Source organism: Eublepharis macularius, chromosome 18 (genome assembly GCF_028583425.1).
Source record: "Eublepharis macularius isolate TG4126 chromosome 18, MPM_Emac_v1.0, whole genome shotgun sequence".
NCBI classification, from domain to species: domain Eukaryota; kingdom Metazoa; phylum Chordata; class Lepidosauria; order Squamata; family Eublepharidae; genus Eublepharis; species Eublepharis macularius.
In genome coordinates, this window is record NC_072807.1 from 15,218,839 (window position 1) to 15,349,236 (window position 130,398).

The window sequence follows — 130,398 nt, forward strand, 5'->3', positions numbered from 1 at the left end:
ATGAAATCTTTCTTAAACCAGGCAACTAAATTACATGGCATGTTTAGCAATGTGGAAATTCCCTAGTAGGGATATGTCTGCCAGTACTCAACGGAGTAGTGTATAGTCCTTGCCAATGCGTCTCTCTGAGTTACTGCTTATGGCACAGCCCTATAATCTAGACAGAAAGCACTCCTGAATAATTCACTGTTGCATTGTTTGCAGAAAGCCAGGACAGTGGGAGCTTTCCTGACCTTCTCAGGCAGGCCATCCCATAAGGTGGCGGCCACCACAGAGCAAGCACATGTGCGGGCAGCTGTTGATTTTGCCCGACTGCAGGGCTGTATCTGCAGAAGCCCCTGTCCAGATGAGTGAAGCTGCCATGGCGGAACATAGGGAGAGCGGCAATTGCACAGATATGAGGGGCCACAGCCATGAAGGGCTTTGAATGTGATAGTCATTACCTTGAATTGAGCCCGATAACTGATGGGAAGCCAATGGAGTGACTGCAGAATGGGAGTGATATGCATGCTCTGTCTAGCACCTGAAAGTGCTCGGTGGCACGGAGGGCAATCTAAACTCCCCTCTGCCTGGAGATCAGGGGGCGGGGCCACCAGCCATGGGACCATTTTCAAGAGGTTCCGGAACTCCGTTCCACCGCGTTCCAGCTGAAAAAAAAGCCCTGCCTCTGTTTATTGGCCCTCATCCATCCAATTATCTTCTCCAGGCACCCGTCCATGAATTCCACAGATCCACCTGAGTGGGGTGTTAAGAAGAAACAAAGCTGGGTGTCATCTTCTACCTATCTGTGGCAAACTCTTCCAGCTATTTCAAGTAGACCTTGAACATCATGGGACAGGCAAAGCACAGGCTCCACCCGCAAGCTACAATCCCTGCCCCGGGGTCCCCATGCCACTCTGGGAATGCCAGAGTCCCCAAGCCACAAGACCGAGCGCGTTAGGAACGGCGCACAATGGTTTCTTGCTTTCATCTTTCCAGCCCCTTTGAAGTGCTGCTGTTTTCCTCTAATAAATAATATTCAAAGCAGCAAAGCAACCAAATGGCAGTAGCGGCAAAGCAGTGGAAGCAATTAAGGGATGACACACACTTTTTTTCAAAAAACAGGAGATGGTCCAGCTTGGAAACAGCTTCCTTCTCCTGGCCATTGAGTTCCTCTTTGCAGTTCATTTGGGGTCACCCAAAATTTACAGCCCATTTGGAACTAATAGCCACTTTATAGGGTGTGAGAAGCTAGCACGCTGTCACTGCAGCTCCTCTGAAATTGTAGATTTGGGGATTAATATTGTTTTTATGTCTTTCTTCTGAGCAGCAGGAAGCTCATTTGCCAGTTTCTTTCACAGAAGCGTTAAAATGCCTTGCTGGAAATCTGTTTAACATACCCTTCTTACAGGGTGGAAAGGAATGGATGGGAAGCCGTTTCATTCAGCTCTGCCATCTGTTTGATGAAGAACTCTGTGACGCTCAAAAGCTTGCAGATCTCCATGTCAAGTAAATATAACCAATGTATAAACATTTTAGCTCTTTTGTATCCCTTACATATAAAAGCAAGAGTGCCCAATTTCATTGGACAGCACGGAGCCTTTGAGCACAAGTTTCATACTGTACCTGCTGATTGCACTAACCACCACACACAGTTTCAGGCAAATCTATACTCCAAGGGAAACACACAGGAGTGTCCAGCAACTAAACAACCAGCACAATATTTCTGCCTGTCCAAATTTAGGCTAAAACAGATACAATCTAGGCTTGGAGGAGGAAGGTTGGGGGAAAGATCTAGAACCAAAAAAGGTATGAGAGAAGGCAAGAAATCTCAGGTTGCGTGGGGGCCCTAATCTGTCCAGACAGCAATTCCACCCAGTTATTACGAATCCCTCTCAAATTTGTGGCATGAATGGAACGCAAAGATTTACAAACAAGTACAGGAGTTGAGGGAGAATTTGAAAGGCAACCAGAAAAAGCCCAGGCCACCTGATTTATGTATGTATTTGGTTACCACATACAAAGATCTTAATGGCCTTGGTCCAGCATAACCAGGGCTTTTTTTTCAGTGGGAACGCGGTGGAACAGAGTTCCGGCACCTCTTAAAAATGGTCACATGGTCGGAGGCCCCGCCCCCTGATCTCCAGACAGAGGGGAGTTTAGATTGCCCTCCACGCCGCCAAGCGGCGCGGAGGGCAATCTAAACTCCCCTCTGTCTGGAGATTAGGGGGCGGAGCCACCGGTCATGTGACCATTTTCGCCAAGGGCAATTTAAACTTTAAAAAACTCCCCCCTTGTTCCAGCTAACCCAAAATGACATCATTGTGTGGTCTTGAGTTCCACCACTGAGTTCCACCACCTCTTTTCCCAGAAAAAAAGCCCTGGGCATAACTAAGAGGACTGGTCTCTTTCATTTGAAGTCTTGTTGACTACGGTTGCTTCTCATTTGTTGGTTTAGTTATGACTCACCCTAATTAGCCCCTTTCAGTCACTACAGGTTTTTGGGGGGGGGGAGGGATAATGCTACCTACAAGCCTCCTGATATGTGCAGTCACCATTTTGTGTGACTTGGACAACTTGTGCATTTCCGAGCTTTTTTTACATGCAATTGGAAGCCCGGATTACTCACAGCCCCAGCTTAAAAGTACACATGTTGACCTATTCACACAAAACTATGACTGGGCATGTAGTAAAATCTCCCGTACACAAATGCTAAAACTGAAAAGGGCTACAGCTTTAAATAAATGAATAAAAGGTTCCTTAATGGCAAATATAGTGTGGATCTGAATCTTTGCTTCCCCCAGAAATTTGCCCTGAGAGTCACGGAAAATCCACTTTTTAAAGCTTCCCCATAATCCCTGAAATTGTATTTTTAAAAAGGCATCTCTTGTAGGATGGTAAAGAACAAGAAACTCTGCCCTGCTTGATCCTGCATACATGCCCCAGATTAGATCTGACACCAGCAATATAATTCTAAACAGAATTATGTTCTTCTAAGTCCTTTGAAGTCAATGGTCTTGAAGAAGAATGTGCTGTTGAGCTGCAACCAATATGTGGTGATTAGAGATGGGCATGAACCGAAATTTGAACCAAAGCTTGTCATGAACCCGGCCATTTTTTTGGTTCGCAAACTGGTGATTCGTCGGAGCACAATTTTGACGAACCATGATGAACCATTACGATTTTTAGGGTGGTTCGTTTAGTTTGTTTTTTGATTCATCAATGCAGACAGCCTGGCGCCGATCAATCCATTCCCTAGGCAACGGTGTGTGTGTGTGGACTTCTGCAGACTGTAGAACAGCCCCTGGAAGTGACGTAGAAACGAACCAAACAAACCAGTTTGTGAACTGGGCAGGTTGGTGGTGGTTCGTGGTTTATCACTTTTCACAAACCACAAACCACCATGAACTGCAATTTTCCCGGTTTGTGCCCATCTCTAGTGGTAACCCCAAACACGGGGCATTCCCGGTAAGAGATGAGGAGAGGTGATTTGCCATTGCCTTCCTCCACATAGCAATCCCAGTCTTCCTTAGGGTCTCTCATTCAAATATTAGCCGTGGCTGACCCTCCTTAGCTTCCAGGCTCAGGCTGTGTGTGTGTGTGCGCACGCTATTCAGGCTGTTAATAGTCTTAGAAGGGTTTAACTTTGTTTAGGATTGCACTGTAGCAGTACAATGGTATGCAGAGTTACTCCCATCTAAGCCCATTGCATTTAATGCATAATTATCATTCACAGGCATGAAAGTCCACGTGTTCAGCTGTGAGTCATCTAGCAGAGAACAATGAAAGAATACATACCCGGGCATGAATCTGTGAATGGGATGTATTTTGCAATGGGAATCGCCGGTAATGAGTAGTAAATCCTGGGTGCAAACTTTGCATCACACAGAAATCTTTGTCAGGATATTTTCATTGGGTCAAATTAGTGTGTTAACTCAACCATGTCAGGTTGATCTGAAGCCGAAGCAGATACTTATAGAGAGAGCGGCAAGCTGGGTGGATCCAATTCAAGAGCAAAAAAAAATGAAACTTGCATTTGGCATGCCTGACAAATGTCTTTTGGAATATAGTGGAAGGGAGGGAGGGAGGGAGAGAGAGAGAGAAAGAAAGAAAGGGAGGGAGGGAGGGAGGGAGGGAGAGAGAGAAAGGAAGGAAGGAAGGAAGGGACAGAGAGAGGAAGGAAGGGAAAGAAAGAAAGAAAGAAAGAAAGAAAGAAAGAAAGAAAGAAAGAAAGAAAGAAAGAAAGAAAGAAAGAAAGAAAGAAAGAAAGAAAGCGTTTTCTGAGGGTTGTCCTTGGCTTTAAATGTGGAACCCATTAGTGGCTAAATCCACGTCTTCCACCGGCTCAAGTGCCCTAATTGTGCTTTTCACCAGCATTTCGCACACAGAAGAAAGCTTTGTTGGACTTTGCTCTCCATGCTAGTATCTCTTACCCACAGGAAATTAAATAAAGTAACCTTTTCAAATGGCTGTCAAAACAAGCAAAGCTGCCGCGCTTTCCATGATTTCACTTCTAAGCCCTTATTTTTACTTCTGGGCTAACTTTGATCTAATTTAATCCAGAGCCAGGGTTCTTCAGACAGATGGCCAGTCTGCTTCGCGGTAAAACTCTGCAGATGTACAGCAGCGTCCTCTTCTATTAGGAGCACAGGGGAAGACAAAATCTGGATGCTTTTGCACTGCATAAGGAAGTTAGCTTCTGGGTTGATGGAAATCGTAACCGTTTGTGTTTTATAATGGTGTTTTTATAGGGTTTTGTTTCATTCGGCCTCTGGGTACTGTCTGGGCACACATTCGGAGAGAGAGAACAGCGCTATCGGACTGCTGATCCTATTAAAATGCGAGAGCTGAGAAAAGCTGTGGATGCATTTTGGGCTGAGCCCAAGACACGGTTCTGGTCCAGAAATTTGGGATCACTTCAAATATTAGTCCGATGCTAGATGAGGGTCCCTGGCTTGGCCCAACTGATGCATGTTTCAATCAGTGCTTGCAAAAACGCCCCCACCACTTCTCTTGGAAATAAATGCTACTGAAATCAGCGGGTCTCCTTTCTAACTAAACTGCAGGGCATTTGGAAGTGGTGAAGGAGACTTAGTAGAACTGAACTGTCCATGTGGCTTTTCTTGTTGATTTTTAATTATTTAATATGAATAATAAAGGTAGTCCCCTGTGTAAGCACCGAGTCATTACTGACCCATGAGGGGATATCACATCATGACTTTTTTGGCAGACTTTTTATGGGGGAGGGGGTTGCCATTGCCTTCCCCAGTCATCTATGCTTTACCCCCAGGAAACTGGGTACTCATTTTACCGACCTCGGAAGGATGGAAGGCTGAGTCAGCCTTGAGCCGGCTACTTGAACCCGGCTTCTGCCAGGATCGAACTCAGGTTGTGAGCAGAGCTTGGGCTGCAGTACTACAGCTTACCACTCCGCACCACAGGGCTCTTCAATATTAATATAATATTAATAATAATGATTATCAATTATTAATATTAATATTAATCATGATTATTTATGTTATTTATAGTCTGCCTTTCTCACTGAGACTCAAGGCGGATTACACAGTGTGAGATTAGTACAGTCAGTTTCACAGACATTTCCATAACCAATGTCATAGGGTAAATAAACACGTTTACAAAGACAGAGCATTAGCAAGAATACAATACAGAGTTGAAGAAATGCTGAAACAGAACACAGGCAATTCTAGGGCTGACATTAGACAACATGAAGCACAGGTAGCTCATAGGAGCGCATATTTAAAACAACAGATAATATGTAAGGCAAAATAGTGGTGAAGTCTATGGTCCTCAACTCTTTAACAAAGCATCTGAGACCCCCTGCCTACAATACAAAACCCTTTTTGATAGATATTTTATATTCTTTGGTTTGCATTGCTGCCATATTTGTGTTTTATTGCTCATCTTTATGGAGAGCTTTAATTTTGGATGTATACCTCTGTCCCGTGGCTCAGAGTGGTAAGCTGCAGTACTGCAGCCCAAGCTCTGCTCAGGACCTAAGTTCGATTCTGGTAGAAGCTGGGTTCAGGTAGCCGGCTGAAGGTTGACTCAGCCTTCCATCCTTCCGAGGTCGGTAAAGTGAGTCCCCAATTTCCTGGGGATAAAGTGTAGATGACTGGGGAAGGCAAAGGCAAACCACCCCGTAACAAAGGTCTGCCAAGAAAACATTGTGATACAACGTCCCCCCCCATGGGTCATTAATGACTTGCTGCTTGCACAGGGGACTACCTTTACCTTTTATCTACCTCCTTGGAGCAGAAAGGCAGTACATAAGCAGGTACATAGTTCACACATGCAGACATGTAATAAACTTAGTTGGGTTAACCCTGTAAAGTGCTTCAACCAGAAAGCTCACTGCTTTCCTCAAGCCAGGCATTTTGTGATCACGCATTTCTGTGATTTCCAGTCTTGCAGGCCAACTCAGGTGGACTCTGTCATGTAGGAGGTGATCAAACTGTTAACTGTTACCAGGGCTTTTTTTCAGGGGGAACGTGGGGGAACAGAGTTCCGGCACCTCTTGAAAATGGTCACATGGCTGGTGGCCCCGCCCCCTGATCTCCAGACAGAGGGGAGTTGCCGAGGGCAATCTCAACTCCCCTCTGTCTGGAGATCAGGGGGCGGGGCCACCAGCCATGTGACCATTTTCTCCGAGGGCAACCCACTGAGTTCCACCACCTCTTTTCCCAGAAAAAAAGCCCTGACTGTTACACTGGTGACTAGGTCTAGATGTTTAACTAAAGGGGATGAAAAGGCTACTAAACCCAATCTGCTCTACTTCTGCAAGTCACGCCAAAGGGTTCCAAGAAGTTTCCATTTAAAGAAAAAAAAGGGGGGGGGACTAGCACAGACCAATAAAAGATCTTCAGGTGAGATTTTTCCTGCTTCTAGGAGTAGCCAGGCACACCTTGAAGACTACCAAAGTTCACGACAAAAAAGAAGTATCAACATTTGGTGTTACCATTTAGCTGATTTTGAGGAAGAACAGTTTAAGGAGGTAAGAAGGAACCCAAGGGCTCCCCCCCCCCAGTTCACCCCGACACATAGTTTGGTCTTTGTGTCACTAAATGTCCACGAACGAGATTTGCAGCTGTATTATAACCGTCCACAGAATGTCTAGAAAGCTCTCGGCCCGTTTTCTTCTCCTCGTCTGCTTTGCTAGCGTGAACAGGACTCTTTTTGTCAAAAAGATGAGAAGGGGAAGAAACTGCATGTGGTGGCGGAGCCCGCATGCCCTTTCTGCCTTCGAACTCGATTGCCAACCCAGCATTGTGACCCCCCCACAACAAAGTATCCATTGCACCAATCCCCTCCTTTTTCAAGTTTCGAGGTACAAGCACAACGGCAGGAAGGGGCACTTCAACCTCTAGGTCCAGCCACTTGGGGGCAACCCATGTGCATTCCTTCAGAAACTATCTAACATGCATCTGACGAAGAGATCTGTGGCTCTCGAAAGCTTATGCTACAATAAAGTTGGTTAGTCTTAAGGTGCTACTGGACTCTTTTTGATTTTGCTACTACAGACTAACACAGCTAACTCCTCTGCATCTAACATGAGAAACAGGCATGAGACTGCTCACAAATTTCGACTGAAACCAAAAGAAAAGGCAGCCGTCTCCCAGCGAGGTCCGGGACAGCTACGCGAGCTCTGGTGGAGACAGGGCTTTGGGAGCGAGCCGGCTTCTCAGTTTCCTTTCCAAGTTATCTGTATTTACTTTAGGCTAAACCAACTATATCCTGTTTGAAAGGGGAAGGGTCACGGGGACTACAAGACAAACAGGACTGCCTTACAAAATGGCCTACGGGCTCCAAGGAAAGACAAAACAAAACTTTTGCTGCTTGAACTAGCCGTGGCTGTGGAAGGACCACAGCGGCTATCCAGAGAACGCTTACTGGTGCCACTTTGAAAACTTCTTTACACACTATCTGCTTTGCAATGAGCAGAAAAGAGGTGGCATTCACCAACTTGGTGAGCCTAATATTCTCATGCACGCTTTTCCCTGTGGGAGTTAAAGGTTCAACATGAGCACGTTTATCCCAAGATGGTTAGCAAATTCGTTCTATTTCCTATTTAGTTGCCATATATGCAGTTCTGCAGCCAGAAAGGAACCCAAATAAATGATTACTTTAAACAAGGAAGACAGAAGAGACAAGTCCTGCAAAATTAGTCCTTTATGAGGACTCACGGCAAATGCAATTTTGGGCTGTATCAACAGAAGTATAGTATCCAGATCACGTGAAGTGATGGTATCGCTTTACTCTGCTCTGATTAGACCTCACCTAGAGTATCGTGATCAGTTTTGGGCGCCACAATTTCAGAAGGACATAGACAAGTTGGAACGTGTCCTGAGGAAAGCAACGAAGATGGTGAGGGGTCTGGAGACCAAGTCCTATGAGGAAAGGTTGGAGGAGCTCGACATGCTTAGCCTGGGGAAGAGATGACTGAGAGGTGATATGAGAACCATCTTCAAGTACTTGAAAGGCTGTCATATAGAGGATAGCACGGAGTTGTTTTCCATTGCCCCAGAAGGTCGGACCAGAACCAGTGGGCTGAAATTAAATCAAAAGAGTTTTCAGCTAAACATTAAGAAGGACTTCCTGACAGAACGGTGCCTCAGTGGAACAGGCTTCCACCAGAGGTGGTGGGCTCTCCTTCTTTGGAGGTTTTTAAGCAGAGGCTAGATGGCCCTCTGACAGCAATGCTGATTCTGTGAACTTGGGCAGATCATGAGAGGGAGGGCAGGAAGGGTTACATCAGTGCTTAGTTCTTGTGGCCCCTTCTTACATGCCCAGGGTAATGCTGGTCGCCACTTCTGGGTCAGGAAGCAATTTCCCCCCGGCCAGTTTGGCTAGGGATCCTGGTTTTTTGCCATCATCTGGGCATGGAGTGGGGGTCCCTGGGGATGGGGGGGGGAGGTAGTTGTGACAAAGAGAACTTGATTCTCGAAAGCTTATGCTACAATAAAATTGTCTTAAAAGTGCTACTGGACTCTTTTTGATTTTGTGATTTTTGTGCATTGTACAGGGGGTTGGACTAGATGACCCTAGAGGCACCTTCCAACTCCATGATTCTATCAGAAAGGAGTAGATCATCATTTTAATACAGCAAGACAAATGAATGCCTATGCAGAAAGATGCCGGGGTCAACAGAAATTCCTGTGGCACCTGGCACAATGTCTTTCCGCTGATCTAGACAATGAAGATTTCCTATATTTGTTGGCGTTTGAACCCAAGTGTTCAACTTCCAAAGCCAGCACAACATCTCCTAGCTAACATGTACTCTTAGATGCTGCATGATGCTCACTTGACCCCACGGTTATGTTAAAGAAAAGACAGCCCCTCGGGTCAAACCTTTTAATAGCGAAATAATCCTTTTTTTCCACATCGCTCCTGAATCATCCAAGCCAAATGAAGTAGCATCACATTTTCCAGCCCCAGCCACTCTGCTGTGCACAAAAGTGTTTATTTCAGCAGCCGCTCATTATGCGCAAAGGGTCACAAGAGCTGAAAAGAGGTGACATCATTTGCATTACCACGAACCCTGAGTTGAATATTATCCAGGAGAGAATAATTTTAATGAGGCCTTCTGGTTAGTCTTGTCAAAACTCTCACATACCTTCAACGCTAAGCCCGTAGAAAAGAAAACAATACAATTTGGCTTCGTAACCAAAACATACACACACACACACAAGAAAAGTTCCCTCCAGTCACTTCTCTTTATACTTAGGTAGGTTTCCTCAGTGGCAACACAAACAGAAAGCGGGAGAACTGTTACATTCGGACACATTCGGACATTCGGACACACCTCCGAATAACCTGAGCATTCTTTCAGCGAGTTAACGTTTCAACGTGGTTGGCGAATTGACCCTTTAACTTACTGAGAAACTTCCCGGAGGACCTTCGGTAGCCAGAGGCAAGCCACGAGGAGTTCAAAACTCCAAGAATTTTCCAACCTGAGTTGGCAATCCTATAAACAGAGACAGTGAATAAAAAACAAGATGATCCACCATCAGAAGGAGAGGCCATTGTCTTAAACTAGCGTTGCAAGGTGTGTGCCTGGCAATCCAGGGAGCGTTTGGGGTAGGGTTACCAGGTGCCAATACCCTCACAGTGGCACTTACCTAGTGCCTCCCAGTAGCATTGTTTTCGCTTGCACACAAAGAGTGCACGTGCTCCCAGTGCGATGACTTCACTTCTGGGAGTGATGTCATTGCGCAGGCCCCAGACGTGCTCCCGAGCTTTGCTCCGGGTTGTTTTGGGCCCCCCAACAGGCCGAATTGGCCTGGTGCGAAGCCCGGGAGTACTCCTGGGGCCTGCACAATAACAATATTGCCGAGAGTGACATTGTTGCACTGTGAGAGTGCCCCAAGAAGCCCCTTCCCACGCCTTTCCCCTGCCAGCTAAGTGAGTGGTGGCAGCAGGAGGAGGCTGGGAGCAGGTGATCCCCTGCTTCCCACCAGGGGAACAGCAACCCTAGTTTGGGGGGCCAGGTCCTGGGGGGCGGGAGCAGCATAGATGCTGTGACATCACTTCTGGGAGATTCCCTTCTCCCAGTTAGGGTTGCCAGGCAGTCACCAGGAGGTTGGGGTAGGGTAGCTAACCTCCAGGTGGTAGCTGGAGATCTCCCAGAATTACAACTGATCTCCAGGCCATAGGAGATCAGTTCCCCTGGAGAAAATGGCTGCTATGGAGGGTGGACTCTATGGAATTATACCATGCTGAGGTCCCTCCCCTGTTAAACTCCACCCAGGGCTGGGGCCAGGGTTTCTGGCGCCTGAGGTGAGACACTCGCCCTGTGTGTGCAAAGTGCGCATGCGCTCCCACCCTGCGCAATGATGTCAGTTGTGATGTCATCGCACAGGAGCGTCCCCCTCACCTGAGGTGGGCGGCAGTGGCGAAGGGGCGGAGAGGAGAGCGGGGATGTGGCCCGCTTCTTCGCTCACCTCCCTGCTTGCTGCTGCGCCGCCAGGGCGCCCAGCTCGCTGGGGGCCGAGCCAAGGCGGGCGGCTGCAGCAAAGGGGCGGAGAGGCGAGCGGGGACGCGGCCTACGTTCAGGTCGGGGGGGGGTCGTCGAGGCTGGCTCGGCGCCTCCTTCAGACTTCAGCGCTCGAGGCAGTTGCCAGCACGGCCTCCATGGACGCACCGGCCCTGACTCCACCTTCTTCAGGCTCCACTTCTAAAATCTCCAGGATTTTTCCAACCTGGAGGTGGCAAGAAACTCTAGTTTGGGGGGCAGAGACATGTGGGGTGTCGATGTTGTGTGCTGTGTGATATTACTTCTGGGAAAACCTGCAAGTGGCATCACGTTGTTCTTAGAATCTCTGGAGGTTCCTAGAGTGACGTGACATCACTTCTGGGTTTTCCATAGAAGTCACATCATGCCATGCGCGATGCTAGCATTTTTTTCCTCCATAGAGAGCAAAAAAATAGGTAGAAAGTAAGAGATAAAGGGCAGAAGCTTGCCTGCCATGGGCGGCAAATGGTAAACCTATGTTCAACACTTATTATTCTTTTCCAATTCCAGTAGCAGATTGAATCCAAAAATACCCTCCAAATATTGTACCATTAATTTCCATCCCTACCAATTAAAACTGGTCTCTGTTGATTAATCAACTAAAGGTTGAGTTGATTGATCCAGCAATTACATTACTTACAGCTTAGAGGCCTAATTTGCACATGTTGAACCAATTTTGTGAGTGGCTGAGCTCACAAGCCATGTTAATTTACAAAAACCCTCCCATGAAGCGCAATAATTTTTGAATTAAGTGCAGTATGCCCACCCACTGTAATTTGGCCTTGGTAAGTACAAAGGCAAAAGGGCTATTTAAATGTTTAATTATGACTGAGTTTTCTTAATTGTGCTGTCAAATTTTGTATTCGCTTGTCAATGGCCTTCAAAGAACACTAGGATAAAAATTCAGCAGATAATTCTTCTCCAGAGCTGGAGCATTTGCAAGGGCCTTTAATAATAAAAGTGAAGTCAAAAGTCAACCAACATGGGACCCATATGAATAAAAGCTGAATAAAAGCTGAAATTTTTAGGAGAAAAGATTACCAACAGATGTTTATGAAAATATGGTGTGGAGAAGAGGAGCAGAGAGATTTGATAAATAAATCGTATGTTGGCCCCAGAAACCTAAAGGATTCCATATTTGGGCCATTAGCAGAGTTTAGCAGAGGAAGCATGATTATAGGTGGTTGTGAGCTGGTTCTGCTGGCTGGTATGTGTGCAGAAAAGAAAATAACAAAGCATACACTTGCTTATATTTAGAAAGGAAATAAGAGTTCTTTATTGTAGGAACTCCATGCTCTGATAGGAAAGGAGGCGAGACAGATCCTAACTACCTATCTAGTCTAAGGATTGACATGGATGCTAGGACAAGTCCTGCATTCATGCTGCCAAGATGGAGAGAGGAGAAGGGAGAGAGATGGTGTCTGGAACAAACCCAGGAAGAGAAGAAGTGAGAGGGAGGAAGTTAGGAGGAGGAAATCCTGAGAATAGCAATCTACTAATCAAAGGATAGTCAGAGCAGTAAACAGTAAACAGAGTGCCCTGACCTCTTTCTAACTCTTTGGTTTATCCCCCTCTGCAACCTGAGGAAAGGGACAGCGCTGAATCCTCCTCTTCCAACAAGATCTCCCCTCTCCCTCTCTCCTAATGCTAGAAGTCAGGGTAACCCATTGAAATTAATGGGTATTAGATGCAGGAAGTACAAAACAACTGAACTTCCTTCTTTATGCATTGTTAAGGCATGGAACCACATACTGCAGATGCAGCAAGGGATACCGACTTTGAGACAGCTTTAAAGGGGATTAGACAAAACCACGGAGGACCAATTCTGCAAACAGGCACTGGCTAAGTGTTGGGGATTTGTTCCTGGTTCCTTGACCTGCTGGGGTATTACTACCTCCAACACCACGTAGCTTCCCTCCCCCTTTCTTTGGGTGGCAACAGCTCTGGTCAGATCAGGCCACTCGCCTCCCGTTGTTCTTGCATCCGTGCATGTGGTACTGGGCTTTTCCCATTCCTTTCTCTGCTCTCGAGGAACAGAGGCCACAGACTAGCCACTTGCTGCCATTTTTGTCTACCCACAAGAGTAGCTCTGGCTGGAAGCAGGTGGGCAGGGGAGCAAGTGAGGGAACAGTGGCGCCCTGAACCCCCACTCTCCCGACCCGAGTGAGGGAGTGATGGAGCAACATACACACAACTGGAGTAGCTGCCACCACTCCTCGTCCTAAGCAGATGTGCAGCAAGGACACGAGAGTCACGGTAACAAGCCCCAAAAGAAAGGGGAACTACGCCATGGCAAACTAATTAAGCAAGTTTGCAAAAATATAATCAAGAGAATTTACCAAATCAATCTGAGCAGTGCTTATACACCATATAAAAGGTTTTACACAAATTTTCATTTGATAAGCACGAAACATTCAAAACAAGGAAGTTTTGAGGGCAACCACAGTCTTAATAGTAGAGCAGACGACTGGAGAGTAAGTTACGTATATTATACAAGAAATAATTCAAAGTGCAAAGTGCTTCTAAACATTATAAAAGTAACAACAACAACAACATTCAATTTATATACTGCCCTTCAGGACAACTTAATGCCCACTCAGAGCAGTTTACAAAGTATGTTATTATTATCCTCAAGATAATCACCCTGTGAGGTGGGTGGGGTTGAGAGAGCTCCTGGAAGCTGTGACTGACCCAAGCTCACCCAGCTGGCTTCAAGTGGAGGAGTTGGGAATCAAACTCATTTCTCCAGATTAGAGTCCCGCACTCTTAACCACTACACCGAACTGGCTCTAACAACAGTTTCCTCCATCCGTAATATACAAAGTACCAGTGCCTGTTTGTTAAAGTGACCGTGCCTCTCAATATTCAAGCAATTTGTATACGATACGAATGCATGTTCCCTGTGGGCAACAGCTGTGGAAGTGGGCTCCCTAAAGAGCATCAGTCCTCCACAGAGGCTCAGCTTGCTCACAGCCATCTGTAGCACAACTCACTTCTAAGCCTTCTATTCCCCAGCCGAGGTCCAAGCCCCAATTTCCCATTCCCAAGCAATTGCGGAGTGGGAGGGAAAAAACAGTCTCCACATAGTGACACTCCAGGAATTTCCCCTAGCCTCTATGGTAAAGACTAGGAGATGCAGCCCAGAGTGTCTCCCAGAAGTGACATCATATCCTCCCCCAAACCGCACTCTCCCCAGGCACCCTCCTTGAATCTCCTGGCATTTGCTGAGGATGCTACTGACATCCTCTCTTGGAACCAGGTCACTGCCACTTGGATTAAAAAGTAGAGTTGCCACGCCATGGCAACCTCTGGGAACTGGAGTGGGGAGGGACATGGGGGGGGGGGGTACAAGTATTGTGTGCATCCTTAATGTCACTTTTAGGAAAAGTGATGCAACATTGCTCTAGGAATCGCCATAAACTCTATGGTACAATGTGGCATCCTTTCTAGGCTTTCTCTGGAACTGTCATCATACCTCATGCAATGCCCACATTTTAAAAAAAAATTCTCCTACCACCTCTCAGATTGGCAGCAGGCAACAAGGGTCTTTCACCACAGTGGGAGATCTGCCAACCCCAAAGATAAAACCCTGCAGCTAGGACCCTGGAGCTCAGGAGGAGATTGGAACTATAAAACTTGGAACTACTTGCTTGGAACTACAAAATACCTTGAATGAGGCCAGAATGCCTCCCATTTGGCTTCAGCTAGAATCTCTCTCTCTGGCACCTCTTTAATTAGCTGACATGAGATTCTTGCAACTTAAGATCAAGATGTCATAGTTATCTTAAAGGAGGTGGGAGGTAGCAGTCATTCATCTAGAGCACCAAAACTACTTGGGCCAGACCTGAATACCAGTAGAGGTATTTGGCTTCGTGCTCGATGAGTGTTGCAACCAATCAGAAAAATACCCCAGTCCCTAGCTGATGAGGGGAGGGGGATTTTGAGAAGTGAATCAGCTCAAAGAGCTGGCACCTCCACTCAGAATTATACAGCCTCCCGTGACTTCTTTTCATTTAAAATTAGAAACATCTATGGCACTTTTGCTCCTGTGAAATTTCATAGTAGAAATGTTCCTCTTCCTCCATCCGTTTGTGCCGACAGTATCCTCAGAATCTCTCTACACAAGACGCCTCGGCGTGTGTTCGTCAAGTGTAGGGAGACACAATGTTAGCAGGGAAGTGGTTGTTTAAAAAGACAGAGCCAGCGGAGATCGCTCCTTGGAGGGTTTGTTAATTTAACCTTCACCTCCTGGAAGGCTCTGTCAATTTCACCTCTCCGGTCTAAAACTGTGTGGGGCAGCAACCAGAGGACAGCGAGGAATGGAAACGGGCTGAAACTGCCTTCCAGAGCCAGGCTTGGACCTGGAGAGGTTATATGGGCTAAAGTTTCCCTTCTGGCATTTCACAGCCCCTTCACACAGCTCCAGTGTATAGCGAAGCCTTTGCCCTGCCGCCGTCTCTGTCTTTTTAAACTACCCTTCTCGGCTAACATTGCATCTCCCGACGTATGTTCTTCATGTGTCAGATGTCTCATGTAGAGAGACACTCAGTCTCTATAGCCCTGTTCATATATTATAGTCTGCTTGTACATGCATACACTGGATGGAAGAAAGAGGCAACACGTGTTCATTTGATGAATGAAACCAGGGACCAGTATGTGGATACAGGTGGGGTTTGTATCACACATTCAGCTGTAATATGAGAATTAATGTACATACAAAGAATAAGCAAGTGTACGTTGTACTCAGACTGTACATGCATTCATTGCAACTTGTGAACAGGACCCGTTTCTCTCTAGCCACATTCCTTCATCACTGTAACCCTGTTCACATGTTACAATCGCCCAGCATCCTGTTTCACACAGAGGCCAACCAGTGCTCTGGAGAGCGAACAATACAGGGCCCTGAGACTCAGGGCCAAGCTACAAGTGACGAATGACACTTGAACAGCAAGTGTATTCCTCCCTGTTCACTTGCCCTCCACTCAGTCCACTTGCCGTTCAAGTGTCATTCGTCACTTGTAGCTTGGCCCCCAGTCTTTCCCCTGATGTTGCATCCTAGCACTGGGTTTCATTGGTTGACTGCCTCTGAATACACAGGCAGGAGAAAGCAAAAACTGGCGACATCACATGAATGTTTGAGGGAAAGGGAGGAAAAAGATGGATAATCACGCAATTTGATGAGGGAGTTCCTAGCCAACTGGAAACAGAGCTGCACGTCCATTTCCAATACTGTGTGTAAAATTGAAATCTACTTATCCTGGCAGGCTTATACCGGTAGGGTTGCCAACTCTAGCATGAGAAATTCCTGGAGAAATAGGAGCAATGCCTGGGAAGGACTGAGTCTGGGGAGGTGAGAGAGCTCAGCAGAGAAGTGATTTCATTCTAAGACTGCCAGTTCTCCTGGACTTTATGGTGTCCTGTACAGTCCACCCTCTGAAGTTGCTGTTTCTTCCATGGGGAGCTTATGTGTGTAGTCAGGAGATGAGTTGTAATTCTAGGAGAATGCCAAGATCCATCTTGAGAGTGACAACGCACACAGTGGGAGCCCAGTTCTGAGGGCCAGCACATGGCAGAGAGCATAAGGGCACATGCTGGCTTTTGAGTCCGTAGTAGCGAGTACATGTTGATGACATCTTGGCAACTAGAAGGAAACACCCTGCATTGAATTGGGCTGGATAAGCTGCAGGGAGAACTTCGGGTCAAGGGTCTTTCCCCCTCTTGGAAGCTGGGGACGAATTTGGATCGAGGCACAGAAGAAGCCGTTAGCTGAACTTTCGCTCACCTCCAAAAGGAGGGCAAAGGGGATTTCTTCATTTCCTCTCTGCTGTTTTGCCCATCCCTAATTAGTGTCTCCAAAATATCCATGTCAGTGTTTTGTAACCGAATGAGAACAGGGAGGGCTTTGCCAGAATTTCTTGGTGTTCCAGAAATTTTATAGTTTACTCTCCCATCCTGTTCTTTACACTGGACTTTGAAGCCAAGCTCCATGGGTGTTCCAAGACACTGAGGCCAAATGGCTTTCTCTAGAGTTACATGCGTATAGCTCAGATTAGAACGTGGCCTCTGAGAACTCAAAGGAGGGCGCCTGAAGGTAATGACCTACCTTGGGGAGAGACGCTGGACGGAGGGAGCAAGATGGCCTCCGCTAGCCACTAATCATTCATGACACATGAAAGAGCCTCCTTGCTTGCCAGTTTGGTAGTACAACCAGCCGGGCACTTTCTGCTTCGTGCTCCAACTGGAAGCAGCTGGCAGGATCTTTTCCAGGGTCTGAATCCAGGGCCATCTACATCAGTGGACGGCCGCATTGGTTTGTGTGTGGGGGGATGTCTTTTCCCCACTTAAAGGAACCAGCAGTGGTTAACAAGAATTCGGTTTATGTCTAGTTCCAGAGGGGAGAGAGGGGCTTACAGTGGGACTGAGAATCTTGCGCCATTTCGCCAGAGCTACCTTGTAATCCTGGAAGTCATTTCCAGAGCCATATTTGCTGTGCTGATGTGCCTTCATGCAAACAGCGAAATGCACAAGTTAAAAAAACAACAACAGATACATGATTTTAGGGATGAGCTTTTTTTCCCCTTTTGGTAGCCCATACAACTCTTAAATCTATATTAGGGGTCCACAAACTTTTAGACCCTGAGGGCAACTTTGGAATTCATGTTCAAGGTGGTGGGCACAACCACCAAATGGCCACCACAGGAAGCAGGGCCTATCACAAAATGGCTGCCATGGGAGGCAGGGCCACAAGCATGCTCTCTCTCTCTCTCTCTCTCTCTCTCTCTCACACACACACACACACACACACACACACACACACACACACACCACACAGAGCCCAAGTGCAGGAAAGAAGGGTCTAACTTAAAAGTATATAATGGGAAAGAATAAAACCACCACTGTAATGGCAGCCATCACCAAAACAGTGCTATTTTAATTGGCTCTGCCAATCAGATCTCCAGTGGGTAATAAGCCGCTTTCCTGGGCCAGAGCCCCAACTGGCCCCACCCCCTTTCTAAAACACTCGGCAGGCACCAGGAGAGGTGTCAGCAGGTTCCACATTATAGACCCCTGATCCATAGGATCCCCCCACACACTCCCTTTTATCAGGTAAAACTTTATGATAGGTACCCTTTGACTTGAGAACGGCTCTGCTGCTCGGGTTCCCAGATGGCCTCCCCACCGGTACCAGGCAGGGTCCCCTTCACTCACCCTTTTTTCTTTTTTGCATGCAACCGCTCCTGACCCCTGCGTGATGACATCACTCATGACATCATCACTGCCCTGGAGGCCGGACATGCCTGCCAGTCGCTTCTTCAGCTGGGTGTTTCTCCAATGCTTAGGGGCAAGCAGGCCCACCACTTCCCCGGTGCGGAAGAGGCTGGCCAACTGGGCGTTTCTCCTATGGGCAAAAATACCAGACATTTATATGTCCGGTATTTTTACCGTGGTCCCCCCAGACAGTCGGATAAAAAAACCGGACTGTCCAGCGGGAAACCAGACACCTGGCAACTCTATCTGCTGCTGTTCTGTACTCACAACGTGTTATGACCATTGATTGGGGGGAGAATTTCACACAGGATATTGGTATTCCAGTTCTGAAGCAGCAACCTGTTTGTTCCATAGCCTTTGCAAATGCAGGCAGTCCTTCTGTGAGTCTGTGAATCTAAGCTAATGGATTCTGTGACATCAGAGCATGCTGGCCTATGACATCAAGAAAAGCAGGAGGCAGGGAAAAGGTGAAGATGGTAATGCAAAATCAAACAGGAGGAGATTTGATGCTCTTGAAAATGCATGGAAATCCTGCAAGAGCGTACATCCCATTGAAATGAACAGTGGGAGTGCAGCAGCATGTTCCATGCTCTCTCGCAATGCTCTAATCACGTCCCTGGGATGCATGCAGAAGAAGGGTCTAGAGCAGGGGTGGGGAACCTTTTCCCCACCAAGGGCCAACTTTATGTTGTCCTGCACGGTGAGGGCCCTTTCTCCTGCGCAGGTGATGGCGCTCCCAGAAATGACGTCATCATGCAGCATGCGTGATGACATCACTTCCGGGAGCAACGTCACATGCGCGGGAGAAAGGGTGCTTGTGTCCCCTTTCTCCCTGCCACCACTGCTGCGGCCTGCTGGTGGTGGCAGCAGCAGCAGCAACTCTGTCGCCAGCACCAGTGCTGCCCGCTGTTGCTGCCGCTGCCACTTGCTCTTGCTGCCGCGGCACAAGACACTTTTGCCAGCACTGTGGGTTGCTCTCGGCGGTGGTGGCAGCATGCAGCGGTGGCAACAGCAGGCTGCAGCAGCAGCAAGAGCAGCCTGCTTTCACTGCCGCTGCCGCCTGCTCTCGCGGTGCAGGAACGCGACCCCTAGGGAGGGGGGCGCCCCAGGGAGCGTGCCCCCCACCAAGTGTGTAATTGGGAGAGGGGGGAAGGGGGGATTGAGGGGGGGTTCGCCTGCAGCTTCGCCGCTCTCCACGGGCCAGTCCAAATGACTTTGCGGGCCATATACGGCCCGTGGGCTGGACGTTCCCCACCCCTGGTCTGGAGGAACATGGCACAGGAGAATAACTTTGGCTGAAACTAAAGAACTGTCGTAAGTAATCCTTGTGTCCAAAGGCCTCGGAATTTTTTTTCAAGCTGCACCTGACAGCTCAAAAGCCCAAGTCCGCCCATCATGTTTCATGGATATAGATTATCCTGTCATCAAAAGAAAGGATCTCTCCAATTGTTACTGTGGGCCAGCTGGTCTTTGGCTTTCCTTTCCCCCACAGTGTAATATATATCTACCATTCCGTGGAGCGTCTGACTCACAGTCTCTTTCTTCTGTATGGAGCTGGTGGACTGAACGCTTTGAGAATAGGTCCATAAATCACAGTGGCGCCTCCGTTTAGCAATAAATCTTCTGATAATTCAGAATAGGGCAAGAAGTCTATAGCAAGAGATTGATTTTTTAAAATCATTAAAAATAAAAAAAAAATAGTCCTATAATCCACAAGGGGTCACTCTCTTGGCAGAAATTCTTTTCTTTGAAAATGACTTTAACGATAACATAAAAATGGTTTAATCTTAATGATTTGAAGGAAACAAAACGACACGTCTGGTCCCAAAGGACTCAGAATATACTCAAACCAAACAGCTCGCCTTGAAGAGACAAAACCAAAGTCCTGTTTCATGAACAAAAATACAAAAAGTTAAGCATCTCATCTTTCACGGGACACAAAATCCCAGCCATGCGGGGCTCTTCCCTGAACAGTGCCAAAGCAGAAACGGCCAATGGCGGCCTTGGCTTGGACACCGCAGATTTTCTTTTTAAAGTTGATCACAACACTGGAACTGAATAAACAGGAGCTTTCAAGTCCCCAAAGTGTATTTTTAAAAGAAGCCCTTGGCTTATTGGGTGTTTCTCTCTTCCCCGGCACAATTCTACATCTCTCTGTCTTTATTTCTCAGGAAATTTCATTCCATCTAGGATTAAGATGTTCTCATTGTACAAAGGTCTCTGGGGCACAGAGATACTTGGCCGCTGCAGTGACATTTGAACGGGTGAACTTCCAGACACGAGTTCCCATTCCCACTCTTGGCTACTGCGCTGCCCCATCTTTCAAGAGAAGTTGATGCCAGTACTGTTAAGAGAAGGCCCTTCTCTCAGGGCTGCAGGCAGGGTCTAGCCAAGAGGGCAAACCTTGAGTGATGTTGCAGACTGGTGTCCAGAGCCTCACATATGTTGTTGTTGTTATCTATTAATCTTATATTCCACTCTCCCCTCTTATGTGGGCTCAGAGCGGATAACTGCCATCAATAAAATTGCATTTAAAACCATCTTTCTATATAAAAGGCAAGCAGTATTGGCGACGATGCACTTTTTATCCTGGCGCGCCTGCACAGGTGTGTGTCGTGGCCAGTGCGGCCCCTGGAGGAAGTCGTGGTGGCGGGACAGCCGGGCAATCCCGCCCACCCCTCCGGAGGGAGCTGCGGTGGCAGGACAGCCAGCTGAGCCCGCTTGCCCCTCCGGAGGAAGCCGCAGCAGCAGGAAGTCCAGCATTCCTGGGGTTTTTAGAGCCCGTTGTGTTTAAAATGGACTCTGTTGCTAGTAAATAAAAATGTACCAATTGATGAACATCCCTTGACGGCAGACCCACATTACCCAGCCCCAAACCAAACGTCCCATGGGAGTGGGAGATGGAGAAATAAGGATAATCAACTGGTGGAAAAACTGGGGCGGGCGGGGCACAGTGCCCTTCCCCCCCAACAGGAGACTGGCAGGAAGAACTTGTCCGTGCCCCAACCCCATACACCTGATGGAACATCTCTGTCTTACAGGCCCGGCAAAAGGACGACAAGTCTGTCTGGCCCGAGTCTCAGCAGAGAGAGTTCCACCAGGCTGGGGCCAGGACCGAAAAGGCCCTGACTCTGGTTGAGGCTAGGCGAGCCTCCCTGGAGCCAGGGACCACCACCAACTGTTTATTGGCAGATCAAAGTACCCTCCGGGGCACATATGGTGAGAGGCGGTCCCACAGATATATTGGTCCAGTCCGCTAAGGGCCTGGGACAGCAAAAAGGCCACAGGGTGGGGCATATGGGTTGTGCTGTAATGCCTGATGCTGCTTTGGACTCCCAACTAGGGTTGCCAACTCTGGGCGCAGAAATTCCTGGAGATTTGGGGGTGGAGCCTGGGGAGGGCAGGTTTGGGGAAGAATCTCGGGAGGGTATAATGACTGTTCACCCCCTAAAGAAGCCATTTTCTCCAGAGGAACTGATTCCTATAGTCTGGAGATCAATCGTAATTCTGGGAGGCTTGCATTCCTGTTCAACACTGGAGAAATGGCAGACACGCAGGAGTTGAGTTGGCCCTACTTGAATTGCTAAGGCAAAAACATTTTGAGAACCTTTGTTGCATATGACAGAACTGTCCCACGTGGAACTAGGCTATTTAGAAAAAAAGTTTCATTTTTGCATTCTTAATTTAGCAACGTGACTTAAACGTCACATAGTTTTTCTCTTGAGAGGGACTTCATCTTTGACCTGTGTTTGTCACAACACTGATTTAATATTTCCCCATATCAGGACAAATCAAAGTGGATCTCCTAAGATGTAACACAGTCGTTCCCCCAAACAAAAATCAGGTCAAGCGCCTTACCAAGGCTGTTTCCGCACTTCCTTAAAGGGACGGCCCACTCACCAAACGTGGGCAGCTTTCCCCCTTCACTCCATATATCTACGTTTTCACAATGGTTGCAGGCTATTTGGCTTCTGGTTTTTTGGGTGCCTTTTCTGGCACCAGGGGAAAGTGCAGTTCCAGAAAAAGCACCAAAAAAATGGAAGCCGAACAGCAGGCAACCGTTTTGAAAATGTAGACGTCTGGAGTGAAGTAGAAAAGCCACCTGTGTTCGGTGGGTGGGCCGTCCCTTTAAGCACATGCCGAAACGGCCCAATTCTGAAAGAAAAAGACAGAGGAAAAGAAAAAGACAGCCATCGTTGTTCTGTTTTCTTTTCCACAGATTTCAACAAGGGTGTTGTTAACCATGTGCTCAGCTGAACCCCTGAGTCTAATCCATTGTACCTCCTGTACAATGCTGAGGGAGATAGGTGGGGCTGGGAAAGGTTGACTTTCCGTGAGGGACCCTGAAGACGCTTCTGCCGAATCCTGGAACTCGATGTCCACGCCTGCACCAAATTGTACAGGATTTTTGCACAATGTATGTCTCTTGTGTAGAAGAGTCATACAACGCTGACCCTCAAGATAAAAGTTTCCAGCCCAAGCCAAATCATGCCTGCTGCCTCCAAACACAAACAGCGCCACGCTCCAGTCTCTTTAGCTAGCTCACAGAGGGCCCCTGCTTGGCACAGCGAGGCCACTTGAAAGTTCATAAGATGATAAGCACATCCCAGCATGAATGTTCTGGGAAATGGATTTGAAGGCAAAGCCTGTAATCTGGGGTGACACTTCGAAGACGCCTGCTGGGGGCTCTCCATGTGCCGAAAGAGGCAGAGTTGCAGTGGGGTGGGAGCGGAGAACACAAAGAAAGCAGGGACCCTGAGACCCCTCCCCTACAAAGCTTGTCTGCCCAAGCCACAGACAACCTTCACCCCCATCCTGGCTTCTGCCTGCCAGGATCAAACTGCAAAAAAGACAGCAAATGTACGATCAGAGCGCTCCAAGAAAGTTTCCAGCTGGTCTTATGTTGATATACATACCCTACATTTCTCCTCAATGGGGACTCAAAGCAGCTGACAATATAGTTCTTCCTTCCTTCATTTCAAACTTACAAAAACCACGCTGTGAAGTAGGTTGAGAGTGGTTGACCCAAGGTCACCCAGCCAGCCTCCACGGCAGAGCGAGGAGTTGAGCGAGCACCTCCCAGATCCCAGTCCGTCACTCTGACCACTACATAGGGTTGCCAACTCCAGGCTAGAAAATTCCTGGAGATTTGAGGGGGTGGAGCCTGCGGAAGGCAGGGAGGTTGGCAGTCCTAACCAGCCAATGCTCCTGTCCTTGCCCCAACTCTTCAGTCTGCTGTTCAGCTACGTGATGGCTGGTCCCTGCCTTTGCATCTGGGCACACACTTCTGCCCTGAGGCCAGACGATTAACAGAGCAATCCCAAGCAGAGTTATTGCAGTCTAAGTCCATTGATTTCAATGGGCTTAGACTGGAGTAACTCTGCTTAGGCTCTAGAGGAGTTAGCCGTGTTAGTCTGTAGTTGCAAAACAGAAAAGAGTCCAGTAGCACCTTTAAAACTAACCAACTTCGTTGCAGCATAAGCTTTTGAGAACCACAGCTCTCTTTGCCAGATGCATCTGAGGAAGAGAGCTGTGGTTCTCGAAAGCTTATTCTGCAACGAAGTTGGTTAGTCTTAAAGGTGTACTGGACTCTTTACTATTTTGTTTAGGATTGTGCTGAAAGTTTCGGATCCCCTTTGCAGAGCTCTAGAAAAGTCATTGTTTGATCCAAACCCTTCATACGTGTGTGTGTGTGTGGGGGGGGGGATATAGCAACTTGGTCTTCCTCCTATATCCTCCTCTTTCTCTCAGGCAGCAGCAAGCTTTACGTACTTAAAAGTAGTACAAAGGCATGTAAAGTTCCCCCTTGACTCCCCCCCATCCCACCCCGGCTCTCTTGCCAAAAGCACAGCCCTTCATGCAAATACCTGTGGCTAACCTGAGAAGGCAGAGAGATTGAAGGAAGTCCCCCCCCCTCCGGTGCACTCTGGGGATGTCTGTCCTGGGAGAGAGGGAGAGAGGCCTCCAGAACTCTTCGCCTTTTGAGCCCCCACAACAGCGGTAAAAGGCAACAGACTCTCTCCCGGACCTGTGCTGACCATGCTCGGAAGTGCTCCCATGTTCTTAATGCTGCAGTCTTGTACATGTTTGAGAACGTTCTGGCTATATGCCTGGAAAGTTTTATTTACATATTTATACCTTGTTTTCCTCCCCACACGGGGACTCCAAGCAGCTTACAACATTCTTCTCCCCTCCTCCATTTTATCCTCACAACAACTTTGTGAGGTAGGCTAGTCCGAGAAAGTGACTGCCTCCAGGTCACCATGGCACAGTGGGGGATTGAACCCGGACCTCCTAGATCCTAGCCCAACCCTCTAACCATTATACCATATGAGTTCAAGCAGGATGCAACCGCCGCAGTCATTCCTTTCTTTTCCACCAGCCATGTGGTTTTCACAGGTAGAGTGCTTCTTGCCTTGGAGGTTCTATCCAGTTATTATGGGTCATGAGCAAGGCTGGGCCTACCCCGCATGAACGGTGTCATTCTTTTTTGAGAATCTATTCTCGTTTTGGCAAGCCTTGCAAATGAATGCTGCTTCCTCGCCACCCTCCGGACTCTCAGTCTTCCTGGCCAAGCCCATGTTCGACCACATGCTTTGTCTTCCTCGTACAGGAAGGTGCTATTGCAGAGGCAGATTCAAACCAGACCCCAGCTTAGGGTTGCCAGCTCCAGGCTGGGAAATTCCTGGAGATTTGTGGGGTGGATCCTGGTGAGGGCCGGGTTTGGGGAGGAGAGGGACACAGCAGGGTATAATGCCACGGAGCCCATTCCTCAAAGCAGCCATTTCCCCCCAGGGGAACTGAACTCTATGGCCTGGAGATCAGTTGCTATTCCTGGAGATCTCCAGCCACCACCTGGAGGCTGGCAACCCTACTTCTCATGCAGCATCCGGTTGCCAACCTCCAAGCGGGACCAAGAGTTCTGCCAGACTGAAGAGATCAGAGTCTCTCTGCACAAGACATGATGCTCACGTGACTTACTTTCTGTCTATATTCAAGTGTGCTCTGTCTCCCTAGCCCTGCATGTGTATCCGCAATGGGAGAATAAGTGTAAGATCTTTCATTTGAGCATCTCTGTGGAGTCTGTCTGCAAGACCTCTTACACAGGGACTCGCAAATGTAGGGAAATGCAATGTTAGATGGGAAGCCTAGTTTAAAAAGACAGAGCCAGCGGAGATTGCTCCTCAGAAGGCTTGTTATTGACAGAGCCTTGGGGGAGGCGAAGATGAAATTAACAAACCCTCTGAAGAGTGATCTCTTCCAGCTCTGTCTTTTTAAACTGCCCTCCTGTAGAGAGGTGAAATTGACGAAGCCTTCTGCTCTGTCTTTTAAAACTACTTTCTGGCAAACATTGCCTCTCCTTACACCTGAGCATCCAGTGTAAGATGTCTAGTGTAGAGAGACTCTTAGTTCCTCTGAATGGCAGCTTCAGAGCTCCGTCCCTTCTCCAAACTCTTCCCTCGCAGGCCCCAGACCCAACCCTCCAAGAATTTCCCAACCTGGAGTTGGCACCCTGCTCCTCTCCGTGTTAGCTTCCAGACCCCTGCTCCATCCGCTTGCACCCCTTCCCCAACTTCACAAAATGCTGCTTGCAAAGGGGGAACTGAACCCTCTCCCAGGGTCAGACTCATTCCAACCCTTGCCAAGCCTGCAGGATTTTTCAGAGTTCGCACCAGCACATCCTCCGGGTAATAATTAACAGCCGAGGGTGCTCCAAGCCTCCCCCCCCCCCCAAGGTCTGTCGTGACTCAGTCACTGCGGACGCGAAGGGCTTTGTCATATTCATTAGGTGTGGTTAATTGCCTTCTTGGGGAGGGAGCAGAGAGAAGTCAAGGTAAGGAAGGGGAACCCCTTGATGCAAAGCAGGCGCTCTCTAGGTTGGCAACGCCTTGATAAAATCAGGAGCGAGGGAGGAGGGAGCCCGCTTCCTTCCAGATTATGGGATGCCTGTGCTGTGTAACCGGATCGCCGCTTCGCCTCCAAAGCAGATTTTGACTATTGAATAAGCCCCCCACCCCACCCCCCAGGCCACAGAGTAATGGAATGCGCATGCTTGGGGCGGGGGAGGGGAGAGCAAAGGGTTCACATGTTGCATATTAACCAGAAGCTGCAGCGGCACAGATTTCTGAGCCCTTCTTTGCCAAATGGGACCCTTGGCGGACCAAACCGATCACCCAAACTAAAGTGGCTTGGGAAGGGGAGGGCGAGTTCAGAGAGATTTCTTTGGAACTGCACCCCACTTGCTTATTTATTTATTTCATTTATAGTTTGCCTTTCTCACTGAGAGTCTCCCTACACAAGACATCTTACACTCAAATGCAAGATCTTACACTTGTTCTCCCATTGTGGACACACTCGTGGAAATGCTAGTGTAAGGAGACAAAATGTTAGGGGGAAGCTTAGTTTAAAAAGGGGAGGTGAAATTGACAGAGCCTTCCTGGAGGTGAAGAAGAAATTAACAAACCCTCTGAGGAGCCATCTCTGCAGGCTTTTTGTAGAGGTGAAATTGACAGAGCCTTTGGGCCAAGCTACACATGACGAATGACACTTGAACAGCAAGTGGATTGAGTGGAGCGCAAGTGAACAGGGAGAAATACACTTGCCATTCAAGTGTCATTCGTCATGTGTAGCTTGGCCCTTTGCCTCTCTTTTTAAACTTCGCTTCCCAGCTAACATTGCATCTCCCTACTCTTGAGCATTCTTGTGTAAGATGTCTCATGTTGACAGACTCTGAGGGTATACTTGAATATAAGACCACACAGAAAGTAAGTCACTTGAGCATCCCTGCGTAAGATGTCCTGGGTAAAGAGATTCTCAGACTCAAGGCAGATGACACAGTGTGAGATTAGCACAATCGGTATCAAGGGCGTTTCAATAAGCAAAGCCTCTTGCTACGAAAACCCTACCAGGGGTCACCAAAAGTCAACTCTGACTACAGGGCAGGATTTCATTTCCGGGGAAATAAATGCAAGTTTACAAAGATATCACATTAGTAAAAAAAAATCCCATACAGAGTTGAAGAAATGTTGAAACAGAGCATAAGCGATTCTAGAACCGACATTCGATAACACAGAACTACCCAGTCAGGCCATACTTAAAGCAACATAGGAGCTTGTGTACAACTCTGCATTCCTCAGAATGTATTTACTTCCTTTATTTACTTCCTTTATACCTCACCCTTCTCCCCAGTGGAGTGCCAATGCGGCTCGCTGAATTCTCCTCGCTTCCATTTTTTGGTTTTTATGGGCGTAGCTTGAACCCTGACCCTTTCAAAGCAGCTCTGCAGCCTTGACTGAGACTTGCTGTCGGGCCCTGAGGATTTCCCCCTTACTCTTTTAAAACATTTTAAATTATACTCTGACATCCAACCTGTCGAAACGTTCTGGTGAACTCAAGAGCTCGCCCGCCTTTCATTTGTTTGGTCCTCAGAAAATGTATTCTGTGGATTGTGGTTCTGCGGGATGGCCAGCAAAGACTTCAGTCCAACACCGTCAAATTGACAGAGTGGTGTGCTAACACAAAGAAATCTAAATGGCAGGCCAAGACAATCTGATTTCTCACCTGGAAGCTCATGCAGATTTGTACAAGTGCACAATGCATCATTTATTCTGCTTCTCCAAAGTTGAACTCTTATGCCTGCTTGTCATGGAGTAAGCAGCATTGAAGACTGACTCCTGAGTAAACATGCATCAGATTGCACTGCTAGTTCAGGAGTTGAACCTCACTTGCCCTCTGCCTAGGGCAGGCTCTTTTGGAGTCAGCCAGGCATAAGTGTGCCCATAAATCCCACAGCAGAATGTCACAAACATAAGAGCCAGTTTGGTGCTGTGGTTAAGAGCGGCAGGACTCTAATCTGGAGAGCCGGGTTTGATTCCCCACTCCTCCGCTTGAAGCCAGCTGGGTGACCTTGGGTCACTCACAGCTCTCTCAGAGCTCTCTCAGCCCCACTCACCTCACAGGGCGATTGCTCTGAGGATAATAATAGCACACTTTGTAAACCGCTGTGAGTGGACATTAAGTTGTCCTGAAGGGTGATATATAAATCGAATGTTATTATTGTTATTAAGTGCTGGGTACTTGCCGTTCGTTAAAACTAGAAAGCAGAGATTCGACAGCCAGGGCTATCTTTTACTTATTTTGACATTTATGCTGTACCCCCTCCCCAAATGGGGTACCAAAGCAGCTTACAATAGCAGTCTCCCTCTATTTTATCCTCACAACAACCACCCTATGAGGTAGGCTAGGCTGAGAGTGTGTGACTGGCCCAAAGTCACCCATTGACCTTCCATGGCAGAACGAGGATGCTAAACTGGGCCTTTCCAACCTTAGTCCAGCACTTTAACCACTACACCACGCTGTTGTAGCTGTTCTATGCACATAGAATCACGAACATGCATCCCCTCCTCTTGTCTCAAGAAAGGACCATTCATCTACAAGAACCAGCCCAACAAACAGTTGCTGCTGTGCTGCAAAACGCTACCGTGAGCCAGTCAGTGAAGCTGCAGAACCCACATTCACACAACTCCGTACCTCACCATCTGAAAACTGTCACCCCCCCGCTTTTATTTATTTTATTTCATTTATACCCTGCCATTCTCCCCATCGGGGACCCAAAGCATCCTTGCCCTCTCCTCCATTTTATCCGCACAACAACCCTGTGGGGTAGGATAGGCTGGGAGCGGGTGACTGGCCCAGCATCTCTTCCTTGGCAGAATGGGGGTTTGAACCTGGATCTCTCAAAGCCTAGACCTTCACTCTAGCCACTACACCACACTTCCTCTTCCACTGACTTTTCCCTTCTACGCTCCAAGTTCTATACTGTGGGTTCTACTTTTCTTTTAAATAGTGCAAAGCAAAACAGCCGTTAGCAAGTTGATCGGTGAGTCATATTTCCTCAAGAATGCTGGGAAATGCCAAGCTGTTTTTTAATGAGTAACAGTGTTTTGCTGGAGCTTTCCATAGCCAAACTAATAAAAGTGGGGGCCGTTTCTATTTTTTTTTTAAAAAATCATCCAAAGGGAGCGAAGAAGCTGTAGGAATCACCTCTGTTGGAACAAGAGAAGACAATTAGTCACATAACCTGAAACATGTGCGAGTGTGTACATTACGCATGTAGTTATGGGGGACACACACTGGAAAGGAGCTTGCCAAAGATGTTGGGTTTTTTTTATTAAAAAAAGACTGCCTTTACAAAGGCACAACTGTACGAAACCTTGTAATTTGCCCAAATAAAACTTAATTTGAGCCATGAAATAGCTGTGGTTTATTGTGTAATATATGTGCTATGTGTTTTAATTTAATAGAATCCAATATAATATAAAGGTGTTCTCCCCCCACCCCACCCCCACTTTTTCAGAGCAACTCCAAGCTGTTCCCACAGTACAAATTCTCCTTGGCGGGGGTGGGGGGGCATCAATCAGTCATGGAGGAGGGTTCCCTCCAAAAAGACTGGCGAGATGTGTAGTGGTTTTAAGGTGAGAAATGCTGCCTTTTGGGACAAGATGCCCGGGTTGCTCTGTGGGAATTTGCATTCTTCCCAGACTGTTGCTGAGATTCTCAGGTTAAGGATATAGAGCAGGGGTGGCCAAACTGTGGCTTGGGAGCCACATGTGGCTCTTCTAGATATATTATGTGGCTCCTGGAGGTCTCTGCGTATCGCAGTGGCCATACATTTTATTTTAGTCTAGTTTATTTCCCTCCCTCCCTTTCCTCCCTTCCTCCTTTCTTTCCATGTTTTTCCCTCCCTTTCCTTCTTTCTTTCCATGTCTTTCCCTCCCTTTTCCTTTTTTCCTTCCTTCTTCCTTTCTATGTCTTCCATGTTTTCAATAAAAATGTTGGGGTTGCCAAGTCTGACACAAAAAATATCTGGGGACTTTGAGGTGAAGCCTAGCAAGGATGTGACGTCACTTTTGTGATGCCACTTCCAAGTCAAAAGTCAGATGATGACTCTTCCCAAGCTCCACCCCTTCTGATGATGTCACTTCCAGCACACTGCACCAAAACCCCACCCCTTCCTGTGATGTCACTTCCGGGACACTCCCCCAAACCGACTTCCTCATCTGAAATCACTTCAATGCATCGTCTTGCAGCTCTCAAACATGTGACGTTTATTCTCTGTGGCTCTTACATTAAGCAAGTTTGGCCACCCCTGATATAGAGGGAAGGAGTCCTGGGAACATGGGCGGGGGGAGCCTGCCAAGATGGTGGTGGTGGTGGTGGAGGGAATGGGCAGCTGTTGCACAGGCAGAGCAGGTAAAAGTCCGGGAGACAATGGCATGGGACCTTCCCCAGAGCAAGTACCCAAAAGCATGTCACTGTATCCTGTTGTGTTTGTGCTTCTGGGGAGGTGGAGCCATTCCCTGCAGTGGTTCTCACTTTAGGGAGAAAAATCGGGGTGAAACCATAGCACATGGATTGCATGCGGAAGGTTCAGTTTAAAGGATTTAGGTCAACAGGGCTGGGAAAAGCCTCTGGGTAAAATCCTTTGAGATCTACTGTTGACCAGAACAGTGCCATAAACTAGGCTTGGGGTTCTCCCAGAGTACAGAGATCTGTTCCCTTTGAGGAAATGGCAGTTTTGGAGTACCATAGAGTCTGTCCTCTATGGTATACCATAGAGACTAAGAGCAAGAGATGTTCTACAGTGACATCACATCCCTGCTGAGTTCCTCTCTCTCCCCAAACTCCAGCCTTCCTAGGCACTGACCCCAAATCTCCAGGAGTTTCCCAAGCTGGAGTTGCCAACCCCCCGAGCATCTTTTGACACTGGATGTAGTCTTGCCCATCTGGGAGGCCGTTCTGGTGCCCAGGAAATCAAGAGGACCTTGATAGTTGCCCAGGAACAAAAAGGCCCCCAACCCTGGCTGTTGGCTGCTGCAGAGAAGTTATCCTTCGAGGAGACAGTGGTAGCTGATGGGCAGCGTCTTCAGCTGCTCTAGAGGAGGCAGAGGCTGGAAGCCAAGCAGTCCTTGCAAAAGGCCTGAACTGTGCGTCCCTCCTTTAAAGAGAGGTGTGTGTGTGTGTGTGTGTGTGTGTGTGTGTGTGTGTGAGGCTGTGCAGGACAGGAGCTAGAGAGGGGAGGGCCAGAGTGCCTGCAAACCCACTACCCTCTCAATCAGAGGCCAAGTGGGGGACAGAATTAAGGGCTGCACCCTCCTCACAACAACATACTCCCAAGGATGCAAAACTACAGAATGAATGAACAAATACTCGAGAAAACTTCTGTGGGGCTGACACACTCACGCACTCTGGGTTCATTTACTGGGAGGGGGGAAAATGTGCTTGTGCAGTGCAACCTTTTTTAAAAAAGCATCTTTTCAAGCTTTTTCCCCCTTTGTAGTTTTCAGACTTTAAGGGACGCATTTGAAGTTAATAATTTATTTATTATTCACAATCAAAGAGAATAAATAAAACGCACCTGTGCCGAAGCTGACACTTGCTTTGTGCACAGGCAGATCGTCTACTGGCACCGCCGGAGGAGGACGGGGAGGGCCTTGCCGCAGCAGCCCTGTGAAAAGACTTGTGGATCGTGTCTGTGCTTGTGACTGTTCGTTGCTGCTGCTCCCCCCCCCCCTTTTAAGGAGCCCGTCAGAGCAGCTCTTCATCACAACGCAAGTGAATACTTATGGAACAATAGGTCTTCCCTAGAGAAATAACTACATGTCCCATGAGGCACTGCAAATGCCATGTGCCGATTTTAAGTATTAAGTGTTTAAGGGGGATTTTTAGTATTAAGGTATTAAATCTCATCTCAAAACGTTCTACTTAAAAAAATGAGTCCTGGTACAACTGGGGTTTGTGGTGTTGGGGAGGAAGCAGCATGACGTTTGGTTCCAAGGATTGTTACCAGTGAGTAGGGTGCGATGCAAACCAAGCCTTCCTGGGAGCCACAGGGGCAAGAGAGTGCCATTTCTGGACCTTACCGACAAATTCTTGAATTGCATAATGCAGGGAAGGGGCCAGTCAGGGAGTCCTTCCTGTACCCTCCATCCATGCAGAAAGAGATTGCGATCAACAAGGAGCCGAGTTTGCAACTTCCAAGTAGCCTCCTGGAAGTTTTCGATTTGGTAATGCTTTTCAGATGCTACAATAAAGCCTTCATTAAAAGGGGATTTGGTGAACTTGCTCATGGAAGCGGGGCAGGAAAAACAGGGCCCTTTACATTTTTGGGATGGGGGTGGGGAGAAGTTTGCAATTCCTACCAGAGTATGGAGTATGAGATTCTTGATGGCTGATGACCGAAAGAAGGATGTGGTTGGGGATCGGGAGAGGGAAGGCAAAGTATCGACATCGGGGAACTACATCAGCAACGACTTGGAGATGGAGCCCTTGATGTGTTGGGTCTCGCTTTCAGCTCCAAGTATTTCACCAGCAGGACATGGAGCTTACAGACTAGGATCTGGGCGACCCAGGTTCGAATCCCCACTCTACCACGGGAGCTCGCCACGTGACCTTGGGCCCATCACACATTCTCAGCTTAACCTATCTCACGGCACTATTGTGAGGATAAAATAGAAGAGAGGAAAACAATGTAGGCCACTTTGGGGACAAAGGTGGGGAATAAATGAAGTAAAATAAAACAAAATACACGTACATGCACAGGCTTCCAGTAGAAATTGTTCCCCGAAGTGCAGTTTGCTCACCTCCCTCTTCTTATTGCAGCCTAAAATGCTCCCGAAACGCTGTTTCTGGGAGCAGGGGACCCCCAGGAACAGACAGGGGAGAGTCAAAAGCCTGCAGCAAGGAGGAATCAGCAAACCCCACCCCCATTATGTCCATGGTAATTCTCTGCAGGATACAACCCAAAGTCACCTACGGAATTGATGGCTGCTCTTCTTAAATCAGAAATGGTGGAACTAAGGGCTGTGAAGAACAGTTGGGCAGAATTCTTAGCAAAATGAAACAAACGTCCAGTAGGACTTTGAAGACTAACATTTATTTCAACACCAGCTTCGTGAGTCCCAACGCTCTTCCTCAGATACGTCTCTTGCATCTTAAGGAATGAGCTGTGGCTCATGAAAGCTCCTATGGACATAAATGTTGTTAGTCTTGAAGGTGCCACTGGACTTTTGTTTCATGGTGCTGCAACAGACTAACACGCCTTTGCATTCAGAACCCTGTGCAGCTTCCTGTGTAGAAATACAAGACCCCGATGAACTTCTCCACAGACCGCCAAAGAATGACTCATAAGGCAAACACCTAAAGGTGACTCACCAAAACAAACCACTATCCTATTTTTATACAGCAAGCCTCTTTTTGCATTGTAAGGGAGAGCCAAGCTTTATCCCAACCAAGAATCCTCACAACCCTTGATCCTCCTAAAAGTCCACCTTCAGAGGGATTTTTATTTAAAAAATGAAAAAAAAAATCTGGAATTTGGTACTGGGTGCCAGACTCAGCTTCTAGAGAATCTCTCCTTGCAATACTCCCCCACCCCCAAGTTTCTAGCCCTTAAGGCTGCAAAGATCAGCCTGAAAGGGTCTAGGAGCAGGGATCCTCAACCTTTTTGAGCCTGTGGGGACCTTTGGAATTCTGACAAAGGGTGGTGGGTGCAGCCACAAAATGGCTGCCACAGGAAGCAGAGCCAACTACAAAATGGCCACCACATGAAGCGGAGCCAAGTACAAAATGGCTGCCACAGGAAGTAGAGCCAACTACAAAATGGCTGCCACAGGAAGTGGAGCCAACTAGAGAATGGCTGCCACAGGAAGTGGAGCCAACTAGAAAATGGCTGCCACAGGAAATGGAGCCAACTACAAAATGGCTGCCACAGGAAGCGGAGCCAACTACAAAATGGCTGCCACAGGAAATAGAGCCAACTACAAAATGCCATGGAGGTCATGCATAACAAATAGTAACTCTTCAGCATATCAGGCAGAAGTTGTGTTTAACACAGTGCCTTTTAAAATCAACAAACTGCAACAAACCCAGATGCCAGCTCTGCCCCTATATCTACCCAGGGAATACAATTACAGGACCCAATGGCATCAACTACACTGTCTCTGGCTCTTACAGCTGCTCATCCTCCAATCTGATATATGCCCTCATGTGCCAACAATGTCCTTCTGCTCTGTACATTGGACAAACCAGCCAACCTCTACGCAAAAGAATAAATGGACACAAATCTGACATTAGAAATGGAAACGTCCAGAAACCGGTGGGAGAACACTTCAATCTACCAGGACATTCCATCAAAGACTTAAAGGTCGCTGTAGTTCAACAGAAACCTTTCAAAAACAAAGTCCAACGGGAGGCTGCTGAATTGGAATTCATATGCAAATCTGACTCTGTCAAGCTGGGACTGAATAGGGACTATGAATGGTTATCACATTATCACAGGTAAGTTAGGTAACAGATTTCCTTTACAGAGGCGGGGTCTGGGGGAGCCCAGTGGCACCTGGTGTGGGCTTCTGGGGACCACAGTTCTCTTTGTCAGATGCATCTGACGGGGAGAGCTGTGGTTTTCGAAGGCTTATACTACATTGGAATTGGATGGTCTGGTTGTTTTGTTGCTACAAACCAACACGGCAAACTCCTTTGAAGCCTTACACAAGCCAATTAATCTCCACTCTAAAAGGAGATGTTTACATTTACTGGCAAAGGAATGTTTTGGTTGAACCCTCCCTCTCCCCCCCCTTACTGCATCTTCTCTCTCCTCCCCTTCTCCCCCCTCCTCTTCTATATTTGACCAGTTTCTGTTCCATGCATCTGATGAAGAGAACTTCATTTTCGAAAGCTTATGCTACAATAAAATTGGTTAGTCTTAAAGGTGCTACTGGACTCTTTTGGATTTCATATTTTAACAATATTTTCTTGCATTCAAGCAGCTTACCTTCAGCCACACAGTGAAGATCCTGAAGCAACTTTTTAAAAACTCTGCACAGCCAATCAGATCTCCAATGGGCAGTCAGATGCCTGCTGGGCAAAACCCCATCTGGCTCCGTCCACTTTCTAAAAACACGTGGTGGATACCAGGAATGGTGCTGGCAGGTGCCATGGCAACCTGGGGCACCATGCTGGGAACCCCTTGTTGAGAATATTAGTCAATATGAGCAAAGGAACTACAGGTATGATTCCAGGGAACCAGAAACGCAGAAATGCACACCTTCAGTTAGGTGAAATATACATACAGCCATCTTTTAAATGGGGAAACCTTAAATTATGTACATAAAAAATGAACTATATAAACTCCTTACAAAATAGAACAACACTGTATTTAATCTCAAAAAGGTAATGTGTAGAATTTTACTACATCCAAGCTTCAAGTTTTATCCTTCAAAGGACCATCCCCACGCCTGATAATTCCAACTTCGATGTTCTTGCAAGCTGGACAACCAACATCCAACTATTAAAAGTGCCAGTAAAAACTTTGTAAATAATATTCCCTTCCTCTGATTTAAAAAATGAACTACAGATGTCATTAAGATAGATCAAGATAGGTAGCTATGCTAGTCTGTCTGTAGCAGTAGAAAAGAGCAAGAGTCCAGTAGCACCTATAAGACTAACAAAATTAGTGGTAGGGTATGAGCTTTCGTGAGTTACAGCTCACTTCTTCTTTAGCTCACTCGGTATCTGAAGAAGTGAGCTGTGACTCATGAAAACTCACACCCTACCACCAATTTTGTTAGTCTTATAGGTGCTACTGGACTCTTGCTCTCCAGAAGCCATTAAGACTCTCTTTAGGTCTTGCATCCCTTAGAAAACTACGCGACAATATCCTCCTAATTTGTTCTGGAAGGTGTGTTGTGGTGGTTTTATGCTGTTCTAATTGGCTTGTTTTATTTTTATCTTGACCGTTTGTGATGTTTTTGTGATTTTAGGGTATTGTTTTTTTCTTGCAAGCCACCTCAAGCAGGGCCACGGAGAGGTGACATATAAATTTCCTAAACAAACCAATGAATTGCTTGAGCAGCTACAGAGGAAACTCACAAGTGGACAGCCACAAAATGCGGCCTCGTAGGATTTGGGATAACCAGCAGGTGCAGCTGTGCTGAGCAATGGTGCCACAAGGGCTCATATTGGCAGAGATGGTCCAAGTCATAGGCCCAGCACATAAAGCACATTAAAGTTAAGCTTCTTGAATTGGACTTGGAAACCAAAAACGGCAAGCCAGGTGCTATATGATCCCTGCAGCCTGCCCTGCTAACAGACGGGCTGCCACATTTTCCATCCACTGCAGTTTCTGAATCATCTTCAAGGGCAACCCCATGTAGAGTACATTACAAAAGTCAAGCTTCAAGAATATGGACCAAAACGGCCAGAGGGGAAAGTCTATGGGCCAACTATAGGTGGTTAGAAACAACTTTGGCTACTCTTTCTTCATTAACAAAGCTGGGTCCACCAGGACTCACAAGCTCTTCACAGCATCTATCAAAGAAAGCTGATCCTCCTCTAACATGGAACGTAAGACCCTTTTCCAAAACACATGGTTTATCGGCCAGTATCATTTCCGTCTTGTCAGGATTTAACTTCACTATATTCTCTTAGCTGCTTAAGGGCCACAGTTAGATGCTGGCCCGGGGTAGAGACAGCAGAATCTGGTTCAATATCCACTGGCATACCGATGACACTAAAACTCCAGATGACCTCATTAAAGGACACTCCCCACAGCAAATGCTGTGCAGCCGATTCCTCATCTCTTGCCGTCATCTTGCAACCAACCAATTCAACAGGACTCCAACCCCTATATCTGACCTCAAACACTCTTATAGTAGCAAGTGATACACCGTATCACAGGGGGTCAAAAGGTCCAGAAGAAGCACTAAGGAGGCACTTTCCTTCTCTACCCATACATGGAGATTGTCCACTAGAGCTACTAAAGCCATCTCTGCCCCAAAGCCAAGCCTGACTCCAGACAGAACCGGATCCAATGTGTCATCCAGGTATTTCTGTAACTGCTCAGCCACCACCCATTCCTAACATACACAGGACTTTTAGACAGTTTTCTTAAGAACATACACTTGGGCAAAGAATCAAATGTGGACTTGCATTCTGCTTTATCCTTAGCCCCAGAATTCGTTATCCAGCTTACAAGGGCTTTCGATTTTTATTTGTTTCAAAAGCTACTTAGAAATCCATTTTGGAACTGAGATATATAGCTCAAGAAGTACAGTGGCCTAATTGTAGAGCCACTAAGAAACCCAGGTTTGGTTTTGAAACAGTATTTGTGGCAAGGTTTAGGCTTTAGTAGTAGGTTTCCTTAGATTCCAAATGTTCCTATCACCTGTACCTGGGCAATGGTAACTGGTATTTTAATGCTACCAAACACACAGTGATTCATAAGTCTTCAAAGTCTTCAAGGAGAACATCAATACAGGAAAGCCACCAGACTTTTTCGACTTGCAATACTTGGACACTTCCATATTATCGTGTAAAGCTCAATAGTTCATATTTTCTGATGTCCATAATTTTCAAAGGTCACATTAAAAAGACGGTGTTATGCATCTAACTGAAGCTGTATAGTTTCTAGCGTGTTCCAGGTTAAGTTGGAGGTGGGGAGAAAGGAAAAGGCAGGACAAGGGCCGAATCCACACTCACCCGGCACCGCACTAAGCAGGCGGAGTGAGAGCGTCTTTCTGGCGCATTTTATGATGTCATCGCGCCACGAGAGCGGCATCATGGTGCGATGACGTCATAAATCACGCCAGAAAGATGCTCTCACTCCACCTGCTTAGCGCTATGCCGTTAAGTGTGGATTCGGCCAAGAAGTGATCAAGAGTTGGGGTTACAGCAGCCCCTCCTCTCACAATGAACAGAGAAATCAGCATTTCCCCTAGCTCTGAAGAACGCGAGGCAGGTATTTGAGAACAGACGCAAGCACTTAGCTCTTTAAGTCAAAAGATCTGCTATAGCAGAGGTTGTACTGGGGCATGCCAGAATCGCTCCTCTCTAACTAGTGCTACTTCTTTACCTGTAGCAGCAAAAAACACTTTTTTGAGCCACAATGTCCAGGAACATAAATTTCTTTTAATAAAGCAACCATTCAAACGATTAGATACTGGATTGTTCAAATTTTTAAGCATTCACACACTCACTCTCTATCAAACCTACAAACACATTCTGTCGTACTACCAGCCCTGCTACCGTTTTTTGTTAAGAGAAATTAACAAGTTACTGTGCTCAGCTACCAGCCGTTAAATCTAGTCCTGGAAACCACACATTCTGCAAGCGCAGATAGTCCTGGAATACACAGGTAACCCTTTGCCAGTTTCCCAAGACCTGGAAAATGTTTAAACGTGTAACCAGTAAAGATAGAGCATGCCTTGGAAAACCATTAAAGATATAAAACAGTAAACAAGTCCTTGTCGTTTAAATGGTCAACATTTTACATCCATAAAATGATTAGATCAGATGGGTGGGAAGCTGAGAAAAGCTGGCTATGGCAAACTTTAGATTTGCTTTGCTGAGAAATGCAGTTGGCTGGATTCTCTATGATGCATTCAAAAACAGGAATAATTTGAGGAGAACGAAAGCCTAGGTAAAAGGTTGGGGGTGGGGTTGGGTGGGGGAGGAATTGCCAGAGATGCAAACACTCAATTCTTGCTTTGGGACCTCTTTGTATCATTCCAGAATGCTGGAGGCTTCATAGCTGAGAAATTTTCTTATGATCATGAGAACAGTCCACTTTTTGTCATTTTGCTTTCTTTACAAAAACAGACGATTGGGGGAACAGCTATAATGCAAATACTTTATTATCAATGAGTGAGTGACTGGTATTAGCTTTTTGTCTGGGTATTTGTCTTTTTTTTTAAAAAAACTATACAGCTATATTATGGTGCTATTCCAATATTTGCTGTATAGTTTTTTCCCCTCTTTTTAAAAAAATCTGTATTGAAAAAGACTTATAAGCCAAAGTGCATTTTCCGTTTTTTGTCCATATACACATTGCACCATACATAAATAATTACATTGTAAAAATGACTCCATAATTACAAGTATAATATATATTTTCATATAATATATAAAACTTTATATTAAATCTAGGTAGATGATATTTGGTGACTGTCTGTATTCTGTGGCGGCTCTCCTCCTCAAAGGCCAACAGCTATCTGTTGTTGCGGAGCAAAATTTCTAGCCAACACGGGCAAGAAGTGATGAACTGTCTCGAGTAGCAAGGTCCCCATCCTTTGGCAAAACTAATCCGGACGCTGTTTGGGTCATAAGGCCCATCTGGGTACTCCAAGTCAGTGGTGTGCTGTAAGAGACAAGACTTCTCATAATCAAAAACCTTGATCGAGTAGCCCGGCATCACTTTGCGCACAATCAGAGTCCGACAGTTGGGAATGTCCAGCGTTGGGGAGTTGACGAAAATCGGGTGTTCGCTGCGGTTGTACGCCCACACGCCGTCTGGTTCTTTGCTGAGCAAAATCCCATAGCCGATTTTACTTCGAGTCCTCCGGACAGTCTCATTCCTGTTCTCCAGGTTAAGCTGTCCGAGGCAGAAGCCGTTTCCTTGAGGTAGGTCATAAAATATACTGACAGATTGTTCGTACACGGTATAGAGGCGTCCCACACGAGTCCGATGCTCCCAGTAGGCAACGTTGCACCAGTGGCTTTGTTTAATCATGTCCGGTGATATGCTTGCATCTAAGAAAAGGAGACACAAAAAGGGCATTTAAAAACAGCAATAATAGTAACAACAACAACATTCAACTTATATACTGCCCTTCAGGACAGCTTAATGCCCACTCAAAGTGGTTTACAAAGTGTGTTATTATTATCCTCACGACAATCACCCTGTGAGGTGGGTGGGCTGAGAAAGCTCTGAGAGAGCTGTGACTGACCCAAGGTCACCCAGCTAACTTCAAGCAGAGGACTGAGAAATCAATCCTGGTTCTCCAGATTAGAGTTCTGCTGCTCTTCACAACTACACCAAACTGACTACACCAAATGAAGGTCTGTTTCTCAAACATCACTGGTATTTAGGGCTACCAGCCTCCAGGAATTACAACTGATCTCCAGGCCACAGATATCAGGGCTGAATCCATACGTCCTGGTGTTGCGCTAAACTTTCGCTAAACTTCTGGAAGTATAGCGTCTTTCTAGCGCAATTTTTGACTTGTTCGCGATGAGTCAGAAATCACTGTACTTCCAGAAGTTTAGCGCAATGCTGGGACGTGCCGGGTTGTGTGGATTCAGCCCGATTCCCCTGGAGAATATGGCTACTTTGGAGGGTAGATTCCAGGGCTCATTTCAAGGGGGAACGTACAGGAACGCAATTCCAGCTGTTCCCCAAAGAGGTCACATGACAGGTAGCCCCGCCCACCTGACTCTCGGCCATTTTGAGCACGTTTCAGCCTGGATTGGGGCCGAAATGGCCTGGATCGGGCCTCTGACGGTGGTGGATCACTCTCCCGCTCAGCAGCGGCCTGATCCTGACCATTTTGGGCCCCTTTTCAGCCATTTTCAGCCCCTTTTTGCCATTTTGGGCCCAATTTCAGCCCTGAATGGCCAGGATTGGATCCAAAACAGCCAGGACAGGTAATACAAGGGGGTGTGGCATATGCAAATCAGTCACGCTAATGAAACATTTCCAGTGATGTCAAGGGGCGTGGCATATGCTGATGAGTTATGCAAATGAGTTCCTTCAGCTCTTTTTCTGCAAAATGACCCCTGGTAGATTCTACGGAATTACACCCTGCTGAGATCCTTTCCCTCCCCAAACCCTGCTTTCTCCACCCCCCAAATCTCCAGGAATTTCCTAACTTGGAGCTGGCAACCCTACTGGTATTACACAAACACTATTTATTCAAAGTCCATTCTGGGTGTGAGATCCATAAACGAGAGGGACTCGCTCTGCGGGTTGCAGTGAGCCACATCAACTATTACCATCCCCCCAAAGGGCCATGGTTATTTCCAGCCCTGGCATGAGGCCTGTACCTCAGGGAAGCTTGCAGCTTATCCGTTCCTCCAGCAGCGGCTGCTTCAAGGTGGCACCGAATGGCCAACCACAGTCCCCAGCAGGAGAGGGCCTTGCCCATGATCCTGAACCATGGGGCAGGTGCTGCGCTGAGGAATAGCTCAGAAGAGCCACAGGCAGCATGCCAAAGAGCCACTTGTGGCCACTTAGCCCCCCGAGCAAGTATCACCGACCTAGACTTTCAACAGGATGAAACCAGTTTCCAGTGAGTACTTGGGCTTAAAGGAGAGGGCCTCTTTCTCCCTTTTCCTTCCATTACTCTCAGGGACTGAATTTCAACAGGGCAGGGCTTTTTTTCAGGGGGAACGCAGGGGAACGGAGTTCCAGAACCTCTTGAAAAAGGTCACATGGCTGGTGGCCCCGCCCCCTGATCTCCAGACAGAGGGGAGTTTAGATTGCCCTCCGCTCTGCTGATTGGCACGGAGGGCAATCTAAACTCCCCTCTGTCTGACGATCGGGGGCGGGGCCACCAGCCATGAGACCATTTTCTCTGAGGGCAACTCACTGAGTTCCACCACCTCTTTTGGGTTCGCTTCAGTCACCGAAGAACCACTCTCATCCTAAACACCAATGCCTAATACTTTACAAGACCTCTGAAAACTTATTTTAGCTCCATTGAAGCGGCTTCATCCCACGATGCTACCTAAGGCAAACCTGATTAGCAGCTCACTCAACTCAAAAACTCAAACAAAAGCCCAAACTTTAGAAGTGCCATTGAACGTTATACAATGCTTCCTCTAGACCAGGGGTGGGGAACCTTTTTTCTGCCAAGGGCCAATTAGGATATTTATAACATCATTTGTGGGCCATATCGTTAAGGTGGTAGAAAGCCTTTTCCTTGATCTTATGTTCTGTCACGCATGGGAAGTGCCCTTTCTCCCGAGCATGTGACGACGTCACTCCCGGAAATGACGTCATCACGCAGAAACACCACCACCACCCCGGCCAAGTGGGAGAGGAGGGAGGGGGGATTGAGGGATCCGCTCGCTGCGTTTGTGCTCGGTTTCTCTCCATGGCATCTCCCCATCAGCGCTGGAGCTGCTGGGCCCACTGGCAGACAAAATGATTTTGTGGGCCGTATCTGGCCTCTGGGCCGGATGTTCCCCACCCCTGCTCTAGACCCAGGCTGGAATTGAACCAGCAGCAGCGGGAAGAAGATCCTGCTTTGAGGACCAGGCAAGGACCGAAGAAGGCCAGACTCTTCGTATTTACGCCAGGCAGGCCTGGACAATCCACAACCTTCCTTTCTGCCTTTTAAATTCAAACACTAATGTCACATGCCCTAGTTACCTCCCTTCTGCATATGCTCTAGGGGGCCTAAGCGCTCCCCTTGCAATACAACCCGTGAGGAACCTGCTTCATGCCCCAGATACCCACACAACCTCACACTCGGTGCTCATGTTTGCTAAGGCCAGTCCCCTCACATGGCAAGGGGTTGCGTTTCAAGTGAGCTTCTGGGGTGGGGTCAGAGGCTGCCAACAGGGCCCATGCAAACAACTCCAGGCTGACATGAACGTCCAGTGCACAAGGCTCTTGCTGGTCAGTTGCAGCTTTTGAAGAATCCCACAGTCGGACAACCTTTTTCAATGTCCCTTCACAGAGGAGACAAGGAGACAATCTGTTTCTTTGTTTGGCATTGTTTCCTTTTTAACGGCAGCAGAGACAGAAAGCCAGCCAGGGAAATATGCCAGGCAAGCAAACTAAAATACTGGACAAAGGATTTGCACACGGGGTCCAAAATTAGTTCCTTCAGGGATCTAAAGCGTCGAGGCTCGATTCCGAACCTTCCCAAGTGGGCTGAGCTCTGAATGCATCCCTTGGGCTGGTGCACTGATGCTCAAAGTGCCACGCTTAACTGAGTAAGCAACCTGAACATCGGAAAGCAACCATCGCCACACATGCTGCTGCCTGTATGGACTTGGTCTTTTCGGCTCCAGCCAAAGTTGGCGTCTCCGGCTGGTATTCAGCTCCCTGACAGTCTATCACAAGACAGTGGCCTCCCGACCCTGCTTGCCTTCGTGCCGTCAGCTCCGATTAACTCACACACAGGCTGATGCCATCATCTGGTTTGAGCGACTCTATTGACTCACCAGATTTCTAAAACAGAGGCCCTCTCCCTCTCCCTCCCCCCTTTCCTTTTTCATTCTCAAATTACGCTGGCAGGGGAAACAGATCTTGCTGGCCCAGGGAACAATCCCGGGCTTGCATTGCTTTGTTAAAGAGTTTCACTTGCTTCTCAGCTATACAGTTTTATAGGGGAAAGGTAGAGAATTAAGCCCCCCCCCTTCCCAATCCTCTGGCACACAGTATGAGGATCTAAGAATCTTGCTGTTACAGGAGAAAAGTTCCATGCCTGTGGATCACGCAAATCCTTTCGCAGAGATACTTGTGAACAGCGGTTATAGGAAAAACGTGTGGGTTTTTTTTACACGCATTTTTTAGAAAGCCTTTCTTCCCCAGCCTGCCTGCTAGGCAAATACTTTGGGGCAATCTCCGTCCCTTGCGCTTCTCTACAGCAATGGTCCATACCGTGGCTTGGTGCCTATGAACGAATTCTGTGTACAGTAGATGGTCTCTGCCGTGGAGTGTGCTTTCTCTCTCGCTAAAACCACTGTTTGAGCTAGGGCCCACTGAATGCACAAAGGGATATTTTAGCAGAAGACCAAGTGAGCTGCACAACACAAGACTTTTTAGTGCACGTGGAGTTTCTTCGTAAGGACCAAGTCCAAGCATCTACTGTGGAACCACAGATTGGTGCTGCATGGACATATCCATCACAGGTTATCTCAAGGACGGGGATCAGGCTAAAAAAGTGATCTGCAGAAGACAGGACTGCTCAGTGATTGGGTGGACTCCTCTATGTCTGCTAGTCCAGTGAGACAAAGCCAGAATTCCAGAAGACCCAGGCAGATACAATGCCAGGTAAATAATGTACAGGTTGGATGAATAAAACCCTGCCCTCGAGTCATAGTTGACATATGGCGACCCCTGATGGGGTTTTCTTGGTGAGAGACTATCAGAGGTGGTTTGCCATTGCCTGCCTCTGCAACCCTGGTCTTCATTGATGGTCTCCCATCCAATTACTAACCTAGGCTGATTCTGCTTAGCTTCTGAGATCTGACAAGATCAGGAAGCTAGAAGCATAACAAGGATGGAAGAGAAGCTGCTGCTCTGGTGGGCTGCAGATCAGCAAGATCAGTTGGGTACTGAGCAGCCCTGAGTTACACACTCGGCACAAGCCCCCATCACTGGTCCACTAGCCCCTGACTCATCTCCAACACAACCACACCTATGTTAAAAAGCTGTGTTCCAGTTACCAGCAGGTTTATGTAGGCCCTGGAGAAGGGCCAAAGGGGGCAGGTGAGGGAGAGGGAGAGGTGGCATGAATGCTTAACACCGTACCCAACTTACTCTCATGCCACTTCCCCACACCTTGCGTGCCTGGTTCTTCCAAGTCACATCAATTACACCGGAGCTACTTGCAGGTGGGGTCTTTCGTCTATAAACTCTGGAGTCAGGGAACAATTGAGTTTTCCTTACGCCCCTTCCAAATTACCACCTACCCATTAGAAGTAGTTGTTCATATGTTTTTTTAAAAAATAACCTCTAGGATTTCCCTTGAAAACAAGAGGCGGGAAAACCTTTCCAATAAAATACAGGAAGCTGAAATTATTTGGTGGGGACTGGTGGGAGAATTTGGGGGAAGGGCCACGGCTCAGTGGCAGCAGCAAATACTGGGACCTGAATCTCCCCTGCCATGTTTCGACAATTAATCCCATCAATCACTCCTAGAATCATGGGGGTTCTGGGATTTTGACAGCCTCTGGAAGATGCCTTGAGCTAGCTTGGAAAAGCCAGATAAAAATACTGTAACACGAATGAATGAATATGTAGACAAAACTCCTTCTATTGAACTCTGCACATAGCTCATGCTTTTGTTTCCTGCCTGCTCTCTTACACGCACACCCTCATTGTTTTCCTAAGCTAAAAAGTCCCCCAAAGGGGCTTGCTGCCAAGATGTTTAATTCTTGAGCAAAGAGGAATAATCTTTGCTTTGGGGAGTGGAAAGGAGAGAAGATACGGTTTGCTAGACTCTTCAAAGCTCAGATGGGACCAAAAAGGGCTCCTCCCCCCCATATGGATGGTGATAAAAATGACTATCAAAAAAGTCCACCTGCTTCAAGAGGGCAGCAAAGTTAGGTTGCTGTGCCTCCCAAAAGGAAGCTGTTCAAAGGTCTTGATGGCACAACCCCTTTGATAAGGGACCTTAGTGGGGGGGGGCAGGGGCAAGTTCACCTGCAGCCTAATCTGAACTGGAGGAGTTAGCCGTGTTAGTCTGTAGTAGCAAAATCGAAAAGAGTCCAGTAGCACCTTTAAGACTAACCAACTTTACTGTAGCATAAGCTTTCGAGAATCACAGTTCTCTTCGTCAGATACATGATGAAGAGAACTGTGATTCTCGAAAGCTTATGCTACAGTAAAGTTGGTTAGTCTTAAAGGTGCTACTGGACGCTTTTTGATTATAATCTGAACTGAAAGAGGAGTCAAGCCCAGGGAAAGCTTTCTGGGAAAGGTGTTTCCCCCCCCCCCCCCATGCCTTTCTCTCTCCACCCACTTCTGCCCCATGGCTAAATAAATGTGATCTGGATTTGCGGCCATTCTTTTCTCTCCCAGCACACCCAAACAAATCTTGGAAAAGATGAGCTTGGCCTTAAAGCAGGCACCGGCTGGGAGGAATGGGGCAAAGGGCTGCTCCATGTCTTCTGTCTGATGCCAAACAGGTATTTGTTTCCAGCCACAGAAGCAGCAAAAACCTGAGGTACTGGGGCTGCATCCTACACCCCCGGCCCTCCGCCCCACAGCCTTTGCTGCCTGCTCTTTACTTACAAACCAACTGACCCATTACAGGCACACTTCTACTTTCCTGGAATGGTCTGCTGAATTGCAACTGCTAACGAAGCTCAAGACAATGCATCCACCTGGACTGAATCAAGACAGAGGCTTCCTGTCTCATTACCAATGCTACTTTCTCCATATCCACTACCCCTCTGCATACCCACCCTATTCACGCTGCTATTGTTATTCACCAGCTATTATCATTGGCTTAATCACTCCACTCTCCAAGATATAAGGACAGAAAGACTCACATTCTAGCTGTATCTGAAGAAGTGAGCTGTGGCTCACGAAAGCTCACACCTTACCATACATTTGGTTAGTCTTATAGGTGCTACTGGACTCTTGCTCTTTTCTAGACTGGTCTTGGTTTGCAACTCACTCCAGCCAGATAGTTAAGCATGCACAATGCGCACCCTGCCCACCCCAGTCTAGGCTAGCATCTGGGTCTCCTGCCCACTTGAGATCCAAATCAACATTCAGTGCTGGAAGGAGGGGGGCAACAACTTGGCATAAGCGTGCTTCCTGAAAGGAAATTCAAGCAATTTGTGACTTTTTAAAAAAGGGGAACTGGGGGCAGGGGAAGGAAGAGACTGGAAATCAAAGGCAAGGAACCTGCCAAAATCAAGCCACACTGGACCCCTTATTCAAGCCATCTGACCACTCGCAATCTGTTTTGAACTGGGCCAGAAACACGTGGCTGTTTTTAAAGGGATACCAGCTTGAGAACGAGGCCATCTGCGGGTCAGCGTGCTGTCCAAAAACCTTCTGAATCAGGATTGTGTGGAATCCATGTACATTAAATAAAAGAAAAATTACAGTGCTGCGCCTCGGCAGTATAAATTCAGTCACAAGAAAAACAGAACATTAAAACTGTCTAAACATTATGCAACTGAGTGAATCTGGATGTTCTCGTTTTTGTGATTTATTGTGGCTTTAAACAATAATTTTTAGCTTTGAAAGTCATGGGGTCAGAAGAGGCGATGAAACCCCATCTCAGCCCTATTCCGGCCCCCTGACCAGCTTCTGTGATCTCACACTTCTTTCGAGCACTTCTCCAGGACGGCTTAAGAGCATGGGACTACGCGTGAGGAAGGAAAGCCAAGCCGTTCAAATCCCCTCTTTGCCAGGAAATTTGCTGGGTGACCTTGGCCAGTTATTCCTGCAGCCCGGCCTACCTCACAGGGCTGTTATGAGGACGGGAGAACTCAGCTCCTCCTTGGAGGAAAGGCAGGATAAAATGCAACCCAAAACAAAACAAGGGCGAAACATCTCGATATTCTCAGGAAGTTGCATTGCAAATCCAGTCCTGCCTTCTGCACAGTCGCTACCTCGACGTCCTCACTAAGAAAGGGCTGAGAAAGAAAGAAAATTCCCCGACAGACAATGGAACCGAGTTGCAGCTCCAACCCCCAAAGGGAAAAAATGTCATAGTCCTCCGCCCCTGAAACCACCCTCCCCTCCCAACAATACTTTGGACCTTTTTTTTTTCTTCATGAGCTGGTATACTTAAAATACCTGAGCCGAACAAGTTGCAGCTGGAACGCATCACTATAAAATCTCCCAAGCCCAGCCTCTGAAACGATGCCATTACATTAAAAGCTCTAGCGGAGAGAGCGAGCAAAAGAGTTATCTGGTGGTGGAAATTTTTACAAGAGGCATGGCCAGCAACCAATTCGCTCCCCTCTGGAGTTGCCCTCCCCACAGTTCCTTTGCACACGAGGCCAGACCGGCAAGCGATCTGGGTTGGGGCATCTGGGGAGCTCCGTTTCCACAGCCCCAAAGTGCTTGTTTGTACAAGCCAACCCCTTCATAGACATACCTGCAAGGCGATGTAATTTTGAGCTCACTTTTCTCTCCGCCCTTTCCCAAAGACCCTGAGCTTCCCCTTGTAATTTTCTTGGGTTGAGTTGAAAGCAGGGGAAACAAAGATTTAGCTCACTCACATGTGAAGGCAGCACAGGGTGGGGGTAGAGTTGCCAACTCTGGGTTGAGAAATTCCTGGAGATTTGAGGGTGGAGTCTGGGGTGGGTGGGATTTGTTTGCGGAGGGGAGGGACCCCAGGAGAGTATCCTACTATATAAAAGGCTAGCCATATTGGCGACTACTCACTTTTTATCCTTGCGCAGGTGCACTGCCGGTGACTCTGGTCTTGTGGCCACTGCAAAGCACCCGCTTGCCGCCAGGGGGCCCGCCAAATTGATGGCCTGAGCACCCCTCCCTGCGCCTCCCCTCAGCGCCCTCCCACTCCGGCCTCCAGGCTGCTGCAAAGTGCCCACTTGCTGTCAGGAGGGGAACCCATCAAATCAGTTTTCTAGATCCTGTTGTGTTTTTTCACACAATGGGTGTTGTTGCTAGTGAGACCATAAATTCCATCCTCCAAAGCAGCCATTTTCTCCAGGAAACTGGTCTCTTCTGTAGGGTCAGTTGTAATTCTGGGAGCTCTCCAAGCTGGCAACCTAGGATTAACAGCTATCCCTGAAATGAAGCTTTAAGCAAAATTCAAAAGGGGTCGGCATGGACCCTCTTCAGGGCAGTCACCAGAGCGTTTCTCTGGGAGTTCTGCAGCATCCCTCTTGCCTACAGAACGGGAACTGGGCGGGGTGGCATCTCTGAATATATTTAAGGCGCTGCAGCAAATGAGAGATGGGCGAGGAGGGGGTGAGATTTAATTGCATGCTTCTCGTATTTTACCCACTGAGTGTGGAGGGCCCCCGAGCCACACACTGCACAACAGGGCAGACTAAATCTGCTTACTCTAACTCCAAGGTTAGCGGTCCAAGCTCTCTCATTCTCCAAAATCTAAGCACTCTTATTTTTAAGAGAATCCACCTTATAATAAATCATCTCGGTTTAACCTTCCCGTTCAGCCCGAACAACCATCTACGCTCTTCCTTCCCTCCACTCTGTAGTCTTTTGTTAGCTTTATCTCTCTGCTGCGACTCAGGAGGTGGCTAGGAGCCAGGGCGTGTTATTAATTAATCTTGAGGGTGCAAGTTGTGTTCCTGGCCAGCCAAACCACTTCCTCCGGCGGCCGAGGCAGCGGGCACCGTTTGCGCCTGCCAGAAGCTTCTGCTACTCACAAGACGGCAGCCACAAGTTGCAGGGAAGAACATTCATCGACTAATGTCCACATTAAAGAAACCTCAAACCCTTTCAATATATGTAAGTATTTTCTAATGGAAACCCCAGTGTCAAAACCGAAACAGGCCTGAGAAATCACTTAGAAAACTTAGTTCTGGAACAGGTGAATTAGAATTATGCCTGGGAATGCCACAGGACATGTGCCAAGTCACCAAGTGTCTCCCCCTCGATGTTAAACCACCCTACGAATCTCCCCCACCCTGCTTCTGGCACTAGGCGGAAGGTTTTGGCCTAAGCCACCAGGGTGTTTTTGTAAGTCTGGGGGCACATGAGATTCCCATAAAGTCACTCAGGACTTATGACTCACTGGTTCACTCACTGGGTTATCAAAATGGCGGAAGTACTCTGACTCCTTCCCTCCTCAGATGAGAAGTTGAACCTCAGTGGCCGTTTCCACACGGCTTACCTTGTTCCGGAAAACAGCGAAATCTTGTGCAAAATCTTACGAGAAGACCCTGTTATAGCGTCTTCTCGCGCGATAACAGCATCTTCTCGCGCAATTTCAGGCAAGACTTCGCTGTTTTCTGGAACAAGGTAAGCCGTGTGGAAACGGCCAATGTGCAAATGGTAGTTCGGGATGTCTAAATGTCTACCAAAGTCCGAGAGCAGGCCAGAGTATGCCGCAGAACAACATTCAAATCAAGACAATATGGTGAGATGGGCTGGAGCCAGGGAACCGGAGAACGTGTTCCTTCTTGGTAGTGAAGCCTGAGGGCGGTGGGGGGCTTCAGCAAGTGCCATTTTTCAGCCTAGGCTGCCATCCAGGGGTTGCCACCAAAGAAACCATCCTGAGCCCCAAAGAGGATAATAATAACATGAGAGTAAGATTGTCACTTTGGTGTAGTGCTTAAGAGCGGCAGGACTATAATATGGAGAACCAGGTTTGATTCCTCAGTCCTCCACTTGAAGCCAGCTGGGTGACCTTGGGTCAGTCACAGCTCTCTCAGAGCTCTCGCAGCCTCACCCACCTCACAGGGTGATTGTGGTGATGAGAATAATAACATTCTTTGTAAACCACTCTGAGTGAGCGTCAAGTTGTCTTGAAGGGTGGTATATAAATTGAATGTTGTTGTTGTTTGAGTCCAGGAACACCTTAAAAGACCAACAAGATTTCCAGCTTTCGAGAATCAAGCCCCCTTCGTCAGATACAAGTAGGAATGGAGATTCCTGAGCCTTTATATCCCAGTCAGATGGTGGGAGGGGTGTTGCAAAGAAAGGAGGCAGAATGCAAAAGTACAATGCAAAATGTAATTAGCTTGACTAGAGCAGGCCAGAAATGCTTAGGGGGGGAATGCAGAAAATTAGCATCTGTAGTGAGCTCTTGTTGGTCTTTAAGGCGATATTGGACTAGAATCTTGTTCTTCTACTGCAGACCAACACAGCTACCCACCTAAGCCTAATCCTGTGAGAAAGGCCTCATCCTAGACCTAGCCCGCCACTAAACTGAAAGCCAACCCCACACCTCTGTCGTGACTGGCACAAAGCGCCCCCATCCCGATTTTGGAAATGCAGATTGTCTGACAAACTGGGAATGTTCTGGACAAGGGCTCATTCATATCCCTGCTCCTGTGACCTGTGCTGAGCCCTAGAACAGGGCAGGTGGCAAAGCTAAACCAAATAAACGTCCCCTGCACCAACAGAGCCAGAAGGAAAACACAGAAGGAAGGAGACATTTGATCTGTCTTGCTGTTGCGAAGCAGCAGGGTGGGTGGAAAAGCCCAGCGACTATGGCACATGGATAATTTCTATTTACTACGGTTTATTTTTGTAAGCCTTCCTATTGCTTTGGGGGAACGGAGAACAGAGAGAAGATGTGAGGAGGGGGGGGGAGTTGCTGGTGAATCTACCACATTTCTCTCCCATGGCACGTAGACAGGATGGTGGGCAGCTCAACTTCCACTGAACAAACTGGAAGAGGATCCTGAAATTGTTAACAACAAGAAACTCTCGGTCCGCATTTTAGAAAAGGGGGGGACCCACCCACCCCTAAAGTTGAGTTAAATCAACATCTGCAAAAAATATCCCCGCTGAACTAAATAGCAGGATTTCATTAAGTAAATTGCAACTTGGCGAAAACTCTGAGAGAAAAAGGGGGAAAGCCACAGTCAGGCCTGTAATTTTAAACTCCGCTTTAACAGGGAGGCCGTGGCTGCAAAAGTGCCTGCATTTCCAAGTTAATTTTTTTAAAAAAATCCGTCCCTGGCTCCTGCTGTCCCCGCCTCAGAGAACCACAATGTTTGCAGGTAATTATACCATTAGGAAGAACCTCCTGCCATGGAGATTGGGGGGGGGGGGGGAGGAAGGGCTCTCTCTAAGGGCTCCATTGTAATCTAGGGGGCATTTATTTCTTCAACTTTGTATTGGATCCTTGCTAATGCTATGTCTTTGTAAACTTGTATTTATTTACCCTACGGCATCGTTTATGGAAATGTCCCCGACACTGCATGGAAATATCCTTGATACTGTATGGAAATGTCCTTGATACTGATTGGACCAGGGCTTATTTTCAGCTGGAACGCGGTGGAACGGAGTTCCGGAACCTCTTGAAAATGGTCCCATGGCTGGTGGCCTCGCCCCCTGATCTCCAGACAGAGGGGAGTTTAGATTGCCCTCCACGGAGGGCAATCTAAACTCCCCTCTGTCTGGAGATCAGGGGGCGGGGCCACCAGCCATGGGACCATTTTTGCAGAGGGCGATTTAAACTTTTAAAAACTCCCCCCTTGTTCCAGCTGACCCAAAGTGACATCATTGGCCCTGGAAGCATGCGTGCACTTTGCGCTTGCACATATGGTACCAGGGGCACCACCTCCCACCAAGAGTTGCCCCCTGTGCTGGCAACCCACTGAGTTCCACCACCTCTTTTCCCAGAAAAAAAGCCCTGGATTGGACAAATCTCACACTATGTAACCTGCCTTGAGTCTCAATGAGAAAGGCGGACTATAAATGAGATTAGACAGACAGATAAAATAACCCCCAACCTGCAATTCCCCAGGAAGGGTCTGGCCATTGGGTGGCTAGCTGGCAGGGGACGGCACTCCTACGAAAATTTGAGAATGAGAAAACCCAATCAAATCGAAGCCAGTAGCAGATGTGACTCCTGCTCGTGCAGACTTGGGATTCCACGTTCAAGCCCTCTGCCTGCTCCCCAAACACACAAAAAACACAACCTAGCCCAACCAGGCCTTCCAGAAGAGCAAAATGTGAATGCAGTCCCTGCCAACGACTCAGCAAATCCCCTGCACCGAAAGACCCATGCCAGCTGAAGGAACAAACATTTTAAAATAAATCTCGCTCCAAACTGCCTAGCTGCAGCCTGCTGACCTGCTACTAGTTTTCAAGTCAGCAGATTTAAGCTTCCCACCTCAAATTTTGAGTTAAATGCTGAACTGGGAGACAAAAAGGCCCTGCAGCCCACATCTCCAATTATTTGCTCAGACTGGGCTTGGCTCCTTGCAATTTTCCTGGCACTTAAGACTACAGTCTGTTATTTTGGAAGAGTCTCCTCTGTATACAGAGCTGAGAAACCAGCGAGCTTACTTCCTCCGTGGTCTAAACATCCGCATGCCGTCCTTTGCTGGATAAAACTTTGCACTTCAGGAAATGGTACAAGAACCCTCAATGACTCTGTGTGTGGAGAACAAACAGGCATCGCCAGGGAAAGGAGAGCTCCAAACCGGAGCCTCTTGAAATCCAGCCACCAGTGGCTGGGATCGTGATAATACAGACCTCAAAATTGGGCTTCTAACCCACTTAGACTCCTCTAAGAATCTCTGCATCCTGTCTTGGCCTAAAAAGACATGCACGCAGGCCTTAAGGTTGCAGAGCTCAGCTGGACAGACCAGACACAGAAATGGTTATGGTAACAAAAGACTCAAACTGGGGTTTACAGAGACAGCCGAGGGACAGCCATCCTCCTGACAGCTGCCGACCTGTCATTTCCATGTGGGTTACAGAACCTAAATCACCGGCACGTCAAAATCCTCCAAATCTGGCCTCCTCTGTAGCACACCATTTTGCAACCGAGGACTGTTGACCTCCTCTCAGCGACTTTGCCTTAAATAAACATTTCCGCTGAATCCAAGCAAGAGTAGCCAGAAATGGAATTGAGGTTTCCAACCAGTGAAGTTAACTCACATTTGTAAACCATGTTGGTTGGTTTCCAACCAATGAAGTTAATCCATGATGGGCTGGTTGGGAAGATGGAGCGTACCATAAGGGGGGAAAAACAAAACTTGACTCTGCTCTTGGGGTTGGATCCAGACTAAATTTTCTATAAGCAAAATGGACATTTCCTGCTTCCTCCTGGGCCGTTTCCAGACGGCTTACCTTCTGCCGCTCCATGCCGCAACGTCGTGGCTTGTGTCGGAGAAAACGTGAAATAGCACGTTTTCTCGTGCAAGTTTTGCGCAACATCACGCAAAACTCACGCGAGAAAACACGGTATTTCGCGTTCGCCCCAGCACGAGCCGCGACGTTGTGGCATGGAGCGGCAGACGGTAAGCCGCCTGGAAACGGCCCTTCTCAAAGCAACCAGCTGATCTCCACAAAATGCTGATCTCTTGGGGGATAAAAGACTCCTGAGAAATAACATTGGGGGGGGGGCGTGGTCAGCAGTTGGAAAGGGGAATCAAGAAAAACTGCCAATTTCGTCTAGATGCCTGGATATTAAAAGTGCAGCAGACGGACAGAGGCCTGAAGTTACTTATTGGAACACACCCTGTTCATTCTTCGATTAATGCATCTCCAGGAAAAGGGAACTAGGCTGAAGAGGGAATCCTTTCATGAACCAAATATTTAGTGAGGTCCAAACAATAAATATGGAGATGTTAGGATCTCTTGAATCTGGGACCTTCTTTAAAATCCTGTATGGTTTGGGACTAGCATACCTTGAGAACTGTCTTTTTCCATATGAACCTACTCATTAGTCTTCTTCGGAGGCCTTGTTTCATGTTAGTCTCCATCTGAGACTAACATGGCACCAAAACTTTGGAACGCCCTCTCCAGAGACATTTGTCTGTCTCCTTCTATCACAGTCTTCCGCCAGCCGATGAAAACTTTAATGCTTCGTTAGGTTTAATGCTTCCCTAGCTGTTATTGGCCCTCCTCCTTGGTAGTGTTATGTGTGTTTATGATTTATGCTTTATTGAACCGTTTAATTATTTTATATATACTTTATTTTAAATAATGTTTCAATATCTAAAATGTTTTAATGTTTACCCCTTGTTTGGGTGGAAAGGCAACGAACGAACGAACGAAAGCTGATAGCGAAGGAAACAATATAGGTAAGAGAAAACAGAAGGACTCTTTTAAAAGCTCTTTTTTCTGTTTCCGGGGGGTTTCACTTTCAAGACAGCTAATATTCTGTTCCTAGATGTTGCTAGTTTATAACTAGTATAGACCTATTATGGCGGCAACACAGAAGAAATAAAAATAAGCAAAAGGCTGGGCGAAAGGAGGCCAACAAGATTTTCAGAGTGTAAGCTGCTGAGAGTCAGAGCTCCCTTCTTCACACCTTCTGATGCTCAAAAGCTTACACTCTGAAAATCCTGCTGGCCTCTAAAATGCTACCGGACTCAAATCTAGTTCACATAAATGTATCCTACCTTCAAAAGCATAGGTCTGCAGGTAGTAGGATTTGGAAGTTTGACGAGGCAGGAAAAGTACACACAACTAGAAGCAACGGAGCTGAAAAATCTTATATGTTCTCCACTATGTTTAATCTCCTAACCACACTGTGAGGTAGGCCACAGTTGTTCACATGGGGTTGGATCCAGACCAGACATTCTACGGATGGAAGGCTTTCTACCCAGGATCTTTCCTTCCCCCATGGCAGCCCGATATACTCCAACATCCTACTCCTGGGGGAGAGAGTACAAGGCTTTCTACCAAGGAAACGTGATTTTCCTGCCCTCTCCCTCCCATGGCAGTCCAAAATACCCCCCAAATTTTATTCCTTGGGGAGAGGGCTCCCCCAGGAACAACATTTCAGGGGGCTTTCCTGAGAGGGGGAGGCAGGAAAATTGTGCTTCCTGGATGGAAAGTCATGCACCCGCAGAAATATCTCGTTTGTATCCAAGCCACAAGAATTGATAGCAAAAGACAGCAACTTGTTTGAAACTGCACAGCACACCTATAGTAGAGGCAGGACTTGAACCTAAGTCTACCAGATTCTGTAGCCACTGGGTCACACTGCCTCTCAATTTTTCTTGGTCAAGGGCAGACTTGCCATTACAGGCCCTGGGACTTTTCCCAATGAGCCAGTAGCCTCGCCACACCTGGGCTGGATCAAGCCAGTGACAGAAGGGCAGCAGCCAGCCCACCCAAGTTTCAAGGAATGAGGGGGGGGGCTTTGCCTGGCCCACTGGGCAGGCAAGCAACTTCTTCTTTCCTCCGTCCCACCTTCCTTTGGATGAGCTGGGCAGGCTGGGGGGCGTGGTCCTTTCCCAGGGCCATTTTCCCCTCTCCGTCCGCTCTGTCTTTGCCAGTTTGCGCCTGACCAAGGCCAGTCCAACTTCAATCGCATCACTCAAACTGTGTCTCTCTTGTATCAGCTTCTGAGGGAGCAGAAACCAACTCCCGTATTTGCAGAGGGATTTCAAAAGGACCGGAAAACCTAACTGGCCGATTGGCAGTGAGAACAGACTGGCCCCTGTGCAGTCCCCGGCTTTCTGAGTCAGCCTAAAGACGCTTTGAGTGTCCGGAGACCATTTCCCTTTTGCTCGAGCCAAGCGGCTTCCAAGAACATCACTCGGATGGCAGGGGGCACCAGGTTACCACAATATATAAAAACTAGCAGCGCCCTGAGAAATGCGAGGAATGCCCGAAACACTGGAATGATTTAGCATGAGAAAACATTATGGGAGCGCATAATTGAAAAGCAGGCTTTCATCTCGGGAGCCTCTCTCTGCATTTGAAATGCCTTCCAAGCCTTCCCCCCTCACACTTCATCATCTTGCAGGGATACAAAGTCGTATTTTGCAGAGCGAGTAAACACACACACTTGTTCCCTCAATCGCAGCTTTTTAATTTTTTTTAAAAAATCTCTTTTAGCTTTAAACTTGCATAATAAAGAAGTAGCCACAAACGTCTGCACGCTGCTTAAGACTGCTGGCATTGAAGAAAAGGGACTTGAGGGCAGCTCTGTCTGACCGAGTCAATTACCACAAAACCTCCAGATGGAAACCACGCCCAGTGCAGACGTATCTGTAGGTGTCGCATCTTTTTCCTTTGACGCAAACAAGGGCTCAGTCACGGAAAAGTGCCTGTCTGACAGAAGCATCCCGCTTTTTCACTCTGCTGCAAAACAGGAGATTGCCCCGCAGACAAATCTTGAGCAGAAAGTGGAGATGTGTTGCCTGGTCAAACACTGCACGGGAACATGGCTTGTGCGTGGGGACAGAACTTTTGCTCCTTCAGGGACGTTGGCCAGCAGTTTAAAGGACCTCAGGTTGCTGAGATGGGGTATCAGTGCAGTCAAATCACTGCTATGTTCTCCCCGTCCTAACACAGTTTCTCTTGCCAAATTTTAGCAAGCAGACCCCATGACAGCACAAGAATGGGGTCCTGAGTTCTGCAACATCCTTTAGCTTCATTACACTAGAAATATTTATGGAGAATGCCCAGTTAGGTCCAAGGTGAGCATGGGGAAGGAGCTGTGTGCGGGTTTTCAAAAAAAGGTCCCACCTGTCCAGAAACAATACCCAGTTCAGAGCCCTGACAAAGACTCGCCTACCAAGGGTACAGTATGGATGTTAGGAAGTACTTTACACAGGGCTCATTTCGAGGGGGAATGCACAGGAATGCAGTTCCCCGAAGAGGTCACATGTCAGGTGGCCCCGCCCACCTGACTCTGTCATTTTGGGCCTGTTTCAGCCTGGATTGGGGCCGAAACGGCCCAGATCGGGCCTCTGATGGGTGGTGGATCACTCTCCCACTCAGCAGCGGCGCGATCTTGACCATTTTGGGCCCCTTTTCAGCCATTTGCAGCCTCCTTTTGCCATTTTGGGCCCAATTCTGGCCCTGAATGGCCAGAATTGGGTCCAAAACAGCCAGGATAGGTGATGTCAGGGTGTGTGGCATTTGCAAATCAGTTATGCTAATGACACACTTCTGGTGATGGCAAGGGGCATGGCATATGCCAATGAGTTATGCTAATTAGTTATGCTAATGAGCTCCTCCAGCTCTTTTTCTACGAAATGACCCGACTTTACATATCTGCCCACCAACCATTTAAAGAAAACCTCTTATGCTTCCAATGTGCAGTTGCTGATAATTCAGGACTTCTCATCCCAATACTCCAGGGGTATTCCTTCATCTCCATCTCTTCTTTCCAAAGTGAAGATGACTGAAAAGAATACCAGCTAAGGTGGCTAAACAAGGTCCAAACTATGGACTGAAACCTTAATATATAGGACAGGGGTCTGCCACCAATGATTCCAGAGCCATTGATGGCTCAGGATGGAACAAAATATGGCTCACTGAAACAAGAAAATGAAATCTTTGAGCGTACTTGAATAACCAGTCTGCAAAGAGACTGGCAGGCAAAGGTTTTTATGGGACTAAAGGGTGTCTTAGAGAGTAACTTTTGCCAGAAATCCAAGTGCAAACCATGCAGTTTTATGTCAGTTCATTAAAGTAATTGCACAAGTGCTCCTGTATATCGTTACTGTGAGACTTCGTGTACACCACTTTCCTAATAATGGAATCACAACAAGTGGTTTGGGCTGCAGAAACTTGGTGGATGATTAACATGTCAATTATCAATTATGTTAAGCTGTATGTTTTCTGTTTGGCTCTTTCATGGTTAAAAGGCTGCCAGATCCTGATGTAGGATGTATTCAGAGTGGAACATGTAACAGCCACCCCCCAAACCATTCATGCAGCCATCTCTATAGCAACGACATGCATACAATTTACATCACCTTTCTCAACCTTGCTTTGGGACAACCACAAACAGCTGTGCATTGGCACACACGTCAGGAGTAGAGATGGGCACGAACCAGAAAAAAAAACGAATGCTGTTATCAGGGGTCATTTTGTAGAAAAAGAGCTGGAGGTCTTTTTCATATGCCACGGTCCTTGCCACCACCAGAATGCCACGGTCCTTGCCACCACCAGAAGTGTGTCATTAGCATAACTGATTTGCATATGCCACACCCCCTGACATCACCTATCCTGGCTGTTTTGGTCCCAGTCCTGGCCATTCAGGACTGAAATTGGGCTCAAAATGGCAAAAAGGGGCTGAAAATGGCTGAAAAGGGGCCCAAAATGGTCAGGATCGGGCTGCTGCTGAGCAGGAGAGTGATCCACCACCCATCAGTGGCCCGATCTGGGCCATTTCAGCCCCAATCCAGGCTGAAACAGGCCCAAAATGGCCGCGAGTCAGGTGGGCAGGGCCACCTGACATGTGACCTCTTTGGGGAACTGCCGGAACTGCAATCCTGCGCGTTCCCCCTCAAAATGAGCCCTGGTTGTTATTATTATTATTATCTGCCCCCTTCCACAACTTAACTCTTTTCTCATAAAAGACCAAGCTTTAAAGGTGTTGTTCTATTGGCACAGCAGTAGCTACCATAATTGAACAGGTTTTCCTGCTGTGAAGAAAAGGATGTTTTTGCCACCACCACCCCACAGATGCCCAATTACCTCCCCATACTGTTCCTTCAGGTCCACTGACCCACAGGGTCACAATTTCAGGGACCGCAGATGTCTGCAACAGGGACTGTGTTTGTGTTGCTTAGGAGCCAAGACAAGGTGTGTTCACACCACAGCAACCATTCATGTGAATACAACTCAGGACAACTACCCATTGGGATCGAGGCCATCGGCAAACTGAGGTCTGGTTTGCTGTTCTCTGACCACGGAGACCTTATCAGAGAAGGCATTCATTCATTTCATGCACTCTCCAGGGTTCACAGCCAATTCAATTTTCCACTCATTTTCACAGTGGGGGAAATGGCACAGAGTGTTTTCTTTAAGAAACAGCCATGGCATGTTGTAATTTGACCTAAATTGTAAAAAAAGGAGAGAAAAGAGTTGTGGGGCAGAGAGGAGGGCAAACTAGTGGGATGTCAGGTAAAGCCAAAAATAACCCTGTCTCAGATTTCCCTTTTAAACTGAGAAACATGTTGGCTATTCGGGCATTCCATGCCTCTAGCCGTATCCTGGGGTAAATAGGAAGGCGGAGCAAAGGCACCTGATCTCCGGGAATCGACGAAGCACTTCTGTCCATTTTATCGAGTCTCAGACGACATCCCAGATTTTAGAGTGACATTTGGCCTTTTTGCTGATTTTGTCAGTAAGTTCCATGAAGTAATTCATTTAAAAAAAACATCATTACAGAAATATTTTTTAAAAATACTTTTTAAAAGTGCCTGACCTTGGGGAAAGGAACTTGTGACTTCTCGAGACAGTATCCAGTTTACTAAACCATTATTCATCCGCCAAGCTCCTCGTGTGTTGCAAGGTCCAGGAAGGCCATGCTGCAAACCGATTCACACGCGCACGCCAAGGCAGGCGATCTGTCAAGGCTGCAGAGGCAGGGTTTTGCAAAGCAGGATGTTAAACGGAAGCCTCTCTTCCCTCGAATAAACAATCCACACGAAGAGGCCCCGCAGTGGAAGTCCTGGGCTCACACTATTTCCATATCTCAATTTCTAATTCATTGGCCTCCCGTGGGGAGGGTGGTTACTGGGTTGGGGGGGGGGGGTTCCTGGAAATTGAAACACAGCCAAATGGGAGGCTCAAGGACACTTTAAAAGAGGGGACACTTCACCTCTGCCGCAGGAAAACAGGGGGTTTAGCAGCTTTCATCAAGACCCAGGCTTTGACTGCGGAGGGGTGTGTGTGCTGAAAAATATGATCCACACCGTAGATTGGCCGGATGCACTTTAAGTGAGGGTTAGTTACACACACACACATCTCTTAAGCCTACGAAGCAGTAAAACGCTCTCTGTTAATTTGTTCGGCAATTGACTCCCATCAGCAGCGTGCACACCAAATACAATCCTCTCCAGCGACTCGACAGGGTGTATAAACACCACACTCTCCATCCAAAGCACTGCACGGTGGAAGAAAAAACACACAAACCCCATAACCAAATAGCACAAGCATAGAGCAGTTAGGAGAAAGGACAGCAGCTCAGCGGTCAAGCCTCCGTTTGGCATGCAGAAGGCTCCAGGGTTTAACACCATGCATCTCCAGTTAAAAGGACCAGGTAGTAGGTGACACGCAGGGCTTTTTTTCTGGGAAAAGAGGTGGTGGAACTCAGTGGCGGAACTCAAGACCGCACAATGATGTCACTTTGGGTCAGCTGGAACAAGGGGGGAGTTTTTTAAAGTTTAAATCGCCCTTGGCGAAAATGGTCACATGGCCGGTGGCCCCGCCCCCTCATCTCCAGACAGAGTCTAGTTTAGATGGTTGTTGTGGATTTTCTGGGCTGTATAGCCGTGGTCTTGGCATTGTAGTTCCTGAGAGATCTCTGTCTTTTGGTGCTACACTTCTGAAGATGCCAGCCACAGCTGCTGGCGAAACGTCAGGAACTACAAAGCCAAGACCACGGCTATACAGCCCGGAAAATCCACAACAACCATTGTTCTCCGGCCATGAAAGCCTTCGACAATATATAGAGGGGAGTTTAGATTGCCCTCTGCACCGCCGAGCGGTAGTCTAAACTCCCCTCTGTCTGGATTTCAGGGGGCGGGGCCACCGGCCATGTGACCATTTTCAAGAGGTGCCGGAACTCCGTTCCACCGCGTTCCCACTGAAAAAAAGCCCTGGTGATACGAAAGACCTCTCTCCATACACAAATATTATATTTAAAGACATATATAATTCTTCAGTGGTTAATTACAGATAGTCCTTTGATAGCCCTACCTGCTAATAAGAGCAAGCACGCTCAGTTGATACTGTGCGTCTCTCTCTTGGGAAACTGCATTCAAATAAACTTTTCAGGTACAGGCTAACTAGGTAGTCCTGGACAAGATGATTATCTGCAAGTCAGCTTCACCTTCCTCCCGACAAAGCTACAACGATCGAAAGAGGACCGGGCAAAACAAAACTCAGATGCCCAGCTGCCAAGACCTGACCACACCTTCTCAACTCTTTGCTGGCTTTGGCTTGGAAAGCACCGTTTCCTAAAGATCTGAAAAGTTTTTCTAGCTCAAGTCCTGATGGAAGCTGCACAGAGTCTGGGCGCTGGCAATGCCAAGCTGCCAGATGAGCCGTGATACACTCCTTCACTTCCATTTTCTTCCTATCAAACGATGAAAGGGGAGAGAAAGGCAAGGCTCCGAGCACTCCAGCCAACCCCTGCACATGCTGAGCATGGAAGCCCCCGCCCCTATGCAACAGGCACACCTGAATTCCACAAAGACTCCTGCTACATTCCAATCAGGAGCAGCAAGGAGCTATTTAAAAGCATAGAAATGCAGAACCCTCCCGGGTGTTACGTCATCACTGATCTCTAGATAGCTGGAGTCTCCCACTGATGGATCTCCTGGATTTACAACTGTTGAACCAGATTCAAAACCATTCAAAACCAAACCCGCCTTGTTTTGAATTATTCCTTACCAGGCCAGAATGCCAGCTTGTACATGCAAATGGAGCACAGAAATCCACAAAAGACTCCCAACACACAAAACACGACTTTGGAAATTCTCCCTCTTTTTCTTGCCCAAGGCAACATGTGTTTACATGAATGTAAATGGGGGGGGGGCATGAAAAGAGTGCGCATTTCAAAAGTATTAGGCCCAGGAGCAAAGCACTGTAGAGGTAGGGAACTGAACTACTGCCAGACAACATTAAGAAATAAGCAAGAAACATGCAGCAGTTGAGGCAAGTGCCAGTTTGAGAGCTCTGCCGGGCCCTCTCCACACGCAGGTTTGCCGCTGCCTGCAAGGGAAAATTCATTTTCATAGCCAGCTGTTTTTAATTGTGCTTCTTCCATAGCCTGCCTAAATAAGTGTTGGGGGAAGGAAACAACAGGACTGATGGGAACGGAGCAAATATCACAATTTAAAATAAAAATTTGCTTTTAGCTCCAAGAGAGGAAAAGATTAAGTGGGTTAAACCGTTCGATGAAGCATCTCAATACGTTTTTTGAAATCCACAACAACAAATCCCCAAATACACAAAACTCCCCAAGGCTGACCTCACATCAAATCAGAGGATGGGAAATATTTATGCCTCAAAACCATGAGACGCCGAACCAGAAATCTTACACAGAACGTACTGGGCAGGATCCAACCAGCTTTTCTGCTGGTGAAAAAACAAGAAAGGGTCTTCTTTGATCCCCAGAAAGTGCTATATAGGAGACTATGGGCCCTGCACAGACAAAAGCCACATGGGACACGGGTCTGCAGTAAGAACAGGAACTGGGCACGACTTGAGCGCAAAAACCAGCTGGATCCAACCCGATATTACCCAAAGGATGAGAATTTCCTCTACCGGCTACTTCTTATTTTGCTGCAATTCCTCAGCAAGAGAAACGGAAAGACTTGCCAACTCCATGAAACAAACCCCCTCAACTCACCTCCTTCCCTCCCAGATGTGGCCCCCCAGGAAGAGAAGTCCCCAAACAGAAGCCACCAGAGCTCCGTGCTTGCGGCAAATATTTCAGAGAAATCCTGCTTCTTCCCCCACTCGTAAGCAAGAAGAAAAGTGCCGAGTCTGGAAGCGGTGTCCAGAGCTGGGCCAAACAGTTAAAGAGAACTGCTTGGCTCCAAAAGTGGAGGCGGGAAATGATTCCAGAGAAGTTCAAACACTTGCCCTCTTCACAGTCAAGGAGAGGGCACTGAGGTGCCACCGGCACTCACCTCTTTGCCCGGGGCAATGTCAAGTGGCCCAGGAGAGAAGTGAGGAACAGCCAGAAGACCAGGCCAGTTTGTGGATTAAGCCACAACTCAAGGCCATCTCCATCACAAGGCAAAAGGGACTCGAGTCCTTTAAAGCCACCTGAGGCCCCTGGAAGAGGGGCAGCCGCACAAGCCAGAGAAGTTCTTACACAAATTCCACACGGCGAGAGCCAAGCTCTTTTGCGCAAGCCTCTTAGGAGCATGCATCTCATCTTTTCCCACTGCACCTGAATTGCATTTCAGAGCGCCAGATTCCTATCAGTGGCACTGAAATGGAAAACACTAACAGCATTTTTCAAGTACGTGCGGTGGCAGTTATCTGAAAATTCGGCGACAGAAAAAATGTATCTGGAGAAATGGCATGAAATGGTTTCTTCTGAAAAGAACAAACGGAGCTCACTTTCTCATGCTTCGGCTGACAACTTTTCAATAAAACAATGTCATGAATGGGGGTGGGGTGTCAGAGATGGAGAGGCATATTAGGAATGGAGGTCTTGATGTGAATCACTGGGCAGCGTTCACACAATCCAAAAGAGGGGAATGAAACAGAAGTCTGCTTTCCCACTGAGAGTTTCTCTACACAAGACATCTTACATGGGGAAGCTCAAGTGTAGGGAGATGCAATGTTAGCCAGGAAGCGTAGTTTAAAAAGACAGAGCCTGAGGAGATCGTTCTTCAGAGGGTTTGTTAATTTCATCTTCACCTCCCCCAAAGCTCTGTCAATTTCACCTCCCCTTCAGGGAGGCAAAGATGAAATTTAAAAACCCTCTGAGGAGCGATCTCTGCTGGCTCTGTGTACAGAGGTGAAATAGTCTTTTTAAACTATGCTTCCTGGCTAATATTGCATCTCCGTATACTTGAGCATCTGTCCCTGTATAAGATGCCTTAGGTAGAGATTCTCAGTTCCAGCATCACACATTAGCAACAAGTGTGACTGCTTGAAAGAGAGCCATTCCACTAACTACGGTTTGTTAGTGTACATCAAACCAGGATCTGAAACCATGCTTTGAAGTTGGTTCCTTAATCCCAGTTAGTTGTACAGCTTCACACTACATATAAATAAAGACATCCTGACTTACCTGTGGTTCATTACCTGGTATGATGCAGGCCATAAACCCAGGCAAGTTGCAGGAAACCAGGGTTTGAACAGTCGTCTGCAAACTAGATTCTGGTTTTGCAAACCAATCACAGTTAAAATAAACCATGATGACATGTTACATTTCAACTGATCCCAGACTAACTCAGATTTCTTTCTTTAAATAAAGAACATAAAGAACACGTTTCTCCCCTCTTCAGTTACTACTATGAGCTGGAAAACATACATGTAATGAGCGTAACTACAGTTTCTAGGGTCTCTCCAGGGCATTAAAAACTGGTAACTGCAGCTGTATCCACCCTTCCTATTACCTGCCCTACAGCACCCCCAAAATACACTTCCTTTCCTGACCTATGACTTCTTTTCTTCTATATAACTCTCCCAGCTCATGGCAGAATCTTCCAAACATGGTGATATTCAAAATGCAATTTATTTTTTTGCACATCACATGGTATATTCTGTACACAAACTGGGAACTTAGCTAGCACGGAATTTTTTAAAAAATTAAATGCAATTACAGGTCCAATTACTGGGTGTAGTTCGTGTCAAACGTTTGTAACGACTGGTGGAGATTAACAATGCCCATGTATGAGGCAAACAAGCTGTCAGAGAACAGAGGTGCAACCATCTACTGGTCAGGTGCCAACCCATTAGTCTGAAAGTGCCAGAGGGCAGAGCTGGTCACTGCTTCCGGGTCAGGGGGAGAGAAGCAACAGGTCAGGAAGATGTGCAAGAAGCGTGTGGGAGGTGATATTATCATGAGCGACAAGGAGCCATTTTAACAACATCTATCGAGTGTGGCTGGTTTGCACAGCCCAGTAGCTGCCCAAATTTCTACCTTGAGGGAACATTTTCCACATGAACAGCTTGCCCTTGAAGCATGCCACACTTCTAACAGCCTCATGTTACCCCCTGCACCACTGCAACTAACACCAAATTCCTCCTTTCTTATGACTTCCCCACCACATCTCTCTCCACTGACGAGTGTGGAATGCCTTGCGGATGGACCTGTGTCCTGCATTGAGATCCTCCTGGGGCTGAATGTCCAGCCAGTTCCCACAGGCTTCTTGAGTCTCGCCATCACCATGTTGGAAGGGCATCCTAGTCCATGCCAACCATCTCCTTGGGCTACGGCACTGCAGGGCTAGTAAGATTAGTGCAGGCAGGCATGTAAACTTTCAGGAGAGCTCATCTGCCTTTGTGATCTTTTCTTGGAGGAACTCCAGATAAGTTTCCAAACATAAAACATCTAACATGCACAGCATTTGCAATTGCTGGTGCAGGATCAAAAATGAGGCCAGGTTTGTTGAACTCCAAGAATAGGCCTCACTGTAAGCACAAAACCTTCTGGGTTCCAATCCTGAGAAAACCCATGACTTGGGGGAAAGGGACAGCTACGAAGAATGGGGTAAAAAAAATGATTAGTAAAAACTGAGAGCCAATTTAGTGTTGAGAGCCAGTTTGGAGTAGTGGTTAAGAGCGAGGACTCTAATCGGGAGAGTCGGGTTTGATTCCCCACCCCTCCTTTTGAAGCCAGCTGGGTGACCTTGGGTCAGTCACAGCTTCTAGGAGCTCTCTCAGCCCCACCCACCTCACAGGGTGTTTGTTGTGGGGATAATAATGACATACTTTGTAAACCGCTCTGAGCGGGCATTAAGTTGTCCTGAAGGGCGGTATATAAATCGAATGTTGTTGTTGTTGTTATAAAATAGCTGATATTAAATTTTGTATAAGTAACCAAGGAGAGGGAAGGAGAGTCACAACACAACTAAGTTCTATTATTAAAATCTTTGTTATATTTTTTTATCATTTTAACTCCATTTTATATGTAGTGTTTAAGTCATAAATTAATTTTAAATGTACTATCTGTATAAGTTGGTATAAGTCTCAAATTAATTTCAATTATCGCTTGCATAAGCTTTATTATGCACTTTTTATTGTCATATACAATCTTTTCTCTTAAACAATAATATAGAAAAAAGTGGGGAGAATCAGTGGGTCAACGTTCCCCATGAATCATCTCCGACCCAATTTAGACTCCCTGCATTGCGCATTGTCTCATCGAAACTGGGCTGTCTGACCATGCAAAGCAAGCCCAAGTGACCCTTGACGAGCCCGTCCTCCATCAGACTCAACAGAGAAGATACGTGGCCGTACGGTCAGGGGCATCCCCACCTTCGAATGCCCTAACTGAACGAGAAGAAAGAGAGCTCTACACATACACCATAAAACCAGTTAGTCGATGTTTCCCACATTTGAGTCAGCTAAAAGGCAAACTGACGGGGACACAGACACATGAGCACACACCCTGGTTTTAGAGAAAGGCAAGTTACGTCCAAGAGCATTTCCCAACTGTAAAACAAGGTTCACTTTATTTATTATTTTGAAAACACAAATTACTTCCAAAAGCAGGAAAGCGGAAGGACACAGCCTGCCGGAATTGGCCGGCCGGCCGGCGCTGGGCCAATCCCATAAATGTTTGGCAGTCGGCAGAATACAGAGCCCTCTTCTATTGAAAGGGGGGTAGTACCGCTGGTGTTTTTCCTTGTATTCCCAATGGATTCATAAAACACTTTTCAGATTTCAGAATGCACTTCCTGAGTCTCTCCAAATTAGAACGCGAACCCCATAGGAAGTGGCTGCTCTTAACTCCTCTTTCCATTCGCAGCAAAAAGGTTAACATCTCCTCCGTTATACAGTAATGGAGACAGTAACCAGCACTCCAGCTTTTGCACACTTTGCCAGGTACACCTTTCCTATCGCTAGTTTGCTACTCAAGATTTCCATTCTAATTCAGAGCCCCAGAGACACACTCATATAAGATCCCGAATGAACGAGGTGTTCCCTTCAACAGAGGCAGCCACCCCTGTGCAAATCCCTTGGAGCGCATGGCGCTGCCTTCACAACCTAACTTGTGCCCTCAAATGGGCTAAGGGCGAAACAGACAGGCAGAAACAGGACAGGTGGCCTGGTCCATATTTACAGCCTCCTTCCCTTTGTGACTCAGACCCTAAATATTTCATGGAAGCGCTGCAAGGCAAACTGTCTATTGGGAGTTCAGTAAAGCCAGTAAAAGTCTGCAAGATTTAATCATTTCAGCCTGTTTGAACTGTAGTCTTTTTTTAATAACTGGGAATTTATCGTTTTTATTTTATTGTTACACACCAAACCTTGGTCCAACGGCTGTCATGTTGTTAATGGTAGTAGTGGTACAGCCATCCTGGATGACCTGTTAGGGGTCTCAGCCAACAACCTCCCACTTAAGGAGTGGATCTACAAGTCAGATGCAGTGATGGATCGGCTATCAATATCAAAAGCTAAGGCAGCTCCTTGGTATAAACTAATCACGTTTGACCATTCAAGATCTCCCTGCCTAGCCAGTATTTCTCATTACAACCTCAGAGTGTCTTTCACTGCTCTGCGCTTCCAGATGATGCAGACAGCTCTTTTGGCAGGGCGTTATTCTCACACCCCTATGGAACATCGCACCTGCATTTGTGGATTACCTACAGTGGAGAAACTTTCCCACTACCTACTTTATTGTCCATTATATAGTGTACCCAGAGCTAAATTCTTGGCCAGAATCCTATCAGTCACAAACACATACTCTGAAATAGAGAAGATTGTGTTTTCGTTATCTGACACTGATAATCACGTGTCCTATAGTCTCTCTCAGTTCGCACTCGCAGCCAAAAAGATAAGATCTAAGGTGGTACTGAATGAGGCTGTTTCATGACTCCTGGGATAGTTTGGCATACTGTATTGTTTTAATTAATTTTAGTAACCTATACAAACTGTGATAAGGGATATAATCGTTTATTAGTCAATGTTTGGTGAATTGTGACGGCCTATGGCTATAGACAATAAACTCTTTGGACTAGTAGTGGTACAGTGTGCCCTGCAATCCAAAGGGGCAAGTCCCAAGATCGCTGACAATGTGAAAAGACTTCAGCCATGCCTGCATAGGTCTTGAGGATTCGAGATGAGGCAGGCTACACACTGAAATAAGCAAACCAAAAAAACCCCGAAGAGGCCAAGGGCACATTCGAACTGGGGAGTCTGCTCAGAATCTCTTTCCCCGGCTTTTCATCCTACTCGTGACCTCCGGCTCATTGACCAAATTCTACATGAAAGGCATTTGTGTGTTCCTGTTGATTTTTGATAGAGGCACCTATGAGCCACACAGAGCATCATCCGGTCCTTGGTGAACGAGGATAAAAGAGCATTCATTCAAGCTTCGTCTCCAAACAGAGACAGGAGAGAATTTACAAGGAGACGAATCAATAAGTGTTTATGTTCCGTTTTAACCGTGGACTCCAAAGAGGAGATGGGAGAGCATCCGGAGACAACAGCTGGGGCAAGATGAATCAATGGAGGCACTCTTAGACAGAGATCACCTCATTGTCTTTGACCCACGGTCCTGTATTCCATCAATATAACTGCCTCACAAACATATTCTTGTCTAGATCTTAAGAGGAAGAGGTTGCAAACTTCATTCCACCAGGATGTGGAAGGCACGCGGCCTTAGCAAGAGCTGGGCTCGTACCACAGCAAAAATAACCAAGGCAACATAGACTGCCAAAAATTATTCTCAGGCACCTGTGGTAAAGGGCCAGATGGCTCCACCTTCCTGAGGGGGGGAAACCCAACACATCCCCTTTGTTCCGTAGAGCAAAAGGCCCTTTTTGTTTCGAAAATAAAATGGTTAGAACTTTAAGGCTTTACTCACAACACTTTTCAGTTTCTCTTCATTTCTCACAAATCAATCCATGGTGAGAAATTAAAGGGGACAACAAAAATATCAAGTTCACTGTCAGCTGGGCTTGAGGCCTGGCCCACTGAACTGGGGGGGGGGGTCCAGCCCCAAAGCCCTTTTCAGACACTAAAATAGGGCCATCTAACATCCCCTTCATATACGGTTGCCAGGTCCCCTGGGCTCAAACTGGGGTGCAAGGGGGGTGCTGGGAGTACCTACCTTGCACAAGAGCTTGGGGGGGGGGATCAACCCATTCCCACGCCTTTCCCTCCTCCTGCTGGCCAGGTGAGCAGTGACGGGGAGTGGAGGCTGGGAGCAGGGCATCCTTTGCCCCCACCAGGTCATAGTTGACTTATGGGGACCCTGGTTGGGTTTTTCAGGGCAACAGAAGTGGTTTGCCATTGCCCGCCTCTGCAACTCTGGTCTTCGTGGGAGGTCTTCCATCAACCCATTCCCGTGCCTTCCCCTCCCTCCACTGGCCAGATGAGTGGTGTCTGGGAGCAGGGAATGAGATCTCTTGGAAAGCAGCATAAACCCTCCAAGCCTGTCCTTCTTTCCCTGGCCTAGACAACACTCCTTCAGGCCTTCAGGATCGCTCACCAACCCACTCCAGCTCTCCATTCCCAGCACTGGGTTGGATCCAGGCTAAATTTTTTGCTAATGGAAGATACTTCCATCAGCAGAACGGAACTTTCCCTCCCACGGCAGTTCACTGCTCTTCTAGAAATGCTGCTCCTTGGAGATCGAAGGACCCTCAAGACTGGCCTGAAAGGCAAGTCCAGGGTCTGCACTAGGGGTGTACAACCCAAAAGGATTTGGGTTTCCCGCTTCAGGTTTACCCGAAGCAGGAAAAAGATGGGGAAAACCCTGAAATCCAAAGCGGCATGCCGCTTCAGATTCAGGTTTCCAGGTCGCTTCGGTATGCTCCGTAAAGATTCAGAGCATACTGAAGTGATGGAGGAGGGGTGGGAGGCTGCCCCCACCTTTAAACACCCACCCCACCCTTTAACCCCCCCCCCCACACCACTTACCTTGTGCACCTCCTGGTGTTGCCACGGCTGGCTGGCAGAGAGGGCCTTCCCTCCTGCCGGTGCTGCGCCAGTGTAGCCGGCTGGCAGAGAGGGCCTTCCCTCCTGCCGGTGCTGCGCCAGTGTAGCCGGCTGGCAGGGAGGGCCTTCCTTCCTGCCACCACCACGGCCAGCCGGCAGAGAGGGCCAGCCTTTCCTTCTGCTGGTGCCAGGTAAGTGGGGGGGTGGGGGGAGGAAAGGGTGGGAGGGAATGGTTAGGTTTAAAGGGCCCTGCTGCTTGCAAAAGGGCCCTTTAAAACTAACCCCTCCGGGTCCCCCGAAGCTTTCCGAAGCATTCCGAATGCTTCGGGAAGCTTTGCTTTAGGATTTCCAAATCGGGCCCGATTTGGATATTTTACACAAATCGGATTTCTGAAGTGCACACCCCTAGTCTGCACAGGAAAAGGAAATTGGTGCAGATTAGACCTGCACCAGGGGCAGAAAACTTAGACATGCTGACCGTAACACCGCTGAGTTGGAGAGTGCAGACACAGAGTCTGGACTTGGGGACAACCCCTCCCAGCCCCAGACTGACCACAACAATAAGTGTTCCCGCCCATCTCATTCCTTCCGCATCCCTCCATAGTTAGGAAAGAAAAGGAGAACAGCAGTCTTCAGTAAATGGAGAATTTGTTGAAAAACAATTGGCACTCTTCGATGTATTTTAATGCAAAAGGTATTAGGGGGAAAAAATCACAGACTCCTAAAAATGTGGCATTTGCTTCTAAAAACAATTTGAGCTAATTTTCTAGCCATAGAATCAGGAGGAGATGACAATAACAGATACTGGTAAAGAGAGGGCAGGAGGACAACATCTAAGGAAAGCTAAGAACACACACACCAGTACTATAAGACACCCCTTATTAACAACAACATTTGATTTATGTCGATTTAGGATGACTTAACGTCCACTCAGAGCGGTTTACAAAGTATGTTATCGTTATCCCCACAACAACAATCACTCTGTGAGGTGGGTGGAACTGAGAGCGCTCCAGAGAGCTGTGACTGACCCAAGGTCACCAATCTGGCTTTAAGTGGAGGAGTGGGGAATCAAACCTGGTTCTCCAGCTTAGAGTCCCGTGCTCTTAACCACTACAACAAACTGGCTCTCCTATACCAAACTGGCTATTTCTTCTAAATTGTAACAGGCCCTGATGCTTCTGGAATTATAAAGGCCTTGATGAAAAGAGAAACATTTGGGGTCACAACTGAGCACATCCACAGCTCCAAACTTTAATTTCATTGGGGCAGTTCAGCCTCCAGACGGACAAACACATCTGTCATCAGATATGAAAAGCCAAGGTCAGTGAGAGCGGGATACAGGACAGGTCTGTGTGTGTGCGGGGTCCTGGCTAACTCAGTTCAAAACCTGAACTTGAGCAAAAACTCCCAAGCCTCTTGATGTTGGCTTCATTGGGTTGCAAAACCAGTGAAGAACCAAGTGCCAGGGAAAGGCATCTGCCAACACGCCGCCACTGCTGCTGATTCTTATCCCGCGCCGTCGTCTCCTGGATGCAAATTATGCCTGAATTATCTGCCTCTGGATCTTTGGTGTTGTTTGCTTTGGCACGCAGTGCTGCTTTTAATGCCGGGGTGTGCCAAGATGTCATGGACTTCAAAGCCTGTGTTTACAGAGGGAACCCGGTTTGCAATCCTCCCTGAGACAATAGCGACAGTGGGTTCAACAGGTTCATCTGATGGCGTCAGAAGGGCCACTTTGTTAAAGTGCCTCTGGGGCCCTCACCTAAGGGTAAGGGCCATAGCTTAGCAGCAGAGCACCCACGATTCACCTGGCGTGACTAGGAAAAGTCCTTGGGCGAGCAGGTGCATGATAGGACTTGTCCCTCCTCTCTACCCGGTCCTCAGACATACAGCAGGGAAAGGAACCAGCAGAACCGCATCTTAATATATTCTAGTTGTTTTTGTGGCTGCAGAGAAATACATCTTTCCAAAGCAAGAGGGCTATTTGGATTCAGAATTTTGTAACTCCACAAGGTCAGCCAAGATGGGCATTTTTATGCACAGGACTTCTGTCCTTGCACAAAAGCTAAACACCGACTCCACACATTTCCAATTATTAAACCATCATCCTTGAAGATGGAATTTCTTCTCATCTGGAATGGGTTACTCCAGACCTCCCTCTTTGATATACTCTCTTTTAGGTCTAGATCTCATTTCTGATTAACCATTTTCTTACCTACCCGGTCTCTGAAGGAGGCTTTTGGAAAGGAATGAGGTGAAGTCAAGACACGAAGGCAGCCATGCAGCAAGACAGCCAATCCTCCATTGGGAGGAAATGTTTCTTCCCTGCTCCGCCGCAGGAAGAAATTTGCTTGGCCTGTTTTCTGCTTCAGGAGCACACTGCCTGCTAACTCCTTTGGGTGGATTCAGGTCTGCTTCTCAAAAAATGGCTGCCAAGAGTTTCTGCTGACAGTTCAGGGTCAAGCCATGCAGTGAGAAGCCAGTTCATGCAGCAAGACCCCTACACAAAACAGAGCAGGCTAGGGCCACGCTTTGGCCATTAGCCGGGACTGGGACCAACTGAAATACCCCTAGATAAGCAATCTTTACCCAGTTACAGTCATGTTGCACCATCACGGTGCCTTATGAACTGGAACAGTTCTGAAATGCGGGGCGAATCAGGCCATGCTAAGCTGCAACCTATTTGGGGAATTCTCTCACCCCTTGGCATTCGTCCAGCATGGGGCAGGCATGTTTGGGAAGGAACGGTGAGGGCCCAGCACTGGTAATATTCGCATAAATGAACTGTCAAAAAGAAGAACAGGGGTATCGTCTCTCTCATGCTACCTTTTCTCTCCTTGCTTAGCGAATCCAGAAAGATCTTCTTGAACTACTGGAAGTAACTATTTTCTAAGGGAAATCAAAAAGAGTCCAGTAGCACCTTTAAGACTAACCAATTTTATTATAGCATAAGCTTTCGAGAATCAAGTTCTCTTCGTCAGATGCCTGATCAAAACTGGGCAGATACAGAAGAGGAGGGGGAAAGAGAGGGAAGGAGGGGAGCATAAATCACAAGAAGGCAGAATGCAATTAGCATAGAGGCAATCAAAACATTCCTTTGCTTGGAAATGTAAACATTTCCTTTTGGTGTGCAGTCAGTTTGTAGCAGTGAAGGTATCCAATTCCTATGTAGTATAAGCCTTCGGTAACCACAGCTCTCCCTGCCAGTTGCATCTGACAAAGATCAGGCATCTGACGAAGAGAACTTGATTCTCGAAAGCTTATGCTATAATAAAATTGGTTAGTCTTAAAGGTGCTACTGGACTCTTTTTGATTTTGCTACTACAGACTAACACGGCTAACTCCTCTGGATCTATTTTCTAAGGAAGATGCTTATGGAAACATCAGTGATGCTGACGGGTGGGAATTCTGTGGGCTTTTTACCCCTCTGTTCCAAGGAAGTTCTCTCATTCTTATGCCGCTCTTGCTCTATTCTTCCTTTTACCATGCCACAACTTTCCCCTTCCATGTTCTACCAAATAAAAACAAAATGCTCTGAAATGTTAGGTTCAGAAGTTGCGGCGCTGAGCAGGTTCCATTCCCCCCTCTGCCACCACTTACCTGGCCAGTGGGGGAGAAGGGTGCAGAAATGGGCCTCCTGTGCACGTTCCTGGGGTGGCACGGTGTCACTCCTGGTAGTGACGTCATTGCGCCACCCAGAGAGTGCACATATGCTTTGCAGAGGGCCAATTTGGGCCCCAAATTGGGCCCGTTTAAGGCCAAAATCAGCCCATTGGGAAGTGCGCGTGCACTCCTGCACCTGCCTGATGACATCACCCAGAAGTGCTGTCACTGGAAATGACCATCATTGCACAGACGCAACATCCTGGGGCCACAAGACAGTTAAGTCCCAGGTCTCCAGCCTCCCACCAGGACAATAAGGGGAACTGGAAACCCTAATGTAAAAACAGGGCTGTTATTCATTTGCATGAACTATCTCCCACTGGGAAATGCCCATTTTCTTGTTGCAAACGTTCTGGCGCCTTTGATGCAAAAGCAAAAAAAAAAAAGCCCTGAAGGGGGAAGGGAGAGGGGAACAGAATAGTAATAGCTCCCATTAAAAAGTTCAAACAGCTCTGCCAGTAACCCAACCTGAGGTTCCTAAGCAGTTCAAAGCCTCAGACAGTGTAACCAGAAATGCTCTCCGAGTCAAGTCCACACAAACAGCCAAGTGTTTCCAGGGCACTGCAGGCTTCAGTCATCAGAAGTGCTCGGAAATTATAGATGTTTTTCTGAAGTTCCCTCCAGGTTGTCTTGGGAGGCTTCAAGGACTCTTCCACCATTCCTGGCTCCCCAAACCAGCACCTCCACCACACTTTTCAAAACTCCTACATTCTTTTTTTAAAAAGCTGAGTTTGGATTCAGCATCTCCAGGGGGCACCTTTGATGAATCCGGCAAACTTCAATCGCCTCAACGAGCGCTGGACGTTTAATAAGTTATTTCCGTGGAAAAAACTTGGTCACACCATTTGGAAGCAAAACTTATAAACACCTCCTGTTCGTCAAAGCAGCGTAAGAATGGGGAGGGGGGGATCTTTCTTACTGTAACTCTAAAGAATCACGCTCGACAGGTTCCCGGAAGAGCCCAGGGCTTCTCTTACTTTGTTGATCTCATTTTCAAACGTGGTCAATATGCTACAGCCAACATTCAAACCTCTAAACCCTTACAAGCAAATAAGTAGATCAGGCAGACTTATAGAAGGTGTGTAGGCCACCTTTCTAGTGGGACACCAAGCAGCTTTAGGAGAGAAATGGGACACCACTCAAGCTCTGTGATTTGACAGCCATAAAGACCCCGACTCTCCTTGTCCAGAGGAAATCCAATAGCAAGCCAAACCAGCCTGCTGCCCGCATAACCAGTTCACATAACCAGTTCACACATTGGACAAAAAGTCATGGCAAAGGCCGTTCTTAGTGTCAAAGGCTCTATTTCAGACAGGATGGTGGTGTTGGCCATTAAAAAAAATGTTTTTACCTTTTTCCCCAGCACTGCACACAGACACTTCTCTCTCCAACAGCAGCACAATTTTTGCCTCTGATTTCTCTTTCCACAGCAATCCCAGCTACTCAGAGACCATTTAATGTGTGATATGTATTTGCACTTGTTTGTTTTTATTCCCCTTTTCTCCTCAATGGAAACCCAATCAAACATCACTCTCCCCTCCTCAGTTTTCTTACAACGACTCTGTGAGGTAGGTTAGGCTGAGAGAACAGCCCAAGGTCACATACAGCGAACTTCCAGAGCAGAGTGAGAATTCGAACCTGGGTGTCCCGGGATCCTAGTCAGACACCATATCCCAGGGGTTCCCAATCTTTCTGAGCATGTGGGCACCTTTAGAATTCTGACACAGCACGGTGAGCACAGCCACAAAATGGCTGCAAAATAGCTTCCGCCAATCAAACGCCTTGCTGAACAAAACACTCCACCTCACCCCACCCACTTTCTAAAATACTTGGTGGGCACCAGAAAATGTGTCAGTGAGCGCCACGGCGCCCAGGGGCACCATGTTGGGGACCTCTGCTGTATCCACTATGTCATCATGGCAGCTTTCATCATCAGGACCAGGGCTCATTTTGAGGCGGAACGCACAGGAATGCAGTTCCGGTAGTTCTCCAAAGAGGTCACATGTCAGGTGGCCCCGCCCACCTGATTTTGGACCATTTCGTGCCCATTTTGGCCTGAATTGGGCCCAAAATGGCCAGGATCGGGCCTAAAACAGCCAGGATTGGTCCCAAAACAGTCAGGATTGGGCCTCTGACAGGTAGTGGATCACTCTCCCACTTAGAAGTGGCACGATCCTGACCATTTTGGGCCCCTTTTCTGCCATTTTCAGCCCCCTTTTGCCATTTTGGGCCCAATTTTGGCCCTGAATGGCCAGGATTGGGTCCAAAACAGCCAGGATAGGCGAGGTCAGGGGGTGTGGCATACGCAAATCAGTTATGCTAATGACACTTCCGGTGATGGCAAGGGGTGTGGCATATGCTAATGAGTTATGCTAATGAGTTCCTGCAGCTCTTTTTCTATGAAATGACCCCTGACCAGGACAACAAAGACAGTGCTTGGTCCACCATTGGTCACATGGACTAATCAAACTAATCAGGAAATCAAGCACAGACGCTGCAATTAATAAGAGAGATGCATGTCCCCCCTTCTCAGCCCTAGCTGCAACCATTCTCTGTTCCCGGATGAGCATATGGGCAAGACAAAGGCTTACAAAAATGACTCCAGCTGTGCACACAAAGCATCTGAGTCACAATACTAAAAAAAAGTGTTTGGAACTACCCGGAGACCTGCTTAAAGCATTCCTTGGGGCAGTGTTGGGACCCAGGTCAACTGGCTACCTATTATTTGATTAACATCAAACTTGAAGTGATGAATGGCTTTGGGTAAGGTGGCACTCCACTATATGAACTGCATCATAGCGCCACCCAAGCCAGGACTGGGGGGCTCCAGTGGGCCTTTCTTAAAACTGGCAACTGAATATATATTATATCATTATTACAATAAAGCAATCTGTGTACTGGGTTCTTTGAATTCCCAGCTTTCGTTGAAACGAAAGTCAAGTCTCTGGTCCCTTTCACTACAGAGAGACATATCACTTATATGGCAGAGAGTTGCTTTTTTAAAAAACGAAAGGTGGGAATTCAGAGAGCCTGACACATTGATTGTTATGACCATATAATCAGGGCTTTTTTTCAGCAGGAACGCAGTGGAACGGAGTTCCGGCACCTCTTGAAAATGGTCACATGGCCGGTGGCCCCGCCCCCTGATCTCGTCTGGAGATCAGGGGGCGGGGGCACTGGCCATGTGACTATTTTCACCAAGGGCGATTTAAATTTTAAAAAACTCCCCCTTGTTCCAGCTGACCCAAAGTGCAGTCCTGAGTTCCACCACCTCTTTTCCCAGAAAAAAAGCCCTGCATATAATAATATACCCGTTGGTGATTTTTTTAAAAAAAATTGAAAAAGTCGTGATGGTGGTAATGACCTAGAATTTGGGGGGGGAGCTGCTGATGGGGGCAGGAAAACTGCAGGGAATCCTGCCGTGTGCAAGCCCTGTTACTGCTGCGCTGTATCAGCTGCTGCAGCAGCCACAGGGAAGCCACACAAGTCTGATCCTCTGCATATTTATCTGGAAGCTCCACTTCCTTCAAGAGGACATACTTGGAAGGCCGTAGCTGCACTCCCGCACACACTTAAAAGCAAATGATCTTGCTTAAGATCCTGGTGAGGATGTTGGAGAGGATAAAACAGAGAGGGCCAAACAGAAACCCACGGATTCTCTCTAAGGAGACCTAATTTAGTTGTTGTTCTATATGGAAAATACACAAAGCCCTGTGCCCCGTACAAGATAACAGGCCTTTCCTCCAGTCTAAAATAGGCAACCATGAAGGGAAAGTAGGGATAAACAGGAGCGGAATCTGCAATCATTCTAGTTACAAGCACTTGGGATTCGTTTCAGCAGGTGAGGTGGACAAAAGGATAGTCTCCAAGGGTTCCCAGAAAAGGTGAGTTTTGACAAAGGATCTGGGTGGCATCAAGCAGGCACCCTAGGAGGCAGTTTCCTGAAAATGAAACAACAGGAACGAGCATGTTTCTGCAAGCTGTACAGAGGGCGGCATGGAGGTTGTGGGCAGGAATTAAAGAAGAGAAGGAGAGGGGCATTAAGGATACCAAAGACTTTGAAGGTAAAGATACCGAAACTGGACTTCCTCCGGGAGGAGATGGGAAGCCACTGCAGAAGTGAGGGGAACCACAGGACAACCACCATAGATCAGAGTGAAGGAGTCTGCAACAGTGTGAACCAAAGGGGTGGAGAGGAAGAGTCATATTTTTGTAATATGGCAAGGGGAAGCAACCCAACAAGGGCAGCAAAAGAGAGACAGACGGGGTGGAAACAGACATTAAACCAAGACTTTGTCCCCATTTCACAAGTTTGATGGGCATAGCCAAACCTTGAGAGTAAAGACCAGATATTCAGTCTTGGACATACTGAGTTGGATATTTTTGAGCACATGTCTCCTCACCTTCTCCAACAGGCAGCGGAAGATGGAGAAAGATCAGGCAGAGAGGCAGAACTGGATGACTTCACCAGTGCTGACAGCCTATGGGATTGATGGAGTCGCTCAGTGACAGCACAGACAGACAGAAGGCAGCCAAGGAGAGATTCCCGAGGAAATCTATCAATTTTGGCACAATCTGCCTGCAGGCACACCAGGGCCGATTCCAGATGGCTAACGTTCACGCGGAACGTCGCGCCTCGTTGCGGGGAAAATGCGAAATATCGCGTTTCCTCGCGCGAGTTTTGTGCGACGTCGCGCAACGACGCGCAAAACTCGCGCGAGGAAACGCGATATTTCACATTTTCCCCGCAACGAGGCGCGACGTTCCGCGTGAACATTAGCCATCTGGAATCGGCCCTGAACATTTTCTGCTGTACTGTAGCATACAAACCACCAAGCAAAACCCCGCCAGATGTGGACTTCCTTGGGAGAGTCAGCTACAACCAGTGAGAGAGAGCTTTGAGGTTGTGGGATGGGTTGGGAAGCAGAGTGTGGGAATGACAGCAGGGACAGAAATACTACAGTCTCCAGCGAAATGCCGCTTGCTTCCCAGTACCATTGGGAAAAGCTATCGATTTTGGAATTTGCCTGCTGTGCGGGGCTAGCTCTGCTCCCAACGCTGAAAAAGATGGTGACACATTATGGTGTGTGACTCAGGGCACTGCCACGGACTCCTGAGTCCTGACACCAAACTTGTGGCCTATGGAAAGATGGGAGGGATGAGATAGCAGAAAGGGAACTAGCAAAGGAGGAGAGAACCACGGAAGACTATGTCGTGAAGGGAGTCCAGCAGGAGACAGAGCCGGAAGATGGGTATATGCAGTTAAAGAACCAAACACATCAAGGTCATCACCCATACTCATTGCTGCACTAGATTTCTGCTTGCGGGGAGATTTTATACAAGAGTGGCATTTAAAAAAAATGATCCTCCACTGGCAGTTTGAACTGGTCCAGTTCCATTCCTGCACCCCTTTATTCTGATGCCCTGTTTGAGCCCATTCTAAGGCCGTAACAGACGCAGCTTGCTCCATCCAAACGTGCATTCTGCCTGATGAAAATGTATGCATAATTTTAAAAACTTGCATCGTTGTCATTGAGCTGCTGCTGCTCAGCAAAAGATATACGATCTCACTCTTCTCTTCCCCAAAGCAAAGCAAATATACAAGACGGTTAAACACTCAGAGGCTCAGCACATCTACCCGATACAGACCACTTCAAAGACGCAGCCTAAAGACGTTATATCAAAGACACTTAATAACCTGCAGCGCTGTATCCAGTTCCCACCCACCGGCATGGAAAAATGGAATGTTTTGGCTACAAAGATGTAATTTGCTTTGCTTATGACTTTTTTTTAAAAGGAAGATGATATGGGACCCAAGGGGGAAAATAAGGGAAGCTATTATACCAGATTTCAAGGTCAAACACTGTGACTGCTTGGTGGGACTGAGATCGAAGAGTGTTTGCGCACTGGAAATATTAAGGCAAACTAATGAACTGAATAAAACTCCCCCCCCCTTTTTTTTGGTAGGTCAACTTGGACATGTGCAGCCAGTGCTTAATTAACTTCAAAGTTTCTTTTCAAGAGGAAGATGTATCCATGGAATGGAGGCTCCGAACACTACCCAAAGGCACAACGTTAAGATGAGAAGAAAAGCCCCACAGCCTCCGCCCAAATCCCCTTCCCCACGCACTTCACATGAAACAAGACAAGAGGAGTGGAGGAGAAGAAAGAGATCAAGACTCACAACTTTCTCAACACCATCTTGTGCTTTCCCTCCCATTCATACACGTGCACAGGGTTGCCAATTCCAGGTTGGGATTTTCCAGGAGATTTGGGGGGGGGGTTGATCCTGGACAGGGTAGCATTTGGGGAAGGGCGGGACCTCAGTTAGGGTATAATGCCGTAGAGTCCACCCTCCAAAGCAGCCATTTTCTCCAGGGGAACTGATCTCTATGACCTGGAGATCAGCTGGAATTCTGGGAGATCTCCAGCCACCACCTGGAGACTGGCAACCCTAGCATATGTATGTGACCACCCAAATGATATCACCACATGGAAAGTTGTTCTCTTGCCCCACAGACTCTAGTGGTGTTCCTGAGCACGCAGAGTACGTCTTTCAAATCACCCCCACTCCCAAAAAGCTTATGCCATATTACATTCGTTAAGCTTTAAAAGGCCTCCCAACTCTTGGGTTTTTGTTTTGTTTTTCACGGCAAGAGTAAAAACAGTTCCCACCCTTTAAGAAATTCACATTTCCCCCTCTGATCGCACTGGCTAAAATTCTATTTGTCAGCTAAAAAGAAAAAGAAAAAAAGACTACATCCAACTTTGCTGGTCTGAGAAGTTCTGTTTCTTGCCAGTTCCAAAAAGAGTTTAAGATTTTCACAAAACAAAAGGAAAGAATGTTATTATTTGGGGGGGGGGGGAGAAGCGCTCTCTGTCCTTTTAAAAAAAGAAATAAAATTGCCCAGTCATGCTGCTGCTCTGTGATTTTTTCATCTGAAAGGTTTAGAAAGTCATGCAGGCCTTTTGGGGAAAACACAATCACAAGCAGTAAAGAACCTTTTTTTTTTAAGGGAAGTAGAAAAGAAATACATTTTTATCTCCCGTCGGCAAAATAGGTCCACGGAGGAAAAAATGTTTAATATAAAAACATCTGACCAAGTTACCTCCAGATTTTTTTTTTTGCATTGAAATAGCTGCTTTTAGCAAGTCACGTCAACCTTCCCGAGGAGACCTTATAGCCCCCCAGGTAAACCACAGTGTGCTCAAAGGGAGAAAATAACTGGAAATGAAGGGGTAGAGGGACGAGGGACCAGATGCCCTCAAATAAAAATCTGCCTGGGGTAGAACTGCAGGTACACAAATGTCTTTCCTCAGAAACAGAGGTGTGGTTGCGGCCCTCCATGGCTAGATCCTGGCACCTAAGGGCACGTCAGAACAAGCAGGTACTGACCAGCCAAACAGGGAAGCAGCTAAATGGGTAAAATGAGGCAGACAGCGGTTGTCAAACATTGCTAAAGAGCCAGGCCAGTGTTTGAAGATTAACTCCTTACCTTCAGAGACCTCATAGGCTTTGCCCTTTCCCCACCCTACGCAGCCTCTCCTCAACCATCTTCCAATCCTTTATCATCTTCCAATCCACTCCTCTGGCGCTACTTCCCTCCAGCCCTAGGCAGGTCTCCCTCTCACCCCAAACAACTCTGTCTTTTCTCCCTTTCCAAAGGACCATGCGTCATTTATCCTCCAAAGAATGCTGCCAGTTAAGTCCCTCTCGCTCCTTCAAAACTCACCTTTTCCATGAAGATTCTGGTGCACTCCCTTTCCCTACTGGAAGCAACCATGAGCTCCCATCTCCGGAATGAACACATTTTCTTCACTTGCTTACCCATCTCTACCTCCCTCCTCGGGGTTTTCTCCCTGTCGGGGTGGGGACCTGCCTTCTCATAATCCATATCATGCAATCAGTGTGCACGGTGCGTTACAAATAATAAAAAATGATGGCCGGGGGAGACCGTACTGGCGCTTAGCATCCCCTGACCCTGGTTTTGTTGGTAACGGCAATACTGCGCTCTGACCATCTTCAACGGGAGTGTTGAAGAGCAGCAGGCCAGCGGCTCCCTCCTCTGGCAAGCTACCTTGGTCACCCAGGGGGAGTAAGTTTCTTGGGTCAGTTTGCAGAGTTTTGTCTGTGAAGGATGCCTGACGTTCTCCCAAGAATTAGGACTGTTGTCCACATTACAGAGATCAGTTCCCGTGGAGAAACTGGCAGCTTCAGCGGGCAGACCTTATGGTGTCCCATAAATTCTAGATAAAATCCATCCCCAAATTTCCCCCTCCAAAAGCACCACTCCCAAATCTTCAGGAATTTCCCGTGCTAGAATTGGGAACCCTAGCACCAGGCAAAGTCTGTCCTATTTGTTACACGTCCCTTCTTTGCTGGGCAGTTAGCTGTCTTCATCGCCAAATTGTCTTACTATGCGGTAATTTCTCTTCCTGTTCAGCTGAACTCTGCTCTCCTGTAACCTAGCCTTGCCATTTGGAACAGCAGGGAACCGGTCTTTCCTCAGTAAGGCACCCCACTTAGGCACTTTAGAGAGGCTTTCTGCAACATAAAACTGTGCACTCCAGTGAAACATCCTCCTTGTACAGCAGAAGTTCTGGCGGGATTGTGCCTGGGGAACAAGAATAAATCTCGCACATCCTCACGAGGCACAGAAGCCCCTGGAAATCTCTCCTCAACTGCCCCCCAAAACTGACTATCACCAAGGCAGCTCCACTTTGGAGAGCTGTGAGTTAACTACAGCGAGTCGCTTATCCTATATATGTAATCTTGGCCACTGGGGAAAGATAAATAACCAGCCGTGCACTCTTATGAAGAGGTTGCGCCACTTCAAATTCCACAGTAGGAGATGGGAATATCCAATTACACTACAATCTTGGTCACAAAGTGATAGTTATTTTGTACGAGTAAGAAGTTTCAACCCCCTTTTTCTTCTGTCTCCTCTGCAAAAGCTCGGATACCAAAGAATCTAATCCACCTCCCTTTCCTTTGACAGTAGACGGCTATTGTATTTTTCTCTTTACAAGACAGAAAAAGAGAGAGAGAAAGAATCAGAACCAGGTTAGTTCAGACATTATTTCAGCATTTGAAGAACAAAGGGTTTCCGCTAAAAATCATATTTGGGTCTTTCAGTGTCAGAAACTAAATTTACTGAATAGAAAAGAGTCCAGTAGCACCTTTAAGACTAACCAACTTTACTGTAGCATAAGCTTTCGAGAATCACCGTTCTCTTCTTGAAGAAGAGAGCTGTGATTCTCAAAAGCTTATGCTACAGTAAAGTTGGTTAGTCTTAAAGGTGCTACTGGACTCTTTTCTATTTTGCTACTACAGACTAACAGGGCTAACTCCTCTGGATCTAAATTTACTGAAACTCCATTTCTGAGCCAGAAGCCAAAACAGCACGAACCCCAACCCAACAGTGTGCTCTCTTTCCCAGGAACTGGGGCCAGAAAAGTATCTCAAATTCCTACATGCTAGAATCAAATTTCTAGAACCTGCTCCAGAACCTCCTCCCCATTCTCGGGGTTAGCATGTGGTCTACCCGAGCAAACTGGCAGCTTCACATTTCTGTACTTTTTCCTGGTAACTTGGAAATTCAGCAGGTTCCATCTTTAGCTGCAAGCTCTTTCACTTGACTGGAAAGAGTCTTGCAGTCTTGAGAAACTTTGGCCTAAACAGGATTAGGTCAGCAAGCAGGGTCAAGACATCCCAGATTTTGCCCAAGAGCAGTTATTTGCCAACTACTTAACCTGCCCCCTCCACAAGGTTCAGGATAATGCACCTAACAAGATCTGTTCCTTTGCTCAGACCACAGCCACACTGAAAAAGCAGATCTAACTCTTCAACCCCAACTGAGAACTAGATAGGTGCAACTCAGCCAGACAAGAAAGGTCCACAGTTAGTGGGCCGCCCAGACCCAACTACCAAACCTCAATCTCGGAACTGTTACAGTGCAACAGAAATCAAGGATGTCTTCCTTACCAGTTGTTCCCCTGCTTTGCCCACGACAACATATTTCAGCCAGACTTTTTGGGTATCAGGAAAACAACGAAGACCCCCTCGGGCACTATTGTGGTCTCAGCAAACTGCACCCTTGTTGCACCAGAGTGTGCATGGCAGCACAAGAGGGACCAAATGTTAGCAGGGCACATAAGATGCTGTGCAGTCAAAAAAACAAACAAACCAGCAGCCAGGATGGAATTAAAATAAGCCGCATCTTTTCAGACACGAGGTTCCGCAACAAACAAGAGAAGTGTGAGAACTTGATCGTCAGAAGTGCCCTCGGGCGAATTAAGTCCTGCAAAACAGGACTATCGCAAAGGGAACAACCAGTTTTTGAATGGAGCAGATACACCGACCCGACAGCAGTTGTGTAAGCTAGTAACATGGCGCAAGAGAAACTTTCAAGAGATCCCCATTAAGCAACCCTCTGGTATAATCCTGAGGCTGCAAACCCCTCACAGGGACAATCATCGCCTCTTGGTTTTCATTTTTGATGTCTTTAAAAGTTTATTTCTTAAAACAGTCCTGCAAAAATTTTTATCGAAAAGGTCCCTTGGAGTCAAATATTTAAAACGTCTGCCAACCTGAGAATTCTCCGGGTGTGATATTGGGAGAGTTCGTAGCCTCCGTTTCAGTGTAGGACAACGTGGAATCGGAAAGATCTGGGAACGAGAGGAGAAAGATGGACAGTTATTCCACAGGATGAGGAGCGCCCACCCAGAGAGCAAAGATATGTTCACACAAGCAGAAGATGATCAAGCAAACATTACCGCTTTTGACTCCCAATTTGTTCTCCGTAAGACGGAGCTATTTCGCCAGGCACATGGCTGACGCCGGGTGGTGCCCCCCCCCCGTGGAGGGGGGGTGTTAAACCATCGCCCCTATGTGAATGCAGATGCTGTTGCCACACTCATTACTACTGCATGTATTTGCTCTGGTAGAACCGCTGTGCGAAACACCAAATTTATGTTAGGTGGTTAGGTGCTGCTTTTTAATTATTTATATGTAAATAGATGACATCATATATGATATGACATAGTGCTTTTAAATGTTTTTAATGGTATGTGATATTTGTATTTTGTTATCCGCCCTGAGCCTGCGAAAGCAGGGAGGGCGGAATATAAATATAATAAATTAAATTAAAATATTCGAGCCAATTTATGCTCTGAGTGGATTTCCTCTCCTTCACTACTAAGCCATTGGAGAAGAGTCCATATATATTTATTTATGTCATTTATAGTCCGCCTTTCTCACTGAGACTCAAGGCGGATTACACAGTGTGAGACTGGTACAGTTAATATCAAGGACCTTTCCATAAACAATGCCATAGGGTAAATAGATACGAGTTTACTAAGACATAGCATTAGCAGGAATCCAATACAGAGTTGAAGAAATGCTGAAATAGAACATAAGCAATTCTAGGACTGACATTAGAGAACATGAAACACAAGTAGCTCATAAGGAGCACGTAAGAAATGAGAAATGGCAGCGGCTGCTGGAAACATTTCCATGCCTGGAGCGTGAGATGGGGAACGAGGAAAACATGGCTAGGAGAGCTTTCGGCCACAGCCACTTGACATGCATGCCCGTTCACTTCTTTTCAGTTAATTTAAATGGAGAGGGCTTGATTATACCTCTTCCCTCATAAAGTAGGTACCACTGGCATATTTACTTCACAAAATTACTTATTACTTATTGAAATATTTATGTCCTGACTTTCACAGATTCTTTAAGACAGCTTCCAATTATAAACAACCCCTCAGGTTAGATAAAAATAAATACAAGATAGGAATAACCAAAACGGTAAAAAATGACGAGCAACAGCCAAGAGGGGAATTAACCAGCAAAGACTAAACAGGAAGTTGGTCACAAGAGCTCCAAAGAGACATATATTAAACCCCCAACACTCTCTGGAATGAAACCACCTTTGCCTGGCACCTGAAGGCCAACAGCAATGGGGCAGAATGAATTTCCCCGGAGCGCTTAAGTAACACTGCTGAGAAAACCCGTGCGTAACTATTCTCTTGATGGGGATGGTGTGGGTCACACACAAGGGAGACTCCAAGAAAGAGCTCAGCCTCCTGTAGGGGCTTACGACGAAGGAGGTCCTTAATGTACCCTGGACCCAGCGCATTTAAAGGTTAAACATGCCATTCTGAATTCAGCCCTGAAACCAACTAGAAGTCAGGGAAGGTGTTGCAACTTTTAAGTTTTAGGGAGTTGGAATTTCCAGCTCCACTTATGAGTGGGTTACGGTAATCCAACCTAGGCGTCACCAGGGCAGTGGTTCTCGAACTGTGGGTCAGGACCCAGAAGTTGGTTGCAGCTCTCTTTAAGAGCTGGATTTGCCTTGGCAGAATGCGTGAAACAAGACTGTTGCTCAGTAACGCTATACGTTTATAAAAAACTAAACATGAAAAAACTAAATTACATACAGGGAGGCAGAAAGCAGTGCTGTTACTTTTCAGGCAATTCCCAAAAAGCATTATAAAGATTAGAAGTGGACTGTTTCCAAAATTGTGAGAGCCGCCGCATGAGGGGGTGCACTGCTACAGCTTGGGAGTTTATGAAAGGGCTCCCCTGACGAACCAGCTTTATCTGGCCAAGGTACCCTGGGAATGCAACTCCCACAGTGGGCCAAGATGCAACAGGTTCCTTCCCACTCAGACACAAGCCTTTGCTGCTATTTCTGCGGCAGAATATGCTGTACGACAAAGTCCAATGCAATCAGTCAGATTCACTGCGGGCCAAACTACAAGTGACAAAAGACACAGGTTGGACACTTGTCAGCTTCCCTCAAGTTTTGATGGGGAACGTAGGCAGCTTGGCGGAATGTTGGGCGAGTGACAGTTGAAAAGTCCATTGGACGGCAGTCGGAGAGCCAAGCTGCAAGACCAGGATGCCTACATTTCCCATGAGACAGGTTGGACACTTGTCAGCTTCCCTCAAGTTTTGATGGGAAACGTAGGCAGCTTGGCGGAATGTTGGTCGAGTGACAGTTGAAAAGTCCATTGGACAGCAGTCGGGAGAGCCAAGCTGCAAGACCAGGACGCCTACATTTCCCATCAAAACTTGAGGGAAGCTGACAAGTGTCCAACCTGTGTCAGGCGTCACTTGTAGCTTGGCCCTGAGAGTCTTCAACCACCAGTGCTCAAGCTCCCTTCCCTTCCCCTCGAAATGCCTTCAGAACACCAAGGACTTACTGGCCACAGACCCTCAGGGAACGGAAGAGGAGCAGGCATAGAAGAGAACCCTCTTTAAAGTGGATCCTTCTCCCAAACAGCTTGAACCCATCGGCATTTTACCTAAGCATAAGAACCTAAGAAGAGCCCTGCAAGATCAGACCCATTGTTCATTTTACCCAGGATCTCATTTCACACAGTAGCAACCAGTTGCGCAGGAGGAACCAAAGAAGGCACAGAGGCTGAGGCCTTCCCCTGACGTTGCCTCCTGGTACTGGTATTTGGAGGTTCCCTTTTCTCAGCATGGCTAAAAACCACTGAAGGACCTCTCATCCATGAATAACTCTCTTTTAGAGTCAACCACGCTCATAGCCATCACTATTTACACGGGCAGCGAATGCAACATTTTAATCACTTGTTGGGCACAGCCAGCCCTTCCCAATTTATCAAGCGGAGAAAGGCTTGCGTCCTTAGGGGGGAAAGAGCACAATACACCTCTGACAGACACTCCCACAATTCCAGGGGGCACTGCCCCCCTTAGGTGAAGAAGTGGGCAAAGTACACCTCTGTGCAAAGGGCTCTTGCACTTGAACAGCCCTGAAAGAAGTTAACTCTGTTTTTCTTTGTTAGTGTGAACACAGACTGAAGGTGGGCACAAACCGAAATACGAACTGAAGTGTACCACAAACCAGAGCCGGTTCATGGTTCGCGAACCGACGGTTCATGGGAGCTCATTTCTCACAAACCATGACGAATTTTAGCCTGGCTCCTTGGATTAGTATTTCGGTCTGTCACTGCAGACAGCCTGGCGCCGATCAATCAGTTCCCTAGGCAACTAGGGAGGAATGGGCTCTCTGCAGACCTTCTGCTGACCTGGAAGTGACATTTTCACGAACCGAATGAACTGGTTCGTGAAAATTCGTGGTTTGTGAAACGCGACGAACCACAAACTGCAAGGTTCGGAATTTTCCCGGTTTGTCCATCTCTAATGTAGACCCTTCCTTAGAGAACATCCCTCTTTGCTTTTCTAACGCATCAAACACAGCAGAATGCAGCACCTCCAAAACACCCAAGGTTGAGTGAATGAAACATGTAGGAACTTGGTGCTCTGTGGATAAGGTTACATTCAGCCTCCAAACAATTCATCGTTACTATACTTAATTATTACTATTAAAATTCTTGAAGCTGTTTATTCTTGTTTCCTTCCTTCCTTCCTTCCTCCCCTGCTGAAACTAAGGAAACTTTGTTTTAACAAGTTAAAAGTCCTTTGTTGGTCTCTCCTCCCCCCACCCACTGCTCTCAGACCCCTTTAATTAAAATTGTGTTCTGAACATTTGCTCCAAGATCAACTTTGTGTGTGTTGTCTGTTTTTCAATCATACCCACCCAAAGCGAAGTTCCATTCAATTCTCTGTCTGGAAACAACTGGGGAGTCCAGATTTATGCTTTATTTATCTGCGGCTCAAACCACATCTGGGGTACGTGTGGGCCAATTTGCAAGGAATTTGCATCAGTGGGTTGGGGGCTCTAACCATCTTGGAGAGGTACAAAGGTGGATTCTGGCACAAAATTGATTACAAGGAAGAAGAACAGAAAGGGTTATCTCCTACTATACCATTCCTGCTTTGGTAAGCTTCCTACTACAACTAGGGAATTTGCCTTGAAAGGGCCTAAGCAACGGTTATCATTCGAGGATTCTATGCCAGAATCTACACTACCCTCTTTATTCACTTTTTTATCCCTCAAGATGGGCTTTAGGGATCCAGTCACAGCTTTAGAAAACCGCCTGAGATAATGCTGAAACGGCTCCATTTTTAATTCCCTACACCAAAGGATCTGGTGCTTTTTTACCTTCATTGTAACCAGCAAGTGATTCCCTCTTCTGCCCAAACATAGTTGCCCTCTCTTTATTCATTTCAGTCTCATTACCCTTTCCTCCTGCGTGAGCACGCAAGCATCCGATCCAAAGTTCAGAGCGCCATCACCTCCACCGAAATTTGGTGTAACGCGAGTGCCTGAGGTTCCCATCCATTTGAACGGCCGCCATGTCAAATGCAGCAAGGACTGTGTTTAAATTCCTCAATGACAATATATACTTTGGAAGGCGAGTTGCTTTTGGATTCTGCCAGCTTTTAAGTAGGTCAGTTTTATGCCCAGTCTCTTTGACCATGTTTCCTTTGATCTTTTTTCCCCTGCTTTAAACAGAAGTCTTTAAAGGAGGGGAGGAAGAGCGCTCAGAGCGCTTCAAGTACGGTTGCCACCTTTCTTCCTCTGGCAAAGGTACTTTTAAACAGATTTCACAGAGACCACTTTCACCATTCTCTGAATTACTAGCCACAGAAGACACGGGCAGTCCCCTGTTATCAAAAAGGTAGCACACAAGAAAGCTTGAACCTTGTTCTAAACAAAAGCGCCATGACAACTGGTTAAACACAAGAAAACAGAGATAACCAAGAGCGCAATCCTAAACAGAGTGATTTCCTTCTAAGCCCATCAAAGTCCACGGGCTTGGAAGGACATCGTTCCGCCAAGGACTGTGCTGAAAGAAATGTGCATTTAATGATTAGGAAAACAAGCACCGAAGTTGCTTGTTTTTTATTCTGCATCTGCTAGTTGGGGAGAATGACAGGACAGTGATACTTGCTCGACAGCTACCAGGGATTGTGGAGACATGGCCCATGCTCTCTGAGCCAACACTGAAACTCACTTCTAGCCTTATGGGTTAAAAACAAGCTTTTTTTGAAATGAAAGGGCAGGACGTTGCAATCTGCACTCAGCCTCAAATTCTGTACTTCCGCTGTATGATCTAGCGAGTGATCGCCTTTGCTACCGGCATTCTGTGTCATTGTAATGCAAGTCTGCCCAAACACCATCATTTCCCCTCTCCAAGCTGAGCAAACCACATTCCAGCACTTGCCGCCATGATGTATCTTTCCAATTCTGCACGTTTCACGTGAAAGCAAACCACACACACAAAGTAGGGCCTTATTTTTGCCCAGCCCACTGCAAAATATAGAGGAAACACCTACCCAGCGGCTTGGGTTCATCACTTGGAGATAGCCGAGAATAAGGAGGGGGTGGAGATTCTGGAAAAGAAAAAGAACTCACATTAACACCATCCAACAGTTTACACACCAAAAAAGAAAAACTGTGCTCCCACACTAAAAAAGAAGTGGTTCGGTTGAAATTAGATGGAACCTTATTCGTGACAATGCTGTCCGTGTAGTGGACACAAGAAGATCAAGGGCTCAAAAGCAAGGCCCAGAAGTGTTGTGAAATTTTAGACAGACCTCTGTTGACCAAAGGTTCCTTCCTTATAAATTGTCTCCCAGGAATTGGGTGATTTGCATGGTATAACAAGCGGCAACCAGACCACACTTGGTGACCACTTGCCACCAAGCAGATTTTGATCCCAAAGCTGAGAGCCACTAAGCTAAAAAGCCAAGACGTGCTAAACATGGTTACTTGGAAGCAAGTTCCATTGATTTTCAGGTTCCAGAACTAAATCGCTGCCAATGTTACTGATGTGCAGGAAATCTAACTTGAGAGTTTACTCTTTATCAGTGGAACCAAGTTAGATCTCAGCAGAGATAATGGGGGAGGTCATCTACTCTTCAAAAAACATTGGCTTCCAACCAGTTTGAGCCGCTGTCACCCCCAGTCTACCAGCCCAAAGGAAACTTGTGGCTTGTAATTCACATGGGAGAGTAGAAATTGTCAGTTCCAAGACCTTCAGTCAATTTTAAAGAACTACACATTCCGGGGTTCCCTGGGGAGCCAAGACAGTCAAACTGGCTCACGTCTGTAGTATAAACCTGGTTTCACTCTGTAGCAGAAACATTCCCCAGTAACGCTGTCATGTTTCTGGAAAGCTCTACTCCTTTGGAGGTGCAATGCCTTCCCAAGTTCACTCTCAATCAAGCCCATGCGCAACTGTTACAAGGAACACGGTACTTAGTGTTCCAGTAATATTTGGGGGAAAGAATTCATTCACTCCCTGTAGGAAAGCTACAAAGAGCAAATGGATTTCAAGCACAACAAGCGGAACAGGGATTGCAAAACAAATACAATTAAAAAACACTCCCCTGCCAAAAAGAAGGGGGGATAATTAGCAGAGCTTTCAGTATCCTTAAAGATTTGTTCCTTGTAATTAAACAAAAAAATGGGGGGGGACCAAGTTGCTCCCCCTTCCCATGCCAAGCTAATGAGATCCAGGAGATTGCGTCCAAGAAAGCCCTGGACTTTTAATTTTCCATCTTTAATTGAATTTCAGCATTCAGGGAGGGAAAACTTGTATAAAGTTGGGTCTTGAGGCTCAAATACCTGGTTCTTCCTTCTGGAACGGAACTGTTGAAGAGAGGAACTGGTTTTGCCACTTTTAATTTCAAAAAAGAAAAACAACAAGGAAAATCCCACTCGCAACAGAACTTAGAAAAGAGGCGCTGCAGCTTTAAGAGAGGCAGTCGGCTACACTGGCCGCCAGTCTGGCGCCAGCAAAATGCAAACTGCATATTATCACCACTTCTTCACCTAAATAGCGAGAGGGGGAACCTCCTTAGGAAAGAGGGGGAAAAGGAAGGGGGGGGTTAAGCACAACATGAAACCGATCTCAGTTGAAAGGGGATAATGTTAGGCCAAAGGAAAAGGGATTTTTCTGCATGTGCCTGTTGTGTGTTTTTCTCTCTTTAATTCCCATATTCGTTTGCTTGAAGAAACCAGTGATTTTATATTACTTATCTCCCCCCCCCCGCCTCCAAAGTTGTGTCTCCTCCGGCATAACTGAAACCATAGCAATTTTATGGATTTGGTTACAGTAAAACAGCAAAATAAATGTGGCTTTAAATACCACATACCATTTGAGACTGCAATCTCTGGTCTATTTCCTTGGGTGCGATTCCTGCCCCCCTCCAGCACGTGCGCACGGAAACGTGCTTGGGAAGATCGGGAAGAGCTTCAAAACCTCCTCCCAAGGAGTCCACCACAGTCCACCACCCACCGCCGAAGACTTTTTTTTTTTTTTGGAATTCAAGCCCCCCTGGGATATTTTGCTCCTGAATTCAAAGCGGATAAAGGGGGGGGGGAGTCACATTCTATTTTTTTTCCAAGAGCTCATTTAACAAGAAAAAAAATAAAGTGCTTGTGGGAGTGGAAGAATGAGGCCAAGGCGCCTCCGGTCCCCTTCTCCATAGGCGCGGGAGAATTCTCACAGCATGCTTCAGCGAGCGCCAGCTATTCCCAAAATGCAGGGAGAAATGGGGGCGAGACTATGTCAAGGGGAGAGTGCTGGTCCTAGGGGAAGCTGTGCCCTGTGGAGACATACACCCTTCTCGGCCACTCTCTTCTGGCTGGTGCCAAACTCTCATTTAACACCTCCTAAAAACGCCCAGGAAAAACCTCTCTCCTGAACAGCCTCTTTGATGTTGGCTAACCCATACCAGAGGGGAAAGAGGAGACGCTTCTCTGTGCGCGCTCAGGGGCAAGGCGAGGGACCTCAATGGAGCTGATGGCTAAGAGAACATAATGAGGAGCAGAGCATTATTTTGGATTTATTCACGCTTGGCCAAGGCTGTGAATCCGGGTGTAATCTTATCCTCTTTTCCTGGCACCCTGTAGATCCCATTACCATAGGGAGCTGCCAGCGCATCTAAGGGGTTACCGAAGCCCCCCTCCCACCAATGAAACACTGCCTTTTCTTTTTTCATTCTCATCACCAATGCAAAAATTAACCTACAAAGCCCACTGGGTTGGTACATTTTCCAGCCTGCCTCTTTCTAAGCCATGGCTGCAGGAAATTCAAGAGGGGGACTTAGGAATCTGTCCCCTTGGGAAGTGGCGTTACTGCAGTCTCACTCAAGAAGAACACAGGGACAAGGGACAACTATCCTTGGCTTAACCGAGGTTAAAAATGGAGTACCTAGTCTCAACGCCCACCCATCAGCTTCCTGGTCTTTCGGCCTGCTCATTAATTGACACAAACCAGGGCTTGGTTCCCTCTCCGGATATTTGCTCCAGGCGGCTCACAACGGAGGTTTTAAAACCACAGCCGCTAAAAACAGCAGCCCTTCACCCATCAACACAACAACCGAAAATACCTCCGAAACCAAAGCACCGGAAAAAATGACAGGTTTCTCTGCAGAGCTGTATAAAAATATCCTATTCGCCCTTCTGCTTCTTCAATGCTGCTTCAAAAGAGTTTACCCATACAGGGAGCTCCTAAAGTGGGAAGAAAGTGTTGTCTTTCTTGCCTTCCATGAAAAACTAACACCCGGCCAGCTTCTATCAGCAACCCCTTCACCCCCAGCCTCGGAGCTCTTGGCTGACAATTTGCATTCATGCCAGCCCCAAGCCAGGCAGGGCACAGAATCAGGTCACGGGTGCAAATCCAGAATCCCAACACTCCAGGCTTTCGATTTTAAAAAACACACAAGCCATAGAAGCCAGATGGCTCTTGAAATAAGCTTAAAAGTTTGCAAGTCACGCATGCTGACTTTCGAAGGCAGAAAGGGACTCAATGGGAGTTCAGCAGCTATCATTATATAGCACTCAAGTGTGTGTGTCAGGTGCTGTACAAAAAACAACACAACTAAGAATCTCAATCGCTGGTTAGGGGGTTGGGGCAAACTAAGAAGGGAGGGAAGTAGGGGGACTAAAGAGCAACGAAAGAAAAGTCTAGTCTCCCCTACACCACCACATGCCAGTTTCCTAAATGTAAGAAATTTTATCCTATAGAGGAACATTCGATCTTGCAACCCCCCCATCATTTCTGAAGTCCACACAGGGAGACCAGTTCACTGGAGGAAAAAAGGTTCTCCTTAACTGTAATTGGAGAAGACAATATTGATGCTTTCAGCCACCTGGAATGTGCCAACAGCTTTCCACTGACACAAACTGATTCACAAAATAATAAATAACAAACACGGCCTGGCACCCCAGGTTTTCCAGGCGGCCTTTGAAATCAGAAAGGTCTTGCCTCCTCAGAGCAGATCCAGAGCGCAGTCTGGTTTACCCACACATGCTCATCGTGTGGTGAGGCACAAATGTGAATGAGGAGGCACCAGAAAACATCATCAAGGAGAGGACTCAAATGTGATCCCCCCACCCCCAGTACAGCCCATGCACAGAAAGAAGCGATGTGTTTAACCACATGAGCCAGAGCTTGCTTTCAAATGGCCTTCTGCCAACTTTGAGCTAGGCTAGCTAAAGGAAGGACGCTCTGCCCCAATACAGCCCCGGATATTACCTTATTGTGCTGATCCTAAACAACCATTATTGCGCAATCCTATATCAAAGGGTAAATTGAAGCAAAGCTCTTTTTTGATAAAAAAAATCACGGCGTTCTATGTGTGCACTTATGCGTGCATAAATCTAACACTGCACAAGAGAACACGGTGTATATAAATAGACCCCAACTGCTTTCCCTAATTTAAGATGCAATCTATTCCAAAAAAAGGAGGAATTGAAATATGAGCAAAGGTGTTCCATCGCCAGTTTTGCTCTGCTCCAGGGCTTTTTGGCTGGTAGACCTTAAACAATCTCTACGCCTTTTGCTCAGCTCCAGAGCTTCAGGGTACCTTCAACGCTCATGCTAGCCAAGGTTTGTACGTGTTCTAGACTAGGGGTTGGCAGCTAGGGGCCACTCAGCAAAATCTGCCCTTCCATCAAGGGAAGCCCGACCTGGCCCTCCAGTTACCAACTCAGAGGCAAAAATGAAGCTGAACTGAGCGGCACCTGCATCCACCGGTTTTGCCAGAAATGGAGGGTCAAGACTCCACCCCCTCCACCAATCTCAGCAACAAAGGGGTGGAGTTTTATCCTTCCACTTCTTCACCCATCTCCCAAAAAAGGCCCATCTAGGTGCCGACCCAGGTCTCAGAGACAATACAAATGCAAAGAACAGCAGAAGTATTGAACAGCCTGATCCAAAATGCCTTGACTTGGAGGTTAATTACATTGGCTTTGGTTAGTCTTTAGGGTGCCACTGAATTCCCTGTTTGATTTTAGATCGCACCAACTTCAGTGGACCTTACTTTCCCAGTAAGGTGTGGTGGGGCAGGGGGAAGGTGCACACACACATGCTGGTGTAATTCTCAAGGGCTTGCTCCAAGGGCCAATCTTGCGCCCTTCCAGTATTCTTATCACAGACTACCAGTGCCATCCTAAGCACAGCTACGCCCTGGAACTCAATGAGAATGGCCTGACTCTGCTTATGCTGCCACTGTGTATCCAACAAGAATACTGGCAAGCGGTAAGCACGTTGCTAGCAGGTTGTATAGCGAGCCTGGCATGTGGCACTGCAGGAGCCAAAGCTGAAAGATAATCTGAGATTCCTACACTGCCAGGCTCAAGTTTTGTAAAGGGTTGAGAAAGATGACCGTGACAAATGTCAATGCTTGGCCACCAGAGTTGCAGGCCCAAGAGCCATGCAGAGGTGGAGAGCTCTGACCCTCAGAAGCCCCCACTTGCCACAAAAAGTCCGTCTGCACATACATTTTGTAGCGGGACTTCTGAGGGTCAGAGCTCTCCACCTCTGCATGGCTCTTAGAGTTCTCAATTCTAGATCATGCTAATCGCTGACAATGAAATGCATGACTGATACCGACTGTGCCAAGAAACTTCTTTTGCTATGCTTGACCTGTGAAGGTCCCAATCCCACATGAAAGGATGTTTGCAGTCGCTACACAAACCACTTTTTGGCAGCTGAATGTGTGCCATCAGTTCCATAAGAAAAGCAGCACAGCAGAGGAAATACCACCACGACTGACCTACACTGAAAAGCACCCACTTGGTGCTTTGATCACCTATTTCGATTCTGACTCTTTCTTGCAGCTTTGCTTGGCACAGTACCTGTTTGTGGGAATGCTCTGACACCTCAGACTGCAACCTGCCTCCTTGTGGCCATGCTTCAAATGGGCAGCCCCCCACCAGCTCAGAGCATTTGGGTTAAGTTTCTCTTCACTCCAAAACATTCATCTCTATGGTGGCCTGAGAAACTGCAATGAACCTTACACGCGCTGGGCAAAATAAGTTTAGGCCAACATTCCTGGCATAAAGAGGAAAGAAAAGGAAGCAGGGAACCATTGGAGAATGGCACATTGGGTCTCAAGAATCATAGCATTAGAAGGGACCTCCAGGGTCATCTAGTCCAACCCTCAATCCCCTATCTCGTCCAAGAAGCCAGAACTTAGGGCACACAAGCAATGTGCCATCATCCCAGAAAGCATGCTGCATATACTCCAGACAGGCTCTTCCCGATTCACTTACGGACAACGCTTTCCACAAAATAATTTAACACCCCTGCCCTAATGAGTATTGTGAGTTTGCACAATTTAAGCCTAAAATGGGGAGACAAGTTTTGAGACTGATCACAGGTTCAGAAATTAGATCCAAAGTTCCTACTACGGAGCAGGCAGTTGTGCCTTCCAACTCTCTGTATCTCACTTCTTAATCTCAGCACAAATTTGCTAACCTTCACTATGTGGCCGCCCCAAATTGCTCTTCTGGAATCTGTCCCAGTGCTCGACCCCCTCGAAATCAAACATCTACACTTAAAAACAACACGAGGATTCCCTTGCGGGATCAGATTGAAGGTCCACCTTAGCTCAGGAGTCTGTTTTCAGCAGGGGCAGCTCAGAAGCAAGGCGTGAAAGCTGAGGATCCCCAGCATATGCTGTGCAGAGGTATACTGCCTCGGCATACGGAGGGTCCACTGAGCTGCTCTGGCAACCAGGAGCTGCTACAGACTTGCAGCAGGGGGATTCCTCGCAGCAAGAGGCCCACTCCAGCCCAGCTCCCCTGCCCCGGAGCCCTTGGGGAGACGCGCAAGGCTTACCTGGCCCGCACAGCCTGCTGAAGTGGTAGGGGTTGCAGCACATGGTGGGGCCGTCGGGCAGGCCGAAGCTCCGGCACTCGCACAGGGGCTTCAGCTCGGCCGGGTGCTGGAGATCCGGCCAGCGGAAGAGCTTGCCGAGCAGGAGGTGCGGCGGGGCCGCCGGGCCGCCCAGGCGTGCCTCGGCGCGGGAGACCAGGACGCAGCCGCTGGGCATTCCCCCGCGGGACTCGACGGCTTCCAGGAGGCTGTCGAGGGCGCGCTCCTTGAGGCGCTTGAGCAGCGCGTAGGTGGCGGCCTTGAGCTCCTGCTCCAGCAGCGCCAGTCCGCAGCGCCCTTCCCGGGCGAGCAGCTCCCGGGCCGCCGAGGAGGCGCCGTCGGGCTCCCGCTCCGTGAAGAGGCAGCAGGTCACCGTCTTGCCGTCGCTCTCCTGCGCCCGCCACGGCCTCTCGCCGGCGCCGCCGCAGCCCTCCTCCGCCTCCGCCACCTCGGGGGCTGCCGGAGGGTCGCCCTCGCCGTGCGCCATGGGCCGCTCTCCCGCGGCCGGCTCCCGGACGGCGCCTCGGCGGCTCACCGCTGGCCCCTCGCCGGCCGGGCTCCCGTCGCCGCCTGGCTCATGGCTCCCGCGGAGGCTGCCGCCGCCGCCATCCCCTCCGCCGCCGCCGCCCCTGTCGGAGAGGACCCGGCTTCTCCAAAGGCGCCGCACGAGCCCGGCCCGTTTGGACCTGAACATACGAGTCTCCCGGGCGCGGAGCTGCTGGCCGGCGCTGGCTCCGGGTCAGATCCTGCCCAAGACGCGCCGCATGAGGCGGACCACGCGCGGGGGCCACTCGCCGGGGGAGCGCCGCCGCCGCGCTGCCGCATGAGGGGCGCGCTCCGCCGCCGGCCCGCGGCTCGCCCGCAGGCCGCCGCCCTACGCGCAGCCCATCGGCCCCCGCCAGCCGCCCCACGAGCCCCGCCGCCGCCGCCGCCGCCGCCGCAAGTCGGCCAACTTAGGGGCTGGCCCCGCGCGCCGGTGGCCGGCTGGCGTCGCGGCGCATGGCCGGGCAGCCCGTCGAGCGCAGCGGCGCCCCGGGCGGCATGAGCAGCCGGCGGCGTCGGGGGTGGCGGTGGCTGCAGAGTCCGCCCTGGCCGCCGGCTCCGGTGCGCCCGCTGGCTCGGCCCGCGCTCGGCTCTGGCTGCTTTTTGTTCTCCTCCGGCACACACGCAGGGCCCCCGAGGAGCGCGCCGGAGTCATTGGCTCCCTCCCATCATGTGCCAGTCTAGACACTTTGGCGGCGCTGAGCGGCTCGGAGAGTTGCGCAAACAAGGGCTCAAGTTTCTGAACTCTTAAAGGCGAACGAACGCCTCCCGCTCGGGGCCGCCTCGCCCGCCTCCGGGGCCAGCCCGGCCCCGGGAACGCCCCGCCGTCGCCGCAAACAACAACAACAACAACAATAGGACGGGGAGGAGAGAGAAGCAGAACGGCCCCGCGGCCCGCTTGGAAGGGGGGCTCCGGCCCGAGGAGCCGTTGCCTGGAGACTTTCGGTTTGGGAGCCTTCAAGCTGTAATCTGGCGCCTCGGAGTTGCCAGCCTCCAGGTGGCGGCGGGAGATCTCCCGGAATTACAACTGCTCTCCAGGCCAGAGAGATCTGGAGAAAATGGCTGCTTTGGAGGGTGGACTCTATGCCGAGGTCCTTGCCCTCTCCAAACCCAGGCTTCACCCACCAAAGTTCCAGGGATTTTCCTACTTGAAGCTGGCAACCCTAGCCACATCCTACTACCTGTCAGTGGCCAGGTTTTGTGTCTGACCGTGTGTGGTCTAATTACCAGGGCTGACTAGAGATCTGTTCTGCCTCCAGGTTATGGCTGGAGATCTCCAGGAATTACAACTGATCTCCTGGCCATAGAGTTCAGTTCCCCTGCAGAAAATGGCTGCTTTGAGGAGTGGGCTCCCCTGTGGTGTCCGTCTCCTCTCCAAACCCTGCCCTCTCCAGGCTCCGCCCCCTAAATCTCCAGGAATTTCCCAGCTTGGAGCTGGCAACCTGGTGTATTTCTCTACAAAAATCAGCTCTAGCTAAGCTCCAGTATAACAGCAGGGTTCGACTCCATCAGCACCATAGACTCCATCAAGATTTTCAGGGCATAAGCTTTCGAGAGTCACAGCTCTCTTCTTCAGACAGGAGGCCTGTGTAACGTCAGAAACAAGTCTCACTAAAGCCCACAGTCAAGGCTTACTCCCAAGTAAGGATACCTAAGGATTGCAGCCCCCTTGGGAATTAGCTACAGGGGTACTGTGTACAGCCCATAATGGGCAGAGCAGGTAGGGGGAACCCAGTGAAGAAAAAGGGAGCTGGGATGCAGCTGTCTCAGTTACATCTACACCTGGAGAGGCGAGTACCTGCGCTCCAGCTTCTTGGCAAAAGAGTACAGGATTGCGCCACAAGCAACAGCTCAGCCAGCTTCCCTTCACAAGCACCCTGCAAGGGAGGCCTGGATTCCCAGTGAAAAGGAGTGCCCTTGCACAAGGCTGGCCTGCAGAATGGAGGCTGTGGTGGAAATGGAAATCCGGTCTAAAGGCAACTTCATCTCAGTCCTGCCTTTTGGTAATCTTTGGGGGCAATTTTAGGACAGTCAAAAACAAAAATGGAGAAGGAAATGTCGGGAAAATGTAAGGGGAGGCTCAGTTAAGGTGCTGAGGTTTGTAGTCAGGCGAAGTCCACAGAAACAGTCGACGGCCATTTAGGCCCCCCCCCCACTTCTGTAATGTTCCTTGTAAGTTTTCCCAAAATGATTTCCTTTCCACATATCTGAAGAAATGAGGTCTGGCTCACAAAAAATGTTGTTAGTCTTTACGGTTCCGCTAGACTTCTACTTTATTTTGCGACTAGAGGTGGCTGCCCCTGGGCAATTACCTGTTCTGGCTAAGGTGTATCCCCACGCCAACCATCCTAAGGGCCTCTGTCAATCTGGAGAGAAGAACCCATTCCTCTCCAGAGGGTGGAGTCAAAGAGAATTTTGGGATGGCCTGGCACACCTTCAGCCCTCTTGCAGGTGGGCCCGTGCAATAAAAGGGCCCAGCAGTCCCCGAACAGTCCTGCAACACGTATCTGGAAGAGCTCGAGGAAGCTGCCAGAATCCAAAGACAGCAGGGAATGAGTAGCGTTGCCAGCCTCTAGGGGAAGTCTGGAGATCCCCCCAAATTACAGAGTTCCGTCCCCTTGGAGGAAATGGCTGCTTTGGAGGGTGGACTCTGTGGCATTATGCTCCACCCTCCCTCCCTAAGCTCCACACCCAAATTTTCCAACCCAAAGTTGGCAACCTTGGAAATAAGGCTAAAGGCCATTTAGCTGGAGCTCCAATACAGATGGAAGTTTTTCAAAAGAGCCCAGCAGTATACGGAGGGCAATTCCTTCTAAAGAAATCACCCTTCTTGCTTTAGAACAGTTTTGCTCCCTGGATCTAGCTAGATTCCCCATGGAAGAAACTTCACAGGGCCACGTCCCTCATTTAGGAAATGCTGCTCCACATGCCCCAAACCCCCTGAAGCCAAAGTGGCAAAGGATGAGTAGCTAGCGCCACTCAGCCTGTTCCAGCTTGTAAATACAGACTTGCCGTCTTCACAACATCCACAACATCTCATTTCCAAAAAGGCATTCGACACAAAAAGGCCACTGATGCCCAGCCCATCCTAAAAAACAGCAAGGACCCCGGCTGTGCAAAACTCTGACTTTGTCCCACAAAACGAACCTAACAGTAATCAGATGCAGGTTGTCCGGGAAAGAATGGCTTGGCTTTGACGAAGCATTCTTTTGAAATGCTTCAGTGCCTTGTTTAGGGGTAAATTAGAGCTGCCAGCCCACTCCTCCATCGCACCCAGATCACTTGGTGGACGTTTCTATCCTATTGCTGGCTTAAGTATTGGTATTAGGCAAAAGCACTGGGGGGTTTTCCACGAGGGCCGCTGGACCCGCACAGGCTGTAAGAAGACTGTTGGGTGATGCTGGCAGTACAAGTGGGTACAGGTTGCATTTGTGTCCCCTCCTAACTGTACTGATGGGATGGGGAATGTCATCAACCTTTGGGAGGAGGTCCAGAAAAGGTCTGGGGCCATCAGGGCTGGTTCCTCAGCCAAGCCACCCCTAGGCGCACGATCACAGGCATCGGCGTCACCCACCGTGTTTATGAGAATACACTCTGTTTGATGTGGTGGACTGTCAGTGTGCCCCCGAGGAAGTCTGAGGGACAAAATCTGCGTTGCTGATAGCCGGCCCCAGGTCGGGTGCAGAAGCTTCAGATTCATCCACCAAGCCAACCTGCAAAGAGAAACGCATGAATGAGCTATTGGTTTATTGATTGGAAATTACTTAAGACTTTTCCCGGAGCGATCTCCTCGTTTTTTGGACTGTATAAACGTGGAGGGGAGTGGATTGCTGTTTACAATTGTTGTAATGAAGTATGTTGTTTACATTGGATGAATACATGTGTATGAGATGAATAATTGAGCACCTTGACACTTTAAATTATATTTGTATCTTTGTTAAAAAAGTGACTTCATTGTAATAAGTTTTTGAAGTGAGCTGCTTGCTCCCATGGGGGTTTCCCTCTATTCCTTTGCACAGTTCTGTATCGGGGGGTGCCATTCTACCGTTGAAGCCACCCCTTGGGGCAAGACAGTGAGGAGGGCACCGATACCCTGTGGGGGCCCAACTTCCTCCTAGCTCTCAGTGGAGCAGGAGAAAGGGGACTGGCGCCTGCTGGGTCCACACTACTGTCAGGCAGTTCAAAGCCAAGCCCCTGTGGGGCAAGAGAATACCAAAAATCTTGCAGGAAAGAATACTGGGTGGGGGAATTTGCCCTGAGACCCATTCTTGCCTTCCTTCCAGCATACCCTATTTACTTGAAAGGAAAACAATCCCCCCCCCGCTTAAAAATATTGTACACAAAAATATTTTTCATTACTGGACGTAACTGTAACATGTATGTGAATGTCCCCCTTTTTTAAGGCATACCCAGAAAAAGAAACTAGTCTTACATTTGAGTAAATACAATGTCATGTAGAGGTTTGTGTGTGAGAGTAGCCCTGTTCACATGTTACAGTGACTTTGTACATCACTTTGCAATTGAAACCAGGGACCTGGATAAATGTGGAAAAGAGCAAGTGTCCAGTAGTACCTATAAGACTACAAAATTTGTGGTAGGGTATGAGCTTTCATGAGTCACAGTTCACTTCTTCAGTGGGGTTTGTGTCACAGGTTCAGCTGTTGGTCTCTGGGATGCAACATGAGAAACACTCAAGGTGCACATTTTTTAAAAACTCGAGTGTACACTGACCATGAGTTGTATGTGCATGCACTGTAACTTGTGAACAAAGCTTAAGAGAATAAGACCTTAATCTCAGGCAGGCTTACAAACCCACACACACACACACTTGGGAGCCCGCGACTGCTGCCGGAAGGGTTGCCAGCTAACCAGGAAGGGCTGTTGAGACTTAAACAGTGCTGTGATCTGCAGGAATCAAGCTGGTGGAGCTAAGCATGATCATGTGCTAATTCCACACATCAAGGCACTGTTACAGGCACAGCGCAAGGACCAGTAAAGTAGTTGGCAACGAGTCTCTCTACACAAGACATATTATTAGATTCTCTCTACGCAAGACAGAGCCTTCGGAGGGGCAAAGAGGAAATGAACAAACGCTCAGGTGACAGATCTTACACTTGTTCTCCCATTGTGGACACACATGCACTGCTAGGGAGACGGAGCGCACTTGGATATAAGACCACACAGAAAGGAAGTCACTTGAGCATCCCCATGCAAGATGTCTTGTGTAGAGAGAGGCTGTGTGCCGCAACAGCCTGGCTGGAAAAACTTAAGCGGGAGACACTTGAGCAACTTAAGAGGGTAAGCACCTTGGATATCTGGAAGGAAAAGGCTTCTTTGCCTATGTGTATTTCGGGAAAGAGCAGCAAACAGCCTAGCTGAAAGGGGCCAGGATCTTGCCAGGAAAGAGCTGCCTGGCAGGCTAAGAGTTAAGGTCGCCTCTGCTCGGCTGGAGCCAGAGGCTGGGCCACACCCCCTGGATGTATCAAAACTTGTCCAGGGTAGCAAAAGTTCAAGCTCAGAAGGCCCTGGTTGGTTATTGGCTGAAGGACAGCCCGCCCCCCAGAGCGTTGATTGGCCTGACTGGGGAGCTGGTGCGACTTGCCCCCTCTCGCAGATTGTCACTGAATGAAAGACATTCCATGGCTCTGATTGGCTGCTGGCCGCAATACTCCTGCAAGGTTTCCGCCCTGTTCTTAATGTGGCAAAAGCACTCAGAAGTCGAAAGGAGCTGGTGAGGCTGCTGGCTCAGTGCTGGTGCCTCCAACAGCTACGCAGGCACACTCAGACATATGTCCCACTGAGAGTCTCTTTACATGAGGCATCTGACATGTGAAGAACTCGTGTCAGGAGATGCAATGTTAGCCGGGAAGGGTAGTTTAAAAAGACATAGCTGGTGGCAGGGCAAAGGCTTTGCTATAAACTGGAGCTGTGTGATTTACTTCTGCGTAAGCATGTCAAGGAGTGGCTTCTTAATTATTTTTCTTGCTCCTCTCCTTTATTTATTAGGCCCATGGCCTCAGACTTCTGACATTTTTGCCGAATTTAGAGACATTTTGATTGAAAGGTTTCTTGCTGAGCATGCAAGAGAAAGGATCCGCCAAGGAGTCCCTTGTTCATGTTTCAGTATGAATTGCATACCTGGCAGCGATGTACAGGCAGAGAAGCAACAGGCAGCCTCCTCTCATGGCAGACTGCAGGAGGAGTAAGTGATTCAGAGTCTGTCTACATAAGACATCTGACATGTGAAGAACATGTTGGGAGATGCAATGTTAGCTGAGAGGGGTAGTTTAAAAAGACAGAGCCGGTAGCAGGGCAAAGGCTTTGCTATACACTGGAGCTGAGCGAAGGGGCTGTGAAATGGCAGAGGGGAAACTTCAGCCCATTATAACCTCTCCAGGTCCAAGCCAGGCTCTGGAAGGCAGCTCCAGCCCATTGCCATTCCTAGCTGCCTTCTGGTTGCGATCCCTCACAGTTTTAGACTGGAGAGGTGAAATTGACAGAGCCTTCAGGAGGCGAAGATGAAATTAACAAACCCTCTGAGGAACCATCTCAGCCAGCTCTGTCTTTTTAAACTACTCTTCCCAGCTAACATTGCATCTCCCTACACTTGATGAACATGCACCGAGGCGTCTCATGTAGACTCCCAGTTGCAAGGCAGAATAACCGATACCTGGCAGGTGCAAAGCCAAAGCAGAGCTAACATGAGAGTCCCTCTTCTATGAATGGACTTTGGACATTTCATTAGCCGATTAATCTCACGCAACACACCAGCCGTTCTCCTGGCCCCCTTGTGTGCCCACAATCTGCAAATTAGTTTATTAAACTCTTTGACCCCCACAAATGTAAGAAGTTGCACTGGTGGGAATGGGTATTACAAGGAACGCAATGCAAGTTTTTAGTAAGACATTTTGCGCATGCAGAATTTCATTTCATTGGGATGACAGAGCAGTGGAGTCTTCGTATTTGTAGATACCAGTGGAAACAAATAGGCTCTTGCAGCATGCCCCATAGCTGCTGCTCTTGCCTTTAATTCCCAGCGTCCCTATTTACCCCCTCCCCAAAGCTGCACCCTATCTTTACTGATCTTAAATTCCCTACTGTCTGCCTGCTTCTCTAAAGTTCAAATTGCAAAATTACCTCCAACTTATTTCTCTGCTCCCTCCCCCTAGCCCGAGGCAGTCACCTTCCCAACCTCTGACGTGTATCGCATTCCAAAACCTAGTAAGAGATGCCCAACTATCAAAAAATATTGCCGTACTATTGTCTATGTCACTGGCAATCATCAGTTGCCCATTCACAACACCTCAGGATCCTAACAGCACATCGCTGGCCTCTCTGGGAAGTGGATTCCAGCAATCTCAGTATGGAAAATGACTACTATGTAAGAGCAGCTCCAACACAAGTATTCAGATCCAAGACAATCCATTATCATGTTCTTGCCTTGTTTCTCTGGATCCCTGAAGATGCTGACAGGGTACTTGAAGAGGTGTGATTCTCCCATCTGAAGACCAGGGCTCATTTCGAGGGGAAATACGTAGGAACGCAGTTCCGGCAGTTCCCCAAAGAGGTCACATGACAGGTGGCCCTGCCCATCTGACTCTCGGCCATTTTGGGCCCATTTTGGCCTGGATTGGGGCTCAAACGGTCTGAATCAGGCTTCTGATGGGTGGTGGATCACTCTCCTGTTCAGCAGCGGCCCGATCCTGACCATTTTGGGCCCCTTTTTGGGCATTTTCAGCCTTTTTTGCCATTTTGGGCCCAATTTCGGTCCAGAATGGCCAGGATTGGGTCCAAAACAGCCAGGATAGGTGATGGCAAGGGGTGTGGCATATGCTAATGAGTTATGCTAATGAGTTCCTCCAGCTCTTTTTCTACAAAATGGCCCTTGCTGAAGACAAATGTGAATTCGAGATCTCCAGGCCCATTTCAGTCTGACAGCTCTGTGGCTGGAAACCACTGTAGTTGCCCTGATGCAGGACACTCATCACACCGTGTTCTTGATTCTCCCGGACCTCAGTGATTTTTGAATGCCCTCCCTCAAGCACGGCCTCCATCTGGATGTCCTAACAGGGTTGGGGCTTAATGGCACTGCATTAATGGCACTGCTTAATGGCACTGCATCCCAGTGATTCCACTTCGGCATGGCAGGTCTGCATTCCAGAAGCTGGCGCTGTACTGTGGCATTTGTTTGATCTCTCTGCTATTTAACAGATATACCCTGACCTGGATAGTTCAGGTGATCCTGATCTCATTACATCTCAGAAGCTAAGCAGGGTCGGCCTTGGTTAGTAACTGGATGGGAGACCCCCCCCCAATGAAGACCAGGGTTGCAGAGGCAGGCAATGGCCAACCACCTGTTAGTCTCTTGCCTTGAAAGCCCCAGCAGGGGTCGCCATAAGTCAGCTGCGACTTGAGGGCACTCTCCACCACCATTTAACAGATATACAAGACCGCTGGAAGAGGTTACCCGGAGAAACGGGGTGGGAAGTCATCAATAAGCTGGCGATACCCAACTCTAGGTCATGTGTTTATTTAGTTCAGGTGATGCAGTCGATGTCCTGAATAGATGTCGAGTCAGTAATGGCAAGAATGGGGGTTAATAAAGTGAATCCACAGAAGACAGAGATGCTGTTGACAGGTTACCAAATCATGGTAATTCAACCCATGCTGGACAGTGCCGCATCACCCCCTTAAAAATCAGGCTTGAAGTTTAGGGGTGCCCCTGGATTTCACATTGCTGATAGATGGGCATGTGCAATCAGAAACTCCAAGTGACACCTTTTGCAAACCTCCAGTGTTACACCAGCTGCGGTTCCCTCAAGAAGCAAGGATAATCTTGCCACTGCTATCCATGTTTTCGTAACGTCCAGGCTACATTTCTGAAAATGAATCAGGCCCTTCAGTTGCCCCAGAAAACAGCAGCCGTGTTGTTAACTGGAAGCTGCCAGTTGAAGCATATTTGACTTGTATTTCATCATGGGATCCCAGTATGTTTCCAGGCACAGTTCAGAGTGCTGGTTTTGATCTACAAAAGCCCTAATTTATCCAGGACTGCCATCCTCCCTATGAACCTGCCCGTAGTCTTTGGAGTCCCTTCTCTAGCTGCCCCCACCTTCGGAAGCGAGGTAGGCAGGGCCTTCTCTGCAGCTGCACCCATGAATGCAACTATCTCCTGAAGTCTGCTTGCTTGGCACTGTCTTTGCTGTCTTGCAGGTGCCAGGTGAAAACGATGTTTTACAATCCTTAGAGGCTATAGTTGTAGTTGTATTCATTTTATGCGGTGGCTCTTTTTATATTCAAGGCCGTCTTTACGGCTAAGTGGTTTTATATCATATTTGCTTTTTTATATTTTGTAAGCTGCCTCAAACGAAAGGGGGCATATACATTTTAAAAGCAAGCCAAATATATTAAGTACGTATTAGATAAATGACTGATGGCAATCTAAATAAGAGGTCCAATCTGTTTTAAGGGTTGCTGAGTATCTGAAAAGGGTGGATGCTGCATTATTATAACTGTCCACTAGGAGGTAGCTGAGCAGGTCGTTTTCACACCATGTTATTGCCGAACTCTGTTTAAAACTTTAAAGTCCCGAAGACTCAAATACGATATGGCGAAGTGTTCCGTGTCTGTAATGCAAAACATTTTTCATTTTGGAAATCGACAGTGTTATATCTGAGAAACAGATAATACGGGAAGCCTTCCTGAAAAGATTTGTTGGACGACACAGATGCCTCCCTCAGTCCACCAAAGTAATCTGGCATTGTGAGAACAACCATGGGTTACCTTATTTTTGTCCTAATGTTATACTGATAACCGAAAGAGTTCCCACCACTACTTTTTAATTCTCTCAGAGACTTCTTTCGAAATACGAACTGAAACACACAGTGGTACAGAGAAGACATACCAGAACTGATTTTCCACATAATAATTATTTTAAAAAGTTATATGCTACTTCTCCAGAGACATTGAACTAGTTAAGGTAATCCAAAGCCTGGAGAAAAACACCTTCTCCTCATTTCATTTATCTCTAACAATATTCAGTTGTCAACTGAAGTTGTTTGGCATGTCTACAAAAGATTCGACAAGCTCCATTCGGACAGGAACATACGGGGCAAGTTTGGATAAGGCTCCTTAGAACCATCAAGCCTAGCTCTCCCCCCATATCAACTGGCAACCTAAATTGGGACAATCTTACACAGATGTAGCTGCTAGCTCTAACCACCTCATTTAAAAAATTCTGAACATGGCCTTATCTAAGTGAGTGATTTGTTATTGTTTTGATGAGCAAAGCACGACAGCATGCCGCAAGACACCCAAGACAATGGGGCTTTTATAGTCACCAAGATCCAGAGGAGTTAGCCGTGTTAGTCTGTAGTAGCAAAATAGAAAAGAGTCCAGTAGCACCTTTAAGAGAGATTCTGCACACGTTGGATAATGCACTTGCAATGCACTTTATCAATTGTTTGAGGTGGATTTTTTGTTCCGCACACAAAAATATCCATTCCAAATGATCTATAAAGAGGATTGGAAGTGCATTATCCAACATGTGTGGAATCACTCTAAGACTAACCAACTTTACAGTACCATAAGCTTTCAAGAATCACAGTTCTCTTTGTCAGATGCATCTGACGAAGAGAACTGTGATTCTCGAAAGCTTATGCTACTGTAAAGTTGGTTCGTCTTAAAGGTGCTACTGGACTCTTTTCTATTATGGTCACCAAGGTCAGTTATCAGGAGATATGCAATGAGGAAGCCACTCCTGCTGCAATGAAAAGTGTGGCATCCATTGCCCTGCCTCCAAACCTCACCAAGACCGCGTTGCCTGGAGTTCTAACCCCAGGCAGGAGTAACAGAGACCTCAATTGTCTTTTGCCATAATACTTGCAAAATTTGTAAATCATTAAATGATCTTTTTTTCCCCGGAATTTGACAGCAGCATGTTTATTTCACCCCCAATTTTCCACATAATGGGACAAAAACTTCTTAAAGGTTGCTCTGGCTGTTATGATGTATGTCTTCAGACGACAACCATTTCCATTTCATCTTAAGGGCTGTGTAGCTTATACTACATAGCAGCTAGCGAAAGCGGCTGGAATTCTGAGCGATGCCTCTAGAGCCCCAAGAGGCGCAACAGCAAGATTTCAAACAAAAAGAAGCACAATGTGAGAGGTTGAAAAGATGGCATAGAACCATTCTCAGTCAAACAGGAAACATGGAGGCCTGGACATGCCTCTTCTCCCTCCTGTTTCCTCTTTTGACAGCCCCAAGTTCTGACAGTCCCTCAAAGTCCATCCAAACATGAGAAACCAGAGCAACTTGGGCCCAAAGTGCTGAATGTCTTGTGTGCACATGCAAGACATAAAACCAAGTGAAGCCTGAAGCATACATGAAGGAAGTAGCCAGGCATAGGTTCAGACAACCAAAATCAACTTCAGGAACTGGAAACATTTTCTCCCACAAATGCAAGGTTGGCTTGAAATTTCGATCTGAAATTTCAAATTACGAAATGTTTAAATACTTCTTTTGAAATACAGCTGGGAGGGCCAGGATCAATATGGTAGTGTAGTGGCTAGAGTGTCAGACAAGGACCCGGGAGATCCAGATTCGAATCTCCACTCTGCCACGGAAGCTTGCTGGGTGACCTTGGGCCAGTCACACAGATTCAGGCTAACCTTCCCCGCAGGGCTGTTGTAAGGATAAAATGAAAGAGAGGAGAATGAAGTAAGTTCCCCATTGAGGAGAAATGTGGGATATAAATGAAATAAAACAAAATCTTACTGATAACATTTTAGCTTGATAATAAGCATTAACTTGCCAAATCCAGTACTTATATCCTGGGATCCCCCTTCTGCCTTGAGGTACACCAACTTGGGGCCCACGAACTTGGGTGAAATTCTAAGTGTTTCCCTTGACATTTACCTCCATATAACCATGCATAGGTTTGGGTTGTCCTGCTCCTAAATACAGAGGCAACCAGAACTGCAGTATAGAGAGGGGCAGTAAATTAAAACATAAATTCCACTTTATGCAAGTCACAGCAAGTTGGAAAAATTATTCCCCCCCCCCAAATTAATTTTGCCTCTTGCGGAAGCATCCCCTTTCCTCTAATGCAAAAGCGTATTCATGCATTGTGATGGAATTTGCTTAGAGGAGCAGGCCAGAGCTGGCGAAAGCAGGCTTGTTTTAAAAACACACACTCACACACAGAATAATTTGCCTCCCTTGGAAAACACAAAGGCAGACAGGCTGGCCTGGCGACTTCTCTCCCTCCCTCTCCTCTCTATCAGCTGCCTGGGGCAATAAGTTCTCTTGTGGCAGCTCTTGCTGAAGAGACTGGCGTCTGGTACATTTCAGAGCAGACGCCAGTCACTCTGGCAGAGAGCTGCTTATACCAACTCAGTAAATATTTTCTGCAGTGCAGCTCTTACCGTCTTAAAAGGCAATGATGCATGTTGCTTCCCAGGCCTCCCCAGCAAGGAAAGAATTAAAGAACACCTTGATAAAGCAACCGGTCCAGAACAGCAGCCGAGTTCATCGGCTGCAGCAAAAATAACCAGAAGTTTTGTCATACCGTAAAGAGATTTTTAAAAAAAATTCTAGCATAGGGTTTCAGGGACAAGCAAAGTGTCCACGTCTTGAAAGCACTACAAGGTTCCTATTTATTTGTGAGAAGGCAGCATTTGCAAACAAAGATCGAAGTATGCGGGTTCAGTGGTCTGCTAGTCTTATGCACCTCCAGCTTTCCATATGATACTGGGCACAAACTCTGAAGTAAGTACATGCAAACTCATACAACCATGATACCATTGGGGTGACCTGTTTGCTTCTGGACAAGGAGAGCAACAGGCCGGCCTTAGGCATATTTACCTGGAAGGAAGTCCAACGAATTTATTCCATGAGGCCGACACTTAATGCGCACGGGACTCCCATCTCAAAGTCCTGTGACTGTGTGCTTGTGGCTTTGAAGGAGGCCTGGTTTAAACATGATGCGGGTAGGCAAGAATGGTTCCCCCGCAACTTGGCACGGTGCCAAGCAGTTGCACGGCATGAAAACTGGCCCAGTTTCAACAAGATGCTGAGCATGAGTAAAGATGCAGAGGAAAGTTTTTGCCTGCCAGCATCACACTGAAGTCAGGCCTGAGATGTGAGCATAAGGAACACAAAAGGGATTTCGAAAGGCCCACAGAGCCAGGCTACGGATTACGTTAGGGATGCAATGATGCAGGGCATAAACCTTCCTACACTGGAAGGCGGGGAGAGAAACCTGGTCACACAGCCACAGAATTAAGACAAAAGTGAACTCCCCCTTGCCACTGAAAGGACCTGGGGGCAGGGACCTGCTGCTTATGCGTATGAAACTCTGTCGAGTATCATGTACATTAAAACTGCAATGCTGTGTGAATAACACAATAAAATAAAAGGGGTTTAAGCTGGTGTCGGAGCAAGACACAGAGACCCAGGCTGCCCTGCACACCTGCATCCCTTGAAAGCTGCAGGCGTGGGGCGGGGGATGTGTATTTACCAGCCAGACAGCCACACCTGGTCCCATTGAGCCAGCATTTCATGTCTGCCTACTTTAGGGTGACCACAACGCTTTTAATGTGCGGACATTCATCTGTGAGTCAGTGCGCGTGACCCAGCCCCTACCCCCACCATCTTTTTTGCACATTTAGAGGTCACTTCCTATATGCATGTACACAGGGCTTTTTTTTCTGGGAAAAGAGGCGGTGGAACTCAGTGGGTTGCCAGCACAGGGGGCAACTCTTGGCGGGAGGTGGTGCCCCTGGTACCACATGTGCGCGCGCAAAGGGCATGCATACTCCCAGGGCCAATGACGTCACTTTGGGTCAGCTGGAACAAGGGGGGAGTTTTTAAAAGTTTAAATCACCCTTGGCAAAAATGGTCCCATGGCTGGTGGCCCCGCCCCCTGATCTCCAGACAGAGGGGAGTTTAGATTGCCCTCCGCGCCGCACCAACGGAGCCACCAGCCATGTGAGCATTTTCAAGAGGTTCCAGAACTCCGTTCCACTGTTCCAGCTGAAAAAAGCCCTGCATGTACATCTTTCCTAGGTTGACAGGTTTGCCTTGAAACTGGGGGCCAGTGGGGCTCCAGGCGGGGGAGGGGGGAGTGCTGCTGCTCTTTTTGTGTGTGTGTGTGTGTGTGTGCTCTGCGCACTCCCAAGGAAGTCACTTCCAGTTTGACAGATCAAGATGGGTAGCTGTGTTAGTCTGTCTGTAGCAGTAGAAAAGAGCAAAAGTCTCTGAAGAAGTGACCTGTGACTCACAAAAGCTCACACCTGACCCTAAATTTTGTTAGTCTTATAGGTGCTACTGGACTCTCACTCTTTTTGACTACTTCTGGTTTAAATTCTTCAGGAATCAACCACTCTGAGATCCTGTTGCTTCCAGTTTAAAACAAAAATGACATCATTGGGAGCCTGCAGAGCATGCGTGCACCATTTCGCCATGTGCTCCATCACACACTCCTCCTCTCATCAGCCAGGTGAGCATGAGGGAGGGCCAGCTGGTGGCAGGGGACCGACATCCCTGCCATGTGATAACTTCTTTGAGCGAATGAGCCTTCACTGCTCAGTTGCCACAGAGAGAACTTTCCTAGCCTCCAGCAGCGACTCAAATGCAATTATTTTAGGTAAAGAGGAGCTTCGATTCAGCAAGAAGTCTGTATAAAGCTCCCTTCTGCAAAGCCAGACCACGGTCATAGGGTTGCCAGCCTCCAGGTAGTAGCTGGAGCTCTCCTGGAATTAAAACTAATATCTAGACCATAGAGATCAGTCCCCGTGGAGAAGATGGCTGCTTTGGAAGGTGAACTCTATGGCATTATACATTGCTGGGGATTTGGAAGAAGTGCTGAGCAGCATTTGAGGAGGACGTTTGGTGGCATCACGATGCCGTAAACTCTGCCCTCTGAAGTTGCCTTTTCTTCCAGGGGAAGTGATCTTTGCAGCCCGGAGATGAGTCGTAATTCCGGGAGAACTCCAGCTCCCACCTGGAGGTTGGTAACCCTCACCATCAACTATTGATTCAGCAGGGGATGAAAAATGGAGTGCATATGCCAACCAGCCCTATCTGGTGACATAAAAGAAAGCAAACCACTGATGGGCATTTGTCCATCTCTGTCCTTGGTCCTTAGGGCTGTTTTCCCAAGGCCCATCGGTTAAGATGAATTAAGGTCTCCTCGTCAGCCAGCTCGACTTTCTTTTTTTGCATGTCAGTGCCTATCCTTTGTTTTGTCAACAGAAGTGGCCCAAAGGATGGAGACAGGCTGGGTTAGTCACTCTGAACACGGGTCGCCAGTCCCTGAAAACAGCCTGAGGTCATTTCCAAAATGTACCACTCACAATGAGAGAGAATCTAGGCCCAAGAGACATTCAGGAAACAGACCAGAGATGGGAGACACAGATAGTTCCCCACAAAAGAACACAGAAAGAATGTCTCTGTGTTCCTCATGGAAGACTCTCTTTGCTATTTTTAAGTTTGTTTGCAAACCAAAAATGGTCATTCACATTGCTGAGTGGTATCTCGGCCAGCTCCATTCAAAACAGGACTCGAAGTAGATCAAGGAAATGAAACCTCTGAGGAGACTGCCTTTTGTTAGGAGAATTCCTTTAAATGACTTTAAATGCGGAAACCATTTGCTACTTCTTGTCCTTTGTCTGTTTGGCATCAGAGTCACATTGGAGCAGCACCCCCCCTATCATTTGAGCCTGAAGGCAGCTGATAATTTAGCCTGGCACAAACTCTGGGAAAGCTTGAGAGACTTCTAAAATCACCATGCCAGACTCAGGATAGACCTGAGATATCAAATGAGCTTGCATTGTGAGCCATTAGATCTAGAGATGGTCCATGTGGTGTCAGGAGCTGTACGCAAGAGCACAAAAAGAAATTCGTGGCAATTTGAAATACAGAAGTATATAAAATCTAAGAAAAAGTGATTGGAAACACTGTTCTTTGTACGGTCTGGTTCCAGATGTGGCAGAATAATACTTGCCTTCTCTCCCTGGCCAGAGGAAGGGCAGTTGGCTAGCGGGAGGAGAGAGTGCTTACCACTGGAAATGGATCCAGGCACAACAGGAGTGACCCAGCCTGTTTTCCTTCTGGCTTTTCATGACATCGAACCCCAAGGCCTGCATCTGGGGCAACCAAATGTTATGTGAGGCCAGTTGCTCATGACTATAACTAGGTCAAGCCATTGACAGGAAGGGAATGAAGTAACTTGTGCCACATATCACATTCAAACACCCTCTACGGTGGTTGAGTGGTTTGATTGCGAATCAGCACTTCACTGCTTCGAGTCACAGTACTGCCACGAGCTCAGCAGGTGGCCTTGGGTAAGCCACTCTTCTCAGCCCCAGCTCCCCAGCTGTACTATGGGGATCACTGTGTATTGTGGAGAGCCAGTTTGGTGTAGTGGTTAAGAGCAGCAGGACTCTAATCTGGAGAGCCGGGTTTGTTTCCCCACTCCTCCGCTTGAAGCCAGCTGGGTGACCTTGGGTCAGTCACAGCTCTTCCAGAGCTCTCTCAGCCCCACCCACCTCACAGGGTGTTTTGTTATGAGGATAATAATGATATACTTTGTAAATTGCTCTGAGCGGGCATTAAGTTGTCCTGAAGGGTGGTATATAAATAAAATGTTGTTGTTGTTGTTGTTGTTGTTACACTAACTTGTTCACCACTCTGGATAAGGCATTAATCTGTCTAGAAGAGCAGTATATAAGTGCAGTTGTTGTTGTTGAAAAAATCACTGAGTAGCCACTCTTACAACATTGGTGCTGTAGGGGGTGGGGGAGGAGATGCTTGCCAGGTGCATTCCAGAGTTTCATGGGGCAGAGAAAAATGGTTTATTTATTTACATTGTTTATATCATGCCTGGCTCCCCAATACAGACCGAAAATAGCTATTATCGTTCTTCTCCATTTTATCTTCACAACAACCCTGTGAGGTAGGTTAGGCTGAGAATGTGTGACTGGCCCAAGGTCACCCAGCAAGCTTCCATGACAGAGCAGGCATTTAAACCTTAGTCTTCCAGATCCTAGTATGATACCCTAACCACTACACCACGCTGGTTACCTCTATGAGAATTACAACTCCCTCTTACTCCCAGCCTTTGGAACTCTTTAATATCTGATGGAAATCTCACCCTGGCCTAACTTTTGCAGCCACTGGCTGAAAAACAGCAACCTGTTTCATGATGCGTTTTCTGTAGCTTTCCTTTGCTGGCCCAGGGAAAGAAAGAAAAAAGACACAAGCACATGATAGATTACAGTTACTGACTTTGGTTGAGAGTGTGTGAAAAAGTGCATTCTTCCCCTTGTGGGAGACAAAACCCTCCTCTGATCCTTTTGCTGAAAACAGCTGATAAGGAGGCTCAGGTCTTGATCTAAGCTTTCTAGCTTCCAGACAGCCACCAGTCAACCGATCAAATCCCTCGTTTCACTGCCAATGAGTGTGTTCCATCCAGGGCTTTTTTTCAGCAGGAACGTGGTGGAACGGAGTTCTGACACCTCTTAAAAATGGTCACATGGCCAGTAGCCCCGCCCCCTGATCTCCAGACAGAGGGGAGTTTAGCTTGCCCTCCGCGCTGCTCAGCAGCATGGAGGGCAATCTAAACTCCCCTCTGTCTGGAGATCAGGAGGCAGGACCACCGGCCATGTGACCATTTTTACCAAGGGCAATTTAAACTTTAAAAAACTCCCCCTTGTTCCAGCTGACCCAAAATGATATCACTGTGCAGTCTTGAGTTCCACCATTGAGTTCCACCACCTCTTTTCCCAGAAAAAAAGCCCTGGTTCCATCCAAGATGTTTTCTTGCTCCATGAAGATACACTGCTGGTTCTACTCTGCCTTCAGCAAGTCCAAGTTTAGCCCATATGGCAACATTGCAGGGGGCTTGCTTGGACTCTGCTAGCAGCAGCAGCTGGGGCTCAAGAAGAGATGGTGGTCTCCTTTCATACCACTGACAGCTGAGCCTCTATGGCATGTCAATGCCCTCCTCACTGCATCGCCCCAAGAGATCACTTAGGTTGCTTGGCTGGAGAACCAGACCTGCCATTATGCCGGGTCGCCCTTAAAATGCAGGGTCCTAAAGGATGTGGAAAACAGGCTTGATTGTGTGCGCATGCATGCCAAGCTGATCTCAAAGCAAAGGTGGGGATGCGGGTTGCCAGCTCTGGCTTAGGAAATTCCTGGAGAGTTAGAGGCAGTGCCTAAGGAGGGCAGAGTATGTGGGAGAAAACTCCGCGAGGATCTGAGGTCCCTCTAGAACATCAGTTTCTCTTAGACTCTATGGTAAGCCATAGAGTCTACCCACAGAAGCTGCTATGTTTGCCCAGGAACTAATTTCTGAAGTCTGGAGATCAGTTAATTCCAGGAGAACTCCAGGTGCCGCTTACATGTTGGTAACCCTACTGGGGACAGGACGCTAACCTGAGCAGAGTATCCAAGGATCAGAAATTGGGGCTTCAGTTTTTGGTAGTATGCCTCATCCCTCTCCAGGACTAGTGGAAAGAGGTCAAAACCCACTCCATACAAGCCATTTCAAGTGCTTTTCAGCCAAAGAACAGCAATAACCGTGGAACAAAAGTCGGTGCAGTAACGTTGCTTCAGCCAAACATAACATTTTTTTCTCTTCTTCTTCTTATTAGGTGGAGCCAAGGAGATTGGAAGAGGGACCCGAAGGATCCCCGGCCCTACAAGAGGCCGGTTATGTTATTCAGCTTGTTTCATACCACATCAACTTCTTCAGGGGCCAACAACTGATCCACTCGACAAACAACTTTCAAGGTTTCAATGGAAATCGCACATGCATAATATTCCACGCACCTCCAGGTCGGTCCAACAGGAGCTGAAAATATTTCAAGGAAGTGTGTGTGTGTGTGTGTTCTATCAGGGAACAGTGCAGAAAAGGAAGATTTTAAGAAAACTTTTACAGCAGCATGGCACTGATCCTTATCACTCTATCCCTCTTTAGGGCCAATTAATTCCAGTCATGGATTCCCAACGTCATGCATTTCTTGGTCCTAAGCAGTGCTTTATGATGTCTACAAGCAGGGCTTTTCTCTGGGAAAAGAGGCAGTGGAATTCTGTGGGTTGCCCTAGGAGAAAATGGTCACAAGGCTGGTGGTCCCGCCCCGATCTCCAGACAGAGGGGAGTTTAGATTGCCCTCCGCACTGCAGCGCCGAGGGCAATCTCAACTCCCCTCTGTCTGGAGATCAGGGGGCGGGGCCACCAGCCATGTGACCATTTTCAAGAGGTTCTGGAACTCCATTCCCCCACGTTCCCCCTGAAAAAAAGCCCTGTCTACAAGTCACCTGGCTTTGCTTTCCTTGATGCAAAATCCTTCTTTTGGGGACCCAGATTATAAGAGAGACTTCTGGATCAGACCAGGGTAGGCTCGCTGAGTTCAGCATACTGTTTCCGGCAATGGTTTTTGCTGTTGACCCCCAGCAACTAGTCTTCAAGGTGAGACCTGCCACCTCAAGAATTCGGAAAGAAGCATTTTTATTAAATGAATAGTGCTACTTCTGAAAGTGGAAGATGCGCTTAGCTGTCATGATGACTTTGGCCGGCACAATTCATTTTCTCTTTTTTCAAAATCATCTACCTTCCTAGCTATCACCCTGTTTTGCAGCTGGGAACTCCACAGGTTAATTATGGGTTATTTGAAGGGGTTTCTGTATATAGAGAATATACAGCACCACTCTGCGACACCCTAATCTTTGCAAATATTCTGAAGAAATGTCCTGTTTGGTGATTTGCTTTCCTCCATGAATTCATTTTATCTACTATCTCAATAAACTGATTTCACTGCACAATCGCTGGCACACAGATCGTCTATTGAAAGAGCAACAATAACAAACAGAGGAAAGGGGTTTTTTTGTTTTTGTTTTTTGCAAAAGAAAGAAGAGAGTAGAGAGAGATCACAGAGTGAGCTCAGCTCCAGAGCAGAGGAGAGTCAGAAACTCATTCAAGAATCCTGCTACTTGCGGAGGGCTTTCAACCTTTGTTGCTATCAATGGGCCCATTTGCTACCTGTTAATAATTTGTATTGAAAGGAACAGTGGACATTTGTGGCAAGTTAAAGCTTTTGTCCTTTGAAAGGGGTGTGATGAATTGCAATGCCCTGAGAGGAGCCATGGTTGAACAGCCCTTGCTTCAGCACAAATCCCTAAAAGCTGGGATATGGATCGATCAGATCTCTCTAGATCCAGAGGAGTTAGCCGTGTTAGTCTGTAGTAGCCGTGTTAGTTCTGCATCTGACGAAGAGAGCTGTGATTCTCGAAAGCTTATGCTACAATAAAGTTGGTTAGTCTTAAAGGTGCTACTGGACTCTTTTTGATCATATCTTTCTGTGACCAGTAGGAGCCTTAGATACACAGCATCTTCTTGAGGCTTAATGAAATGCAAACTTCCAAGTTACACAGAATTCCTCTTCCGGCAGCAGCAAAGACTGCAGGCAGGCTGATCCTATGGTGCTGCATTGCTGGTGAACTGGGCATAATATGGTCACAATCTTCTGCAAAGGAGGCAGGAAAACAATACCTGTAGCTACTACAAGCAGCACAGCAGCACCTAAAGCCACTCTCACAGCATCCCTGCTGATTCCACTGCCATCCTCCAATCACAGCATTGCACAAAACCTGGAAAGCACCAATCAACAGGCAGGACGGCAGTTGACACCACAAAGCCTACTTTCTGGTTTGCTTATTTTCTCCCTTTCTCACTGAGACCCAAGGCAGAATGCACAGTGCATGTTAATTATGATCAAAAGCTAAGACATTCAATGAACAGATGTGATAGGGTACGGATTGCAGAAATTTAAAAACTTAATCTGAATGCACAGGTGAAACGTCGCATAAAACAATGCATACGTAAGTATTTTTAATGACATGGAAATGTTAATGTACATCAATGGGCAGTACCTAGTAGAACAGTCTACAGTCCCTGACCCGTTACCAAGCTCTCTAAGCCATTTCTTACAGCATAGCCTGAACTCCTCAAGAACTTTGATGGCTGAGAGTGTGGGATGGAAATGTTTTACATAAATCAAATATGTGACCCTCGGTCCACCTTACCAATTTTTCGAGAGCATCAGGGTCCAAGCCAAGTGTTCTTCTGTGATGAAAATAGCTGTTTTTGCACAGGTGCTTCTGGACTCCTCTAACAGTGCAATCCTAAACAGAGTTACATATTTCTAAGCCCTTTGGTGTGTATTGAGATGCAAGTGTGTAACACCTACTGCTCTAAAGAAATGAGGGGAAGCCGGGCCTAGCTCTTAATAATAACAACAACAACAACATTCGATTTACATACCGCCCTTCGGGAAAACTTAATGCCCACTCAGAGCGATTTACAAAGTATGTCATTATTATCCCCACAACAATAATCACCCTGTGAGGTGGGTGGGGCTGAGAGAGCTCCTAGAAGCTGTGACTGACCCAAGGTCACCCAGCTGGCTTCGAGGATGGGGAATCAAACCTGGTTCTCCAGATTAGAGTCCTGTGCTCTTAACGACTACACCAGACTGGCTCGCTTGCTTTGGGGGAGAAGTGGGCACCACCTGTGGGCACCCATCTGTGGGAACCACTGCTTTACAGTGTTGGGAGACTAGAGAATTTCTCATCAAGGCCAGGAGTTAAAATACCTCCCTGCGTGCACTGGGCTCTTGCTGAAGGAAAAAACATTACTCCTTCATAAGCATATGGGGACTGCTGCAGCTGAGGCAGATTTGGAGGGCGCCATTTGGATGCCTTTACGTGAACGAGATATTTATGTTCCATTTGGTTCCCCTGGATGTCTAGGGGGAAACTGCAGCTAGAAACCAGCAAGGCCAGCCCTTTGGAGCGGGAGGAGGGCTACGTGGAAAGAGTGTGACTTTGGGGGCCTTATCTACTGCTGGTCAGTTTGATGAAGAGGGTTGGCGTCTGTCTGGTTAAGCTCGATAGCTCCCATTTAACCCCGGCAATGGCTGCATCAGCGGAATGCTGAGGAAGATAGGCCAGTCGGCTATCTAATCGCATACCTCTTAACATTCGCAAGAGGCCCCTGGTCCAGGCTGGGAGTTCAGGCCTCCGTGGGTTTTCACCGGGGAGGGGGGGGAACCTGTCAACAACAACCTTTCAAGACTTCCCCCACCGGTGCTGAAAATCAAGACAGGCAAGAGGGTGCTTTATCGCCAACACGGGCAGACTTCTGTTCTCCAGCTTCCAGGCCAGCCTTTGGAGACCCCCCTTCGGAGCCTCTCTGAGCGAGACTTGCAGGAGACCTTTTCGAGATAAGAGCCTTCCCCTTGGCTCTCTTTTGGACAACTCCTCTGGGCAGACCCTCATTCCCGTTTTGCTCTAGCCCTGTTGTTTTTCCCGGGGCCAAGGGTGGTGTTTTAAGATTGTGTGCTGAAACGATGTGTATGTGGGGGACAGCAGTTGGAACTGAGCAGATTAATATTCTTAATTAACAATAATGACGCGTGTCCTTGTGGCTTTTACAAGTTGATCTTTCCCATTTGTTCTAAAGAGCCATATTTCCTCCAGGGCAGCTTAAATTGTTTTCTTTCCCCCCCCCCCCCACTCCCCTACATCTGCAAAAGCGCAGGAGAAGCCAGGGTTCCCGCAAAAGGTACATTCTTCAGTGTATGTATTAACAATTGACTCATCCCAGATTATAAAAAATATATATTTACACAAAAATTTCAGCCAGTCTGGAACTGTTTTATCTGTCATTCCTTCTCTCAGAAAATTCTGGAAGGGTGCTCATTGTTATTTAACCCACAACCCCCCCCCCATTATGAAACAGACTCCCTGATGAGGTCAGGAAAGCTGCCAGTTTTCTGGCATTCTGCAAACTATACAAAATGGAAATTATTCAGGAGGGCTTTTTGACACAGGCAATAGGGCTGTCCTGACTTGGATAGCCCAGGTAAGCCTGATCTCGTCAGGTCTGAGAAGCTAAGCACGGTCGGCCTTGGTTAGTAATTGGATGGGAGACCTCCAACAAAGACCCGGGTTGCAGAGGCAGGCAATGGCAAACCACCTCTGATAGTCTCTTGCCATGAAAACCCCACCAGGAGTCGCCATAAGTCAGCTATGACTTGAGGGCACTCTCCACCACCGATAGAACTGAATGGTAACAGAAGAGTTTAGGCCAATGCTTCAATAAAGGGAAAGACAATGCAGACTATACCACTATGCTGTATGTATAATCCTACTATGTATTGTCGAAGGCTTTCACGGCCGGAGAACGATGGTTGTTGTGGGTTTTCCGGGCTGTATTGCCGTGGTCTTGGCATTGTAGTTCCTGACGTTTCGCCAGCAGCTGTGGCTGGCATCTTCAGAGGTGTAGCACCAAAAGACAGAGATCTCTCAGTGTCACAGTGTGGAAAAGATGTAGGTCATTTGTATCTACTCAGGAGGGGTGGGGTTGAGCTGAGTCATCCTGTAAGAGTTTCCCAGGGTGTGGAATGCTAATGGCGGGAGGCTTCACTGTATCCTGAGGAGGTTCTTTTGCATATGGATTGGTGCTTGATGTGCTAATCTTCTCTGCAGGGCTATTGTCGAGTATAGAGTGTTTTGTTAGCCTGGTGTTTTTCAGAACTGGAAACCATGCTCTGTTCATTCTTAAGGTTTCTTCTTTCCTGTTGAAGTTTTGCTTATGCTTGTGAATTTCAATGGCTTCCCTGTGCAGTCTGACAAAGTAGTTGGAAGTGTTGTCCAGTATTTTGGTGTCCTGGAATAAGATACTGTGCCCTGTTTGAGTTAGGCTATGTTCAGCCACTGCTGATTTTTAACTCAAACAGGGCACAGTGTCTTATTCCTCCTGAGTAGATACAAATGATCTACATCTTTTCCACACTGTGACACTGAGAGATCGCTGTCTTTTGGTGCTACACCTCTGAAGATGCCAGCCACAGCTGCTGGCGAAACGTCAGGAACTACAATGCCAAGACCACGGCAATACACCCGGAAAACCCACAACAACCATCCTACTATGTAGTTTCTGCATCATTTAACATGCCATGTTGATACTTATGCTTTGTTTCAGCTTTGTCTCAGATTTCTGCTTTCTGCAATCCTGATCCTATTACATTGCTTACTGGACATCCCATTCTATTGATTTTATTGACTTACACTGTATAATCTGCTTTGAGGCTCAGTGAGAAAGGTGGACTATAAAAATGTAAATCAAATAATAAATAAATAAACAATCCTTATTTTCAAAACAAGCCCTGACCTGAATGGCCTAGGTTAGCTTAATCTCGTCAGATCTTGGAAGCTAAGCAGGGTCAACCCTGGTTAGTACTAGGATGGGAGACTACCAACTAAGTCCAGGGTTGCTATGCAGAGGCAGGCAATGGCAAACCACCTCTGAACATCTCTTGCCTTGAAAACCCTATGGGATTGCCATAAATTGACGGCAATTTGATGGCACTTTCCAACCAGCACTACGCAGAATTATTTCTGACAGTTGGGGGCAGTCAGAAACTTTCCAGCCTGAGTTTCCTTTGCTGACTCATGGTATGGTTGCAGTTTCCCAGGCAGCAGGGGGTGAGAGGGGCAAGCAGGGGACACAGTGACTCAGCAAATATATGCCTGACAGAGACATCATCCAACCAAAACACTTTGCTAGTCTTCCTACCACAACTTCACTGGGGTACGAAAACAACATGGCCCCCACATTCACCACAACGTCACCGAGCCACAAAAACAGCATGGCCCCCATATTTACCACAACTTCACTGGGGTACGAAAACAGCAGGCCCCCCACATTCACCACAGCGTCACTGAGCCACAAAAACAGCAGGGCCTCCACATTCACCACAATGTCACTGAGCCACAAAAATAGCAGGCCCCCCACATTCACCACAACGTCACTGAGCCACAAAAACAGCAGGGCCTCCACATTCACCACAATGTCACTGAACCACAAAAACAGCAGGGCCTCCACATTCACCACAACTTCACTGGGGTACAAAAACAGCAGGCCCCCCAGATTCACCACAACGTCACTGAGCCACAAAAACAGCATGGCCCCCATATTTACCACAACTTCACTGGGGTACGAAAACAGCAGGCCCCCCACATTCACCACATCATCATTGAGCCACAAAAACAGCAGGCCCCCCACATTCACCACAATGTCACTGAGCCACAAAAACAGCAGGGCCTCCACATTCACCACAACGTCACTGAGCCACAAAAACAGCAGGGCCTCCACATTCACCACAACTTCACTGGGGTACAAAAACAGCAGGCCCCCCAGATTCACCACAACGTCACTGAGCCACAAAAACAGCCTGGCCTCCACATTCACCACAACACCACTGGGGCATGAAAAAAAAACGGCCCCAGTCACCACAAAATCACTGAGCCACAAAAACAGCACGGCTCCCATGTTCACCACGTCACTGAGCCACAAAAACAGCATGGCCTCCACACTCACCACAATGCCACTGGGGCATGAAAAAAAACAGGGCCCCAGTCACCACAACATCACTGAGGCACAAAAACAATCTCACTGAGCATCATCCCTCTGGTGGCAATCAGGAGGCAACTACAGGACATGAAATGATGGGTACTAGAAGCAGCCATGACACATCTCTGGTTGCTCCTCTCAAGCTTCTCTCTGCTCCCCAGCTTGCTGCCTGAACTAAAAATCAATCAAGTAGAACCTCTTGTTCTGGGTCAGGAACTACTTGTTCCACAGACTCACCTAGAAATCAGCTCATGCCATTCACGTCAGAGTCTATCACAAGCAGAACAAGGCAAAACTGCCATGCTCTGCTCCGGGATTTATTCGGACCTTTTAGACCAACTACTGTTTGACGCTGCTGAAATGTGCCTGTATCATTTGTGCCTGTAAGACTAGGCCAGGGAAGGGGGAAAATTCCCCTTAACTCTCATGATTTGTGAACCATCGACATTGGCAGTTTTATAGATCGTGGGGCAACATTCCACTTTATTCTCTCCACAAATTGTGGTTGGCTGATTACTACGTACTTCTGCACTAATGCAAAGGCTAGAATTGTTTGAGCATTCACTTCCTGCTTTCCTGAAAGAGCACGAGGATCCCATACCGCTTGGTCCCACTTAAAAGTTGAGCATAATTCATGGCTGAGGTAATTTACTTTGGGTCCCACCCTCCTGGAAGGATTTTCTGTTTTCTTTCCTATTGATGCCTATGGGTTTTTTGACGTGTTATTGAGGAAAAGTTGAATTTACCTTCTGTTTGAGCCGAAGGAGTTAGCCGTGTTAGTCTGTAGTAGCAAAATCAAAAAGAGTCCAGTAGCACCTTTAAGACTAACCAATTTTATTATAGCATAAGCTTTCGAGAATCAAGTTCTCTTCATCAGATGCCTGATCAAAACTGGGCAGATACAGAAGAGGAGGGGGAAAGAGAGAGAAAAAAGGGAGGGGTCATAAATCACAAGAAGGCAGAATGCAATTAGCATAGAGGCAATCAAAACATTCCTTTGCTTGGAAATGTAAACATCTCCTTTTGGTGTGCAGTCAGTTTGTAGCAGTGAAGGTGTCCAATTCCTATGTAGTATAAGCCTTCGGTAACCACAGCTCTCCCTGCCAGTTGCATCTGACAAAGAGAACTGTGGTCCCCGAAAGCCCACACCAGGCGTCACTGGGCTCCCCCAGATCACGCCTCTGTAAAGAGAATCTGTTACCTGTGGTAATGTGATAACCATTCATAGTCTCTATTCAGTCCCCGCTTGACAGAGTCAAATTTGCATATGAATTCCAATTCAGCAGCCTCCCGTTGGATTTTGTTTTTGAAAGGTTTCTGTTGAACCACAGCGACCTTTAAGTCTTTGGTGGAATGTCCTGGTAGATTGAAGTGTTCTCCCACTGGTTTTTGGACGTTTCCATTTCTAATGTCAGATTTGTGTCCATTTATTCTTTTGCGTAGAGGTTGGCTGGTTTGTCCAATGTACAGAGCAGAAGGACATTGTTGGCACATGAGGGCATATATCAGATTGGAGGATGAGCAGCTGTAAGAGCCAGAGACAGTGTAGTTGATGCCATTGGGTCCTGTAATTGTATTCCCTGGGTAGATATAGGGGCAGAGCTGGCATCTGGGTCTGTTGCAGGGTCTGGTCCCTGTGCTGGTGACTCTGCTGGCCGATTCATGATTGTAAGTGAGAAGTCGTTTAAGATTGGGGGGCTGTCTGTAGGCAAGGAAAGGTCTTCCACCCAGGGCTTCTGAGAGAGAGGTATCATTTTCCAGGATGGGTTGTAGCTCACTGATGATACGTTGGATGGGTTTGAGCTGGGAGCTATAGGTGACAACCAGTGGTGTTCTGTTGTTAGTTCCTTTAGGTTTGTCCTGAAGCAGACTGTTTCTGGGTACTAGTCTGGCCCTGTTGATTTGTTTCTTCACTTCATTTGGTGGGTACTGTAGTCCCAAAAATGCTTGTTGTAAATCTCTTAAGTGTGAGTCTCGGTCGAGAGTATTGGAGCAGATACGGTTGTAACGTAAGGCTTGGCTGTAGACAATAGACCGAGTGGTATGTTTAGGGTGGAAGCTGGAGGCATGTAGATATGAGTATCGGTCTGTTGGTTTCCGGTATAAGGTGGTATTTATTCGTCCATTATGTAGTTGTACAGTGGTGTCCAGGAAGTGTACCTGTTGTGTAGAGTGGTCCAGGCTTAGGTTGATAGTAGGGTGAAAGTTATTGAAGTCCTGATGAAATCTCTCAAGGGCTTCCTTCCCATGGGTCCAAATGATGAAGATGTCATCCAGGAATCTTAAGTATAGTAGTGGTTCCAGTGGATGGGAGCTGAGGAAGCGTTGCTCTAAGTCCGCCATGAATATGTTAGCATATTGTGGTGCCATGCGTGTGCCCATGGCTGTGCCATTAACCTGTAGATATAAGTTGTCACCAAATTCGAAGTAATTGTGAGTGAGTACGAAGTGACAAAGTTCAGTGGCGAGGTTTGCTGTGGTTTTGTCCGGGATAATATTCCGTATGGCTTGCAATCCATCTGCATGTGGGATATTGGTGTACAAGGCCTCCACATCCATGGTTGCTAGGATGGTGTCATCTGGTAGGTTGTCAATGGATTGTATTTTCCTGAGGAAGTCAGTGGTGTCCCGTAAATAGCTGGGTGTGCTGGTGGCATAGGGCCTGAGGATACATGCCTCCAGCTTCCACCCTAAACATACCACTCGGTCTATTGTCTACAGCCAAGCCTTACGTTACAACCGTATCTGCTCCAATACTCTCGACCGAGACTCACACTTAAGAGATTTACAACAAGCATTTTTGGGACTACAGTACCCACCAAATGAAGTGAAGAAACAAATCAACAGGGCCAGACTAGTACCCAGAAACAGTCTGCTTCAGGACAAACCTAAAGGAACTAACAACAGAACACCACTGGTTGTCACCTATAGCTCCCAGCTCAAACCCATCCAACGTATCATCAGTGAGCTACAACCCATCCTGGAAAATGATACCTCTCTCTCAGAAGCCCTGGGTGGAAGACCTTTCCTTGCCTACAGACAGCCCCCCAATCTTAAACGACTTCTCACTTACAATCATGAATCGGCCAGCAGAGTCACCAGCACAGGGACCAGACCCTGCAACAGACCCAGATGCCAGCTCTGCCCCTATATCTACCCAGGGAATACAATTACAGGACCCAATGGCATCAACTACACTGTCTCTGGCTCTTACAGCTGCTCATCCTCCAATCTGATATATGCCCTCATGTGCCAACAATGTCCTTCTGCTCTGTACATTGGACAAACCAGCCAACCTCTACGCAAAAGAATAAATGGACACAAATCTGACATTAGAAATGGAAACGTCCAAAAACCAGTGGGAGAACACTTCAATCTACCAGGACATTCCACCAAAGACTTAAAGGTCGCTGTGGTTCAACAGAAACCTTTCAAAAACAAAATCCAACGGGAGGCTGCTGAATTGGAATTCATATGCAAATTTGACTCTGTCAAGCGGGGACTGAATAGAGACTATGAATGGTTATCACATTACCACAGGTAACAGATTCTCTTTACAGAGGCGTGATCTGGGGGAGCCCAGTGACGCCTGGTGTGGGCTTTCGGGGACCACAGTTCTCTTTGTCAGATGCAACTGGCAGGGAGAGCTGTGGTTACCGAAGGCTTATACTACATAGGAATTGGACACCTTCACTGCTACAAACTGACTGCACACCAAAAGGAGATGTTTACATTTCCAAGCAAAGGAATGTTTTGATTGCCTCTATGCTAATTGCATTCTGCCTTCTTGTGATTTATGACCCCTCCCTTTTCTCTCTCTTTCCCCCTCCTCTTCTGTATCTGCCCAGTTTTGATCAGGCATCTGATGAAGAGAACTTGATTCTCGAAAGCTTATGCTATAATAAAATTGGTTAGTCTTAAAGGTGCTACTGGACTCTTTTTGTTTGAGCCGAAACATCCTTGTTCTCTTCAGAGTCTGAGAAAAAGAATTGATAGTCTGAACAAATGGTGGGGACTTAATGCCAGAAGGTCAGGAAAGACAACTAAGACTATATAAACCACAGTGCTGTCTGGACTCATCTTGGCTCCTTTTGCAAAGAAAGGGGAAGGGGGTGGAATAAAAAAAACCAAGAGCAAGTTCAAGCAGGTTTTGTGTCAGAATTGGCAGAAGCCACATCAGCCTAGAATGGATATGGCTCAAACTGAGGAGTTAGGTCAGAGGTCTGAAGCTTTTATAGGGTTCAGCAGAACTCCATTGGCCCCTTTGGGTCACATGACAACTGCTGAACCGGTACCTGCACTACCCCATCTGGACAGCTGCAGTGGTGGCGCCTCGGTACAGCAGAGACCATGACAGCATGTTAACATCACTTTCTGTTGCAGACAGGCCATTTACCCCCTTGGGGTTGGGGATTACCTGCCCCCAGCCCCTGTTTCCTTCTTCCGAAGAAGAAAAAACGGCCTCCGCACATTCATTTTCTAGGAGTTTCTTCTAGACTCTGTGGTAAAGACAATGTGAGCCACTGTGGGGAGAAATGTGGGGTATCAGTGAAGTGAATAAAGCAAATTTGGTCTCAGAGCGGATGGGAATAAAGCAGATTTGGTCACAGAGTGGACGAGAAGAGGTAGATTTTCAGCCTTCCCAACCTCCCCCCCCCCACCATTGCTCACCACCACCACCAGTGGGCTTTTTGCTGTTTTTAAAAATCAGTAGTAGGTATATCGCTAGCATTATTACACTACAGCTACCAATTTCTATGAGGAGACTGAATGTGTGAATTAACCAATGTGAATTCTGCCTCCCATCTTCTTGACCCTACTTCCCAAGTATCTTGATTTGGAAATGGATTTCGTTCACACAATCGATTTCCCTACAGCCATCCCATCTTTCAATCAATTTGCTGTATTAACCGTGAAATCCTAAGAAGAGTTACTTCGGTCTAAGCCCATGGAAATCCATGCATCTGACGAAGAGAGCTGTGGTTCTTGAAAGCTTATGCTACAATCTGGTTGGTTAGTCTTAAAGGTGCTACTGGACTGTTCACTATTTTGCGGCTACAGACTAACACGGCTAACTCCTCTGGATCTGTTTTGGATTTCGCCGTAAGTTCCTTAAGTCTCCTCCACAGTCCTTGAACCATGTGCCCCAACAGGGATTCGTATCAACTTAGCATGAGCCAAGCTGTCTTAACAATCTTCCGGTCTCTGCACTTTGCAACTGTTCAGTCACTTTGCAATGAAGTTGTCACTTGAAACATCCCAGGTATGTTTTTCTGCAGAGTTGGAGAGTTCACATATTTGCCAAGGATGGGAAAGTCCCTTGCTAAAGCAAATGCAGAAAGAGCAACTTGGCTCAGGAGTCCAGATGTTAATTTGGCTGGTGAAATTTCTCTTGATTTGCATCAGGAGAGAGCAAATACTTTCTTTGCCAGGTTACATGACTGGTATCATCTGGACAAATTGGGAGAATGAGACATTCAACAATTGTGCCAATCAGCTGAAGATTTATATATTTAAAACGACTTGATAAAACTGACTCGACAAACATGCTATGGACAAGTGAGAAACATTCCCAGATCTACTAATAGACTAAGGATTTAGCACAGGATAAACACAGGCCATTTCAACAACTCCAGAAGGCTGCAAACATGGTCTATCTTCCTCCAGAACCTGCTTTAAAAAAAAAACCAGAGTGCTACACATTGTTTTATCCCTTCTCTGAACAATACCCTCGTGATTCTAAAAAAGTATTCTAAGCTTTGCAAGAATCAGCAGCAAGAATGACATTTATATCGGGGCAAAATGCAAGGACAGCCCAGGAAACCTGTCATTTCACCTGATTTCATTTTTGAAAATACATTTCTGAATAAATGCAAATATTAACTATCACATGAGTAGAGGTGGGCACGAACTGGAAAAAAAAGAATCACACGAACTTGCCCGGTTCGCGAACTGGTTCGTTTCGTTTGTGAAAACAACACTTCTGGGGACGTTCCCAGGGCGTTCCAAAGCTCAGCAGAAGTCCCTCCCTCTCCAATGCCTAGGAAACAGATTGATTGGTGCCAGGCTGTCTGTAGTGACGAACCGCCCTGAAGGTCATCACAGTTCGTGGGAAATGCGGTTTGACGAACCGCCAGTTTGCGAACCACTAACCAACCCGGTTCATGACGAATTCTGGGTCGTATTTCAGTTCGTGCCTATCTCTACTCATGAGGTTTCATGGATTTTTTTTCAGGTGGCTAGCTGTGTTGTAATAGAACAAAATTAGAGTCCCATAGCACAAAGACCGATTTTCAGGGTATAGAGTACATGAGTCAAAGCTTACTTTATAAATCTATATCGGATGAAGGGAGCTTTGACTCACAAAAGCTTAGAATTTGTCTTTAAGGTATTTCTAGATTCGAATTTTGTTATTTTTTTCCTACCCTATGTTGGGGCATGCAAGAAGTGAACTTCATTATAGACCTGGAAGGTGAGAAACTGCAGCAAGAGATGTAGAGAGTTTGCACTAGGCCTGCACAACTTGTGGCGCACTGTGCAGAATGCACATAACCGTCTGGGCATGTCTTGCAGTTTGCCTGGGGATTTGGTAAACACACACCTTGTTTTAGCAGTCCCAAGTAGGCAGGAAAGACAGGTGACTTTGGCTGGGGAGGGACTGGTTCCTCTTCACCTTGCAAGTTGCACAAGCCAAGCGATACGTAGATTCTTGCTTTGGCAAATGTCAGCATTGCCGGATCTTACCCCAAACACAACCAGAAGCACTCGTCAATGAATAGAGAGAGAGGAGACTCTGTGGCATTTGCCAGCTTCTCAGCTCATCCTTGCAAGTTGGCTCTGCATGTGCGGTTTTGGCAGGTTCTCTGTGGCTGGGGGTTCCGTCATGTTGAATTGTTCTCCTTGTCTCCAACAAAAATACCCATCTGTACATGCAGAAGTCCAGCCTTGCATTCCAGATGCAACAAATTAGAGCATTTGGAAAAGCCTGAAAGATGTCTGAAATGCTGGATAAGCTGTCCACAGATCACAGGCTTTGTGGGAAAGAAATGAAGTCATTTTTTTTAAGGCACCCTTTCCTGGGAAAGGATCTGGGCTCCCCTAGCCCACTATGGAATTGAGAACAATTCATGTGCCACTGGTTATAATTGTCCAGAACAAAGTGGAGATATTTGGATGCAATCCACCACATGTTCCCTTGTGCAGCTCCAAGTACAGCAAAACTTGCAGAGTGGAACTTGTGCTGGAGAATGTCTAGGTAGAATGAACTACTTTTCTGAAAGTTATACAGAGAGAAAGAGAGAGAACAGAACCTCACAAGCAGCTGTTTTGGCAAGACAGGGGAACTGGTTTGAAATAGTTTGGGGTGGGTTGATTTATTTAATACATTTATTTCCCACCTTTTCTCCTTAGACTCAAGGCAGCTAACAATGCAAGAACACCTTGAAGATTACCAGAAGGCACTCCAGATATCTACAGAGTTGTATATTTACACAGTCCCTGTCTAGTCACACCTGAAGTTGTGGTTTGATCTCCAAACTATCAGTCAACATCTCTAGGCTCCCAAGCCAGAGTCAGTGACCCAAATGTTTCCTTGATGTACAGATAAACCAAGTGCCTGAGTTGTTTTGTTATCTCTTTCCTGCTAAGTACAAGTGCTGCCTCAAATAA

At 47.4% G+C, this 130,398-nt stretch overlaps 1 protein-coding gene across 1 annotated transcript; it reads right to left on the minus strand.

Moving 5' to 3' along the window:
* Positions 1–38,949: 38,949 nt before the first annotated feature.
* Positions 38,950–97,476, minus strand: SMAD6 (SMAD family member 6). The gene is made up of 4 exons (XM_055003084.1): positions 96,666–97,476; positions 89,866–89,922; positions 84,240–84,317; positions 38,950–39,862 (listed from the first exon to the last, which is right to left on the minus strand). Exons 1-4 carry the CDS (start codon positions 97,393–97,395, stop codon positions 39,321–39,323), a joined length of 1,407 nt encoding a protein of 468 aa, XP_054859059.1. The 5' UTR covers positions 97,396–97,476; the 3' UTR covers positions 38,950–39,320.
* Positions 97,477–130,398: the final 32,922 nt, after the last annotated feature.

Bases quoted from the DNA above. Each gene is read 5' to 3' on its own strand.
- SMAD6 (XM_055003084.1), bottom strand. From the start codon at position 97,395: ATGTTCAGGTCCAAACGGGCCGGGCTCGTGCGGCGCCTTTGGAGAAGC. The intron at 84,318-89,865 runs GTAGGTGTTTCC...TCTCGTTCCCAG, and splicing joins TGATGAACCCAAGCCGCTGG to ATCTTTCCGATTCCACGTTG. The intron at 39,863-84,239 runs GTTGGCAGACGT...TCCTTTTCTTAG, and splicing joins CACACCCGGAGAATTCTCAG to ATGCAAGCATATCACCGGAC.